At 40.4% G+C, this 134,216-nt stretch overlaps 2 protein-coding genes across 2 annotated transcripts; one reads left to right on the plus strand and one right to left on the minus strand.

Moving 5' to 3' along the window:
• Positions 1 to 22,952: 22,952 nt before the first annotated feature.
• Positions 22,953 to 102,092, minus strand: LOC149271462 (integrin alpha-7-like). The gene is made up of 26 exons (XM_089507396.1): positions 101,923 to 102,092; positions 58,720 to 58,847; positions 58,255 to 58,334; positions 50,215 to 50,470; positions 48,459 to 48,590; positions 47,980 to 48,099; positions 45,044 to 45,251; positions 43,697 to 43,890; positions 42,459 to 42,547; positions 42,184 to 42,311; positions 41,852 to 41,947; positions 41,649 to 41,710; positions 38,801 to 38,970; positions 36,909 to 37,058; positions 36,238 to 36,353; positions 35,142 to 35,343; positions 34,607 to 34,690; positions 33,725 to 33,804; positions 33,268 to 33,345; positions 32,969 to 33,071; positions 32,077 to 32,259; positions 31,902 to 31,991; positions 31,436 to 31,549; positions 31,253 to 31,351; positions 30,844 to 30,969; positions 22,953 to 23,126 (listed from the first exon to the last, which is right to left on the minus strand). Exons 1-26 carry the CDS (start codon positions 102,090 to 102,092, stop codon positions 22,953 to 22,955), a joined length of 3,432 nt encoding a protein of 1,143 aa, XP_089363522.1.
• Positions 102,093 to 113,623: 11,531 nt separating this feature from the next.
• On the plus strand, positions 113,624 to 120,216 carry LOC149271463 (biogenesis of lysosome-related organelles complex 1 subunit 1). The gene is made up of 4 exons (XM_089507398.1): positions 113,624 to 113,684; positions 115,248 to 115,320; positions 118,736 to 118,868; positions 120,106 to 120,216. The coding sequence occupies exons 1-4, from the start codon at positions 113,624 to 113,626 to the stop codon at positions 120,214 to 120,216; spliced, it is 378 nt and encodes a 125-aa protein (XP_089363524.1).
• Positions 120,217 to 134,216: the final 14,000 nt, after the last annotated feature.

Here is a 134,216-nt window from a genome sequence, read left to right on the forward strand (position 1 = left end):
GTCTCTGTTGGGTTTTGCTATACCTCTGTTGACAGGCCTTTTAGGCAACCGCTAATGGAGCACGCTGAAAAAATGTATTTGGTTCCTAAACAAGAATTGGACTACAGCGAACAGCACAGCACTCTATGGATATTAAAAAATCTCTAATACAGGGCCTTGATGATGATATTATAGCCATCCTATGTGACAGAAACATATCCCAGGATGAGAAGGTGAAAAGGTATACTACTGTTCTGCAAAGATACTTGGTTCATGCTAAGCAGAATGATCATGAGAAGCCGAGCTTAACACTCTCTTTGCCTCCTGGTGAATCCATCACATCAACACAACCTAACCCCAGGGGCGTACCTGGCACCTGGGGTGGATCCTGTATGTGGCACCCCCCCACACACAAACACTTTAAAACTGCATAGCTTCTATCGTTATATACTGGCGCAGACATTGAAGGTGGTACAGCATTACTGTTATCACTATATACTGAGACAGACATTGACGGTTGTACAGCATTACACCTATCACTATATACTGAGGCAGACATTGATGGGGGTACAGCATAACACCTAACACTATATACTGAGGCAAACATTGACGGTGGTACAGCGTAATCCCTATCACTATACATTGAGCCAGACACTGATAATAGTGCAGCATAATTCCTATCACTAGTACTATATACTAAACCAAACACTGATGTGGTGTAGGCCTACCACTTCATTGTCTGGCTTAGGGATGCACCGAAACGAAAATTCTGGACTGAAACCGAAAATCCAGTATTTACCTGTCCGAAACCAAATATGACCCCCCACCATAAAAAAAATCTCACACTTTTATTTAAAGTAAGTAACACAGCAAAATAGGACAAAAAAATTCAATAACAATATTAATATATATTATATATATATATGATTGTTAACAGCAATCACACTCCTATCATGCCCAGATCCCAGGCATACCCAGATTCCAGCATGTACTAGCTGACTTGGCATGATAGGAGTGTGATTGCTGTTAGCAATTATATATATATATATATATATATATATATATATAGTTATTATTATTGCACTCAGCACTAGAGGCATAGAATCAGACATACAAATCCCTTATTTGCAGGTATACAATAATAATGTATGGAAACATAGCACGTGATAAAACTACAGGCATAGATGATAGGTTGCACAACCCAAAGCCAGCTCTGGTGTCCACACTGCCCGCATAGAACATGACCAGCACCCAGATTACACACATAGGATTTACCATCTTTGTCCCCAAACAGCCCAGCATGAGTCAACTTTGTCCCCAAACAGCCCGCCCTGTGCCATCTTTGTCCCATAAACACCCTGCCTGTGTCATCTTGGTCCCCAAGGCTCAAACATCCTGCTCTACATCAATTTTACATCTATCATACACATAAACAGTTTAACAGTCACTCACTAAATCACACTTTCATTCACATAATAAATTCCCACAATCATTTATTCTGTCTCTCATTCACACAAATTTACACATTCATTAATGCATTCTCACAAACTCATTAATTATCTCCCTCATTCAGACAATTCATCCACACATTCATTCATTCTCTCACTCATTCTCACTTTCTACCTTTCCCCCTCTCCCTCCTTCCTCACTATTTACCCTCCCTTCCCACTATCTATCTCTCCCTCTCCACTACCCTCTCCCTCTTTGTAGTTAAAGGTTTTGGATTTACCATTCAGAAGTCCTGCGGTGGGAGCACGACGCCTCCGTCTTCCTGCTCTGCCGCTGCTTCACTGCTGAGCTCCGAAATATGACGTCATATTTCGGCGCTCAGCATGACATGCCGGCACCGCGACGGAGTTAGCGGGGGGCGTTGCCACAAGCTAGGGTGACCACATGTCCTGGATCCCCGGCAGCATCGTCACTTTTTTTTTTTTTTTTTACACGGAGGAGAGAGAGGAGGGCCTAGCAAAAGTGACGATGCTGCCGGGGATCCGGACATGTGGTTACCCTAGCCCGTGGCATCCCCCTGACGAGCGGCACCCGGACCGCCCCCCGCTAGGTACGCTACTGCCTAACCCTCAAACTCAATCTGATGAAACATCTGAGGCACCGGATGCTGTAATTCACAATGTTATTAGCAATGTAAATGATCTCTATAAGAAAAATGCTGAATTATTGCTTACTAGAATGGTCTATTCAAAACATGTTGCATATTGGAATGATAAAGGAGAATTTGTGTACAAAAACATGGTGGTGCCGGGGTCTAATAGACTTGGTACGTTGTGTTACACAAAGTTTTTTGTCACAGCATTACCCCTCTTTCATACCGCCCTCAGTCCTAAGGAATTAACATATAAAAGAAGTAATATTAACATATATTAGTACGGTGAATGATACCAGATCCGTACAATAACATGGGTTTGTTTAATTCTTTATAATTAATGTATTAATTAGGGCTATATTCTTAAATGTAATAAAGTCAAGCGTATATAAAAAAGGCGTGGTTCTTCAAGATCATAGGAGAGTGGTTAGCAGAATATCTACTGCGCAATCATTCTGTGCATGGGCAAGTCCATAAAAGGAGACTGGTGACCCCGCCTAAAAAGGGGCAGGGCAACTGTCAACTTCAAGTTTGACAACATGTGGGCATGGCCAAAAGATGGCTTAGTAGCTCTACTCCAAAAAGGGGCGGGGCACCAGAGGGCAGTGGGCATGGTAACGCCAGCCTTAGGGGGCGGTGAGCGTAGGCAAAAGTGGGTGTGATGGATCCACCCCTAAAGGGGTTGTGATGTGGTGGCTCCACCCCTAAAGGGGCAGTAGACATGATGACTCTGTCAGGTGAGGAGAGGAACCCAGTACGCAGGCTACCTTCCAGTAGAAGAGGGAAGGTTTAGTGGACAAGGCAAAATCAGAGACGGTCCGAAGATCAGGGCGGGAGAGAGCAGCGAAGTCCGTAAGACAAGCCAAAATTCGGGATCGGAGAAATCAGGATAAGCGAAGTACAAAGCCAAGGGTCAAAACCAGAAATCACAAATATCGGGAGCGCAAACTAAATAGCTCTGTCTGGGAAAATAACTGAGCACTGAATGAAGCTCAGTGCCAGTTTTTAAATCCTCCACTAGATGTCGCCCCTCCTCCTAGCGTGGTGCCGTTGACGTGCATTCCCCAGGCTACGTCGTGCAGGAAACTAAAAGAGGCAGGAGGGGGCGCGCATGCGCCTAGACACAGTTTGAAGGAGCTGGTACACGGCCCCTGTGACGCCGGGAATCCAGTACGTTTTCAGCTTCGTATTCTTCGACATCATTAACTAGGACAGGAGCTGGAGGATTAGGGGACCGACCCGGATAAGGATTGGCGCTCCATGGTTTAAGGAGGGAAACGTGGAATACTGAATGAATCGTCATGGTGTTAGGTAGGTGGAGCTCAACCGCCACGGGAGAAATGAGAAGGGAGATAGGAAAGGGTCCTAAGAATTTTGGGCCCAATTTCTTGGTGGGGCAATCCAACCGAAGATGTTTAGTTGATAGCCAAACCTTGTCGCCGGGTTTAAACGTGGGAGCTTCAGAATGGTGTCTATCAGCAAAAAACTTTTGTCTTAATTGGGTCTTTCTGAGTGTCTCTCGCAACATATTGTAGGTAGAAGTCAGTTTACTGATGTGTTCAGAAACTGACGGCACTTCACATGAAACCGGGGAGCCTGGGAGCATAATGGGGTGATAGCCATAGTTGGCGTAGAAAGGAGACGTATTAATGGACTGATGGAGGTGATTATTGTGGGTAGCTATCCCAGTCATCCTGTAGATATGTAGTGAAGCAGTATAAGTATTGTTCAAGTGTCTGATTCGTCCGTTCTGTCTGCCCATTACTCTGTGGGTGATAGGCCGTGGAGAGTGATCATTGAACATGCAATTGCGTACAGAAAGCCCTCCAAAACTGGGAGGTGAATTGGGAGCCGCGGTCCGAGATTATGTTAATTGGGAGTCAGTGTAGGCGAAATATCTCTCGTATGAACAGGGAGGCAGTTTCGTGGGGGCGGAAGGAAGGTGGTTGATAGGAATAAAATGCGCCATCTTGGTAAAGCGGTCAACCACTACCATTATAGTAGATTGATTATGAGATGGAGATAAGTCCGTAATAAAATCCATCGTAATGTCAGTCCAGGGTTTAGCAGGTACCGGAAGGGGTTGAAGTAGCCCAGCTGGTCTGTTGTGAGTATTCTTGGAGCGAGCACAGGTAACACATGAAGATACAAAAGTTGTCACGTCATTTTTCATCTCAGGCCACCAGAAAGAACGTTGAATAAGTTCAAGTGTTTGTTTGACCCCTTCATGACCCGCAGCTGGTGTATCATGAAAGGATTGTAGAGTCTGAAGGTGATCCTCTGGTGGAACGAAAATCAAGTCGTTATGGTAATAATAACTGTTAAGATAGCATAACCCAGGGATGTCAGGGGGGCAAGTCTCTTTAGAATGTCTCTGCACTGAGTCCCATACCGAGACGGTCCCCGCCAGGAAGTGAGAAGGCGAGAGGATCGTATCCTGGTCAGATGATGTTGACGAGGTTGCTTCGTACATTCGGGACAGAGCATCAGCTTTGGTGTTACGGGAGCCAGGACGGTAGGTGACGTGTAACGGGAATCTGGTAAAAAATAACAACCATACGTAAATATTCAAGGTTTTTATGGTCGGTCAGAACGGTTGTAAGGTGCCCTCCAGGAGGTGTCGCCATTCTTCAAGGGCTAATTTTATGGCTGTCACGGAGCTGGCTAGTCCGACCGACTACCTCCGCTGTCTTGTGCTCCCTTAGCCTGGGACAACACACTTTCCCCGGTTCCCCAGTCACTAGCCGAGACTCAGTGTAGGGTAAAACCAAACGAAGACTGATTTATTTTAGACACACAGAGCTGGATATATCCAGCAAAACACACATTAACATAAAACAAGATATTGGGACACAAACCGCCCCCTTAATCTGCCTCTCAGAGACAACAGGGGCAGTAACGGGATTAACAATACAATAGGGGGAGACTGATTTATACAACATTAAACATCAAAGAATGGTGGTCACTCCCTGGTGGCAGATCCTGGCTGTCTGCTGGAGATAATCCCCTCAGCCAGTGATGAGATAATACTGCTGGGGGTAGTCACAGAAGTCTTTACAAACCCAGGGCCCATAGTCAATAGGGAGGAGGCTGGCAGTCAGGCTTCTCCAGTGGCCCCAGTGATGGAGGCTTCCGTCACAATTCTCCCCCCTTCGAATTGGACTGACATAGGATGAGACCCCAAACGGGTTGACTCCGTAGTCAGTCAGTTTATTTGGCCCATTAATTCCCTCCCAAAATTGGTGCTCCTGCTGCTGCTGGGGAGATGGGCCGGCTGCGCCATCTCCCGGGTACCGCTGGGGAGTGATGCCGCCTGCATCCCCTCCCTGGTGCTCCTGTTGCCGTTGAGGAGAGAGTTCCGGTTGATCCGGTCCTGGAATTAGGTTCTTCTGCTGGGGGGGCGGGTCGGCCGCTGTATCTCCCTGAACTCCTGCAGCTTTGGTAGGTGCTGCGCAGAGGCCAGCGATGCTCTGCCTGGTTGCCAGCACTTCAGCCGGGGTTAGGGAATCTTGTGGGTCGGCCTGCCGCTGGGGAGGGAGGACCGGTTCCTCCGCTCCCGGACATGTGAGCTGCCGCTGGGGAGATGGGCCGGCTGTCACATCTCTCGGTTCCTCCCACTGCCGCTGGGGAGGAAAAACAAGTTCCTCCGCTCCCGGACATGTGAGCTGCCGCTCGGGAGAAGGGCCGGCTGCCACATCTCCCTGGATCCCTGTAGTCATTGCAGGTGTGGGGCAGTAGCCAGCAGCGCTCTGCCCTGTTGCCAGCTCTTCAGATGGGACTAAGAGATCTGGGCAGACTGCCCAGCATTCTGAGGCCCCCGGTGTGGAGACCGCAGTATTATCCACCCCTCTTGGGTTAACATCCTCAGATGTAAAATCAGTTAGATCCACAATCTCTGGATCTGGTTGTGGAGCACAGTCGCACAGCTCCAGTATCGGATCTGGATTAGCTGCCCAGTATCCCTCTGACTCAGGGGTGGAGACCGCAGTCCCATCCACCCCGCCTGGGTCAACATCCTCAGGTGACCACTCAATAACATCCACAAAATCCACACAATCCCTGGACACTGGGGCATTCTGTTGAACGCGGTCAAACAGTTTTTTATACGCCTTTTCCAGTTCCCACTCCTGCGTAATTAAAAAGTCTAAATCACCTTTAAGTCCTAGCGCATCTGGGAGGTCCCACTCCCTGAAATCCCGGATGTCCTCAATCCGCCACTCCGCTGTACTGCCGAAGTCCGGATCCTCCTGAAGACTATCCCATAATAATCCAGGGCCACCAAAGTCATAGCCCTCTGGAGAACAATCTTTCGCAGTTCCCCAATATGCTTGTTCTGTATACCACTGCAGAGCCCTATAGTGATCTTCCAGCTCTACCTCCTGTTGGACCAGCTTGTCCAATTCGGATACCCATTGCTCCTGGGGTTGCTGTCCCAGGAAAGACATCCGTAGTTCCCGCTGGTCTCTAATTTTTTGTTCGGAGCTTGGAAGACACTGACCCCGGCATATAACAGACCTCTGCCATACTGACCGTCGAACCACTTGCCTCAGGTTCTGGTATTGTTCTGTAGGCAAAGCAGTGGTGTAGCAGGAGAGGATGACCCGCAGCAGTCCCTGGAATTCGGATACCACATCCATGTCCTTGTCAAGGCGACCGAAGTCTGCCGTCCTGTTGGTTAATCCCGGTAGAAAGTAAGTGTCCCTCGGACTAAGAAGCAATCCCACCTCTGCCACCAATGTCACTGAGCTGGCTAGTCCGACCGACTACCTCCGCTGTCTTGTGCTCCCTTAGCCTGGGACAACACACTTTCCCCGGTTCCCCAGTCACTAGCCGAGACTCAGTGTAGGGTAAAACCAAACGAAGACTGATTTATTTTAGACACACAGAGCTGGATATATCCAGCAAAACACACATTAACATAAAACAAGATATTGGGACACAAACCGCCCCCTTAATCTGCCTCTCAGAGACAACAGGGGCAGTAACGGGATTAACAATACAATAGGGGGAGACTGATTTATACAACATTAAACATCAAAGAATGGTGGTCACTCCCTGGTGGCAGATCCTGGCTGTCTGCTGGAGATAATCCCCTCAGCCAGTGATGAGATAATACTGCTGGGGGTAGTCACAGAAGTCTTTACAAACCCAGGGCCCATAGTCAATAGGGAGGAGGCTGGCAGTCAGGCTTCTCCAGTGGCCCCAGTGATGGAGGCTTCCGTCACAATGGCTAATAACTCTCGTTCACCTATGCAGTAGTTTCTCTCCGCAGAAGTGAGGGTTCTGGAGAAGAAGGCCACAGGGTGGAGTTGATTATCAGAATCCTGTCTCTGTGAGAGGACGGCACCTACCGCAGTATCCGATGCGTCAACTTCGAGAGTATATGGTTTTTGGGGAAGATGAAGTTGGAGGATGGGAGCGGAAGCAAATTTGTTTTTAAGTTGAATGCTTTCTGGGCCGCCTCAGTCCACATGAATTTTTGTTTCTTAGAGGTGAGATTGGTAATGGGTTGAATTATATTGGAGAAATCACGTATGAATTTACGGTAAAAATTAGCAAAACCGACGAATCGCTGTACTGCTTTATGATCTATAGGTGTGGGCCAGTTGAGAATAGCTGTCACTTTCCTAGGATCCATTTCAATGCTGGTTGGGGATAGGATACATCCCAGAAATTCTACACTTTGCACTTCGAATAAACATTTTTCAAGCTTGACGTACAGATTGTTTTTTCTTAGACGTTCTAGTACTTGACATACACGCACGCAATGTTCTTCCAAGGTTGGGGAAAAAATGAGAATATCATCCAGGTATACGATGATGAAGTGGTCTAAGATATCATGAAACACCTCATTAACAAAATGCTGGAAAGTGGCTGGAGCATTACATAAGCCAAATGGCATGACGAGGTATTCAAAATGTCCGACATCGAAAAGCTGTTTTCCACTCATCGCCACTACGGATCCTAACCAGATTTTATAATCTGTAGGTCAAGTTTGGTAAATATCTTAGCGGATCGGACATGTTCAAATAACTCAGGTATAAGTGGTAACGGGTTATGGTTCTTCATTGTAATATTATTCAGTTCACGGTAATCAATACAAGGCCTCAGCCCCCCATCCTTTTTATGAACGAAGAAGATACCGGCCCCAGCAGGGGAAGTTGAAGGCCGAATGAATCCTTTCGTCAGATTCTCTTCAATATAATCCTTGAGGGTGGTGAGTTCAGGTTCAGAGAGTGGATAAATGCGACCAAAGGGAATGGCGGCACCAGGTAGAAGGTCAATAGGACAATCGTAAGGTCTGGAAGGGGGTAATTTGTCGGCACTTTTCTTTTCAAAAACTCTGAATTGACAGTAAGGAGGAGGAATCCCCAGGGGCGAGACGGCCTGAGTGAGACAGAGGGATTCAAGCTTGAGGCAGTTTATAGTACAGAAAGAAGACGAAAACTGAAGTACTCCCTGTCACGAACGCACTCTACTCCAAGCGTGTGCGTGACTTGGTTCTGGTGGTAAATGGGTTAAAATTCACTATCTGTCTGCACTAGACCGAAAATAGTGATAAAAATACAAATATCCACCCTTAATACCACCCGCAATTAACTATAATGATATAACAAATATCAAAATAACGCTGCCATCACCAAGACAATTTAGAAATGGGGTGCCTTGGTACCCCAAACGAATCAGACTAAAAAAACCCACACAATATATTTTAACACAATAATTATGTGATTTCAAATTACCGATAAAATGGTCTAATCAGGTAAAGTGAGTCTTTACCAGACAAAGGCAGAACTTAATAAAGGAATATTTATTATGAAAAAAAAATCACAGTGCATACAAAAAAGATGATAAACAGATTATTTACACCAAACAGATAAAATAAAAAGGAGAAAATTACAGAAAACCTAACTACTCACTTGAATGGTAAAGTAACAGTTTTTCTGTCCCTAGGGCTCCGGCAAGGAAAGATGGCGACTTACTCAAAATTAGATCTTGGCCCCTACTCTTTCCCAGTTCATCTCGAGTTTCCAAGCCGGCCCAGAGGTGGTATAAGCGGAGGGAAGGTGTACCATAAGTGACCTCCCCCTTGTGTTGTGGAAACATATCAGTCCAAATAATTTATTTTCATTTTATCGTCCCTCCTGTGCTCGCCACAGCCATAATTCATGCATTTATGAATTTCCTGTAAATTGTGAAGTCCATAGATATGTCACACTTGCTACTTATGACTGAACATCATAGACTTCACAATTCCTTCCAAACTGTTTAAGTGGCGCCACCATGTTTGTACTCTTTTTGTAGGGTGCGCTTTCCCCATTCTAGGTATGCACACAAGGAGGTATGATAATGAATTTATGAGTTATTATTGATATGGGTTGGATATGACCTGGATATGAAATGGTTTTCCTGACTGCTAGTGGTCACTTAGCATATCAAAGAATCCAGGGTCTATGAGGGGATACAGGCATATGGTGAATGACTCAGCTAGCAGACGTAAAGGCACCGCCTCCCTGTGAAATTTCACACCTTGCAAAAGACCAATTTACCTTAAAAGAACTTTTGGCACCACATGCCTATACAATCGAATTAACCCCTCACATACTGAAATTGGCCGTGCCATCTCTACCGGGTAGCCAGTCCATGTACGTACTACACCAGTTGGTGTGACACTCCCGTCTCCCAGTTGATGAGGGGATTATGTCTTCTGAGCCATGGTAGGCCTAGGATGAGAGGTGATACCGGAGAAGGGACGACATCAAACCGGATGGTTTCAATATGGCCATCTCCTATTTTGAGAGTTAGTGGAACGGTCTCCCTTGTAATAGGACCATTCTTAAGGGGGCTTCCGTCCACCAGTTGAATAGCCTCCGGGTTCTTTTTAAGACATGAGGGGATCCTCAGGGCGTGCAGAGTGTCAAATTCCCGCTTGCTCCAGAGTCTACCATGGCTGAAAGGTGTGCGGAATCTTTAGTCCACTGTAATGAGACAGAAACAGATAGGTGAGGAGATAAGCAGGGGCATCTTCCAGGATGTGTATGTAGTAGAGGAGTAGGATCCTTACCCTGGTTATAGCGGGCACAGGCTCTACAGTCTTGGTAGCGGTGACCTTCCTTGACACAGTACATACGTAGATTCAAAGTTCTACGACGCTGTTTCTCTTCAGTTGAGAGAGGGCCTCGTACAATACCTATTTGCATAGGTTCTTCATTGGGAGAAGGAGTTGGGGTTCTTTGAGGTTCACTTGCTGGAGTCCAGCTGGGACTGGAGGTCTGGCGTTCACACCGTCTTTCACGTAGTCTCCGGTTAATCTGCGTAACTAGTAGACTTGGGCACCAGGGGGCTCTTCGTGTTCGTCTTCGTGCTCGTCTTCGGAGAAAAAAAAATCTTCGTATTCTTTTCTTCTTTTCGGGCGAATATTCGTGGACATTCTTCGTGCTCGTTTCATCTTCGTTTTCTCCCGGCGGCGTAGCAGGGGTTAATATGGGGTTAAGAACACATCGGAGCAGCAGCAGATGCGTTCGTGCCATGAAGGTACGTGTGTGCGACTCTATTGGTCGCCGGAAGGGGGCTGGTCTGGCATCAACAAATGAATTGCAGAACTGCAGAATGCACTTCATTCGTTGATGGCAGGCGAGCCCCCTGCCGAAACGTCCAATAGAGTTGCATACACGTACCGAGGTGTACTGTACACAATACACATTGCCCGAAACTAAGGGCCAAGTTCCTCCGAGCAGTTGTCTTGTCTTAGACCTAGACAAATGCTCCATACATGTCACACATCCATAGATGTTTAATAAAAGAATAGGGATTATTTAACATTTTTAAATCGATTTTGGACCACTTTTAAATACATGCCTAACATTTGCTACCTATTTATAATGGCATACTTTGCAACAACCCAACTTTTACTGGACAGGACTGGAAAAAAGCAGGACTGTCCACGAAAATGTTGGGTGTTTGGCAGGTATGCGAATGGAAAAATGTTGGACAAGAACTAAAAAATAGCTTAGGGTTAATGTATGGTTATGTTTAAGATTATTAGCAATGCACTGTTTTGGTAAAAGATGTATTATGTCTAAATAATAATTTAATTTTAATTTGAATGGGTGTTAAAAAAAAAATAGGGGTTTATTAAATTTTATTTTAAAGTTATATTTATTATTAATTACTTTATTATATTTATTTAATGTTGTAGTGCTACCCTACCCAGCTATACCTATGTGCACTAGCATACCTAGTTTAGCTAAATTTGATGGGACAGGAAAAAAGCAGGACTGTCCCTGAAAAAGTTGGGTCTGTTGGCAGGTATGTGGATGGAAAAATGTTATAGGGTGAAGTGTGAGTTATAGCGTTAATGCTAGTGAGTGTGGAAGTGAAGGCCAGGGCAAATAACAAGAGGAAAGGTCCTTGTGATTTGTGAATTGTACGTGTGTGTGTTATGTGTGTTATGTCACTGTGTTATGTGTTATGTTTGGTAGGTTGTGTATCAGACGGAAAAAAATGAAATGGAAATGGAAAAGGCGAATGAGTGGGCAATTGGCGACCCACTCACCTGTTTCACCCCAGAGCAAAGCATCCAAACACTGTCAGTCCTAGACGTTTGGCAGCGGACTTCCAGAGCTCAGACACAAGGCCCTAGCGTAAGCTGGCTACTCCGGCGGAGGTAGCAGGCGTTGCCACACCGCAAACAGACGCAGCCAGGGGGGAGAAACTGTCCTTACCATTAGGGACATTTTGGGCATGACTCTAGCCAAGAAGCGAACTGGCAAAGAAGAGACGCTGGCACCACCACCAGCAGCATTGAAAAATGGAAAAGGCGAATGAGTGGGCAATTGGCGACCCACTCACCTGTTTCACCCCAGGGCAAAGCATCCAAACAACTGTCAGTCCTAGACGTTGTCAGATATTTTATCACAGAAAACATGTATTCTATATATGTATTTTACATGAGCACAAAAGGAAGTCAGAGCCATTTTATTTTACTTAAGCATATAGTGATTATTTCTTTTTGTCTTTGTTCCCTTTATAATTGAGAACAAAGTAGTATTCACGTATATAGATGTTTCAGTATATATATGATACAATTAATGTTATCTTCCGTGAGAAAGTTAAGGAGTAGACACTGCATATCCTTAGGAATGTAAATTGGAATGGGAGATACATGGGAAGACTACAAGACCTGAGTTACTATCTAGGAAGTAACATTTGGCGATTAGGGTGACCAAGGATAAATTCCAAACACATATGTAATGGTTTTAAGTTAATTCTTAAACAAGAGCGTCTCTCACAGGTAAATTAAGAAATTACAACAGTGTAAATATGAGTAGAAATTCTAATTATAATGGGTAAAACCCACCGTTATGATTGGAGAATTCCAATCAAAAGGTGGAGGCTATGATAGTAAGCCCTGTCTTTAAAAGCTTATGTCTTTAATAGAGAAAAAAAAAAGAGAAAAAGATCGCACCCTGAAATAGACAGACCCGGACGGACTTATTCACCAAATTTACCCCAGAGAATTGGAATCTTAAGATTCTGGCACCATATTTCACTCTTAGAGTTACTTTGAGTTCTAACCTATATAACTTGTAGAAAGTTATATTCTTTCCTATTTAATTTCTTGCCACTGAATCTGGATTAATTTCTACAAGGACCAGTTGGACAACAGCAACAAGTGGTGGTAAATATAATTGTTTTATTATTCTGAATAGAGGTGAATTTTGTCTTCTTCGTATAGAATTCCCTGTTTCCGGGAAATAGTATATTACATTATTGTATATGACGGCTTGTGAGACTGCAGCTTATAACCCGTGATAATAACAATAATAAAAAGGTATTTTTACCTATAGACGAAGTTTGACATTATTTGCATCTATTAGGAACTTCACTAATACTCTTAGACACAAATTATTTTTAATTTGTCATATTAGTTAAACTAATATAAGAGAAATAGTGATATCTTTATTACTGCCCTGATTATTATCAATTTTTGGTTGCTGAGTGGACTGGAAATTAATTGTGTGTTAGACTCATAAAATAACAATTTTATCATATTGATCGATAATATACTGCATTTGAATTGATTTATTTTTGACATGTTTTAAGAATTTTGTGTTTTATATTATGCACTGTGTGACTCATATATATATTTTATAAATTGTATTTACAATAAATAATATTTTTATTGACTATCGTGGCGATATCTATCTAATTTGAATTATAATTTTCGGCGATCTGAAAGAATTTAGGATCGGAGATAAAATATAGGGTATCTCCTTAAATTAATATTGTGGATGTGGTACTACAATATTTGGTAGCGTCGTTATTTTGTGTGTGTGACGAAATATTGGTTTTGCCTATTTTGTCTCATTAATATTCCTAACAACGTTTGGCAGCGGACTTCCAGAGCTCAGACACTAGGCCCTAGCGTAAGCTGGCTACTCCGGCGGAGGTAGCAGGCGTTGCCACACCGCAAACAGACGCAGCCAGGGGGGAGAAACTACCCTTACCATTAGGGACATTTTGGGCATGACTGTAGCCAGGAAGCGAACTGGCAGAGAAGAGACACTGGCACCACCACCAGCAGCAGCAGCATTGGGAAAGGCGAATGAGTGGGCAATTGACGACCCGCTCACCTGTTTCACCCCAGAGCAAAGCATCCAAACACTGTCAGTCCTTGGCGTTTGGGAGCGGATTTCCAGAGCTCAGACACAAGGCCCTAGCGTAAGCTGGCTACACCGGTGGAGGTAGCAGGCGTTGCCACACCGCAAACAGACGCAGCCAGGGGGGTGAAACTACCCTTACCATTAGGGACATTTGAGGCATGACACTAGCCAGGAAGCGAACTGGCAGAGATGAGACGCTGGCACCACCACCAGCAGCAGCAGCAGCATTGGGAAAGGCGAATGAGTGGGCAATTGACGACCCGCTCACCTGTTTCACCCCAGGGCAAAGCATCAAAGACTGTCAGTCCTAGGCGTTTGGGAGCAGACTTCCAGAGCTCAGACACAAGGCCCTAGCGTAAGCTGGCTACACTGGCGGAGGCAGCAGGCGTTGCCACACTGCAAACAGACGCAGCCAGGGGGAGAAACTACCCTTACCATTAGGGACATTTGAGGCGTGACACTAGCCAGGAAGCGAACTGGCAGAGAAGAGACGCTGGCACCACCACCAGCAGCAGCAGCAGCATTGGGAAAGGCGAATGAGTGGGCAATTGACGACCCGCTCACCTGTTTCACCCCAGGGCAAAGCATCAAAGACTGTCAGTCCTAGGCGTTTGGGAGCGGACTTACAGAACTTAGACACTAGGCCCTAGCGTAAATTGGCTACACCGCCGGAGGTAGCAGTCGTTGCCACACCGCAAACACGTGCAACCAGGGGGAGAAACTACCTTGAACATTAGAGAAAGAAAATTAACTTTCCAAGCTAAGAGCTGGGTAACCCAACTTGGGCAGATTGAATTTAAGAAAGGCAATCTGCTCCATCAGATGAGGTGCCATGCGTGAGCGCTGTGGACTCAGTATGTTTCCAGTCATAGAAAACACGCGCTCACTTTGAACAGTGGTTGGCGGACATGATAGAAGCTGCTGCGCAACCCATGAGAGTGCAGGCCACACACTCTTCTTTTCATCCCAGTAGCTAAGAGGATCAAAATCAGGTGCAGAAGGAACTTTACAGAGGTAAAGTTTGACCATTTCAGCAGCACTACTCTCCTTTCTGCTGCTAGCTCTGTCAGATGGTCCAGCTATACTCCCATGTGCCTCTTCCCAAAACGCAGCTGCTCCACTCAGCTGTGTTGTGATGCTTGTGGCACTGCTGCTGATGCTGCTGCTAGGAGTAGCAGACCACATCATCTCTTCCTCCTCCTGCACCTCTCCCTCCTCGGACAGCATTCCCATTTTATGCTGCCAGTCACACACCTTGTTAACCAGTTGCTCCCGGTAGCTACTGAGAACTGAGAATTTCATTGCTAGCTTTCCCTTAATTCTTGGATCGCAAAGGCACGCTAGCATCATTTCGGGACTCTCTTCCATGCGTTCGCGAAGGTGTACTTTTAGCAGATCCTTCAGCTTCCTGACTATGGCTGCTATGTCAGGATGTAGAGTGCCACCTTGAACAGCCTCACGGTTTTCAAGGAACACATCCATCTTGCTGCCTAGATGGGAGAAGTATGCCCCTCCAACAGCAATGAACTGACCAATAAGTCGCGTTACTTTATTGGCCTGCTGTTTGGGCATTGTTCTCTTGGAGTGGAATGCCACAAATTGTTCCAGGGTGGGCTGGACATGCAGTGCTCCAACCTGCCTTGGTCTCTGGCTGCCAGCACTAGCTGCTGCTGCTATTGGCTCAGAAGCAGCTGTTGGGGTTTCTCCACTCTCTCTGGAGATGGTACTAGTTGTTGTTTTTGTAATACCACGGCCACCAGCAATGCTGCCTGCACTAAGTTTTACTTCTGCATCTTTCCCCAATAGCACAGCGTTGTGTTGAGTGCTGAGGTGATGCTTAATGCTAGCACTGGTAAAATGGCCAGACACTTTCCCTCTGCTTATTAGCTTCCCACAATGTTTGCACTTTCCATATCTTCCTTCTTTAACATTTTCAAAGTGCTCCCAAATTGGGGCACGCATAGCCTTGTAGTGTGCCTTGGGTGCTGCTTCTACTGCTTGGGGTGGATGAACAGAGGCAGAACTAGTGGTGGTGGCACTGGTGGTACCAGTACTGGCCATAGTGGGACTGCTAATTGCTTTAACTCTACCAGATTTGGTAGGTTTTGCTGCTGGTGGTGGTGATGATCGTAGCGGAGAAGGTGGAGGCTCAGGGGAAAATTGTGCACTAGTCATTTGGACACTGCTCCCTGAGGAATCTGGTTCCTGACCACTCATCTCCTCTACTTCCTCTGGCTCATAATCTAGTTCTTCATTAGCCAGATCAAATGGAATTCCTGCTAGGCTGGAGCTAAGACTGATATCGTGACTAGTAGTAGTGCGAGCAGGAAGAAGAGACTCTGCACTTGGCCTCTCAGTCTCAGGCTCCTCTGCTACCTCTCTAGGTGGAGTTCCACTATGTGTAGCCCTCTCTCTAACTGTCTTTACAAAAATATTGTAAGGACTTGGTGGCTTGCTAGAGGTACTAGGAGGACATGGCGTGGTGGTACCGGTGGGAATAGTAGGCGCAGCACTAGTGGTGGTAGAGGCGGTAGAGGTGGTGGTGGTGGTTTTCCCTACGAAGGAATGAGATCGCTTTGGTTTGGGAAAACCCCTCTGAGTCTTACTGCTAATTTGGCTCTGCTTGGTACCTTGCATGCTGCTTGTGGATGGGGAAGATGCTGCTTGGGGCAAAAGGCACTTCTTTTTACTCACTGGGCTAGTAGAAGTACTAGTTGTGCTACCCTTTAACTTTGAACGTGCTTCTGGTGCTTTAGGCTTTCTGTAAAAAACCATAGAGCTTGTGGGCCTACCAGCACTACTACTGCCTGCTGTTGGTGCCTTTCCTTTACTTGATGATCCTTCAAGCAATGCTTCCCCAAATGATAAGCGAGAGCTTGGCCTACTTGGCCGACTAGACTGACGCAAAGGCTGCATCTTAGAACTGGTGGTGGTGCTGGTGGTGGTGGTGGTGGTGGTAAATGGAGCTTGTCCCTCCTTAGTCCCAAAAGGAGGATCCATTTCAAATTTTGTGTTGTGTGTGTAGTGTAGTGTTTAAAAAAACTATAAAAAATAAAAAAGGGGATAAAAAAATTAAAGACAAAAAAATTAGAGGAAGTTCTCTTCAGTGCTACTGCTGAAAAAGTAAAACTATGCACAACTGCACTGTGCTGTTGTGTGCAATCTGCCAAAGTGCTCAAGTTATTTAAATTATTAACTCAAGATTAACTATATTAACTAGCAGTATTTTATTTTTAATTTGAATTTACACGGCCTAAGAGCCTAGCCTACTACTATGCTAAGCCTAAAGCTGTATTCCTTAGTATTCTAGTCTAACTCTAGGCAGACGCTCTCAAGCCTACTAAGATAAAGTGAGGTTAAATTATATAATATTATTAATAGATTAGAATTACTTATATTATGGATTATAGATAGAATATAGATTATGAATTAGAAAGAATTACTTATATATATTATAGATTATGAATTAGAATTTATTATATTATGTTATATAATAAATATTAGAAGAATTACTTATATTATGGATTATAGATAGAAGAATATACATTATGAATTAGAATTTAGAATTACGTATATTATAGATTATGAATTAGAATTTATATTATATTATGTTATATAATATATAATAGATTAAAGATTAGAATTATTTTAGTACTACAGCTAGTACCTTGAAGCTTTGCTTAGTACAGTTGTTGTCGTCACACAGTCAATCTTTCTTGAAAAGAAATTAGAAATAAAATAAAATGTCACAGCAAAACAGTTAGCTTCACTGCTTGCTGAACAAAAACACACAGCACTTATGCGGCTGCACTCACTAGCCCAACAAGTTCACTTCACTGATGGACTGAGGTGAGCAAAACAAATGAAATAAAATAAATTTTTATTAATTAAGAAAAATTTACTTGGTCTCTTGCTGTTGCTAAAACAAAGCACAAACTAAAGAGCTGCAGCACCAGTACTAATAAGATTACTAGATTAGCTGAACTATAAATTAGTAGTAATTAATTATTAATTTTATTTATAGCTAATTAACTATTAAGCTAGCTAAAATGAATTATATAATATTACTAATATAATGATTTTAGATTAGACACTAGTGGATGTCTTGAATGTCTACAGTACACTCTACACTAGTATACTATAGTATATATATATATATGGCTGACAAATATATATATAATATTATAATGTATTAAATTATTATATATTCTATTAAATTATTATTTATAAATTCTATTATTTAATTTACCTAAGTGAAGACAGGACAGGCAATAGGCAGTGCCAGCCCAGGGCAAGGGCACCCCAGTGCCAATGAGGCACTGGGTGCACTGTCAACTCAACAGCACTACACAGTTGATGACAGACAGATCACAGAAGCACTGAAAAAAAATTAAATAAAAAAATGACTAAATTAATAAAATTATTAATTCAGTAGAACTAAACACAGTACACTGTGAGAAATGGCAGGCTGAGGCTTACCAGTCTCACACAGAACAGAACTATCTCTCTCTGTAACGCTCGTATGCAGCACAGCAGTGTTGCCAAAGCAGTCACAGCGAAAAATGAATGGATCTCTCAGGCAAGCTCTGGTCTTATAAAGGCGCTTTTAGAATTCAAAAAAACAGCAGCACAGGCATTGGACGAGACCCTTAGCGTGACAGCACAAGAGTGAGCTGATTGGAGAGACGAGGATCAGCTCACTCCTGTTTGAAATTTTGGCGGCAGCGCGGCAAAAACGAAGACGATCGAAGATTCTTCGTGGTTGTGAGTCTTCATCTTCTCCTACGTTTTGCCCGCACTGTATTCTCTTCGGCGCGTCTTCGGCACGAACAAAAAAACGGCCTCTTCGTGCTCGTTTACATGTTCGCCCGAAGACGAATGCGCAGATCTAGTAACTAGGCGTATGAATTCCTCTAAAGGTGAAGGAATGAAAGTACGTGAAAGTTCATCTTTGACGGCCTCAGACAGGCCCCAGCGAAATAGATCATGAAGGGCTGGCTCATTCCAATTAGACTCCAGAGCCAGGCGTCTGAATTCCGTGACATATTCCTCCACGGGGCGCCGACCTTGTTTTAGAGTATGTAGGGTGGTTGCTGCAGAGGAGACCCTGTAGGGATCTTCGTAGAGAGAATCTAACGCCTCCCGAAAGGATCTCCAAGAGTCTAATAAACTGTTGTTGCTATGCAGTAGATGATGTGCCCAGAGTTGGGGTTCTGAGAGCAAGGAGATAACTGTGTGCACTTTAATATAGTCCGTTGCATAGGTTCGAGGTCTCAGGCGAAACAGGATCTCGCAGGAGGTTATAAACGTACAATACTTGCTCCGATCCCCAGTGAAACGTTCGGGTAAAGGAACTTGAGGTTCTAAAGCTGAAGCGCCTTCCATAACAGGTGGGGCGGCAGCAGGTGTAACAGCAGGAGCTTGGTCAGTAGAAGCGTTTAGTTGAATTTGAAGGTGGTGTACCTGTTGTCTCAGATGATGTTGTTCAGCCTGGATCTCCTGCAGCGTGTGTTGAACATTAGACAATCGTGTCAGCCAAAACTGCGGGTTCCATATTGAATCATTGAAGGCTAACAACCTGGGTGTATTTGAGAGTTGACCTGGCAGGGCTTTCAGATGAAAACCATAAGTGTCTTTCCTTGCAACCCAGCAAGCGAGTCACAGGTGTTCACAAACCTATAATATGGTCCCGGGAAAACTAAGCAAATAATTTTGGCTGAACAATAATTGCCTGGTATGTGAGGTAGGACATGAGAACTGGGAGTTTTGCTAAAAGTGAATCTAGTGAACAAGCTGGGAATTGAATCTCTTACTGCCAAGATGCGCAAAGCCACAGTAGTTAAATAAATCCAGAGATCTTTCAAAAAGCAAAATACTTCTAATACACTTACCTAGCAGACATTGTGAAAGAAAGCCAGCAAAACAGACCGTAAATAATCACACAAACGTCATATCGCAATGTATGGAATAAAGAATTATTACTTGTTCACTAAATACGTTAGTGACTCATCTTGACCAAAAATTAGTATCTGCGTTATTATAAAAAGTGAATGTCCATTTGTACATCAGAATGATACCAGAATATGATTGAGCTGACTAGGAACAGGGCGAGAGTTGTGCCTTTAATTTAAGGAAAGTATAGCAAGTTACCTTGTACCTTGAAGTAAATGTACACACATTCCCACTATTTCCTTTTGCAGTTCAATGATAGGAATGATTTTTCCCATTGACATAATGTATATTTTATTTAGGGAAGTTCATGTAAAAGAGATGTTTTTATTTAATTGTATTTTATAGATAATTACTCAAATAGTCTTGTAGGTTTGCAATCATTCTTGAGAAATTATTTTTAATGCACATTTCTGACATAAATAGACGAATCCCAAAAAGATTGTGGAATCCTTTTCTCGACTGGTGTTAGGGACAATAAAATATGCCCATGATCTCTGGAATAGCTACAGGATGTTCTACTATGAATGGACATCATCTATATTACCCATTTTGCAGCAGTATCCAGCAAACTACAGGTTAAGAAGAAGTACTTAAAACATTCATTAATTTTACCTCTCTAAATATATAAATTAAATAACACATTCATCTACTTATCTTTTAAATTAATGCGTATAACACTGTTATTTGAGCACAACTAATAGCCAATAAAGTATTTTTTTTATAAATATATTTATTTATATAACCATTTTAAGCTATTGCATTAGCCATATTATTAGCATGAAACAAAAGAAAATAGAAAACAAAATGATTACCCTCAAAGTAATGACGATAATGAAGTCCAGTGTATTGGCGTCCATAATAGGGGAAAAAACCCCAAAAGCTTATGAGCCACTTCATTGGTTGTTATGGTGGTTTGACCAGTTTCCAGACTTTGGACCACAATTGCTTTTTATATGTAACCCCCACTGCATCTCCTGCCAGGAGAACAAGAATTATGGCTTGAGATCAGGACCAGCGAAATAACATCAATGCCCATTGGTGACCACATCTGCAATATCTTTAATGCTTTGTGTTGGTGAAGGAAGCGCTTGTGCTACTATGCCTGAGATGTAAGTCTGGCTCTGTGATAAAATCTAGGGTTAATGGAAAACATGCCTACATTGTCTAATGTAAGATAAATATTTTGTATTTGCTTGTTTCAAATACTCACCTTTGATAAGTGTACCATACTACAAAGACAAATTGACCAAAATCCAAAAAAATAAGGATTTTATATTCAGTAATAGAAAATTCTACAATTTCACCTTACTGCTATGAAAAAGAAACATGGGCATTCAATCACACCCTTATGCTTGGGTGCCTCATGGTAGATGTACATTATCCTTGTGACAGGTAAATTTAGAGGTTGAAATTATATATATATATATATATATATATATGTATATATAACATCCAAAAATAGTTACCGGAAACTGCAGTTTTCTAATCAACGTTTCAGTCTGTTTATTAGACTTTCATCAGGACATCTAATAAACAGACTGAAACGTTGATTAGAAAACTGCAGTTTCTCGAGTGATTATTTAAAGAAGTCCCTGGAGTGCCGGTAACTATTTTTGGATGTTATATGATTTGCTGTTGCAGCTACTTGGCACCGGGCTAAAAAAGTGGTGATTGGTGTGCAATTGTTAATTTTGGACATATATATATATATATATATATATATATATTATATTGTGTGTGTGTGTTGACAGAATAGAACTCCAGTGTGTGTGACAGTCATAAACAGACCAGGAATTCTGTGTATCTCTGGTATATGAAACCATTGTGGCCTTCAAAGACTGGAGTTGTATAGCCCTCTTCTAACCTTCCACCAAAGATTTTTCAGGTCTCCCATTCATTTGATTGAATATACATTTTTGCGCCATAATTAAGTTTCATACTTCACCATGGTGTTTCAAGGCACATATAATTAATCAAGTGTTGTTATTGATGATCATACAGCTCTTAATTGGACTTTGTAGGACATAAATGAAGCAATACATACAACTTTATCAGCCATAATACTACAACGCGTGGGCTAACAGTGAGTTACCAGGTTACCCGTGAGATACAAGAGTGTGATAAAGAGGGCATGTGATTGTGAAAGAATGAAAAATGTTAGTGTATGTCATATATAAAGAGAATCAAGACCTAATTTATAGGTTTTGATTTAATTCAAACTATCATATGAAATTCTACCTATTTGATACTGCAAATAACAAGAGAAAGTCTTTGGTATGTTGCACAGTGAAGAAGAGCAAGATCTACAACCCAAGCTTACCTAGGCACAAATTCTAACCAACGCCAGATCAGTCCGTATGCACAATGGGTAATTGTCAGAAAAACCAGACAGAAAATGAGAAAGAAACGAAAAGACAAGCCAATGCTACTGGTCTCCTGATGTGGCATTAAGTCTGGTGTTCTGTGCAAGTGCCGTATGGGAAATCCATCCCTGTCTGCCAGATGTTCTTAAAACATTCATCGAAATAATATTCTGGAAGCTACTCGTAATTCAAATCCAGTAGAATAGGTAGCTGGGCTTTATATTAAAATGCTTGGTGAGCCTGGTGGACTGAGCCCTTTTGGTTTGACATATATAAAAGACATCTTTGTCAACTCTGGCATAACTGAATAACTATTATGGAAATTGGATAGACATGCTGCAGCAGCAAGGAGCTAGTAAGGCAACACTTATGTGCATAACATAATTTCAAGTTCATGTAAAACATATTTAACACAATGTGATATCCATTAGTTCTGGAGTCCAGTTGCCTATACATTGAATCTCAAATGTCTATAAGTCTTTCCCCATCATCAAAGGTTTTTGTTAGTGTAATCTGTGGTAGTATGGTATGAATACCACAGAGTGTAACAAATCCACTTAAGATCCATATTGAGGAAAACACACAATATTTTCTATTTTTCCCCTGTATGCAGTGTCATTTGAGGATAAATACACAAGGAAAGCATTTTTTCAGTTGTGCTCCATCACTTGCAATGTGCTAATGCCACAGATGAATCTCCTGGAGCTGGCGGGAATAAACAGCAGTGCTAAGCCAATCCTGAAATGTCTTCAAATCCAGTGATGACTTCATATACAAACAATCGGAAATAAAATACTAGAAAGAACCCAACACCAAAGGGATCCAAGCCTTTCTGTCACTGGGGTAGTCTTGAAGAGGGGTTGGATACCGCAGGAGAGAGAGGAATAGAGGTTAGGAAGAGTTGTTCAATGACCCATCTTCGCTCCAGTTTGTCACCCAGTCCTTCTTTTTAATAGTCCCAGTCTTTTCCTCCCACACCATTGGCCTCTCCTCTTTTGGAATCTTTACAGCATGGTGCTGTGGCAACTTCTCTTCCTGGTAACGTTTCCTCTTGAAAAACCCACACTAAATGAGAGCAATATAAGAAATGAGACTGAGAATACAGAGATAAAACACCAAAAGTAGGAACTCAAAGGAATGGGAGAAAAAAAAGAGAGAAGGAATCAAAAAAGGCAGAAGTATATGGAACTAAAATGATAGTAGAGAACATAGCAGAATGTGAGAAAATTGAAAGGACAAAATTAATAAAATACACAGAAATCAGTATATTAAGAAAATATAGCTAATTCAACATCACAACACAATGGTGGAAAACACTATCAAAATAAATATTAGTATTGTATATTTATAAAATATTACTTTGTACTACAGATTTTTGTTTTGTTTTTTTTGAACTCCAGACATGTCATAAAGAAAACCACTCTTTGCGATAACTTCTTGGATCTTCAATGCAATCTTTTATTTGCATGGTAGGTGCTTGTGGAGATTTATTTGAGCCAGCAACCAAAAGATGAATACATGTATACTCAGAGGGCATGGGCGTAGGAACCCTTAAAAATCTGGGGGGGAAAGCATTTTCCCCCATCAGATCCCCACTTTCTCACACTATCTACCCCCTCTCCCCCCTCTCACACTTTCTTTCTATCTACCCCCTCCCTACCCTTCCTTCTCACACTATCTACCCTCTCCCTACCCCCCCTTTTCACTAGCTACCCTCCCTTCTCACTAGCTGCCCTCTCCCTATCGCCCCCTTCTCAGTAGCTACCCTCTCCCTACCGCCCCCTTCACACTAGCTACCCTCTCCCTACCCCCCCTTCTCACTAGCTACCCTCTCCCTACCCCCCTTCTCACAAGCTACCCTCTCCCTACCCCCCCTTCTCACTAGCTACCCTCTCCCTACCCCCCCTTCTCACTGTCTACCCCAGGGGTGTCCAAGTTTTTTCAGCAGTGGGCCACTTCACCAGAATTGTATACGTGTGTGGGCCGCACTCATTTTTCACTGTGATAAAATATGGCCTTTAATAAAATATGCAGATTAAAATAAAGTAAATGACACAAAACCTTTACTTTTCCTCTCACTGATTTCTGGGCCTGGAAAGTTTTGTGACTACAAATTCAGGACTCAGGATAATTAAAAATGAAATACTTCTATTTATTCTAGGGATGCACTAAAATGAAAATTCTGGACCAAAACATTCACGGTTCATTTAGCCAAAACCGAAAATGACCCCCCACCTTTAAAAATAATAATAATAACTCATATTTTTAATAAAAGTAGGTAACACACCACAATTGGACAAAAAAAATTAGCAATATGACTTGGCATGATAGGAGTGTAATTGCTAACAGCAATCACACTCCTATCATACCCAGGCAGCCAGTACATGCTGGTACAGGGTGGTTGTAAGTGATGTGCAGACCCCATACTGCTGGCAGCATCAATACACAAAGGGGGCAGCTAGCTAGGTTTCAGCATGTACTGGCTGACTTGGCATGATAGGAGTGTGATTGCTAACAGCAATCACAGTCCCATCATGCCTAGGTTCCAGCACTTACACATCCAACCAGTAAATGCTGTAACCTAGCCATGATGGGACTGTGATTGCTGTTAGCAATCACACTCCTATCATGCCAAGTCAGCCAGTACATGCTGGTACAGGGTGGCTGTAAGTGATGTGCAGACCCCATACTGCTGGCAGCATCAATACACAAGGGGGGCAGCTAGCTAGGTTTCAGAATGTACTGGCTGACTTGGCATGATAGGAGTGTGATTGCTAACAGCAATCACAGTCCCATCATGCCTAGGTTCCAGCACTTACACATCCAACCAGTAAATGCTGTAACCTAGGCATGATGGGACTGTGATTGCTGTTAGCAATCACACTCCTATCATGCCAAGTCAGCCAGTACATGCTGGTACAGGGTGGTTGTAAGTGATGTGCAGACCCCATACTGCTGGCAGCATCAATACACAAGGGGGGCAGCTAGCTATGTTTCAGCATGTTCTGGCTGACTTGGCATGATAGGAGTGTGATTGCTAACAGCAATCACAGTCCCATCATGCCTAGGTTCCAGCACTTACACATCCAACCAGTAAATGCTGGAACCTAGCCATGATGGGACTGTGATTGCTGTTAGCAATCATTCTCCTATCATGCCAAGTCAGCCAGTACATGCTGGTACAGGGTGGCTGTAAGTGATGTGCAGACCCCATACTGCTGGCAGCATCAATAGACAAGGGGGACAGCTAGCTAGGTTTCAGCATGTACTGGCTGACTTGGCATGATAGGAGTGTGATTGCTAACAGCAATCACAGTCCCATCATGCCTAGGTTCCAGCACTTACACATCCATGCTATCACACACACTCATTCATTCATATACTCATTCATTCACAGATTCATTCCCTCAATCACGCATACTGATTCAAACACCCTCCCCACCCCCTTACCTGCACTGCAGCTCCTCGATGCCACTCTCACAGACTTCAGCAGGGGGCGCGGCCTCCCTCTGCGTTCTCTGGTACTGCACAGAGGAAGCAGGATGTGATGTCACGTGAACTCTGCTGGGTTCCGCTTCCTCTCTGCAGTACAGAAGACCCTCCCGCAGGTAAGTAGCAGGGCTCTTGTTGTAGCAGGGCTCGAGGTGCGGACCGCGTAAGATCGGTTGCCCTGGTCTCGAGGGCCGCATTTGCCGCGTTTCTATTGGGGGGCCCTGGGGGGGAAGCAGGATGGAAGCACAGAGGAAGCAGAATGTGATGTAATGTCACGTGAACTCTGCTGGGTTCCGGTTCCTCTGTGCAGTACAGAAGACCCTCCCACAGGTAAGTAGCAGGGCTCGAGGTGCGGACCGCGTAAGATCGGTTGCCCTGGCTGCCGATCTTACGCGGGCCGCACCTCGAGGTCTCGCGGGCCGCATTTTTGGCGTTTCTATTGGGGGGTTCCTACGGCCCTGGGGGAGATTTCTTAATTATCGGTCCCCTCCGCATGAGTTACTGGGGGGGATCTGTCCCCCCCCGGTTCTTACGCCCATGTCAGAGGGGGTACAAACAGTTATTTATATAACAGCAGTGTCATAAAAATCATGATTTATTGGGCTTTTCCAAATTCTAAAAATATGCTTTGTGACATATGTTACCTACAAGCTTCACAGCACCATAAAGGATTATTTGACATTTATGAACATTAAACTGCAGCTCCTATACTCTTGACTTTTTCCACCTGGAAGGTCTACTCTGTTGCAGACCTTAGTATCATCTGCAAAAAGGCATACATACCATTAAGACCTTCTGTAATATTACTAATAATATTAAAAATTACGGGTCCCAATACTGATCCTTGAGGTACCCCATTGGTAACAAGACCTTCTACCAAATATACACTATTAAGTACCTTCTGTCTCCTGTTACTGAACCATTGCGTTATCCATTAAACTGCAATTTATTTGTTTTCTATGTCTTATATGTGTTGCTCTTCCCTGGTCTATTGTTTTAGTTACCCAGTTAGCAAACCATCTGCATCCATATATTTAACAATCCTGTCCTTTAGCATAGTCTCCATTAATTTGCAACTACTGACATAAGACTTACTGTTCTTTAGTTGACAGTCTTTCCTGCTCTGTTTTTTATGAAGTGATAGTACAACTGTCAACTTCCAGTCTTCTGGAACTACTCCTGCCGATAGTGACTGGTAGTAAGACAGTAAGTCTGCTAGCAGTTTTGCTAGGACACTCTGGGTTTCTTTATGAATGAATGAATCTAATGAATTAGTCTGTTTTTACTTTGGAGAGTTATAGTAGAACTTCTTCCTCTGTAAACACACTTGTTTTACATGTCACCATATTTCTCTTTGACAACTTTCACCTTCCTCTGTAAAAACAGAACAGTGTTTATTTAAGCAGTTGGCTAGATCTTTATCTTCGTTTATAAAATCCCTTCATTTGTCTTTAGGTTAATTATTCCTGGTTTATGTTTCCTTATTTCACTTATATGGCTTGAAAGTATTTTTTTCTCCCTTTTTGTTAACCCAGCAATTTTCTCCTCAGTGTTTGTTTTGGCGTATATAATAATGCTCTTTGCCTTCCTAAGCTTAGCTTTATATTTGCTCCCATCATCTTCATTTTGAGTTTGTTTATAGTCCCTATTATATTATAATAGGGGTATAACAGTATATTTGCCACATCAACTGAGTGTTTTTTTCATTCAGTCTTATTAACACGTTTAATGCAATGTTAAGTCCACTTTAAAAGTGCTGTTCCACATAGACAACATATATGTTCTTGTTGAACACATTTCAGCAGGGCCTTTGAATCTTGTCTGTATTCATTGCTAAGCCTGCCCATCTCTGACATCATAAAAGAGGTGTTACCTTTAAGGTTTTCTAATAACCATATCTGGGAACTTCTGGGCTCCGGCTACCCAGAGGCTTCCCTTGCAGGACGCAGCCAGGACTGCCCACTGACGTCAGTGGGCGGTCCCGTGATGTAGGTGGGAGTTCCCCTTGATGTCAGTGGGAGGTCCCCCTGATGTCAGTGGGAGGTCCCAATGATGTTGGGGGCGTTCCCGCTGACGGCAGCGGGAAACACTTCCATTTAAACGCAAAATGAGTGGGGCGTGTGAAGACCTCGCGACCCGGAGAAGCGGTGCTTCACCCCGCAATCTCTGGGTCAAACCCGGAGAGTTCCCAGGTATGCTAATATCTCTCATCACACCTATCACATAGAACACCTTACTCAATTGCACTCACTGGCCATCACTTTGTAAAACTTTTTCCCATGAATGAGCATGGAATGGCAGGTGGGAGTGGGTGTAGGTGGTCAGACTGCTGTGATGTCATATATAGGAGATGGCTTTGGAGGAATGGCAGGACTCTGTTGCTGGGCAACTGTATTATTTGTATAAACTTTTAAACAGCATTAAAGAGAAAAACAAAGTGACTTTTTTCTTCTCTCTCTTTTGCTGAATTTTTCTGGGGATATTTTAAGAGGTCCCCTATGTGGAACAGGACCTTCAAAGTCCTTGGAGTATTTAAATTTCACAAATACTATAAATGTTACATCTTTAGCTGTGTTTCAAACAAGACATGCACAGCAAAAACAGAAAACCAGAGGCAATTATCAATTACATGATGTTTATGTTTCAGTACGAAATAGTGCCGTTAGCTAACTATATACATGTTCTATCTGCGTGCATAATTTACCCTTTAGCTACCATGCAAAAAAATCTATATGTATGCAATCACAACAATGGGTTAATCTCAGGAACCAAGATGTAGACATTAGATAAAAGGGCAAGCAGCACTTTGCAAGTAATAATGGGTAACACACACGTGCTGGGAGTTACCAGCTAGGCATCCTCCTCTGCCTGCCTGTCTGCCTCAGAGGGCTGCACCCCCAGCTGAGCTCTGTAGTAGTTGGTAGTATACTTCGATTGAGCTGTGCTCCTCTTGAAAAAGCCACACTGGAAGCAATGGTTGAAGAATGTGAGTTTTCAAATGAATAAGGAGAAGTGAAGACGTATAGGAAATGTGTCTTGTCAAACGGCAGTGTGATAGCAAATGGATGATATTTTTAACTCGTACTTCGAGAAGTAATGCTAAATCCTGCAATGCTAAAAATTGGTTAGAGAGCAATGCAGGAAGAGTATTTATGAAGACTGTCTTGAAGAAGAAAATCAGATAGTAACCATTGAATCCATCTGAGAAAAAAATGCATTCTATAAAATATAGGTTTTCTATTATCACACTGGGCTGTACGATATCTGGAAAAAAACTATATATATTAAACTTTTGTTTGTTGATAAAATGTATATGTCTATATATACAATCATTTTTAATTTCAATAGACATAATTGACTAGATGCACATTTTACAGCTTGGTAGCTGTTCATACAGGGCCGCCCGACAATGGAGCCGAGTGGGGCAACCGCTCCAGGCGGCACTTTTGAAGGGGCGGCACTTCGCCGCCCCAAGCATTTTTTTTTTTTTAAAGCGAAAGAGAGAGAAAGGGGCGCCGGTGTCAGTACCCGCCCGGCGCCCCTCGCTCTCTCCCCTGCGGCGAGTCTCCCTGTTCGGTCTCGGTGCCGGCTTGTAATGCTGAGTGCCGGAAGATTTCCGGTGCTCAGCATTACAAGCCGGCACCGAGACCGAACAGGGAGACTCGCCGCAGGACTGCTGAAAGGTAAGTACAAGAAGGGGGGGGGGGCGTCAGGGATGGAGGGAGAGGAAGGGTAGATAAGGGGGGGGCGGCAGGGACGGAGGGAGAGGAAGGGTACATAAGGGGGGGGCGGCATTTTAAAATTCGCCTCAGGCGGCATTTTGCCTTGGGCCGGCCCTGTGTTCATATATAAATCAACTGCTAGCCAGTTTAACAATGACTTTTATAAAAGTGATTAAATTATTGTAGAATTGCTCTGCACGTAAGCTTATGTGTGTTAACTAAGTAAGATGGTCAGCTGCTACATTATTAGGTTGATATCAGGGACAGATCAAGATCAGGTCGGGGCCCTGAGGCTATTTAGATATACACATGGCATGGTAACTACCCCTTTTTACAACTTTTGAACCATTTTTTTTTACACAACAGATAGTCCCAGCAAAATGAGATGGAAAAGCCCCAGACAGTATCCCAGGAATCACATTTAAGGAGATAGGATGGGGACCACATTCAAAGTTTTTATTCTGACAAAGTTGAATAAAAGTTATAGCAGCTAACTCAATGTCCAAACATAACTAAGCATTCACCAGACAAGACAGAATAAAAATAAGTCTTTACATATATAATGGAACCAGAACTACTGCTTATTTCCTTGGACTGCTACACTGGTATACAGTACATATTAGACAGATGGACCAAAAATAATTCAGACAAATTCTCAGGTTTGTCTTTGGCCCTTTTGTTTTCATGCAAGGAATTACATTCCCTGTCCATTCGGTTCAGGTCGGAGGCATTTTTGATTCGGGAATGACTCTTTCACAATCTCATTATCATTCACTCTCTCTCACGCTCACTAAATGTTTCCCTACCCTCTCTGCCAACCACTTCCGCTTCTGTGGACCAATTGCACATCTCCTTCTTCATCTTTTCTAACTTAGAGCAATATGGCAGCGCTTCTAGTGACGTCCTCTCCCCTAACTGGAGGATCTGGGATAGAATGTCGCCGGAAGCACCACCATATAATCCTGAATTCACATTAGGGCAAAATGACAGAGTGTTCAGTGACATCCTCTACCCCGATTGGAGGGTTAGGGAGAGGTAGTCACCAGAAGCTCCTCCATGTTGGGCGAAAGTTCCCGCCGGGTTATGTGTGTGCAATGCAGGCAAATGTTTAAATGACAAGGCAGCAAGTAAGCAGCAAATGGGGGTGCTTTGCCAACAGAGGCCCTGAGGTCAATATGAATGAAGGATGGTTGATCAGATTGTTAGCTGCCAGACAGACCTCCTCTGCTAACATAATTAGAAAATAGAAACACAATTGATGGCAGATAAGAACCATTTGGCCAAGGTCTAGCCATTATTTTTTCCTGCTGTAAAGAATCAAATCCTAATCTGTCGTTGGTTTTGTCTTAGATTCACAGCTATGTGTCTGTCGTATGTATGTTTTAAGTCCCTCACCATATTAGTCTCTATCACTACTGGGATGCTGTTTCCTACATTATATCTAAGCCTCTGGCCCTCTGTTCTAACAAATTATGGAATAATGGTCCCATCATACAAGACAATGCTGCCCCTGATATCGTGGTAAATGCACTGGCCAAAGTAAACTACATATGGTTCCCACTGCTTACCTTCCACAATATAAACACAAGGAGTAAGAGTAGCAATATCCCAGCCAGCACAGCAATAAGAATAATCCACCAGGGAATGCCCCCAACTGCTGCCACAACGAGGTCTGAGTACACCATCACAGGAATCTGCAAAGATAACCAGGAAGGCAGATGTGGCTTAGGCTCAAAAGGCACAACCTAACTGTAAAAACTCAAAACCCTTTCTCTCCAGTACATTTATTACAAAAAAAAAATTGGAACCGTGATTCTATGTACAGTGAAAAGAATGTGAAAAGGAGTTGTACTCAGCCGACTGTCATGACAAAGAAAAGCAATGGAGAAAAAAAGGGTTAATAACATCTAGACATCCAAAATCCTTCATTTTAGATCATTAAGTTGTGCAATCAGAAGAGAAGAGTGAGCATGGCACCTGTGTTGTCGCGTCTCTCAGCACCAGATTTTTCACAGTGGACTTCACAGTAATATTTGCTCTGATTATCACTTCCATGGAGCTGACAGAGGGGAATTCCTGTAGGAGGGAACATTTGGAGACTAAAAAAATTGCCCTAAAACAGACTACACACAAATGAAAACAGGATTATACGGGACTAACCTCCAGTAATGTGCTGTTCCAGAGCCTTCCATGCACCCTTAAGACCACCTGCTCCTCGATACTATGCAGAGGACACTGAAATATGACACAACCGGCCGTAGCCCTGGCACAGTCCTGAGGAAGAACACAGATAATGTAAAGTGGATAATCCCATGCTGAAATCTGTTAGTGATGCAACATTTTTTAATGTGAAGAGATGCATTTTACTGAAAAGCATATGCTTCGGCTAAATCATATATGGCTAACCATAACAAAAATCTCAAATACCTTCACTTTAACAACAATGAAATCATGTTCATGCTAATTAAACAGTACTGAAAACTAAATTTTTATTTTCTAATCAATAAATATATAATCAACATCTGTCAGTTTTTCTCTTGGGCAGTGTGCCCTACAATTCATACAGGTTAATCTGCAGAGTTCTAAAACCAAACTGAGGTCATCTTTTATGCCATGATGCTCTTACCAGAACTATGTCTTTCTTCTTTGCGGGATAAGAGAGCGGCCACAGGTGTCCAGAACTTGGAGTCTCCTCTCGTACATTATTGGCTTTAAGCTAAGCAGAGCATAAAAGAATAAAGTGTGAACATTTCTCTCTGTAGGTGGAAGAAATCTAAAGTCCATAATGATACCAGACATACCAGTTTGAGTGGGTTGATAGCACTGGTGGGACTGCACTGCGTCCCACGCCCAGATTGATCCTTTCCATTTAGCTCAAGTTGCATTGGATATAGCAGCCATTTGCCATTAATCAGTTCATGTGGCCACATGAGGTTCAGGAAGGCAGACCCCAATGTACGCAATGACTTGCCTCTATTAGATACCTGGAAAAAACATATTTGGGTACAATGGACATGCTTTACACGCTGCTAGAGGTTTTTTTTTCTTAAACATAATAATGCTGCATAATTTTGTTCTTTAAATGCAAACTGTAGCAATTGTTTTGTTATAAGATAAGACTTTGCCCCAAAAAAACTTATTTCACCAATCTCAGGTCTGGGACAAGAAAATAAAATAGAATTAGGAATTTTGATGAAATACTTTCATTTTGGAAGCAGGCAGTATGACTGAGTATGTGGATTATGTTAAAAAAAGGAAGATAATGTGCAAAAATATTATGCAGTTGTCTTCTTAAGTTACATACAGTATGTATATATATTATCAATTAAACATTTAGATATTTATTTATATTTATATTAAATATATTACTAATCACAAATATCTGATCAACATTGAATAAAAAAAATCACAAAACCAAACTTACACATGCCTTATATGTGTTTTTGTGTATCAAAGTGAATGCCCCCACACTGAATGTATAATAGTTTTGTTTAATTTTCAAATTTTTCTTTTATTCAAGAATTCATTAACTGTGGTAGTGGAATAAGAAATGTGCTGAATGGTATCTCCCCATGACACTTTTGGCTGATATACCATCAAGCATAAAGAGAACACTCACATTTCTTTTGCCAATTCATTCAGTCGTACAAAATGCACCACATCAACATGTTGCCAAATGAACAATGTACATACTGTTACTTCAATGTCCAGAGCACTGCCCACATCGTCTTCAGTCTTCATGGTGGATTCTCCCCTCACCTCACCGCTGTAATACAGCCTCTGTGGTGATGCCTCCCTGTAAGAGACAAGCACTCAGAAGCCTGGCATACACAAGAAGAGGCAGGCACTCAACACTCTTGGGAGATTCGAAAAGTGATCAAAGCTCTTATTTTTGTTTCTTAATTTAACTTAACTTTCAAGATTAAGTTCTTTACACAAATACTTTGGTAGGAGTGTCTGTATAATAACACAAGAGCTAAAACAATGCTTACCCAGATACAGAAAGTAGCAGTTCAATGATCACATTGGCTCTTGCATGCACAACGGGAAGCTTGGCCTGCTCGCTGATCCTACAGAGAAACAAGAGGCAGTGGGAGCTTTCAGTGACTATATATAACTCAACTAAGTGAAAAGTGCATAATTATATTCAACACTGTGTGTAAGTTCCACTTGTATACATCAGTTCTGATTCGACAACATGACCGGTGAAAAATTATTTTTGGACCTGGCATTGTCCCTGTTTGGACTTGGCCATAGTTTAATTTGTCTAGGTCACAGTTTGAAAAACACAATTTAATGTCCCAACAAAACAGGAAAATATAATTATTTTTGTTCATTCTGTTTTTATCAAATAATTGTAATATAATTAGCTACATTAAGTAAACATAATGCTACTTGTCTACTGGTATTTTCACACAAAATGATATCATGGATGATTTAAACTCTTACGTGGCCAGCTCAAGTTTCACTTCCAGGTCTGTAGTTTCTATAGTGATCCCTGGGGTGCTGATGATCAGATAAAATGTGATCTGGTGAAAAAAAAAGTGCCAGAAGTATGAATATGAGGGTATTGAGAAAAGACAGAATGACGGATCATAAGATATCTAGTAATGTTTAGGATATTCTGTTATTGGTTAGGTTAGAGTTAGGAACCTTCATATTTTATTAAAAGAAAAAAAGTGAAACAGAAATGTTGGCTTTAAAAAAAAGGAATATTTGAAAATACTTTGAAAACATTAAAAATTAAACTTACTGGTTTATAGTTACTATTCTAGCAAAACAAAAGTTTAATAAGCACATATTCAAACAGTACATTTTCTAAATTAGCAATATATTTTAATGTATATGTATTAAATAATTTATAAATGCATGTATTTTAATGTTATAGGAAAGCACATCATTCCTAACTATATATAACCAATTTGCTATTTAGTTAAGTAAATAGACATTGCAAACCTAGATATATCCTAACAAAATAGGAGAAACAAAACTCGAAATAGAGACCTACAATGAAGTACATTAAATGGAGATGCACAGACAACCTGCAACTTGTACAATAGAAATAACCAAAAATTACAGTAACCCTATCTTTTATTTTTATATATAAAGTCGAAACAAATATGTATGTGAATTTTACAATTTAGCCGTTTTATTGGTAGTTCCCCAATAAGACTAAGGAAAAGGAAAGTTGTGGCTCATACAAAAAATGGAAGTGTAGTTTATCCTATCTTTGTGTTTGTAGATGTCTGATACATAGTTTTTTCTGGTTTGGATAACAAAAGGCATGGAACACAGGAATTTAAGCAATGACATCACTACAGTTTGTGATACCTCACTATTCCGCTTCATGGGGTTTCCAAGTTCACAGATTGCTTGAGATGCATTATCGTTGGAGCTGCACACCAGTGTCTTATCCTTAAAATGAGAGAGACACTTTAAAGTATTCTAAATATCAATATGCATTTGCGCTTCTCACTTTAAAATATAAAAAATCTCAAATACAAAGCAATAAACACATAAATTCAATCATTTACCTGTTACATTGAATGCTGTTTCCTTTTAAATATTGGTTTGTGAACAAGCTTCCTTGTTTTATAGATATAACAAATATATCAAAATAAGATAAAAAGAATCATTGCAAACTTCTTCAATTTTTAGTAGGTAACCTAGCCTAGTTTTGATAAATATATTGAATAATGCAGAGAATTGTGACAAAACCCATGTACTTCGTAAAGATAGTCAATATTTTTTGTATGTTCCTCCATCCCAACCACTGGACTGCACATACCCAGGATTAATATTTCCTGAGAAAAGACACCCAAACACTGCTCTCACTGTTGTAACTGTTGTGTTTTTCTATTAGTACCATAAAGGATGCTGTGCTCTCTGGAGCTAGACGGACGCCGGAGTAGGAGAGCGTGTCCGGAAAGGTTGCAATTAGCTGTGCCTCATGAGCATCATCTCCATCAAGCTGAGGGTTGAGCTGGTCAGAAGGGAAGTTAGTGACAGTGATCTTCAGGGCTATGTCCTTCTGGTCAGTCAGTGAAAACACTGGAACCTTGTCCTCCCTAGATGTGAAATACAGAGAGGATGAACAGAACCAGGTTGTGTAAATTATGTAGACAGCACAAACATGCTACGGTATGTTAATAATATCCATTCCAGAGCTGCCCTGCTCCAAACTTTTTGTTTAGACATGTACTTAACGTACAGTGTTTGAAAATGCAAACTCTGAGAACCTTCAGTATAGTAATCCATAAAGCTCCAATTCAAATACATTTGCGACAAAAGGGGCCAGTTTAAGACCCCTGCAAATCCGAGCATATGCTATCGGACCTTGAGATTCTTGGCTATCAAGAGAATACAGTACACGTCTTGTACAGACGGAATCCAGTTTCATACAAATAATGATTTAAGTGCAATCATATGTGCTCAATCATTTTCCAGGCTGTAGAGTCGGGGGCTCATATATTTGGATTTGAATTAGCCAGCTTTAGTAGCAGTGTGGTTTGAATAATTTGAGTGTATTCAATTTAGAAGTAAAATCTGTGAAGGTTCATAACGATATGTGGAGTATAATAAAATTAGGTCACATCAACACTCAATATAAAGCAAAGTATTCTACTGAAATCCAATTTTTTTTGTCATATAGGGCCCTTTTCCTGGGTATCAGATATAGGGCCAACCGCTTGTACTAAGCATTTTTCATAAATTAAGCTAAACTTGAAACTACCGTATGATGCAAATTTCAATGTGTACCTTGAAGAAATATCACAGATTTAACTATACATTATACAAGGCCACCCAAGTTCTTCTTGCAGCACAAACTCACCAGGGTTGGCCCTTCATAATGTATAGCAAACTCAAAGAACTGAAGCACAACTCTCTGCAAACTTTCCTGTCAACTCTAGTGAATAAATAACACAAGTATCATAATATGAAATAACAGAACATATACTTACATGGGCAGTGGTGTAAACTGATTGGTGTTCCCAATACGTGAACAGAAGTTGTGATTCAACTGCAGGTTACTTTGACAGATCTTGTCCTCTCCACAGCCTTCTCTGAGAAAGTTGACCTGATAAGAAGGAAATGTGACATAAACCTCATCAAGTGCACACTAACAAGGCCATAACAGAGCAAAACAAATTGATGAATGGATTGAATGATGTTTCACAGTATTATATAAAATTGTGAAACAAATGTTCTAATCCTTGAAGCAATGATTTTCATCTCCAGGCTTTGGACGGCACAGACAGACAAGAATTCTGCATATTTTGGCCCAAGAACAAGTATTTTTTTAAATTGATGAACCTGTGAGATGCCTTTGCTCAAGAAAGTGTGGCCGTTGAGGCCAAAGGTTAGAGGCCACTGTTTTAAAGCCATAATATCTCCTTACTAACATGGGGTGTCTAGACTTAAAGTGCCGCTATTGTGAACATGAATACCATTATTCTCCCATACAGTTTTCCCACAACCTGGAATGACTTTTCCACTAACTTACTAGTAAGGCATTACTTTTGTTTTATTACAACTCTCATGTAATTCAAATGTATGCATCGGTACTGGTTACAAAATGAAATGCAGTGTTTTGTAATCCAAATTAGAGATGTGCACTGCACCAAATACTTACCTCGGTGGTGTAGATCCCCGGATCGTCATGGCTGAGTATAGGAAGGAGAGGAGGCAACGTCTCCCTAGTCAAATGTCTGTTGTTTTGTGCATCATGTATGTCGTATTTGAGTGCTACTGTGATAGGCCGAAGTTTGTCTTTAATACCGTCCTGAAAAAAAGACATATTTGGTTTAATAAAGCAGAGATATTATCGGACATAACTGACAGTAATATTGGTGACTCACAACATTAAATAGGGACTTGACCCCTTTCTATCAACTAGGTAACAGTGCTGAAGAATATTGCAGGGAATAATGACCCTGGGGATAAGCAACTACTGGCACCCAAGCTGCCGTGGACTACAGCTCCCATGATGCAAAGCTATTCTCTTGGTTAGCTGAACATTTAGTAAACTCACAGTACTCACTAGCATTACTCCAGATGAAGCCACGCTGAGGTCATCTCATGTAATAACAAAATATATCAATTTACAAGGAATGGATCCACCAGCTATTGTGCAGCACAGGGCAACCCAGTGGAAAACCCAGTGGAGGCTTCTTCCTAGTTTATCCAGCTAACAGCAATACACATGGATGAACCGGCAGTGCAATGGCACCAATAGTGATTAAAGGACCAGTATTAAACCACCAGGATGATCTTACTCAAATATCCAGGCCAACGTCATCACAACATTACTGAATTGATTTTCATTGATTGCAGTAATGTATCATGTGCTAGGTCGCCATACAGTATTTAGTTTCTACTTTGCGGTACTATTAACACTTAAAAATTGTGGTTATCTTTCTTGCATAGCAGTGTACCATCGCTGTATTAAGTAGTTTGTTTATAAAATAGTTGCTGCTATGTATTAAGGGTAAAACGCCAGCCTGGGTCTATTTTTTTCTAGCTCTTAGCTCACAACAGCTAAAGATAGTATTTTCTTATGCTACTCACTGCATGCCAAAAGAACATCTAATTTCGCTAAGGCATAATGCCCACCTGTTGTGCAAATCACAGATCGACTGCTGATGCTTACACACTTCCCTTAATTAATTGTATTAGTCTTGTTGAAGACCTACTTCCACTTAGACAAAAAAATCCAGAGGTTCTGACAAAGAGGTGTCAAACTCCAGGTCTTGTGGGTTACAGCCCGGCCAGGATTTTAGGATTTCACAGCTTCAGCACTGGCTGCTTGATCTGTTTCTCATGGGTAGGCCTGGAAAAACTAGTCAGATAAACTTACCCCTGCGATTATACAGGACACTTAATGGCAGAAGATGTCAATTTGGTCTAGCCTACAGAATATCCATAGCCAGGGATAGACAGAGTGTCAGTACAAGGACACCAGTTTCTGTGGCAGGGTTTGTGAAGGTCCATACAACTTCATTAAATTGTCCACCACAGACCCCAGTAAATGTCCACCATGAGCGATGTTGGTGCCTACTCCTGATCATAGCATACCATAGATATATACCATAGAGAAATTAAAGATTTTTCTGTGCTAGTTTTTGTGAGTTTATAAAACTTTTTTCCATTCACTGCAGAAGTCTATTCAGACATGGTCTTTGTTTTGTAGAAGGCTACTAAGGCCATTGCTTTTATAAAGAGAAGGGACTGGTTGTCCCAACTACAGAGGATATTGGGAAGGGCAGGCCAATGGCCCCTGATGACTATACAAAGTCTTTAGAAAATATGTTACCTAATTGATAGATTGCCAAACCTACAACCTATATCTCTTATTATAAGACCAGAAATACTCTGTATTTTAAAACATTTTTTAAATTAATTATTCCTTTACCAGTGACAATATAAACCATTGTTTTGAAGGATGAAGCACTATTTTAAAACCCAAACAAACACAAAACATTTTTTTTCCTGAGAAGTCTATGAAACCCTGATTATTTTGGTCACCTGTAGCTGGAACATGACATGAAAACATTGAGTGGATGACTGCCGGGGAAGCTCCAGCATGTTAGTAAACCTGTATTCTGGGTCACTGGATGGCCTTTTTAGGAAAACTACTCGGCTTGACTTTCCTTGTTGTCTTCTGGCTGCTTCCACTTCAAAAACACACCTTAGAGCTGAGATGAGAAAATGAGATTACAAAAATATTATGTGAAAGAACCAATATGTGTATAAATACAACAATATTATATATCCTACTGAATTGGGGACTTGATGCTGGAAAAGATCACTGAATACAAGAAAAAGGGTAGGAGAAGATGAATAGATTGAAGAGATTAATGGGGTGGCAAAAGAGGCAGCTTCCTTGTGCCCAGGCTTAACTTAGGAGCACATGTCAGCTGTCTCTTTGGTTCCTCAACAGCTGTCACATTCTGTAGCAACCTCTGGCACAGACCTATTTACGCTGGAATAGAGTCGCTCGTACAGACTTTTAAAATCCTAATGCAGCAACTTGTCCGGCAGAGACCACTGGTCTCCCTGCTCTATCAGTTAAATGTCCGTACAAGGGACTTTATTGTTCATTCGTACAGACTTTTAACTGTTGCAGCAGGGAGACCAGTGGTCTCTCCCGGCCAAGTTACGGCACCAGGAGTTTAAAACTCTGTACGAGCGACTCTATTGGTCGCCAGCAGGGGGCTCGCCTGCCATGAACCATTGACGACCCCCCTGGTGGCGACCAATAGAGTTGCTCATACGGACATTTAAACTCCTGGCGCCAGAGCTGCTGCGGTACGCGTTAACCCCGTATTAACCCCTTATACAAAACCGGAAACAAAACGAACACAAAGAATGTCGAATGGCTAATGAATATTTGCTCAAAGAGAAGACAGGAACGGGCGAATATTCGCGGAATACGAAGATTTTTTTTTTTGCCGAAGACAAACACGAAGACCCCCCTGGTGCCCAAGTCTAGTGAAAACGTCTGTACAACTGACTGCACACAGGTATAATGGGTAGGGGGCAAGCTTGTCCCAAGCCCCATTATATGCATAAGGATGGCTCTGAAAATATACATTTATTTCTTAAACGTTTTAACTTTTAAATATAAATGTATATCAAGTGTATATTTGTTGTATAGTATCCATTTAGACAGGAACATGCTAATGATATGTAAAAACTATCTAAAAGGAGAAGAAGGATATTAAAAGGTGTGAAAAAAGTATAGTGTTATCCACAGTTATCTGTAATACAGCACTCGGCAACATTGGTTAGCCAATGCGCGGGACAGGCATAAGTCTTTACATCAGGAAAAATTGGCACACTACATGGACCAATGGTCCTTATATGCCCTAAAATTCTATTTTTCTTTGTTAGTCCTAATGAGTCTTAAGTTCTTCACATTTCCCTGTGTGCAACACCTCAGAAATAAAGAGCTTTGAGTTGATAAAGAGAGAGTAGACCAATTAGAATACCTAAAACTGATTTAAAAGAAGAGCATCTCTCTGAGATATGAATGATCAGTAAGAAATTTACACACAACAAAGGTTGATTATATCCATTCACAAAAGGGATAATGCAGAGAAACACCTCCCTTTTATTTTAATAAATCTCTCCACTAATAAATCTCTCCACTCCATCGCACAACTACCGCCACGGAGGAGAGGGAGACCTCCCTCCACCGCACAACTACCGCTGCAGCTGCCACAACAGAGGAGACCCCCCTCCTCTTCTTGTCCACCGCAGCAGTCCTCTGAAGAGCCGCGCAAGAGAGGGAGACCTCCTTCTGCGTGGCAACCTGCTTCTAGTGGCGAACTCACAAACTACAGGTCTATATGATGGGAGATTACGCCACGCTCAGGATGGCTGCAAATCCTGAAGTGACGTTCGTGCTGTTGGCGGCAAATTTGAATCTGCATTTGAGGTTCCTATATAAGCACCTCAGTCTGAAGTATCCTTGCCTTCTGATGGTTGTCTATGCCTAGTGCTAGTCCTCACAGTGCGTTTTGATATTCAGTTCCTTGTGTTTGACCTCGGCTTTGCTTCTCTGTGTATTCTCTGTCATCCTGACCTTGGCGTGTTCACCAGTTTATCCTGTTTTCCAGAATCCTGACCTCGGCTTGTTGAACTTTACCGTACCCTTCAGTCCTACCTGACGTGTCTCGTATCCAGCTGTTGTATGACACATATGACATTTTCTCTACCACTAAGAATGTAAATGTTGCTTTTTATATTACTTCTGCAATGTGGTCTAATACTTCCTTCTGCTCCCAAATTATGCTTGTGAGCCAATATATCCTGATTAAGAGAATGTTTCAAAAAAACTGTTTGTTTTTAATCTAGAACACAAACTACCTATTATAGGGTCCACTACAAGCAGCAACACATCTTACATTATTTTGATATAGCAGAAAAGTCCAGTAGGATTAGCATGGCGTAATGGCCCTTAGATTTAGCAGTTAGTAGGTCATCAGTAACTTTAGTAAGGGCAGTCTCAAAAGAATGTTTAGAGTGGAATCCAGGTGAAAAAGGGCAAGTAAAGTGTGGGAGTTAACAAACTTAGTTAAGTGGGTGCATACAATTCATTCAAGAAGCTTAGGATGAAGAAGATAGATGGGACAGTAGTTGGACAGATCAGTCTGATCCAGGGAGAGCTTTTTTCAAGATAGGAGTAATGGTAGCATGTTTGAAGGAGGATGGGACAGATCCAGTAGACAGGGAGAGGTTAAAGATATGAGCTAGTGCAGGGACAATAGTCGTTTAGAGAGACTGGGTAAGATGAGGAGGGATAAATATGGCACAGCATTACTTATCTAAATTGTACAAACCTCATGATCTTGTTGGAGTTTTTACTTACTGATTATTGGATTGTAGTTGATGGGTTCAGCGTTATAACTGAAACATGTTCTTAAATCCACGCTGCAAAAAATATAGACGGGTAAACAGTGTGATACTGACACTGGGAAACAAATGTAAAACTACAAATGAAAACAGAGTAATGAATGAGTGGCCAAACTTAACAGATACATATAAATGGTTATGGGCTTGTACAGTACTCACCAGATGCCTGACCCATGCTTGCAGTTCTGCTGCTCCAGATCAATATTTTGTGGATTAATGGTGACACCTCTGTGAAGTCTGATAACGTTGCGAGACCTGAAGATTTTAAACACATTTCAATAGTTTGGTTCTAAGAAGGTACAATACCCCTTTAAGAACATTATAATAAAAACGACAAACAATAAACTACTATCATACCATAACCTACAAACCATCACTTAATCCTATAGTGCCTTCAGATCATTCCCAAGAACACCCATTCCTTTGTAGTAGATAAAATGTCTGGTGTAGTATACACAGCTAAAGATAGTTAACGATTTAGAGGAACTTACCTGTAGAGGACCACTGTGTCAGAAAGAGAACCAACAGCAAGATCAGGGTACCCGTTCCCATCAATATCCAGCCCACCAGAAAAGGAATATCCAAAGGTCCTCACTCCAACACCTATTCCATGGAGTATCTGACAGAAAAAAGAAAACACAATGTAAAAAGGCAATAGCTGTATATAAGGAAGAATCAACGAGGTGGCATGCACAAATGACAACATGTGTAGAACATGATACAAATTCTCGCTGCTAAGTCATAGATAGGTCTTTTGTGCTTTTACCTGTGCTGGTTTGGTCACTAGTCCTGTTCGGCTTCCATGATAAATATACACTTTTCCATTTTCATCAAATGGTGCTCCAACTGCAACATCTGTGAAATTGATTAAAGTCAGACAATCTTCTATTAAATTCACAATGGCAAACAGCATTTTATCAGCAATTGGTATACAGTTCTCACCTCTATATATATATGAAGTAGAATATGTGCTATGAACTTCCTCACTCTGACACTCTTACCCAAGTAGTGAGCTGGGTATAAATAAGGCCTATAAGGCTAATATTTCCCTCACTAGTACAACATCTGTACATTAGGATAGCTATAACCTTTCACAATGTTACCCTCTTCATCAGCAGAACCTCAGATGGGAAGGCACACATTTTCATTTTATACTGTGAGGATTTCTAGGTGGAGGAGCCCAAAGGGTATGTAATGCCAAAGTGTAATCCAAAACTCATAGTCCAACAAAGGTCAGAGCTGACAGCAAAATACAAAATGGTGGGGTCAAGCAAGGGAAAAATGCAGAAGGTCAGTCAGAATAACAATAACACACTCTCTGGAACAAGGTATCACTACAACTGAGCAGAGAGGAAAGGTCAGATCACCTTTTCATGGAAAGCCTTAGCTATCATGGCCAGGTGGTAAAGCAGAGGTGTCCACTTTAAAAGCTATACACCTTATGCCCACGCGTATGGAGGGGAAAACTTCCTCAACGGGAATGAGAGTTGCAGCTGTCGGTACTCATGCAACCCCCTACCTCCAGGTAAGAAAAAACGAGTGAATAGGAGGCAGGGCGGATGCCAACCCTGCACTCCTTTATTTCAGAGTTTCTGGTGGCGTGACACCAGTTCTTGTCTGGAGGCAACACGAGCAGTGCTCTCACAATCCTGACAAATATGTTAGACAAATAATCAAAATATTGACCTTTAGTTATATTACCCTGGTAAAGATGTAAAGGACTTTAAGGATATACCCCAATGGGACTAGCGCTGCCTTAATTTAGACTTTGATTTTTGGGTGTTCTTTTACTTGCTGATTGGTTGTGTTGCGAATGTATGAATGTTATATAAAGTGGTTCAATACAATCCTAAAGATACTCGGGCATTATTGAATACAAATCACTGATATATGTATTTTCATTTGTCCCTTGAATAATTATGGATTTTAGTATATTTAATATTTTTGATTGATATTTATGTAATTTTGTATATTAATAATAATAAAAATAAAAAAAATATTGACCTTTGAAACCATCCTGGTTTATGTCTCCCAAGCTGCCAACAGAAATCCCGAACATGGAGCCATCGGTCCCATTCAGTCGAAGAGGAGGTGAGCTGTTCAGTTTTCCTGCCTGATTCATGTAGACATAAACGGCACCTCCAATTTCTTCTTTACGTGAGAAGAAATTTGGGGCACCAACCAGCAAGTCCATCCACCTGAATTAAAGTAGATGCAAAGTAAGTAAGATAAGTAAGACTTTGTACCAGAAGTGACCTTTATGCATAACCCAACCATGTTAGATCCGTGTCTACAATAGTCAGGTGACATCCAGAGCCTCCTTTATTGGAGCATTTGGCTCCAATATACGTTGTGCCAGAGTAAGCCAAGTAGCCAGAGATACGTGCCACAATGATACATGCTTGTTTGTTCTCATATGAACAGCAGTGACATCCAGTAGACGCTGAACACATTTTGTAAACAAAATACAGAAACATGATGCTATTATGTAAGTAATGGAAACATATTTGCCAACATCTGTCGCTGCGCATAAAGCAGATACCTATATGTAGTTTAGTTTGATTCATGCAGGTGGCAACTATGAATTTTGTGTAATTTCCGGCAGCGGAGGTCATCGCGCAGGCATCCACGGCTGCCGGAGAAAAGGATTCAGGTCCCCTGCAGCGCTGCGGGGGATCTGGATCCTAACTGAAAACACAACAAACACACGCGCCCGGGTCATGACCCGGGCGTCGCGCGACACAAACTGCGCATCCCAGTGCAACACCCCGAATGTAGGCCGCACCCCCACTTTAAAGACCTTAAGTGGGGGGGGGGGAGTGTGGCCTATATTCGGGCCAATACGGTATTTTAAGACACCTTAATGCTGGTAATCCCAAAGGGTTCATTTACTTTTTCTTGCCACTGTCACACTATGATAGATACAGTTTACCTCATTTCAATCAAAAGTTATTTTTCCAAAATAAATTACCTTTTGCTCAAAAGGGGTTAGGGGACAGTCAGCTAAAAGGTGTTTGGAAAATCTGGTCATTGCAAACAAATAGTTTAGTAAATATAAAATCAGACTAAAAGCAGCTGTGAATATTTAAAATTAAACGGTTGAAAAGCTAGAAGTACCTCAGACCTGTTTTTTGAGATCATTTTTTTTCCAACAGTTTTTATGTTTTCTATCTTTGCCTTAAAATTCTCAGCACCTGAAGTATCAGTAAGCTTGATAAACAGAACCTACACATAAAGGTTGCTATGGACAATCATCTTAATCTTTATCAGAAAAAGAACTCAAAGTAGCTTCCCTGAAGAAAAACATTCACACATGAAGCATGGTCCATTATTGTCCTTAGCTAAACTTACCCATCATTGTTCAGGTCTTCGATGGCCACTGAGTATCCAAAGGATGAAGCTATGGTCTCTCCCCACAAAGTGGCCTCTGGGATTAGTTGGCTTCCACTGTCCTTACGTAAGATAACCACAGCTCCAGTGTGATTAGCCCGGGGGGCACCGCTTACAAAACTCAGCCTGTCCTTTCCTGTCACTCCCCACCCTGAGTCCACTGAAAAACCTAGCAGATGCGATAAAATAGTCAGCAAGTGCTTTCACGATAGCTGAAGTTAGTTTTAACACAGATAGGAACACAGCAAGAACAGAAGGAGATGTTAAGGAAAAATGAAAGCAGGGAAAGATGTAGATCACCATGAGACCCCACTACCGTTTAAAAAGAGATAGACAGTATACATGCATACAATTAAATGGCTATATTACCTGTAGGTGACACAGATCCTGGCTGCTTTTAAACACTGGTAGTTATGCATATTTTCACAAACTATACAGTAATCTATTTGTTTTTGGCCACAATCGTAGAATTTAAGCTTAAAGTATGTCTTACAAATGTTTTTCATTTCTTTCCCCTGAAGGCTGTGATGATTTGTTTTAGGAACGGTGTTGTGATAATTACAGGACAGAACTGTAGTCTAATCTTCCCAGTCTGTTATTTGATTTTACCCATATCTAACTTAAAGAAAGTGAACTATTAATAAAACCATCATATGTGTTTTGGCATTCACTATAGTGCTGCCACCTTTAGGGTGGTCCACCTTCCTACTTGTGTTACGCATGGATCAGCTCCCCCTCATCACGACCACTGAGCTGGAAGCAGGTGAAGCAGAGGTGATGGAATGGAATGAAGCTTGTTGTTAAAGATGACAAATTAGCATTTACTATCAGGCTTCTGTGGTCCTTGTTCCAAGTTGCAAGTAAGTTGCATGTTGTCCATCGAGGTTAGTTAACAGGTGATACATAAAAGTTAGCTTGAGCAGGCTGAAGCCGTCTGTCACCGATATACACTGACAATGGATAAGAGTTTGGAAATTACTTCATCCACCTTTCTTAGCTCTAAGGCAAGCAATATTTTTGGATTTTTTTTTTAGACTTCTTCAACCAGATATTGAGCAAAACAAAGGAAAGAAGAAGTTATTCCGAAAAATAACACAATTTAAATGTTTCTTTATGTCGCCATGTAAAAAACAAACAGCATGAATTGTTTATTCAAACGGGAAATCTAAAATAATATAGTGTGTTTTTTTTATATTTGGTTCTTGACAGTTAGATAACGTGTGCATGCTTAAAGCAACAAAACAGGGTCCAAAGCATTGTCAAGAATTTTACAACTTTTGTCTTCTGGAAAGTAAAATGCTGCATTAGCAGAACCAAAAAAGGTATTCTGGGAAGATTGATCAACTGATTTAACCAGTTTTCAGATACTCGGTAAATTATCTCAACTAACATCTTTCTTGCCTTGGCCAAACTCAAAAGATATAACCAAATGTGTCAGTATCAGGAATGTAAGCAACAGATTATGGCAAAAGGATATTCTGCATAATAAAAAATGCTCACCCGTTTTCTTCTACATGTATACTATATGAAATACAATGCCTATAGTCTACAAAGGTGGATGATATTTATTTACATATTAAGTGGTGGTTAATTGCATAACAGAAGCCAATAGCCAGAGACCAAGGACCAAAGAACAACCCACTGGGGTGACAGCATGAGCCACCAGCCTGCAAAACTGCACATGAGCAAGATAATGGTTTCAAGAGCAGCATTATCAAGGCCCAACCATACGCAAAATGCCTATAGTCAACAGCTAGTGCCAAAGGTGAAGAAGCAACATGCACTGCGCCATTCTAGGATAAGTAGGTCTGTGTTAATCAATCTGGATGTTAATTGTATTTGACAAGAAGAGGAGCAGTCAACCCACAGCTGCTCTTAAACTGCAAAGTTACAGTCATTCTTTTTCCATGCATTACGGTACTTTTAGACTAGATTGATTGGTATCATGAACTGAAATAAACCATTTAAAACCAGACTAAGTGGCCTGTAATGTAAACAACCAATCTCTAAAATCACATGACACTAGTTGAGTATTACTACACCAGGCAAAGCAGAGTCAGTGCTATGGGAGGAATAACATTTCTGATGGATTCCAAGTCTTATTTTACAATATAGTGACCTTTGTGCTGCCAAGGTGAAAAAAGTAATTAGACAAAAGGAAAAAAATGCAGTAACAGAGGGGGTTAGGTGGAAAGATGCAAATGAGAGAAGGGGATGCATGCTTGAAAAGAAATCACAATGAGCCAAGGCTATGCCCAGATCACACATAAGTTATTTTTTCAGGACTCTTCTCTTTGAATGCATCGGAATTCGCCATCTGATTGCCCACTGGCCTACAGATCAGCACCATGATCTTTAAACTCTTATCCATGAATCTGAGTCATTAGTCATTGGGGATGCCAGCATAGTCTTTTCTGCTTATCTATCCAGGGCTGGGCAACTTGATGTTGTCTAATTGTTCTTAGATCTCATCACGCATCACACTTAGTCTAATGCAGAACAAAGGTACCATAATCTAAAGGATTTTGCTGCATATCTCACATCATGGGATATTATTCTTATAAAACATAAATTGCATAACTATAAAGAAACCATGATCAATAATGATGAGACATAATTACGATAATTTATTTTGCTAATTGCTCTCTACAAATTTACTGCTGACTAGACTTAACTCATCTTTCACCATACAGAAGAATCAAATGCCATTCCGGGTATCATTAATTTTTAAAAACGTAGCAGACTTATAATTCAAAAGACAAAATGCAAGGATGGCCTGCAAACTAACGAGGATGCAACAAAGGAAGCATATGACACGTGGTCCACAGATAACATACGCCAATGGGTACATGCGGGAGATGGGAGCTGTATCCAGCACACAAATGCAATTTACAAACCTAAATAGCTATTGAGAGCTACATCGTGGCTGAGTTTGGCTGCCTTGTCTGTGGGCTCCAGCGTTTTATACACCTGCTGATCCGGATCTGAACTATCAATGTTTGTGACAAACAAGAGTCCTGTGGCATGAACGTGAATCCCCCAAGTATAGAAATAGTGGGTGAAGAGAAAAGAGAAGAGATAGTGAATTAGATAGTATAGAGGTCAAGTGTGTCATGGCATGGGAGCTAGCAAAGAGAGGGAATATGAGATAGACCAAGGAGCAGAACAAAGGAATTAAAAGGCATTATGTAAAACTGAAATAGGACTGACCCTACATAATGCATAGTTAACTGAGATAAAATGTTTCATTTTAGTGAAGGTACCCCTATTACAGTCATCAGTCCCATTAAATTAGCCAGTATTTATTTTATTTTGAGCTCCTGGTAAGGTCTTGTCTCTTCCCCCCTCTTGCCAACCCCCAGCCATGACCCCATACCCAGATAACTGTTGAATGGAAGTGGTATCAGTTCTGGTTTCTGGCTGTTCTCTCCAGCAACTTCATACGGGCCGTCATCGTAAGTGCCCAGATCCAGAGCACTCTGATTAAAAAGCTCCACCCGCAGCTCCCCTGAGAGGCAAAGCTAGCGTCAGATTGATCCAAGGACCCAGACATATTGAACAATATCCGAAAACATATTCCGCCAGCCCAAGTACATAACTATAATGCTATTAGACAGACATAAGAATAATGGTATAAGCCTAAAACATCCAAGAAGTATGGTAAAATGCATAACATTGCTCTTCACAAAAGTAAGCTACTAAGGCAGAAGGTACAATTTGATGGCGGGCAACTTAATCCCATTAATAGCAGAGTAGTTGAGAATCTATAAACGTTGTCTCTGTGTAGAAGTTTATTGCTGAGATCTGCGATGCGGACATCTCTCTAAGACACACAACTTTGGAGATCTCTCAAGGTTAAGTTCATTATTTTAATCAAGGGTGACATCCAGAAACAATGTCCTGGTTGCCCAGCAACTATATAAGAGAGCATGAGCTCGCGCAGGTACCATTCTTCAGCATATACCGGTACATATGCTACAAAGAAGAAAAATAAATTCATCATTTCGATGCAATATTGTGGTTTGGCTCAACACAGTAGGGTTAAGACGGTGCTTCTTTTAACATAGAAGATTATTTCATATGAAAAGCACTGGCTTGAGGGTTTTTTTTTCATTTAAGGCTATTTTTCTTAGCCTGTATATGAAATGGCACAAACCAGACATGTACCCAAAATATATGGACTCCCCATAGATATGATCCGAGCATTGCTTTTTCATTGCCAATGCTGGCCACCAGATGGTGATGGTTGGCTTTCTTATAAAGTTGTAGCTGAAATACTCATTTTATTTTTGTTTTTAAAGTTACTTTGAGGCGCGGCTGCCAAATGAAGTCGGTGCTAACATGATTCGGGTGTATTTTGTTAAACTACATGTTTGCAGGAGAGCTGGTCATTTCAACACAGTAGGGACACAATATGTATATAGGTTGAACTTGATGGACTTTGGTCTTTTTTCAACCTTATGAACTATGTTACTATGTTATATTATGAAGGACTTCTAAGGACTTTGTTAGTCCTGCATAGCTAATGAGGGAAGATTACTCGAGACATCTTACATCATTAACTATGTATTAAAATCTGACTTTTTTCAAGGTAATGTATCTCTGTTCAATAATAATGTATCTGTGTTTATGTTGATGGAATATTTCTAAAAAAAATCTATGTGTATCACTATATCTTGTATATACGCCTGTATAATACAGGTCGTGTATCTTTTATCTATCCAATTATGAGTTTCCTTTCCAAGTGTTTTTCTTTGACTGTGGATACTGTAAAACATATCACCTCTTTAGCTGATGTCCATTGCTTCTTAGGCCAAGTTTCCTAGGTGGAGAAGTGATATTAAATAACCACGCATTCAAGTCAGCTATATTTTGCACCTAAAAAGGATTGTGATGTTTTTACAAGAACACTAGATCTTGTCTACTTAGTGAAACCAAAATCATAATTCAAGAAATTCTGTTACCCCTAAAAATGGTAGATTAGGCTCTATACATCAAAATGTGGGAATTCTACACTTTTAGTGTACAAGTGACAATAAAACACTGAGCTGCCTAATATCCATAAGATAATGTTTAAGTCATCTATGGAGTACTGACATTTTTTAAGCACCTAAAAGCATCTTGGAATTTACCTTTCCAGTTGTATGTTCCTGGGGCCCCAAACATGATGTAATGGTTATCTGAAGTAAATCCAGCTGACATCCCTTGCTGGCAGAATCCAAACATCTCATGGCCTTGTGGTCGACCCTCACAAAATTTCCACTCTCCACCATCCAGATCGTCACTGATGCTGAGGTCCTCGCTCAAAACAAAGCAGCGGCCGATAACATCTCGTGTCTCTGAAGGCTGCGTCACCCTCTGCCGAGACTCATACAAGTGGGCACAAGTCTGCAAAGAGGAGATAAATAATGTGTAGAAATGATGGTATTATATGGTGGACATGCATATTCATTGGTGCTGTATGTATATAACACAAGTTTCGCAACAAACATATCCTCTAGTATTTTATAATTTAAACTCTATGTATATTTTTAGAATATATATATGTGTGTGTGTGTGTTAAATGATAAAAAGAAACTATTAATTTGTCTATATTTTAAAGTATTTTTGAGTTTACTGCAGTTTAAACATATATCATAACTGTAATAAAGGCACCAAATACTCTTAATGCTACACTTAATGTTAGTCCTATACATAAAACTAAATTTGTTAAAGTACAACTTCATAAATTAGTCTTACGTACATTTAATATCTCTTAGAGCTGTCAACAGTCATTACATTGTCAGGCAATGTATCACTCACACATATGCCAAGTGGCATAACGTTTTAAAATATTTTATTTTTTCACATCCTAATAGTTCTAAACTATTATGTTCTACTGTGTAAGAGCTCAAATCCTGCTCGCTATTGCTCTTGCTTTAAAAGTTAATGTCTCCAGTGCTTTATCCCCTACAGTTCAGGTCTGTGCTGGCATCTGTCTGTAGGCAATGGCCTACTAATCAGGCTAACAAGCCAAGAAGCTTTAAGGGGCAAAGCCAAATGTTTCTGCTGATTGTTTTACCCAGAAACATTATGCAGAACAAAGGGAGATGGAAGACTATTAGAAATCATAACCGTTCCTCTCATTATGAACCAATAGACTGTAAGCTTGCAAGAATAGAACCCTCTTCTCCTTTGTATCAGCAGGTCTTAAGGTGTGTTATTGTCAATTTTGTCTATTGTAATCTTTATGTTAACGTTAACATCTCCCCCTATTGTAATAGTGCTATAGAGTCTGCTGGCACTGTATAAATTTGAAGTACTTTATACAATCAAGATCTAAAGCTACCTCGTAAGAAGAATTGTAACAATCCTGGCCCAAATAGAAGATAACATGAATATTGCATCGTAACGTGTAACAAACCCAAGAACCACAATTAATTTTGATCATTTGTTCTTTTTGTGACCTGGTTCTACAATAAACAATATTAACACTAGAGCCGATCAAAAAGTTAGAATCTGTTCAATCAAAATGTACTGCATAAAATACATTTTGTCCCCTTCAGCTCCCATGGGAACACAGACGCTTTCTCTAAAATGATGTATGCGCCATAATACAACTACAAGGTCACAAGTGACAGACATGGCCAGAGAAACTCAACGGTCTCCGCAGGCGTTTTACAGGGTAGCACTTTTTTTCTCAAATTGCCAATTTTAAAAAAATAAATAGAATGTTTGCCCGCCTTTAATTACCACAGATTGTTAGAAATAGATGCTGTGATACATAACAGAATACTAAAAACAAAAATGTAATTATGGGCAACATTGGTAGGTCTTTATTATCCGTATTATTACTTTTTAGTATTAGAGCATTGTTATTATTATCTTTTATTTATATAGAGCCAACAATTAACGCAGCTCATTGTATAATATAATGTGGTGGAAATAAGATACAAAATGACATTCTGCTCATGTATTTGCTTAAAATCTAGAAAGTATCTTATCTCCAACATGCATGTGTTTATTAAACAGCCCTAAAAGCCTTCTCATACATCAATGTTTGAAGCATAGGTTGTAGTTAGATAAGCGTATTCATAACACATTCCTGAAAAAATTATGTAAAAACATACACATCAAGTATGTTTTTTGTTTTTTTTATAATTTTAACATGAACCAGCCTATTCTGGCCTAGGCCAAATCAGCCTAGGTGGTACGTCCAAGGAGGCTCAATGGGCCAGTTATTGGGCAATGACTAATCTCCCCAAAAGGGCCATTAACACGGCCTCTGTAGTTTAAAAGGTGGCTATGATGTCATATTTCCAACGCTTAGAAGAAGGATGGCAGTACGGAGGGGGCAGCTGGTGTTGTGCGCTCCTGCGTTAGGCCTGGGGCAGTCCCCCTGTTCCTGAAGTGTTTTGAAATACAGAAATGTGGTCCATTATTTTGAGGCTTCGACCTTGAATTCAGAGCTACTCCACAACATAGAAATCCAAATCATTTCTCCTCACTGCCACACTGCACAATTATTTTAATTACAAAATATTGGACGAGAAATCGTGTAATTAGATTAGTAGTCATAACTCTGGAGGTTACTCATCCAGGTCTTGTAAACGCTGTTAAGAGCCGCTGGAAGCTGACAGCATTCGTAAACTATGCAATACAGTTTGTCACTCTAAAAATAACTGGGGCATAGCCCTGGCAATGTCATCAGAGGCAGAAAAACTGTTTGACAGAAGAGAATGGAAATATGTGTTTTATATCTCAGACTGGCTCAGTTTCAACCGCCCTGCTATAAATATTCTAATACTGTAATAAACTGCCAGAATGTTTACAATATTATAAACTCCCAATCCTTTCCCTCTTGCTTGCACAACGCAATAGAGAGGTTTGTTTACCGCTATAAATATTATTTTGTACCAAGAATTTTATAGCGATAGCAATTCAACATTACAGATGTATGGAAAGAATGATGTTTAGGTAGCATGCTAAAGAAACATTTTTCATATTGTCAAATGACTACATGTGTAGAATGTATTCAATATGAACTCCAAATCATTGCTGCCAACCTATTCCATAAAACCAGTGCTGTATTATATGCAGCATTGTATTCTTCTCTAGTGAGAAGATAAAAGATCTCTTGGTTCATGCGCAGAGGTCTCCTGAAAGCTTATGTGATATTCTCCACAAAAAAAAAATTAATTGGACTATGTTCTCTAGGGCATTACAACAGTTTTTCAATAATGCCTGGTGGAATAAAACTGGACAGTTACATTTACTATATATATATATATATATATATATATATATACACATATGTAGATGTATTTTTATTCATAATTGTTTATGTATATATGCTTTTGTTATGTTGTCAATATCCTGTTCTCTCCCTTCTCCTCACTGCACCCTTTCAAAGATTGTTTGAACAAATCAATAACTCTAACCAATTTGCCTGGCAGAGATTTAATGGGTAATATATAATTTTATATATATAGTATATTAGCACAATATAAAACTCATACAGACCCCAAGGACAGGAAGTTGAGATGGTATACATATATGATGGGTTTCTAATATATATAATTTGATGTGCGCACTAAAGTTCTGTTTGGATAACAACTGTGTAAGTTGGATATGAGGGTGTCATAAGCAAAGTTGGTATAGAGGGTGCACAGACCAGCAAAGAGGATCGTATTTTAGACTGCAAACATCATAAAAAGCAATTTAAAATGTTACTTAGTAAGAGTAAGGCTTTGGACTTAAAAGGACAAAGATCTTTGCATAAAAAATGTTAATAAGTGTAATATGCCTCATTAAGTATGCATTACTTTCAGTAATCTACTGAACAGATAGCGTAGCATTCAATAAGATAATAATTCACACAGCATCAATTACTGCCACACTGAGCGGACATCTCACAGGTCACATCACCAAGGCAACCAGAATACACACAATAACCATTTTCCCAATTTAATCAGAATCTGTACTGGAAACATTTTGTATATGCATGGTCCCTCATGGACACTGAAAAACGATGTGTTCAGAATCTGCCGGCACTTTATAGGAGACCATGTACACCATGTTCTGATTAAATCCTAATGGTGTGGCAAATAAAGGCCAAATAGCAGCCAAAGCAGCAGTACAGCTGAGTTTAGATAACGCCAGTTCAAAGGTTCTCTAGGAGGAATAAAAAAAAAAGAAATGCAAGATGTAAAAGTCATTAGAAATACTGGTTTTATTTACTTTAGAAATACGGATGATATCATCACGATATACAAATATATTTGAGGTCAATGCAACACTAAGGGGCAGTCCTTACCCTTACAAAGAGCAGATAGTATGATGCCAACTGGATTGGAAAAGTCATGTTTGGGGCTTAAATCAGGAAAGGGAGGGGTTTTTTTTTGCAGTGAGGGTGGTAGAGCTCAGGAACACATTTCCTATAGAGGTAATGACCACAGTTCATGTGGAAGCATTGAAGATTTAATTTGTTTTAAATAATAAAGAAAATGCATTAATGGGTATGTGATAAGGATGCAGGGAATAACCCAACTGCCCTTGGGGTCATGAGATAACCCCCTATTTTGGACTGACCTGAGATAGGTATTTCTTTCCTTCATCTGAAATGAGGAATATTTTGGAAAGTTTGATCTAGATGGACATATAATTTTTTAACCTAAGTGTAAAAACATTTCCTTCAGTTACTAGACATGAATATAGTCTCCTTGATGAGTGACTCAGGAAAGTAGTAAAACTGAGTGGTGATGCTCCGTAAATCTAATTTATAATTTCTTCTTAACCCCTTTGTGAGAAAGGCTGATTTTACTTTTTGTACCCTTCGTGACAATGGCCGTTTTAACATTTCTGCTCTGCTCGTGTTTAGTTGTAATTTTCTTCTTTCCCGTTTACTGAACCCACACACATTAGATATTGTTTTTTTCAGGACAAGAAGGGCTTTCTTTAGATGACATTGTTTTGATTGTATCATATTATTTACTATTAAAAAAAGTATAAAATATGGTGAAAAATTTAGAAAAAAATGACTGTTTCTAACTTTTAGTTGAAAAATCTTTTACTCATCTATAAAAGGTAATGAAAAAACCTGCTAAATAGATTCTACTATTTGTCCTGAGTTTAGAAATACCCAATGTTTTTGTGTTTTTTTGCTTTTTTCTACACATTATGGGTCAAAAAGTACAGGTAGCATTTTTCTTTTTCAAAGCCATTTTTTCCAAATCTGGTAATTCTTCCCCCCATGTGCCATTTCGGGTATCTTTGAAGCCGGCCAATGCAATTTACCCCATCAAGTCATATATTTTTGAAAACTAGACAGCCCAGGGTATTCCAAATGCTAGTATTTTAACCCTTTCCAAGCACTAATTCTACTATCAGCCTTTGTCAAACTTTATGGTAGTCATTTTTTTTGCATTTGTTTTTTCACACACATTTTACTTTAGGTATGAATAAACAGGTTCTGGTATATGTCACTATCATAAAACACCCCAATATGTGTTTAGCAACATATCCTGAGTACAGCGATACCTCACATGAATGATTTTGCCTGGCTGTTTGGGGGCAAAAGGGCCACATTTGGGGCATGCGCATTTTCAATGTTGAACTTTGGCATTTGGGGATCCACTGCCCATGCCCTATTTGGTACATCTTTGAGCCGGGCCATTTCAGTGTGCCCAACAAAACCATATATTTTTGAAAACTAGACACCATAGGTTATTTTAAATGCTGGTATTTTAACTCTTTGCATGCACACATTTTACCACCAGCATTTTTTCAAAGTTTGCAGTAGTATTTTTGTGTGTGTATTTTTCCCCACACACACCTACTTTATGAATTTACAGCTCCTGGTATATGCCGCTGTCACACGACACCCCAATATGTGTTCAGCAACATCTCCTGAGTACAGTGATACCCCACATGCATGGGTTTGTCATTTTTGGGGGGAACTAAAAGGCCACATTTGGTACGTGTGCATTTTTCTAATTGGAAATTAGATGTGTGGCCATCCTTCCCCCCGTGTTAATTGGGACATTGTTGAATCCGGCCAATTCAATTTACCCCATCAAATCATACATTTTTTAAAAGTAGACACCCCATGGGCATTTAATATGCCAGTATTTTAACTCTTTCCATGCGAGAATTGTTTTAAGCTAATATGATAATTTTAGGACTTGCTCACAAAAATATATTTTTTATATATATATTTTAAATTTTTTTTGCCTTTTTTAAAACATTTTTAACATTTTTTTTTCAACTTGAAGGTTCCCCTGATAGTGACATCAGAGGGAAATTATTTTTACATTTTACTGGTTTTTTACTATTTTTTTTCTAATTATTATTAATTTTATTTTATTTTTAATTTATTTTTTCTAATCACACTGTGATTAGAAAGCTGGGCTCCATTGACTTGCATGGTTGAATGCAGTACCTGTATTCAACCTGCAAGTGGAGCCAGAGTTCTCTAGAGGGCCTGGAGACCGTCTAGCGAACCTTTTCATCTTTATTGGTTTTTTTCCTGGGCCGCCGCCATCTTGCTGATGGCGAAGATCACCGGCAGCTGCGGCCACAGTCCATCAAGAGGTAAGTGTTTGGTGTCGCTGGATGCCTCCTGATCGAGGCATTCCAGCGACACCATTTAAGTTTAGGAGGTGATCGTTGATCGTTGATCGCCTCCTAAACGCTTTTAAAACGGGCGTCCCCTGTAGTACACGATGTTTGATTACCAGCTGTAAAATGCTTTGATTTTAAAACAATTGCTTATAGCCAGCGTGTCTAAATGTTGTCTTTAGATGTGCCAGACATGGCCCCTGATTCCGATCATGGCGTTGCTGAATGCCTCGAGGTTGAGGCATTACAGCAACGCCGTTTGGGTAAAAAAAATCGATCACGGATCAATTTTTTTTTACCCGTTTTAACAAATGACGGTCCTGGCACGTCATTTGTTGTTAACGACATGTTTTTCCGTGACGTGCCCGGACCGGCAATTGTCATCAAGGGGTTAAAACCTTCCAGAAACCACAAATCTAGGGATGATTTCAGGACATAAGAGTTATACAACTAGCAGGAGCCCTATACAGCTGAACATATCATTAGGATGTGAACCTTGACAGCATATTCTACATACACATACACATGGGACATGGGTAGAAGGTTAAATGGTTGTGCATCAGGACCTCAACACGACACAGCGACACATAGTGTTTGGGAAGCAGTGATATTTGCTACATGATAGTCTCACGTAAAAAGCACATTTAGGCCTTTTAGGTTTTTGGTAAATCACGATAGTTTGTCGTGTTTCAGCAGGTATATTGACTCATTACACAGAAGCACCATGAGTTCTCACATAACATTTTGCAAGTTCATTGGTGCCTGGAAATTGGAATGAAACACCAGTATGGAATTTTAATGCTAGCTGGTAATTCTGACTCATATTACTGTGTAGTTAAGGACATACGTGTGGATTAACAGTACGTGAAAGACCCCCAAAAATATACCTTGGGCAAAACTGTGTAGAAAACTAGTACTACATAAACACTGAGTTGAGGTTTATAAACCAAATGCTGAAAACGATCCTGATAAATGGTTTTGTTACATATCATTTAGAAAACAGGTTTTTAACAAAAACAGTTGTATTGTGTTTTACATTTAAGTTAAATTCCAAGTATTACCCGCCAGATGAGGCAATATAAAACAAAATCTTTACATATGTCATAGAAATTGCTTCTGCCCTTGTGCTACACTGATTTAAGACTCAAAAAGCCATAATCCACACACACACACATATATATACTTAATAAGGAAAACTTCATGTATTGAAACAGAAGTATCCCCACATAAATACACCCATATCTGTATATATACTGACAGATCCCAGCTCCTACCTGCAGAGTATCTCCCATGTCTGTCGGCTATTGGCTGGGGGATCCTCCCACATTAACGCTGACCCTTGTCTTTTCGTTGCAAGCAGAGAGCCATGGAGTCGTTAAACAACCCCAGAAGTCTGACTTGTGATATAAATCACAAATCCATAAGCCACATAAGAGGTCACCTACGCTAAGGCGAGGGGATTACCATCTCTTCATCTTATGACAATTTTTAAGGAGTATTCGTGTAGAGATGAGTTATCTCAATTCAAAACTAGTCATAATAACAAGACATATACAAGAGAAAAAGTAACCCACCACAATCTTTCCACCAGGACCTTGACTCTTCACAACTACCCCGAGCCATTGATTTTCTTTACTTTCTCGACTCCTGTGCACTGAGAAATATAAAAAAAGATTTAATTTATAAAGGAAGTAACAGCAGACATAAGGGAGCGTGTAACCAAAACACACACAAAAGTATCTGGTGACAATTTTACATAATAGTTTTTTTTTACATGATTGTTTCCGCCTTCAGTTGCTTATAGTTGAACAAATGTATGGAAGGAGAATGAAATGGATCATACGTATATATAAGACATTTAAGCATTAGAAAGTTGTAAATGTTGTCCAAAAGTTTGTCCAGAACTAGGTTTTATACCCTAGTTACATTTAATGTTGCAGAGTTGACCTTGCACAATCCCTATTATTAAGAGTGTAAATGCAAATCTCAAGCTTGGAATGAAATATCGTTTCTAAAGGTTGGCTACTCAGATACTGTACCTCCAGTGTCAATATCCACTCGTGTACATTCCCTTGACTCGGAGGTCAGTGGACATTGATAGAGACCTCCTGTTCGTTTGGCATGTTGATGCGGTAATGCTGAGGCCTGAGGAGCACCAACTAAAAGCCTGCAAAAGAAGAAAAATGTACCTTTTAATGTACTGAAATACTGTATATATTGACTGTGCATGGCTGGATTCTATATCCGATTGGGCAAGAGCCAAGAGCGACACTTTTAAAGGAAACTGCAGAATATTAAAGAAGGGGCTTATAAGCAGTACCACACATATCTGTCAACACTCCAACCATGATTAGCATGATCTACCATGTTTCAATCTCTATCACAGTCTACTTTTAACATTCTCAATATTTATTACATTTGGATTTGTACCTAGAGAACGTAGAATGTAAATGTGACATGAAAAATAATACAATCACACACCATAATGGGGCTCGACGATGAGCACTGTGATGCTTGGTGCCCGGAGGAACGTTAAAGGTGTCTATACATTAAGCTCAAGTTTGACTCTAATAGAAGTCTACTGCAGGTAGAAAGTTTAATAGTCAGTCCGTGGGAACTGAATGGAGGAAACTGTATGTGTAATCATATCTGACCTTCATCAGCAAATGACATCTTCACCAAAACATTTCAGCTAGCAATCCTCCTATACATTAAACATATAACACTCCTAAACATATTAATACATAGCAAAGCTACACATGTGTAAACAGTGGCTGCTCACGAGGTATGGTCCATTTATTTTACTAAACATCCAGCAAAAAGCCCTTGAGCAGTACGACACACTCATTTCAAGATGTCGCTCTATTTGTAGATTTGCAAGCAGATTTGGCACACAGTAACCTTCTTCTGGTGGTTTAATCACATGAAAACAACATGTTTTAAGAAGAATGTTCCGCTTTCTATGGCAACAACCTTTTAGTGTCTGCCTTTGTATCACATGACAATTAAGCATTCCCTGATAAATGAATGAGGCTACATTTGACATGATTAAAGAATTATCTATTGGGAAATGTTGGGACATTAAACAATACTTGAAATTAAGCTTTTAATTGGTGCATTTAGTAAAATGTTTTGCACTTTTAGATGACAAACTGGATAATTTTGACAGGGTCACCAAAAATGCTCAGGAGTTGCTTTGACCCATACTTATCTAGCAGGTCTGGAAAGGCAGGTGCTCACTACCAATGCATGCCATAGGAATAGCAATAACCCATCCTAGGTTTGCTGAGTGCTGCTCATTTATCCAGGCTTTCTGCATTTGGATGTTTGCCCGCTCCCAGGCTTGTGTATTATGACCACTTACTGTCAATTGCAAAATTAGGTGGATTTATGCTCAATGCTATGCATCAATGAACTAGGTGAATAAGAATGTACCTATAGCTGATCATCATAACAGTTCTGTACAGCTACAGATGGCTAATCTGACTCCTTTATTTCCATATTCCTCTATATTTCAGGATTTAATATGTTCTATAACAACTCCTAGTGCCCGGTTATCACTGTTTTAATTGTTAAATTGTTATTCACTTTGGGTCACTGCCTGTATCGCATTATTTTGGGATCAATTTAGATAATTACCAGTGTGAGCTCCAGCTGCCAATCAGCTGTGCATACTGGTAACGGCACATCTGCTGCTTTCTCTGTGGGCACTTACTTGTTGGGTACTACTCTGTGGGTACAAGTCTGTGGGTACTAAGTTAGATTGGTATGTTTTGTATCCCTTCCCAGGAGTAGGTTCACAATATACACAATATATACAATGAGAGTCTTATCTACCAAATGTATTTTGCTGCTTCATCACTGGACCACTTCACTAGAATTACCCCAGGGCTAAAAACTCAGTCCTCCCCTAGAAAGGTTGATTTCGGGTTGTATTGTATGAGATTTGCAACACTAACAATATGACTTTGGGATACAACAGCCATAAGCAGATAGTAGGCTGGATTTAATGCCTGGGATACATCTATTTATCATACATAATTGAATGATAATCATTGCATAGATCGCAAGATGAAAAAATAAGATGATAAGGAGATAAGTTGTCCCAGATTCATTAATTTAGGTAAAATGCATTACTGCTTTAATCTTTTCCCCCCCGTTGTAATCTATGCAAGACATTGAATCCACCCGATATATGAACAATTCGCCTTTGGATATAAGAAGGGGCGGCTACAAAACCCATTTTCATGGGATTATAATACAGTAAACGTTGCGGACAGGATTTCTTTATTTAGTAGTTTTGCTCTTATACTGCAGCATTTTTTTGGTTTGCTGTTATTTACTTCATTGATTGCTAAATGTGCATCCTGTCATATATAAAGTGTTTAAGTGCACACACTGCAGCCATGCTGTAAATATATTGCAGCGTGTGCTGGTTCCTTGTTGCGCATCGAGGGATCCTGTTATAGCCAGTATTATAGTATTATATTCTAGAACCCAGCCATGTCCTACGCAACGTACAAGCGGCCTCATTATCTATTTCCTAATATTGTGACCTGGCTGGTGCTCCCAGACACACAGCAATAAGACATACAGTATTAGCACAGTATGCTTCATTGCAACAGCAATGATACAAGATACCATGTTTCTTATTACTAGTATAGGATAAAAAATACATTCTTAAAAATAGTGTGCTGTTATTTATGTGAAATGTTATAAACCATTGAAGACTAAAACTAGAGGGTTAAAGCTTTATTTCACGGCAAGAGTGGAACAGCATTCCAACAGAGGTGGTAGAGCTTAATACGTAGAGGGAATTTAAACATGTCTGGGATAAGCATAAGACTATCGGAACATAAGACAAGACAAAATATCCCAATAGGAAAAACATGGATAGACTAGATTGGCCGAAAAGCTTCTTATCTACTGTCAAACTCTATGTTTCTATGAGCCTCTGGTGCTTATTAAAGGTGCGCCTTGCTTCTGTTACCCGCTTTTACCTGACACTGACATTAACAAATCAGCAGGCCAAGCAATGAGGCACATTAGGCACGGATGCCACTCTGTTGAGCCGATGCTGATGTACGGATCTGGAATCCTGTCCTGAAGACAGCTACTAACAGCTGTGCAGGAAGCAGAAATCCCACAGCTGTAACCCTTTCAAGGCCAACAGTTACCAATTGATTCTCACATTAAAACATTATCCTAACCTTCATCTGGACAATTTGCCATCAATCAAATATATATCATCAATTATAACAAAATGCCAGCAGAGTAACTCATACCACACCATGTGGTCTTCCTCAAAGTTTGCTTGATGCAACCCCTTTCCTAATCACTTAATCTATGAGAGTGAAAGTACCATTTGGACTGAAGCGTGACGGGCAGAAAATCAGAGACCCGCTTGTGACTCCAACTCTCAGAAATGCACCTGTGCTTTCAGTGACTCAGTCTGAGGAAAGCGGTTTGGAACATTGCTGTGAACATTTTCACTGAGAATACTATAGTGTCAGCTTTTCCTTTATGGAAAGACTTTTGTAACTTCTCATTCTCATTTGGCTTATTCCACCAGGAATGTCTACCCTGCTGCAGACATTTGTATCGTCCACAAAAAAAGACACTATTGGGACCTTTTGTAATTTCTCTAATAAAAATATAACAGAAGTTAATTCATTGACCACTCTAAGGTGATTTCTAACAAAGACCCGTCTGCTTCTGCTCTGCAGAGGAGAAAACCCCCACAGAGCCATTTGGCTTTGCCTCTTTAGGCCTCATTATACATCGGCCAGCATAGTAGGCCATGGACCCTGAACCATAGAGGAGAAAGCATCGAGGGCGGTCCCAAAATGGCTGTGCACCACAAAGATCGAGTGATACTTCCGAGCGAACGTCAGTATACTGAATGGGGGGGCATCAGGGTCCCAATAAATGTAAAATTGGATTTATCAAATCTAAGCCAAAGGACCTTGGACGTGACAAATACTGTCAACGAAAACACAATGGAAGCAGCAATAATATTAACTAAGCAAAGAGAAAAAGCAGCTTAATCACATATTGCCTAAGATGGAAATCTGTATTCTCATGGCACCACTCGAAGGAAAAAGCCTATGTTTTCTTAGTCTTCCTGTTGAGGAAAGGAGATGGGGGTCAGAGCGAGGTATACTTCAGAATATAATAACCCCGGACTCCCGGAGCACAGCTGTATGCAGCGGCCAGGCACAGAGGCAGCATTATGTATCGAGGAGTGACAGGAGCAGATAGTTTGGAAGAAAGAGAGGGTTGGGAAGGCAGAGAGATAGGAAGGAAACAGCTAAGGAGAAAAATCAAGAATTTACTGGACGCACCCTCTCATCCAGTGTCATGATAGAAAATCCATATGGTCCTCATTAAAGCACTTGTTCCTATCAATCTATTCGGTATACAATGTTTAGAAGCATGATGCATTAACTATTTGGGAGCCAGACCAGAAAACATCATATTGATTATGTCTAAATGCCTAAATAGCTTTCATTAATCCACAAACATAATACGTCCCCCAAAACTTTTGCCTTTGAAAGGCTTGTAGGATTACTGCTCAAAATCACAGCCTAAATCACATGGCAAATATGTTTTCTTTATTTCGATTATATAAATGTACTTATTTGTGCACAGTTACGATATCTGTAAATGCATAATCAATGTTCATTTTAAGATTTCACTAACTATGTAGCACTTTGGGATTTGTTACAGATCTGATCTGCAGCCGGTCAACATCTGCTTCTGTTTTATGCTGACATTCATAAGGCCTGCAAGGTTCGTTTTCACAATAGTATCAAAGGGGGGTACCTTGGACAGCACCAATATAATACCGGTATGTATCAAATCAATAAATGGATCATTAGCTTGCTCTGATGCTTTTCCCTTTTGAATATACGACGGTAAAAGCACTCATACATTTATGTATGCTCATCCTCTATGTAAAAGTGATATAATCCTATATATAAAGCAAATATATTCAATTGAATTAATGCTGATGGAGGACAACTACAGACAGAATGGATTGGTGGTGGATATGAAGGAGATTAGATTACAGCCAGTGAGTTAAAAAGGACCCTCTGAGGAATTGTCATTAAAAAGGAATGGGAAGCTTCAGTCTGTAATTAAAAAGAATGAACAGAATAATGCTACCAATTAGCTTCCAAGGAAATCCCACTAATTAAAATTGAACTAATTCTAATGTTTATCCCCAGTGAAGGTTAAAATTAGCACATCTCGATTAATTATTACATCTAGACAGTGTGAATGATAACGTATAGGGCCTAGATTCTATAGCTTTAATAAAAGTAATTCAATTGTACCAGGGAGATCCTAAACAGTATATATGCTACTATAAAATGGAACAGCACTTTTTATAAATGAATGTTATAAACATGCCTGCTTTAGCTTACTGGGAGTTGTAGGGCTTAGAATTAGGTGAAAGAATTAAAAATAAATTGTATCCACAGTGCACTGGTGATTTGGATTTCTGATAAATCTGCTTATTGATTTAATTCTAAAAGTTGCACGTTAATACAATACTAATGCGATGAGTGCTATAAATGAACTTAAAAACATATAAACTCTGTAAAGGATGAGTAGCTAAACAAAATGATGCTGCGGTCCTGCTGTGTCCACGGGTCAAATTGGAAGACAGCTTGACACAGAACAGGTAACCCCAATTAAAAGTAGATCAGGTTTAATTTCCGGGTTAACCAGTGTTCAGGACCTATGTATTTGATTTTTAAAATACCTTTATAATAGAAAAATTATGGCTCAGTTACAAATTAAATATTATTTCGAAGAAATAGCTGAAAGATCCCTTTGATTTAATTCAAGGCATCCCTGGGAATTTATTTAAAAAGACTGGAGACCAGGGAAGATCGTGAAAACTGATTGTTGATATGCAATCTTATAAATCCTTTTTAAAAGTTTTAGTTCTAGACTATTCACTTTATCTGGAAAGCTGTTATTTTTTAGTTAGTCTGTCTCTGTAATGCTCTGCAGTTGCAGCACAAAGTATCGGAAGTTATAAATACTATAGTTCACTTCTGCACTACAAAAAAACTTTACCCCAGAACTACATATCACATAAATATGGGACTGGCTACCAACTACGGCTATTGTTGTACTACAAAATATATCAACTGAAGCAAGCCAGGAGGTGCATGAGGGTGATGGGAGTTGCTATTTGACAACATCTGGAGAGTACAGGATACACAAACTAGTTGCAGCACAATTATAATGGAAGGTGAGAATTTATATTGGGAGCAGATGACTAAGCCAGTTATTAACTAACCTATTTAAAAAATGGCACATGGGGACGAAAAAAGTTTTTATATTTTAAACCCCCTGTTGCAGTTGTTGCTTATTGTTCTATGATTTGAAATGTCTTGCAGTAAAGGAGACCTCTTGTAGCAGGCCTATAGTGTTTTCGTCCCCAGATACAACTTAAGCAAATGCTTCTACTCAGTTATAAAGTGAAAAGAAGTCAAGGTTAGAGTTTTATTGGCTGCAGAAAGCGCGATAAAACCTTAAACTCACCATGCTCACAACACATGCCCGTTTTTAAAGGGACACCATGGGCAGGCAATTCCTTCAATGCAATGAAACCAAGCGGCTTATGGAGTAAATACCAGCCTTACTTAAAATTGGACACAATGTGTCACAAAAATTGTCCTTTTCTACGTAATTACTATAGTGAAAATAAGCGTTTCTGCATTACTAAATGTCTTCATGGTACTCGACCACAATAATGTTACACAGTAGCAGCTATCTGCTAAATTACTTACATGCAGCAAATGTTTAACCCGATAACATTTTGGGAAAAATCTGACAATTATCAATAAAGTTATGAAATAACCTAAAGTCACATGCTCATGTGTTGAAATGTGAAAATAAATATAAATAATACTTCCCAGATAAGACCGCAGCTGCCCAAAAGAACACTCTTCCTCAGGGTGTAGAAATTTAAACCGACCAAAAAATTATGGGGCGCAGATACATATAGGGAAAAAAACAAAACAATATATAGTGTAGAGTGTAAGATCAATCTTATGTGGAAGTGAAGTGTTGCACTCACAAGTGGAACAGATGATACAAACCCATCAAAGTGAAATGCAGTGATATCTTTAATGATCTTCGTGTTGAATCTAAAAAAATAAACTAAAATGGTGCAATATCTTAGGTAAAAAATCAAGTTCACCGATAAAAATGCACTCACATTTAGTCCATGCACTCAAAGTGCATAAAAGCGTGTGTATAGAAAATCCACCGATTGTGGAGTATAAAATAGTCCAAATAGATCCTTCCAAACTCGGTTCGCCGACTTGGCTTCCTCAGTAGAAGTGTAATCGATCCGGTAAGTAGTCTTGTTACATTCTTGTGCTCTTTTTATGGCCGTTCCCGTATTGCATCATCACGCGCCGTCCATTTCTTATCTGTTGTTGTCGCCGCGTATCGTGTGTCTCCCGTCGTTCGTTTGTGTATCAGTAAAGTTTCGTTTGAAAACGTGGGCGGTCCAGCCTTTGCTCAGGGAGATCATCACGCGATCCTCCCAGTGGGCGGGGGTAAAAAGACAGGCAGTTAAGAGCAGTTTCTCGAACGGACTAGTGAGAGTCTATTTTATCCGATCTGTATGCTATAAGAAAAAAAGGGATAGAAAGGGATATAGACGAAGAAAAACCGAACCCACCGAAGGCATTGTAGGTTCCAACTGTATATTCTTGTGTTCGATATATTTATTTTACAATAGTGTGAGATTATAATTATTTTTATATGTTCCGTTATTTAATAAAATGAGTTTATATCAAGAATAAAAAGTGTCTGAAGTTTATTATTCCAGAATCAATGTGAGTGTTTATGTATTTAATTGTGACAATTTATTATGTAAAGATGTAAAATTTTAAGAATAAAGTGCAATAAAGATGTGTTTATATAAATATCTTGGAGTGAAATCAGGAATCAAGATGTCTAGAGTTTATTTTATGGAATTAATTCAGTGATTTATTGTAATGAATATGATGTGATTATAAGATAATAGATGAAATATAATATAGGTGTCAGGAACCAATTTTTCGCTGCCTGAACCATGGCTTTTTTATACCTGTGGCGTTTACATCTGCGACCACTAGTGGCCACCCTCCGCCCTCTGGAGCACTCAGAACTCAGGTGTGCCTTGTTACCTGGGTTGAGCCCTAGTCTACATCCAGCTGGGCCTTGTTACCTGGATTACCCTGCCTTCATGAACCTGCCCTGCCCTTCAGTCAGGGCCTTTGTATTGAAGTCTATGGACCTTCCTGCTGTGGCTCTGCACCTGTACTGTTCCTGGTTCCCTGCTTTGTGTCCTTCCAAGTGGACTCCCTGCTTTGTGTCCTTCCAAGTGGACTCCCTGCTTTGTGTCCTTCCAATTGGACTCCCTGCTTTGTGTCCTTCCAAGTGGACTCCCTGCTATTGTGTCCTTCCAAGTGGACTCCCTGCTTTTGTGTCCTTCCAAGTGGACTCCCTGCTTTTGTGTCCTTCCAAGTGGACTCCCTGCTATTGTGTCCTTCCAAGTGGACTCCCTGCTATTGTGTCCTTCCAAGTGGACTCCCTGCTATTGTGTCCTTCCAAATGGACTCCCTGCTATTGTGTCCTTCCAAGTGGACTCCCTGCTATTGTGTCCTTCCAAGTGGACTCCCTGCGATTGTGTCCTTCCACGTGGACTCCCTGCTATTGTGTCCTTCCACGTGGACTCCCTGCTATTGTGTCCTTCCAAGCGGACTCCCTGCTATTGTGTCCTTCCAAGTGGACTCCCTGCTATTGTGTCCTTCCAAGTGGACTCCCTGCTATTGTGTCCTTCCAAGTGGACTCCCTGCTTTGTGTCCTTCCAAGTAGGCTGTGTGCCTTTCCGTGCCCTTCCAAGCGGGCTCCCTGTCAAAAGACTTATTACCGGCATTTATTTTGCCATACGTCCGGTTTCTTGCTTTGACTGTATTACCCTTATTTGCTGGTCCTGTTATACATAAAATACACTACATTACCTGGAATTCTGATTGTGGTGTCTTTGTTTGCATAATCATGCACCGTGGGTTACATACTGAACCCCAAGTATCCAGTGCGCATGGGCTCCTACCCGACCTGATCACCCGAGTCCTGACAATAGGTACTACAAGTGTCAGGATGTCCACCATTCATTACATGGAATCAATAAATTTATATCAGGAATGAAAAGTGTCAAAAGTTCATTATTTTAAAATCAGTATAAATGTCTGTGTGTTTAATTGTAACAATTTATTATATACAGATATAAGATTATAAGAATATTTATATAAATATATTAAAATAATGTCAAGAATCAAGATGTCTAGAGTTCATTTTATGGAATTTATTAAATGATTGTCTAAAAGAATTTGATTTATTATAATAAATATACTATGATATATAGAGTTGTAAAAAAATAGAGTGTAAAATAGGTGTAACAACTATCAAGATGTCTACTATGTAGATTCAATAAAATGGATATCTCAATGAATATAATATAATATACTGACTGTTATGAATGTTAATATCTAAAAGTGATATATTTAAAAATATATAAAAATATACAAAAATATTGTAAGTATTCACATATATCATTATGGGGTTGGTAAAATAAGTGTAAAGAAAGTATAGAAAAATATATAAAATAATTAGATATTTAATCTATAAAAATAGTTGTATAGTTATTTATAATAAAAAAGTATAGGGGTATTGGCTAAAATAATAAAAGTTAAAATTAGGAATATTAAAGGTTAAAATGAAAGATGTATGACTGGTAGAGTTAAAAAATAAAAAATTGGGCTAATCCATAAAAGCTAAAATATCGAGTTCCATATTCAATCCTCCTTTTTTTGTGTGTCTTCAACTTATAGAGCCACTCCGTTTCTCGTTTAGCCAGCATTTCTTTGATGTTTCCTCCACGCCAATGTGGGGTAACTATATCAATCCCTATAATTTTAAAACTATCAAGAGAGAACGATTTACAGTCATTTGCGTGTCTAGGCACGCTATGTTTGGGATTGTTGTTTCTAATCCCTCCTATATGTTCAAGGGCCCTAGTCTTCAATTTTCTGGAGGTCGGCCCTATATACTGAGCTCCACAATGACATTCTAAAAAAAAAGTTTGATTGAAACCAAAAATAATTGTATGTGAGAATGAACTTAATGCACTTTAAGATAAATTCTTGTTGTAAAGGGTCCATCTTCTCATCTTTTTGTAATACCTTTTCAATGGTTTGTATTCCCTTTTCATGGGGGATTACTGTATATAGCGATGAGACATCAATTGTGGCCCATATGTAATTTGGTGACCATTTTATCTCTTTTAAGGTTTCCAGTTTGTGTTTGGTGTCTCGTATATAGGATGGAGAAAGGGTTACATATTTCTGAAGGAAAAAATCAACATATTGTGATGTATTACTTGTTAAAGAATGTATCCCACTGATTATAGGTCTTCCCGGGGGAGTAGTCATGTTCTTATGGATTTTGGGTAAGAAATAAAAGATGGCCACTTTTGGGAATTCTATGTTTAAAAAACTAAATCCATGATTACTAAGAACTCCATTGTGTTTTCCTTCTAATAATAAATTATTAAATTCCATTTGGAAGGATTTCGTGGGATCTGTTTTTAGTTATACGTGATTTCATCGTTCAAGATGCGGTATGCCTCTTGTACATAATATGATCTATCCATAATGACTATGGACCCTCCTTTTACTACTAATTGTTTATTTTCTTTTAATGTTTTTAAACTTTCTTGTTCCTGTTTTGTAAGATTGTGTTTGCGTTTTTTATTTTTCTCTATCTTTTTGAATTCTTGAAGTAACATGTCCGTGAAGACTTGTATGTGTTCGCTTTTTCCTGATGAGGAAAAAAGTGAGATTTAGGTTTAACGGTTGTATGTGTAATGGTGTCTATTTGTGCAAGTTCATTCCTTTCTATATTAGGTTCTTTCTTCATGAAAAATCTTTTAATGGTTAATTTTCATAAGAATTTTTGTGCATCCATGAAAAGTTCAAATCCGCTTAGACCTTTATTTGGAGAGAATTTTAGGCCCTTAGAAAGTAAGTTCTATGGGGTTGAGAGTGATCTTTGAAATGTCACAATTAAACACATAAACACTCACATTGATTCTGGAATAATAAACTTCAGACACTTTTTATTCTTGATATAAACTCATTTTATTAAATAACGGAACATATAAAAATAATTATAATCTCACTGTCAGGCACCACCAGGATTCAAACCTGCAACCCTGTGGATTCTGGGTTTATCACCTATCCACTACTCCACCAGGTGAATCTTGGACTGCAGTGTCCTTCTACCTCTCCTTGGACCATGCTGTTCCCTAATGCTGTTGAAACACCTGCCCCTCGTTTGGTCAATTAAGGCTTAATATAAACCAGGCATCAGCTTAGCCTCATTGCTAGAGCATTATGTTCCTGGTCCTGTATACTGAGCTACTGCTTTGCTGCATTTGATCTGTCTCCTGTGTATGACTCTTGGCTACGTCAACGATCCAGTTTTGTGTACCAGACCCCGGCGTGTTCCAGACGTACCTACCTGTCCAGCTGCTTCCAAGCCTTGTGTCCTGCCTGGGGGCTTCCTAGCCGTCTGCCCTGCCCGTGGGCTTCCAGTTTCCTGCCTGTTTTTCTCCTGCTCTCTCTGAACACCTAAAGATGGCGCCTAATAGAAAATCTAAAGCTAAAGTAGCGCACAGCCCTGAACTGGACACATCAGCCGGCCTACATCCATGTTCTGAACCTGCCCCTGCATTGAGACTCCTACCTGATCCGGCACCGAGTGCCCTGACACTCACACTATTGTAAAATAAATATATCGAACACAAGAATATACAGTTGGAACCTACAATGCCTTCGGTGGGTTCGGTTTTTCTTCGTCTATATCCCTTTCTATCCCTTTTTTTCTTATAGCATACAGATCGGATAAAATAGACTCTCACTAGTCCGTTCGAGAAACTGCTCTTAACTGCCTGTCTTTTTACCCCCGCCCACTGGGAGGATCACGTGATGATCTCCCTGAGCAAAGGCTGGACCGCCCACGTTTTCAAACGAAACTTTACTGATACACAAACGAACGACGGGAGACACACGATACGCGGCGACAACAACAGATAAGAAATGGACGGCGCGTGATGACGCAATACGGGAACGGCCATAAAAAGAGCACAAGAATGTAACAAGACTACTTACCGGATCGATTACACTTCTACTGAGGAAGCCAAGTCGGCGAACCGCGTTTGGAAGGATCTATTTGGACTATTTTATACTCCACAATCGGTGGATTTTCTATACACACGCTTTTATGCACTTTGAGTGCATGGACTAAATGTGAGTGCATTTTTATCGGTGAACTTGATTTTTTACCTAAGATATTGCACCATTTTAGTTTATTTTTTTAGATTCAACACGAAGATCATTAAAGATATCACTGCATTTCACTTTGATGGGTTTGTATCATCTGTTCCACTTGTGAGTGCAACACTTCACTTCCACATAAGATTGATCTTACACTCTACACCAGTGATGGCGAACGCGTGGCACGTGTGCCACTGTTGGCACGCCGAGCCGTCTCTGTGGGCACGCCGTGACTACAGTCATACACTGTAGTCACGGCGTCGGCTCCCGCGGACTACATCTCCCACAGTTCTCTGGGGAGAACCCTCCCCAGAGAACACTGAAGCCACGCCCAGGGGCGGGCTGGGCCGGGGGGCAGGGGTGCTGATGCCGCCGGCCGGCGCTACTTTAATACTTTTTTTAAAAATTTAATATGGCAAGCCGGATCGGCTATTAAATGAAAAAAAATAGTATTAAAGCAGCGCCGGCCGGCGGCATCAGCACCCAGCGGCCGTATGAGATGGCCGCCAAGTGATGGGAGCAGCGTGAGGGGTGAAAGCTCCGCCCCCTCGCACTCACCTTTCACCCCTCACGCTGCTCCCATCACTATGCGGCCATCAGATTGTTGGAAATCGAATCTAAACGGCCGCTGGGTGCTGATGCTGCCGGCCGGCGCTACTTTAATACTTTATTTATTTATTTTTAATATGGCAAGCCGATCCGGCATATTAAATAAATTTAAAAAAAAGGATTAAAGTAGCTCCGGCCGGTGGCATCAGAACTCAGCGGCCGTTTAGATAAGTTTTCCAGCAGTCTGATGGCCGCATAGTGATGGGAGCAGCGTGAGGGGTGAAAGGTGAGTGCGAGGGGGCGGAGCCACTTCACTTGACTTGCCCCCCCAAACAACGAATTGTTTTTTCTAAACTAAAACCTCGTTATTCAGGTTTAATGGCAGTGTTGGCACTTTGAAAAAAATAAGTCGTTTTGGTTTGCAGTTTGGGCACTTGGGCTCAAAAAGGTTTGCCATCACTGCTCTACACTATATATTGTTTTGTTTTTTTCCCTATATGTATCTGCGCCCCATAATTTTCTGGTCGGTTTTAATTATCAATAAAGTGAATAGTGGGAAAAAACCCTGAAATAAGCAACCATTTATAAAGATCCCTCAGCTTCTTGGTCCCTGCCAAGCTCAGGAATATGTTTAGGGACAGCGACAGCGCTGTCCTCACTGAATCCTTCTCAGAAGAGCTTCTCGGGGCCTTAAGACACATGATACATACAGACAACCTTTTGTGATCCCAGTTGTAGTTGATTTGCGCTGCATTTTAGAACCTTGGGGTTATTATTATTATTTATTATTTTATATAGTGCCATCATATTCCGTAGCGCTGTACAATGAGATACCTATTTGTCCCCACCATGGCCTTTACCTTAGCAGTTGATGGAGACCGAGGATGCAGAAGATACAATATTTATAGATGAGAATACAGCCAACAATTGGTTAACTTCCTCAACACAAGTTAATAAAACAGGAAAATCATTCCTGCAATCTGCAATATTTGTGTTGTCATTTTTCATGAGTGAAGTTTCCCTTCTTTCCAAGGATTATTTTTACCAGTGTACCATACAGTATAAACATTTCTCAAAATATCCAAAGTTTTTGAAAAATATAATAACATCTTAATATAGTAAATTATGCTCCTATAAATAGCCTGGTTTGTGCTTTTTTGGCTGGGAATTTCTTTTTCGTAATCTAAAGGTTGCCAAGATTATATTAAGGGGTGACCTCAAGGGCAAAAGTGACAGGGAGGTCCCAAGCTCACTCCTCTTTGAAGTACTGGTTGATATTGCATCTTAATGAAAGAACGATGGTCTCTAGACTGACTATTACAGAGCATCATACTTGGAGAGAAAGATAAATAATACCTACAAATTGTGTCCTTAGGCATAGTTTACTACATAGCTAGAGAAAATGGATGCACATTGTGTACTGTGAACTGTATTTATATAAGGTTGGTCATATGTTGCACATTCCGACATATAATAGATGATTCAATAAGTAACAGCATAATTGTATGTAATGTAGAAATGTAAAATATCTTTAGAAATTGGCACTTAACCCCTTAATGACAAAGCCTGTACATGTACGGGCTCAAAATGTATTGTTTTCAATGGGTTTAGGGACCGCCCATTGCCCTTAAGGGGTTAATGACATAATTTGCACAGCATTTAGTATGTGCGATGGACAAAAAATTACCCTTAGACATGACATATTGTCATTGCTCTCAAGGATATACTTGAAAATTAGACAAATCTCAATGTATTCTTCCTGGATAAACATTTTCTAAATGAATTAGTATCAAGGTTATAAAAAATTAGGGATTAATCTAGCCTTGGTGCAGTATTAATCTAAATTTTATTAAAGACAGGAGGCGAGTATTTTGCATTAAACCTTCTTTACTGTTAACCTCCAGCAGCAAAACAGTTAACAGAGAAACCTTAAAAAACAACCAATAGGAACACATGAACAGTCTATAAATGTCAGCACATCCAGAAACTCCTCCTCTTTCTTTGCGAAGAAACTGCAACAACAGGAATAACCTCCCAGCAGACGAACTCAGGAACCCAGGAGCGGAACCGAACATGAAAACCATCGCTCCCACACCTCAAACAACTGGAGGACGACCTGAAAAGACAGAGATCGTGACAGTACCAAACAATAAAATGTCGAGCATGACATAAAATAACAGGTACATCAATAGAAACAAACCAAGATCCAACTACAAACCCCCCCAAACCAGCGAGACCGAAGTCAAGAAGAAGGGAGGGAAAAACAATATGAAGGGAGGGAAAATACTCGCCTCCTGTCTTTAATAAAATTTAGATTAATACTGCACCAAGGCTAGATTAATCCCTAATTTTATAGCAAGACAGGAGGCTTCGTATTTTGCAGTTTTAACGCCCCTAAATCAAGGCCAAAGCGGCATGCATCGGGGCCCGGAAATAAAAGGTCCGGAAAGTAGACTCCCTGGACCAATCCGCCGCCGACAAAAGATCCGAGAGGGAGCAGCCAGCCGACAATGCCGCGGAGGCGGCCGCACCACGAACCGAATGCGCCCCGAAGGAACCCTCAATGCCAGCCAGCATGAGAAGCCATCGAATCCACCTGGAAAGCGTGGGAACCGAGACAGGGCGAAAGGGACGCACATAAGAGATGAAAAACGGACCTGACCGAGAAGAGCGAAACTCCGCCGACCTGGCCAGGTAAGATTGAACGCACCGAGCCACACAAAGACGAGGACGGTCGGGGAAATAAGGGTAAGAAACCGACGTAGAGTTAGATTTTGTCCGCCGAAAGACGGATACCGAAACACCCTCGGGAGAAAACACAAACGAGGAAACATCAAAAGCACGAACATCAGATACCCGTCGAAACGAAACGAGGCACAAAAGAAGAGCGGTCTTGGCGGAAAGCTGACGGAAAGACAAACCATTGTTATCCGGCCAATCCTCCAAAAAACGGAGTACACGGGAGACATCCCAAAAGGAGTCATAACGAGCCGTAGGGGACCTGGAGAGGCGAACACCCCGAAGAAGACGACAGACTGCAGGATCCTTACCAACGCCCAGCCCCTGTACCGGAACATGAGCCGCCGAAATGGCCGAGCGAAACAAGTTAATAGTGCGGTAGGACCTGCCGAGGGAAAAAAGATGGGCCAAAAAATTAAGGACCGCCGTCACAGGTGCCGTAAGGGGATCAAGGTGTCGAACCAGACACCAGCTACCCCAGGCGTGCCAAGCCTGGAGGTAAGATTTCCTGGTGCCCGGGGCCCAGGATCCCCAGAGCAGATCTCGAGCTGACTCCGATAAGCCTGGCACATGCCAGGATCCCCGGAAACAGTCCAAGCCACCAGAATCAAACGATTCTGGAGGATGAGAGGATGAGGGTTCCCCCCCGGATCCTGAAGCAGATCCCAGGATGAAAGAAGGATCAGTGGATCCGCACACGAGAGCTCCAGAAGTAGAGGGAACCACGGCTGTGTGCTCCACAGGGGTGCTATCAGGAGGATCGAAACACCCTGACGACTGACGGAATGGAGAACCCGCAGGATCATGTTGAACGGGGGAAAGGCATAAGCTCCCTGGAGTGGCCACGACTGCAGGAAGGCATCCACCGCTGAAGACAACGGATCCGGAAGCCAACTGAAAAAGGCGTCGGTCTGACGATTCGCCCTGGACGCGAACAGGTCTAGATGGAGTGGACCGCGACAAAGGTGGAGAGAGTGAAACACATCCGGACGAAGACGCCAGTCGCTCACGTCTCTCCAATGGCGAGAAAACCAGTCGGCCACGAGATTCTCCTTGCCAGGCAGGTATTCCGCGCGAATAGACAGATGGTTGTCCAGGCAGAAGCGATAAAGCTCCTTGGTGAGCTCCGTGAGAAGCCTGGATCTCGAGCCCCCCAGCCTGTTGATGTAACGGACGGCCGACACGTTGTCCATGCGCAGCACCAGAGAACAATGAGTGACATCCTTCATGAAGCTGCGAACCGCGAACGAGCCAGCGATGAGCTCCAAGCAATTGATATGGAGACCGTGCTCCTCCGTGGTCCAAGGACCCCCGGTAGCCACGTCCCCGCAAACAGCCCCCCAACCAGATAGGCTTGCATCGGAGTCTAGGACAAAGTCTGGGCTTGACCCGAAAATGGCACGGCCATTCCACGCGTCCATGTGGACCAACCACCAATGGAGCTCTAGCCGAGCCTCGTCCGACAAAGTGATCATAGAGTCGTAGGAGGTCGACTCCCGAAGGTGTCGTGTCTTCAGACGCTGGAGGGCCCGATAGTGGAGCGGGCCCGGGAAGATGGCCTGAATGGACGCAGAGAGAAGCCCTAAGACCCTGGCCAAGCTCCTGAGAGAGACCAGGCCGCCACGAAGAAGCCTGCGAACTTCCTTCTTGATGCCCAGGACCTTTTCGCGAGGGAGCCGGAGAACCGCCGCCACCGAATCTACCGAGAAACCGAGGAATTGTATGGTCTGCGTCGGGGTCAAAACCGACTTGGTCTCGTTGATAACGAAGCCCAAGTCCTGCAGAAGATGAACCGTGAGAGAAGTATCTCGCCGAAGTGAATCGACATCCTGGGCCATGAGAAGGATGTCGTCCAGGTAAATGATGGAGCGGATACCGCGCGCCCGGAGGAACTCCATGACCGGCTTCATGAGCTTCGTGAAGCACCATGGAGCCGAGCTGAGGCCGAAAGGGAGGCAAGTGAACTGCCAGAGGCGGCCCTGCCAGCGGAACTGCAGGAAACCTCGATCGTCGCGATGAACAGGAACCGTCAGGAAAGCGTCCTTGAGGTCGAGACGGGAGAACCAATCGTTCTCCCTGAGAAGATCGCGGAGGAGATGGATCCCCTCCATCTTGAAATGTCGATACACAACGTACCGGTTGAGGGACCGGAGGTTGATGACGGGGCGGAAATCCCCCGACTTCTTGCGCACCAGAAAGACGTGACTGAGGAACCGAGGCGGAGACTCGGCCCTTTCTATGGCTCCTTTTACCAAAAGGGACGAAAGCTCGGAATGAACCAGGGACGCCGCCGCGCGAGACAACCTGGGAAACCGAGGGACAAAATCCTGACGGGGAGGAGAGAGGAAGTCCAGACGGAAACCCTCTACGGTCTGCAGAACCCAGGGATCCGACGTGAGCCGGGACCAGACATGGGAAAAATGGGCGAGACGACCAGCGATAGGAATATGAGGAAGAAAAGAGGTGAGTCTTACCTGAGGCTGATCTTCCTCTGTTGGATGAATAGCCTCTGCCTCTGGATCCACCTCTGGGGAAAGGGAGCCGGTACTGTGAGCGGTAAACAGTGGAGGCTTCCGGGAACCGGGGTCTTGCGCCATACGAGGCCGATCTGCTGGTGGCACGACCCCTCTGCCGACCAGCTCTGGAGGAAAAACGGTTCCCCGTGTTGAAGACTCGCCTCATGTTGCTCTGGGCCTTCGTGAGTGACGTAAACACGTTAACATGCTGGCTAAGGTCCTTAATAAATTTTTCACCAAAGAGTAAGCCCTTAGCGTCCGCACCGAGTTCCTTGGGTGCGAGGTCTGCCAGTTTGGCATCCAACTTAAACAAGGCTGCCTTGCGCCGCTCCGTGGAGATTGCACAGTTTGCATTGCCCAATAGACATAGGGCCCTCTGGGTCCAGTCACGGACCAAATGGGGATCCAAGGAGGAGCCGTCAGTTATGGCTTCATCTGCCATTTGGAACACCTGAGTTAAAGGGCCAGAAACATCCAACAGTTTGTCCTGTGCGGAACGTAGCCCCAATTCAATGCCCTTACGAGGGTCCTTGCCGTTCTTGGTGAGGAATGTAACAAACGGTTGATCAAACTCCGGTGTGTGCAACACCTTGTCCTGAATGGTGGGACGAGGGCACTCGGAACGCAGCCGCTGACGAACCTCCTTGTCAAGAGGACGACGGATCCAAAATCTTAGAAACTCGGCAATATGGACCGAAGGTGTCCATTCAGAGGAGCGTGGGTGGCGCAGGGCCCTGGGGTCGAAAAGTGGAGTGCCACAATCGTCCGTCACCTCAAAAGGTTGGTCTGGTGCGTTGAACGGGGTGTGCCGGGTCTTAGGGAGTCCAGGCACTAGGCCCTGAGCCCGAACAGGCGAGGTCGGACCTGAGGAGCCCGCACTGTACTCGTCCAATATCTCATACTCTGTGAGATCCTCAGTTGGAGAGATGATAGGGAGAATGGCGCCGCCAGACTTCTTGAGCGGAGCCTTCCCCTTGCCAGATGTAGAGGGGGCATCAGTCCAGGAGCGTTTGAGAGAAGACCTGGCCACAACCGACGAAGCGGAGCCGCCAGCTTCCGCATCTTCCACGTCCGTAGGGGAAGGAGGTTGGATGGAGCGAGACTGGAGGTCCTCAGCGTGGTCAGGGAAGGATACGGCCAGTGCAGAGCGGAGCCAGGCCTGGACCGCGGCCGGAATCTGAGCTTGGGAATCATCAGCCATTTTACACCCAGGTGAAACTCTATGGATAACACAAACGCAGGCGGTGAGTGGAAATAATCATAATCATATGGCTGGAACAAAACACGGGGTTCGCCCGTAGGAAAATGGGGTTCGCCCACAAAGGTCAGGTGTAATGGTAGGGGGTCACCCCTAAAGCAAGGTGGCAAGCACCTGTAAAGCAAATTTCAAACTCCGAAGCCGGGGAAGGCTAGGATCAAATTCCAATAACAGTGGGGGTCACCCCAAGCAGAGGCAGCAGGGGTTCACCCCAGGAAGAGGCAGCAGGGGTCCACCTTAAAGATAGGCAGTAGTGTAATTCCAGTAATTAAATCCCTGAGGTAATACCACTTTAATAGCCCGAGATATGAACCTAAAAATAAAACACCTGCTAGAAAACCTGAAACGCAATTACAAAATGCCACTAATGGCAGGGCAGGGAAAAATAGCAGAATCAAATAAACTTACACAAAAAATATATATATATAAATATACCGATATGGGGGAACAACTTGACAAAATGGCGCGCAGCGCGGTGAAAAACTGACAAGTGCGTCACGGCCGAAATAAACGGCCGCAGCACAAGCCCGCCGAAATCACCGCGCCGCGGGCCGAGGACGGGGGTGCAGAACCGACCCCGGACCGAAAAAACCGCAAAGCGGCACCGAAACGAGGGACCGGGAGACCGGGAGACCGGGAGACCGGGAGACAGAACAAAAAACACACGCGGCCGGCCGAAAGCCGGCGCGTGAGGCAATGAACGGGAGTAGCAGAAGCGCGAGGCAGCACGTGGCCTCGGAGCGGAGGACAGAAACGAGCAGGAGGAACACCCGAAGGCAGAGATAGCAACGGAGGAAACGCTGAAACAGCGGAGCCAGATAAAAGTAGTAAAATAAAGTAAAGGCCAAAGACACAAGGTGGAGCACAAGTAAAAGGAAAAGGAAACTAAAATCAAAGTAAATCCGATAGGAAGGTACCGAAATAGGAACCAAAAACACAGAAATATACACCAAATCAGAAAAAATAATTCACATAAAATCTAATAATGGATATAAGAATATCCACATATAACAAGGAATGTTCTCACCTGGAGGTTAAGCAGCAAAGAAAGAGGAGGAGTTTCTGGATGTGCTGACATTTATAGACTGTTCATGTGTTCCTATTGGTTGTTTTTTAAGGTTTCTCTGTTAACTGTTTTGCTGCTGGAGGTTAACAGTAAAGAAGGTTTAATGCAAAATACGAAGCCTCCTGTCTTGCTATAAAATTGACAGTAATGCCCATACCACAGAAGGAGGTCATGCAACCAGCATACCTGGAAACAACCCAAGGTAGGCTACCTGGAGCCCTCTCCTTCTTTAAGGTGAGTGGCTTCATGAACGAACAGGGCTAGCCATATATAATGGTGGGGCTAACCAGCTTTTAGTGCGTGGCTCATCGGAGGAAAGTGGGTAGGGTACGGGCTGGGAGTGGGCATGACCAAGCATTACTTCTCCGTCTGAAGAAAGAATACACCGACCTTGAGAACCAGGGGAAGCATGCACTAGAGGTCTGTTAAATTAGATTACACAGTGCCATCTGGAAGGCCCAAAGTATCCATGTTTACACCCTTTTGCTTGCATCACAATACAGTCGCCAAAGTTTATCAGTCTGTGGATATCAGTCTGTGGAGTGATCTATGCCCAGAGGCATAGACTGTATTCTGCAAGTATTCTCCCAAAAAGCCTTAAAGTTGAAGTTTTAGGGAGAACCATGGGTATTAAAAAATTGCCTATGACAGCCTAAACTATCAGTTTCCACTGCCTTGAATATAGCTGCCTTGGTGATCATCTCCCCATAAACTTTTCAGAGCACAAACCTGCTTAAAGAGTAAGATTATCAAGGACAGGCTGCTAGTCTCCTGGCATTTGTGTCATGTCATAGCGCGAATAATTTAAGCCGCATTTCTTACAGAATATACATTCAAATGGGATGGCAAAACTAGAATTGACAGACTAAGCAAACCGATATATTAGGTAAAGAGGGCTCTGCTCTCAAGCTTAGAACCTAGAGGGGTCTATCAGGATTAGGTCTGCAACACCTTTGACCCAGAAGCTCCAGGCATCAGAGCTGACTATTGTGTTACAGCCTGGCTTGTGATCTCTTTGTGCAGAAGAGTAGTGTCCAGCACTACCGATCAGCCACACCGGTTCTGCCCTCTCCCACCTACATTCAAGGCTATTGCAAGCTAACCATGGCCAACTATAAGTGGTCATGCTGCCTGGACATTTGTTGAAGGTTTCACCTAGGGATGTGGTCAGCTAAAATATTTGACAAAATAAGCAAGATAGAAATGAGGGAACAAAGTGAGAGGGGGAGAAAGAAGACAAAAAGATAGAATATGTAACCTAGTGTGTCCAGGGACAATGGACTTACATCTTTATTCTGGGACTGCCCAGGTGAAAAAAGGACAGGTGGCAACTCTACTGCCAATACACATGTAATTATTATTCATATGATGTAAATATATTGACACTGATGGTGGACAGGGCTCTGCTCTGGCATGCTTACATTCTATTCCAAGGTTAAACAGAGAAGCTGTGTATATATATATTTAATGATAGAATCTATGCAATCCATATTTGGAACCCTAATAGCACTTGTATCTCATTTGTAAACGTGCCAAAGTGAGGACAATGCCCCACACAAGGAAGAAGCTAAAACAATGGCATATAAATTTATATCCAGCCTCTGGAAATGATGACCGTATTAACAGCGCACTACATTAATTTGCTGTAAAAAGAGTTGTGCATGGGAGTTGTGCATGGGAACAGCTAAATCCTGCGACTCTAGGGACATGCAAGGAACTACTTCCTCCATTACATCTCACACACTATTCCCACACATACTAGCCCACAACAGATGTTCCCACATCCAGCATGCAATGAAATGCAATTTGCTTGTATTTAGAATACATTTAGAATTTGCACTAGAAGTTATTTTCATTGTTTTTGTTTTTTTAGCTCACATAAAACATGGTAGATGTGCCTATTTGTCATGTACAAAAATGTCATTTTATCTCCAAAACTGCTTTCCACTGATGCCTACCACGAACCATACATCTTAAAAGGAAAATAAAGCAACATTCGTAGGTAGAATCATTCTTTTTTACACATTATATATAGAACTGCAGGTGCCACATTCTCTCATCGTGGACACTATTAGACCATTAAAATATAGTTTTATTAAGATAAAATAATTCTGATAGTAATCACTTTACTTTTTGTTACCAAAACACCGCCAGTGTAGAGAAATCTGCATTCATGGGGAACACAGGGAGGCGCGCACGTACTTCTGGGTGGCTGAAAAGGGGAATATGCCCCCAACCAGCATCTTACATTTGATGGCATAGATGCTGATGCACAAATGAAATCTACACACAATGAAAACTAAATAATAATCTCTGGCTCTTTTCCACTGTTACTGCTCTTTTAATCCAGGTACATCATGTGTATGGAAAATGCTGAAATTGGTCCAGTGAACAGGATTTCTTTGTACTCCGGTTAAATTGCATTATTTCTTGGTCTGCCGTTAATCTCTTGAGCAAATTAAAGCACACATTTGGACTGGTGTTTGGAAATAGGCCTGAAAAGGTGGTTTTAGGAAATTCACCGAAAACAGACTGTGCACCGTACTAATCATGTGAATGACAAGTCCTATAGATTTACATTTTGTTCACTACTATTTTTGAATGATTGTTGACATAGTGAATAGATGAATTGCCTAATTTGTATATATAAGTTACACTGCGATTTACAAAAAAAGGGTCAGAAAGACAGATAGTAGTGGATCTTTTGACAATATCATACCAACCCCCATAGTAGCAAAATGATGAAATAAAATCGATTACAAAATAGTAGGGTTTGGGTTAAGACATGTTAAGTCCATGTTTCCTGAAAGCACTTGTAGATACATTCCCAAGTTACTTACAGCAGCCTTTAATGTCAGAGGGAAGAGACACTGTGCGGAAAATGTCATGCCACATCCAAAAGATCAGAAACATTAAGAGGCGTTCAAACACTCAGAGGACCTGAAGTCATGGCGTAGCATCTTACGGGCAACTTAATGAGTATCTTCAAAGTAAACAGATTTTCAATAAAATATTGATGATCAATAGATATTGATTTGCCAGTCATGGGTGGAATAACTACACGGTAACTGAGGCTTCTATCAATGTCTAAATCACAACAATCAATAAAGAATCCTGTGTATTCATTGCTGCCCTGTTAGTTAGTAAATTATATATTAATGCACAATCGTAAGGGGTCTTAACTTGGTCCTCTATAGAGGGCTTTGTGGACTCATAGTCCATCTTTAATGATTATCAGAAACATCAGTCATCTCTATATTCCAAAAAGAATCATGTTTTTATGTCACTGGTGGCAACCTGGCCCTGACATTTAAATGTTAATGAAATCATTAAGAAAGGTATGTGTTGCTGCACAAAAAGTGGAAATTTAAACATTATATAAAATACAATAAAAAATAAACCAAAAAGGCAGACGGAAAACATTAGCAGCAGTTACAGATTAACCTTTTTCTTACTCCTAATACCCTCCTACGTTGCTGATTTGCATACTAGTTCAAAGTGCGGGAGGCAATAAAAATGGGTATAGATGTTTGTGCGTCCATGCAGAGAAGGGCTGATAACACTGAGTCCAGCCAAGTGATCCAGAAATACAGTGGCCAAAAAATTATCTCGCAAACCCTGTACATATGACACCGGGCAAAAGAAAAGTAAAATTTTTAATATTAAATCAACGTTGCTTTTATTATACATTATATTTTTGCCAAATGATTAAAATTCCTACTCCAACAGTCCTTACGATAGAGATTTCATTTTTACAGTAACCTGCAGAGTCAGCCATACTAAATGGGCTCACCAGGTGGCTTCCTTGTGCACGGAGCCGCTGAGTGGCTTTGTTCTTTGCTATGTCAGTAGGCAAGTGGGCAAGTTCATACCAGGAGGGGCACCAGAGACACAGTTTGCCTCGCACACCAGAAAGCTAAGGGCCAGCCCTACTTAGTCTAAGCTGAATATGGAATGATTTTCACACAGATTGGGGCATGTGGCTTTCCAAAGATCCTTCAAACATTTTGTGATCTTGTGCTATGCTCAAGACATCTGCATTACATTTCCTAGTGGGTCCTGAGAAAAATACAGGGTCATGCGCTAATCTCCTTGAAATTATGCTAAGCCTGTTTTGGCAGTGAAGAAACATAATGCGTGTTCTATTGAATTAGAAAGTTTGGCAGCTAGATGCTCACTACGTATATATATTTATATTTACAGTATATTTTTACAATTACAGTATATATATCTAAGCTGCGCGTGAAACCTCTTAAAAGGACTGATGCTTCTATCAGCATTATGTAAAGACCTGATACACAGCACCATTCAGCTACTAGTCTAGGTTGTGAGGCACTAACCCACCATCCCCAAAAATGGCAATCCAGTCCCCTGTTGTGGCTTTTGGTCTATTCTTGTCGCAGGTACTGTACTCCATCAAATGATGTCATATTCAAGTTCTAATCAGTAAGGCAGATAAACTGAGAGACGTTCCAGGGGTGTGAAGAGTGGTGAGGGGGAAGCTACTTTCAGTACTTTAATATGCATTCTTTAAAAAGAATGGAAAAAAAGAGCTTACCTGAGGTAGAAGCTGCAGCTACAGAGCTGTAGCTCCCCTCATTGTCCGTGGTCCAATGATTCTGCTTGAAGCAGCCAATCATTAGCAGTAACGCTCTCCCGTTAAACTTAACGGGACCACTTCTTGCATATGCTCACCACAGTCCACGGCATCTGCTGAGCCAGTGCTGGATCTGTCTGGCGGTATATATGGCCAAACATATCTCCTGCATGGAAAACATATGTCCTGCATGGAAAACATATCTCCTGCATGGAAAATAGCTGGGATGGGGGCAGGGAAAGAGGTGAACGCACGTGCATGGATTCTGCAGAATCCCATGTTTTTTCAATAGGGGAGGCTATGGAACTTTAAAGGGACTCTCCTATCATATGCATAGAATGGCTGGAGTATCCCACTTAGAGTAAGAACACTACTTAATGATAGCACTACCCATTATGAAGGTTCTACCTAATATGCAACATATTCACATATCTGGGAATTGAGCCTCACTGGTGACAACTCAGAGTATCTTTTAGTTTGGCTTAGTTGCCATCATAAGCAAGTTACTACTTAATAGTATCTATTTGTTGTTGATGGGCTACATGGCTATTAATATATAAATATATGGACAGCTCATTTATAGATTCATCATATCTGCATATTCTTCCCATGGTTGCCTGTGCTCCACCCACTTCCCACCTGGGCCACGCCCACATTTCTAGGGGCAAATGTAAACGCATCTTTGTTAATTTTTACATTTTCAATGGCCATAACTATTTATTTTTTATATTGCTCAACCCCAATTGCCCAATACTCATTCACATATATTAGTATAAGATCGGAAAGCAGATAATATAAAGTAAATAAGCAGTGCCGATAAAAAGAAATAATTTCAGGTATTTCTACTTGGCGATCTTCCAGTGCAATTTTTATAATGTCGGTGGTTACAATTATAAACTATATTAAAAAATGTTAATTATAGAGGTTATTTTACTTAAGGACAGACCTGCCTTAGCACAGGAAAAAAAAATAAAGGAATTATAATAATAAAGGTATTTTATTTACGTATTTATATTTATAGATTTACGTATAATTTATAGAATGGGAATGTTTTTTCTTTATTATGGAGCCTTTTTTTAAACTAGTCCTTTTAAGCAAGACACATATTATGTAACAAAAAGTACACCCTATAAATAAGAAGCATATTTCAAGTAAATATCCTTTACGGATGCCGACACTGATAAACACTGGCAAAATGTCCAACGTTTATTATATAGTTGCACCCAAGAACAAAAATTATTATTACTATTAATCTTAATACGTCTCTATATATCGAATTTTTTAATTCATTATATACAATGGTTGACTAATGACTTTTATGCAGTATTTTAAAAATAATAATTTAAATGTACATGATATGTTTAAACAAATTAACTCCTTAAGAACAAGGTGGGCAAGCTTCTCAGCATACCAAAAGAAATGATAAGAATGTCATTTTCTAAGCTTCCATTAGGTTCAATGTCTGTAGCGAAACGTTACTTGTGTGAATTAGCTATGATTGACTTCCCAGCCTCTTGCGTTCTCCTCTCTGTCTCTGCAGTGCTCTATAAATACCTGTGCTGCCATGTGCTCAGGCAGCCAAGTGGTTAATGCACCATAGATGGATGGGGAGGGGGGCAGGGTGATGCACAAAGATAGAGGGATGGTAAAAATAAACTGGAATTCTCTCCAAATAACTCACTAGGAAGCTTTACCAAAAAAGGAGGACAAGGAGTATTTATCTCACAGTCTGCTGGACCCCAGAGAGGCAAAAAAGGCATTGGGGAAGAAGGTTAAGAATCAGCTAAAGGGATATATGGAAGCACCACTATTTATACACACTATATGGACAAAAGTATTGAGACACCTGACCATTACACCAACCGGGACTTTTATGACATCACATTCTAAATACATAGACATGAATATGTAGTTGGCCCCCCTTATGCAGCTATAACATCTTCCACTCTTCTGGGAAGGATTTCCACAAGATTTAGGAGTGTTTCCCATTCAGTAGAGGTGAGGTCAGCCACTGATGTTGGGTGAGAAGGCCTTGCTTGCAATCTCTGTTCCAGTTCATCCCAAAGGCGTTCGATGGGGTTGAGGTCAGGGCTGTGTGAGGGCCAGTCAATTTCATCCACACCAATCTCATCCAGCCATGCTCTATGGACCTTGCTTTGTGCACTGGGGCACAGTCATGCTGGAATAGAAAAGGGCCTTCCCCAAACTGTTCCCACAAAGTTGGAAGCAAAGGATTTTCCAAAATGTCTTGGTATGTTGCCTTCAGTATACCAATACTGTCTGGACAATGCTATGCTTCCAGCTTTGTGAATTCCATTTGTATGAATATTCTCTGCCAGAAGTGGTCAGCAGAGAAGGTAAGAAGACATTCAGAGGGCATAAGAGAGTAAATGAAAATGGGATTGGGAGAGAGTAAGGGTCTGAGAGAGTGTGAGTGCAACAGTGAGACTAAATGCCATTATGGGAGTTAAACCCATCACACACACACTCTCTCTCTCTCTCTCTCTCTCTCTCTCTCTCTCTCTCTCTCTCTCTCTCTCTCTCTCTCTCTCTCTCTCTCTCTCTCTCTCTCTCTCTCTCTCTCTCTCTCTCTCTCTCTCTCTCTCTCTCTCTCTCTCTCTCTCTCTCTCTCTCTCTCTCTCTCTCTCTCTCTCTCTCTCTCTCTCTCTCTCTCTCTCTCTCTCTCTCTCCTTTAAACAGGTCTTAAGGATACTAGACATAGTATAGAGTGTTAAAATGTCCTAATTGCCTGCAACCTGTCAAATTGCTTAGCATTAGTTGTTTTATTCAAGTTGAATCGTAAACCCTTTATTTTAATTAATACTAATTAAAGGGTAGATTGGCCATTAAAGTCAAGCCCAGTTTCTTAAATTTTTTCACCTGGGCCCCAGAAAAAATTATCTACCAACGTCATAAAAGGGGCCTAAGTCACAGAAGGAAAATGATCTCTCTGCTTTGCTATTTTTCTTTGTAAATGTCATGCAGGATTGTCGCAGTTTGGGCCTTTATGTTGGCCTGTCCTGGCACAACACCAAGGGAGCTGATGTATAGTGCTACTAAAATCACACACATATACAAGACTATGTACACCAACATCTATAAAACAGTTGGCAGGTTTCATTTCCAGCTTCTGCAGGGTATCTGCCAATTTCTAATATATCAGGGAAAAACTCATAGGAATTTGAGTCTGGAGACATGTTGGGTACGGATTATGAGTACCTGCCTAGAGAATATGCAAAAACCAACAAGCCCTGAATGTTACCATATTTATCATTGTCTACAAGTGCCCAACAATACAAACTACACAGCTAATCCTTAAAAACAGCTCCCATTAAATTAAATTGATAACATACCATGTCTACTGTGAGTTATGTTAGGAAACTGCAGTTACGTTGATATAATTAAAAATGAGCATGGGTGAGTTTTCAGTTTAATATAACATTGTAACGCAACACCCAATTTGGCTTAAATTCAGTATCGTGCTGCCAGTCTGTAAACATTAATCTACTCAGAACATTTAGGGAGGACAGGGCATAGAAACACATTCTTTATGAATACTGTAGGACAGGCTGACAGGCTATTAAATGGCTGTCCGTCCTTGGTTAGTTCTTCCTTGCTCTCTTGTGCCTAGAGGGACCACCAACCCGAACACACTGGCTATGTCCATGAAAGCTAAAACATACTTCTGGAGCTGTTGGTTCCCCGTGCAGAAGAAAATTTGCCTCGCATTTTAGTTCTGGACTGCCCTTATGGCAGGATCAGACTGATAATGTTGATGGAGATTTTTCCTCTGTAATACCAAAACTTCAGGTGCTTCCGAGATGCACCGTACGACAGGCCATTAAGCGGCTGTCTTTCCATGGTGAGTTCATATCAGATTTGTTTAGTTTGGTACTCTAAATGTTATCACAATTTTTCATATTTCCAGAGAGCAGTTCTAAAATGAGGTGTAATCAATGGGAATATTCTATTAGTTTCTTACCTTACGCTTTGCTCTTTATAAATATAACCCTTTGCTTCCATGCAAAGTTGATCAATTATATGATGGAATTATCCCAACTTACCCATACATCATGCTAGATTCATTTACAATAAAGAGGTGCCATTCAGGGGCCACACTGAACAGTTTAAAAACACAATTTTTGGGATGCATTTTATTATTTTTTGGTTTCTGACAAGAGTTAACAGAGATCAAGTAATAAAAAGATCTAAATTTGTAGCCCCAATCTGCAGAGATGTGAAGGCTAAAACAAGGGTGGGTACATGTTACGTACTCATATCCCACGAAAGTCTCCCCTCAAAGAATTATGGATGTCTGGAATCACCAACGTGTTCATCTCATTACTCATTAATTGCTCCACCTATGTGAGTTCAGACAAGACACTTTACCCTAATAGAACCATAAAAGAACCCATCCTCTACCATGACATGAAGGGCCAGTGGCACGCCATGTGAATCACCATCTTTTGACCCACATGTATGTCATCTACTGTATTATCCATTTAATTATAGTGATGTAGGCAAGTCATCTCCCCAGCAATCCATACATCCATATGCCTCACACAAAGGCTAGTGTAATTCGGACAAGTCTGTAAACGTGTGTGATGTTGCATGCACCTGTCAGAAAGGGTGAGATGTCGGTATTTACAGTTGGAGCTGACTGCAATGGAATGTTTCTGTTGGTGACTGGACCACTTAACATTCCGCGGGGACCTGGTAACTAACAATATATTTTCTGTGTAAGTCTGTCTGTCTATGTATGTGAGTATTTCTGTGTGTTTTCACCCTGTATATATTAATGTTAGGTGTGGCCACATCCATGGAATTTTTAACTTTCCATTCTGACACTATAAGGAAAAGTAATCGACTACAGCCATGAATGTATGAATGTATTGATGATATTCCCCTTTTTGACTCAATCAGTGAAAACATACTTTTATTATGTTAGATGTTAGTGATGGTGCCAGCAGCACTCTCTCTCTCTCTTTGTATATATATATATATATATATATATATATGTATATATATAATACATACAGTGAAGGAACAAATTTGATTTTGTACGTTTGTCCACCGACAAAGACATGATCAGGTGATAATTTCCAGAATAATGCTCAAATAAGTTTCCATTTTACTCATGAATTATTTCACTCACTGTATATATATATATATATATATATATATATATATACCATATATAAAACCTAGAATATTCAATTCTGCAAGTCTCAAGGCTTGCAAGAAAAGCACATGTTCACACATGCAAATCTTTTGTGGTAAGCTGAGACTGGAAACACTCTCAGTGTAGGTGTCCCAGATAACAAAAGAATTATTCTCAGATGGTTGATGCTTTCCGTCAAACTCACTCAACGGCTGGAACCCCTGGCAGTGCCACAAATTCCCCAAATTCCATCTGCTGCCAGCCTCATACTTGCACACCCTCCAGGGCTGTTTGGAGGGGGAGGTTGGAACGCAATGTGCAATTAACAAGGGTATTTTTCCATGTTTTTCTATCTTGGCAAGGTTTTGTGTCTGTGATGAGGATAATATTAGAGGATGCTGCTTTGGAGGAGCTATACAATAAACTCACAGCTGGAAGAAAGCTGGTATTTGACAAAGAAAGATTATTTCTGCCGGGTAACTGTATTCTAACAATCTAACACCTGCGTATTTCTCAATACACAAGTCAATGAAACATACAAAGCAACCCATTCTAAAACTGCAGTCTGTTACTTATGCCGTAAAGATCACTGTTTAATTTGTATCAGTATAATGTCATAGCAGAAGTGTAGAAAATGAAACACTGCCCTAGAGAAAGAATAATTTAACATCTATGGTAAATTCATACTAAGATATTTTTTCCCTTTGGTCACTGAAGATGAAGCCTGTTTTTGGAGCAGCTGAGGATGGAAACGAATGTTGGCTCATTGTGTGTGCCTAGTATACATAACCTTGTATGGGGTTTTTATCTACACCACGTTTTATCAAATATTTACCAACATTAAGTTCCATAAATGGGACAGTAAAGGCCACATAAAGCATTTTACGGAGCAGAATTATCACCATTCATATACTTTACAATTAGGCTATGGTCATATTCATGTGGATGCAAAACTCCCACTCGCCCACTGAGCTGGAGACTATGAAAAAACCCTAATACAGCAGAGCAGCTGTCCATGGGCAGACAATTCGAATGTGTTAATACATAAAACATGAGAGGGATACTGTAATTAGTGTATGAAATAAAAACTGATACTTTGCAGAAACATACGGTCTGTAGTTTGCTTAAATAATGTCTGTTATTTAGGTGGTATGCGATGTAATGTATATGGGATTCACATGTTTTCATTCAATATATTTTATTTCATTTTTATTTAAAAAAAACTGAATTTTTATTTTAAAGAGGACTATGCTGTAGTATACCAAAATAGGTTATTGTTTCAGTAATATTTGTACCCATGCTTGGCTCATTTTGCAAAGAAAAGGCAATAATGGTCAATTGATCACACCTGGTATTACTGATATGTTATCCCAAAATATTATCTGTGATGTATGTACAAATAAACAAGGGATACAATTATAGTGGGGAAAAATACAAAGAAGTGCAGCCTGGAATATTTATGCCCCATACCAGGTGGCAGCATGACAAATGGCTGATCCCATTGATCAATATTTGGTTTTAGCATCATGAATCATTTATTGAGTGTCCAGACAAAGGAAGATCTGCTGTCAACAGCCTATCCAGTGATGAGCGCATTGACCACTCATCAGCACACTAATCCCTATGATTCACATACCCATTGCTCAAGCAGCTTGTAGTCCAAGCTTCTCTTTACATAGCCAAGTAGAATGGTGCTCTTTGGACTTTCTCATAAAATGGTCTAAGACCTTTTACTATCCCTTTTTTTTAAATAATGGTATATTAAAATTCAGGTTATTGGCTTTTAGACCATATATGGCAAAATGATCTCACGCTGACAAAACCTGTTGACAAACTTCAGGTATGGTGACCATAATTCCCTTCACAAAGGAAATACATAAGAAAAAAAAAAGAAATTCTGCTCTGCCTTTATCCAACAGCAATTCTCTAAAATATATTTTAATAACGTTTTCACAAGTGGCTTGTTAATTCTTAAAAATGCTTGCAAAAAAATAATAAAACCTTGCAGTATCCTAAGGTCCACTTTGTGTGCCAATGTCTCAAAGCTGTGTTTTGCACATTTCCCTCCAACAAAACATATGAAACACCGTTTCTTATCTCTTACCCTGCTTTTGCTGATGTTTCTTCCCATTGTAAATTAAAGGTTCACTCCCACTATTTCACTAAATTCCAGTATGCAAATAAACCCTAGCAGATTTGTAATTTTATTCATTTCTCTAAAGCATAATTCACAAAAAAACAACACCTTTAAGAACACCCTTTTTCATGACCGCATGGGTCATGGAACAACTAAGCATCTCCATCAAGAATGATTAATAAAGGCAAACTGAGCATGATTAGTGAATTATACCCGTGAAAAGCATTCATCATTCAGCAGTATTGGGAATGTTTTTCTGCGTTTAGTTACAAAAGGTAGGTGGAACAGCATCTTTTATGGAAAACCTTTCCAAAGGGTATATGATTCTATGACTAAGGAAGCATTGTATATTATTGCTGGAACAATATCTTCAATATTAATTACAGGAGCTGATTTCCAGTGGAGGGGACATACTCGGGACATCTATATGTTTTATCTGAATTACGACAACCAAAATAATTCCTCAGGTATGAGATTCTGTCTAGCTGACAAAAGCAGACCAACGAGCAAGGACTTAGGAAAAAGGAGCATATTGTCAGAAAAATACTACTTCCTAATCCAAAATATTTAGCACCTCATACAATATTTACTGGTACAGCAGCTCATAAAAGGGGTAAAGCCAACAATTCCTATGGTCTCTTTTTAAATAATTCAATCAGAAAGGCAGACTTCCTTAGCTAATCTTTTTACAACCTAATCTACCGCAGTAGATGTGAAGGCTATAAAGCGAATTTTGGTTAATGAGTTTTTCTAAAGTTTTTTTTCTCACTCGGCTCAAATATTTGATAACAAAATGTATTCGGTTTCAACAATAATTAAATTTCAATCAATTACATTTTTATCTTTCTAGGCCTCTAATGGGCCCTATAAAGGTCTCACAAATCTCCATCACCTTGCACCGCTCCATCACTATGAAGACAACAAATGTGGACATCTACCATAACTGTACACTACATGCCTAATACATTAGTGTGGAAGAATGACGTATTGGTAATTAATTCTTTATGATGTCACATAGGTAAATACATTGTCACGGGGTAGGAGCTTAGTGAATTGCAAGTCTGTGATCCTAAAAATCTGTTGAAACCCTCTTTCTAGAGTGTTTCACTTGATAGCAGACACTTCTTTCTGCCCTGTTTAAAACCCAAAATGGACAAACCCAAAATCTTATCTGGAAGAACCTTCCCAGGGAGTGAGCATAGCGGTACCAGAGCCAATTGTGAAATCTAGTTGAACATGTAGATAGTTTTTATCTTTAGTGTATTGCATATGAATGGATGAAATGCATTCATGTTCTTATGTATTCTTTATCAGAAGCAAGTGTACTGGGGTGGGGTGGAAAAAAATCTTTTGTCTTGCAGGGATTGTGAGTTTTATTATCCAGAGAATGTCCACTGTCAGTGATGGGGAAATGACAACATCACCCTATTCAAGCGGTATTTACTACCCAATTACTGACAGATTTGCATGGGGGATGGGAAACATTATGTAGGGATTAACCTCTGTTGATATATACGATACAGTGGCTGATACTATATACTACAGAATTGGTTCCCTATAAGCTTTATGATTTTCACGTGAAGATTTCATTGTGACAAGGCATTGAATAAAATTCCTTTTGGTTTTAATTTCCCTTTACTCTGAGTACAAGGATATCACTTTCCAAAATCAATAAAGCAACGGAGACCCAGCTAAGCCTAAACTAGGGAGGGTCATTGCCGCTCCCACTAAAGAATGCTTCTGGAAATTATTTAATGCATTTTAATTAAAAATATTAACCGGATTCCCTCCTTGGCCAGCACTCCCTTCCTGCACCTGCCTTATGTTTTTTAGGTTTATTTAACTCTTTCCAGGCACGAATACACATGTAAACAGAGTCAGAGGGCAAAAGTGTAAAGACACAACAAAGATTCGTGGCTGCTAGCAGGGAACAATTATTTGTAATTGCAAGAAAATGTTATTGATATTGTTATTTACGACCCACAGAAGGGCCCAAAGTTGAATAATTCACATGCAATTTGCGGCTTGGTTCGCTTTTCAGAACAATGTCAGGCAGAAAAATATTTTAATCGAGTGTTGTCATTTGCAGGTAATTGTCAAAAATCTGTGTCCCTATCAGTAATGCCATCCTGTGTGCTTGCGGATTTGGGGATACGCAGCCGGAACCAATCGCCCAGTCCCAGCATTGACAGGTATCGCTCAAATTTTCTGGGAGGAAATGAAAGCTGTAGTTCTAAATGGAGGTTACCAGTGATTTGTTCCTGCCCCGATGGGTGCGACACAATGAGCCAGCTGTAGCAGCATTGGATTAGTGCTACTTGTGCCTGGACTGTGTCATCATAATGAGCTAATCTATGGGTTTATAGCGGGAAATGCACCCACTAACAAAAACGCCATTGACTGCTATAGCGAATGAAGACATATGACACAACAAAGGATAACTTGGTGTATTCTAAAATAAAATAATGTCACTCATGGCAAGTATCCATTTCATGAAACACCCTCCCCCTATCACGTTAATCAGCTCTCCCCTCAATAGATTTACTGACTGACTGACACCATACAGATTGTTTTTACAGAATTCCAATCCTAGGATTTAAAAAGTACAAAATCTACCAATAATTAATAAGAACTAGGAAACGACATCCATTTACATCAAAGAATTCGCCACTCATGAAAAATGCAGCCATGAAGTGTACACTCCTAGGAGATTCACCAGTTTCCTCTCCATCTGTATGCGCAGGCAAACACTTGCAGGTTTATTCACTAAAGCAGGATTTTATAGAAGGTTTTGGTTTTGCTAACCTTCCAATACATAATAATTAATCAACTCCAGCAAGCTGCCCTTGCCTGTCCCTGTACAGTATAATAGATCTGGACTGGGCTGTGGATAATAAGGTGGCCCTGGCACTTTAAGGCCAGCGGCCACCTAACGTCAGCATGGCCAATTCCCGGATATGCGCATTACGTTTTGATGCTCACTTGAAGCAGCAGGTCAGGTTTGTATAGAGTGATGGCAGGTGTCAGATATGCCCGCTGTGCCACATGCCCAGTCCAATATTTCTTGGAAGTCACCAAAATTATTTAATTATGCATTATACAGTCCTTCATGCACTAGGAAGGTTGACCCTTCATGATGCATATTTGAAACGCTACTGGAAATTTTAGGCTTATATAATAGAATATATAATATAGGGATTTTTAGAGATATCGGATTTGTAACTATTTAGTCCATCTTTCTTGTTTATTTCATAGAAGCATAAAACTGCAAACTGAGCATAATGTCTGACATCAGTAATGTGTACAGAAGCAATTCCAAACAGCAGAGAAAAGGATAGACAATTAAAGCCATACAAGGATGGGTTATTAATGTAGAAGAGAATAATACACAGACGAAATAAAATAAACAGTAGTGCTTCTTTAAATATTTAAATATTAACTAGAAATTGGTATTTAAGTTGCTGACAACTTCAAAGTTATTGGAAAAATAAAACAGACAACGTAATAAAAAACAAGAAACATAAATGTTTTATATTATTAAATATTTACAGTAAGAAGCCAAGCACTGAACTACATCTTGCACGGGTCTTTTGCATGCTTCTGCGCTTTGGAAAAGCTTTTATTTTCTATAAAGAATGTAGTGTGATGTTTTGCCTAGTGTAGAGAATGTATCAATATTAGAGCCATCTTACTGGAACTGAAATGCCAAACAATATGTTATGTTAACATCAAAGTGTCCTGTTTCATTGGTGTGTTTAAAACTTCTGTAACCTCAATGTTTGCCTTTCTTTTTCCAAACCTCTGGTATCACTCGGCATGTTAGGTTATGTTCTTTGGTATGATGGGGAGGATGGTATAAGTTCTGCTGCTGCAAAGTCAGGCCTAAACCTCGGCATGTGGGGTCGGGACACGATGTTCCCCATCAAATGCCAAATTTGTAGTTTTGCTGAATTTACTACATCTTATATATTATACAGGGAAACCCATATGTCAGGGTATGCACACATAAGAAAGGGTTAAAGTCAGGGCCGGCCCAAGGCAAAAGCCACCTGGGGCGAATTTTAAAATGCCCCCCCCCATCTATCCTCTCTATCCTTCCTCTCCCTCCATCCCTCCCCCCCTCCTCCGGATACTTACCTTTCAGCAGTCCTGCGGCGAGTCTCCCTGTTCGGTCTCGGTGCCGGCTATGAGGAAATCTTCCGGCACTCAGCGTTACAAGCCGGCACCGAGACCGAACAGGGAGACTCGCCGCAGAGGAGAGAGAGAGGGGCGCCGAGCGGGTACTGACAACTTGGTAAGCGAAAACCACTCGGCGCCCCTTTCTCTCTCTTTCGCTTTAAAAAAAAAAAAGGGGCTTGGGGCGGCAAAGTGCCGCCTGGAGCGGTTGCCCCACTCGGCTCCATTGTCGGGCCGGCCCTGGTTAAAGTCATGCTAAAGAAACACACTACGTAGAAGTGCTTTACACTTCAATATATGGCACCCGTTTTACAACCTAGGGTCACCTGCTTTTGAAGGTTACAACTCCTATCATTAGCTGAACTGGGCATGATAGGAGTTGTAACCTTGTAGCCATGTTGCCTATTTATTTATAATAGGCAACATCACACATTCCTGCATGGCTCGAATTGTCTAAGGCAGACCTGGCCCTGCATTTCAGTGATTCTCCCAATGGATTAGATCCCTCTAAGAGAGAGTAACCAAGGTCCAGTCCCCACAATACATTATTTAAGTGACATAATGTGGTCAGCTTAGTTTAGTCATTTCACACAACCAGCTACTTGAAATCATACTGGAGATACCTGATCTGTGAACACCCACCGCTAACTGTAAACACCCACCGCTGCCTGTGAACACCTACTGCTACAACTGTAACAGACATGTTGGTACAGATTTTACACATAGGTTGGCGTTAGGCCTGTGGGGTCAATATGATCCTTAGGTTAAATATCTCAAACCAGAAATATAATGCAGTGCTGCACTTTAAACATATGGAAATGCCCCAGGGCACTTACCTGGACATAGGAATCAGAATGAATTATCGATGTGCCGACAACAAGCCTCAATGTCTAGCCAACAAACTGAACAAAAAAGGCACTGGGGCTTCTGGATCATTTCATTCAGTCTAAAGCATGTACCCAAGGTCCCAACGCAGAAACAAGTGTTTCGGTCAAATTGGATGCCCAACCCATCCCTGCACTATGAATGTGCCATTAAAGGTCTTATTTTGTCTTGGATAAATCATGAGCCGCACATAAGCCCTCTTTGCACACTCCCTTAATATACATTCGCATGAATACATATATGTGTGTATAATGTTTACAGGAAGACATTAATAATTACAGAGCTACTGAAATGCCAACAAATTAAGAGAGCATCATGGTTTCATGCTCATTATCTTAAACATCTGAAACATGATTCTGAGGTAACCTAATGATTACTGTATACCTGGTGTCCTAAAAGACAAAATGTAGCATAACATATATTTGATGAGACAAAATTTTTCTTACAGAGGTTTTCGCTTTCTCACACACACAGCCTGCCCTCTCGCATACATATTTGTGGCAATGCTTTATGATTGCGATAGTTCCACCCTGCTGGGAATAGTAAATGTTTAGTGCCTCGAGGCCAATATTCTTTTATGGAATGTTCAGAGGCTGAGAAAATCATTCTTATAATCTTTGAATTTCCCATTGATGGACACCAGCAAACTCTATACACCCCCTTCTTTGAATAAACCACATTCAAAAGGGATGGCGGCTACAGGTCCTCAGTTATGCGCATGTATTTTTATTAACATTTGGGCCCACATCTACTTTACCCACATGTGTAATAAACTAAGTGTAGAATTTGACGGCAGATGAGAACAATTCGGTTTTACCTGAAAAGTTAGATTCAGGATAGCTTTATGCCTACCCTATGCGTTTTTAAATTCCCCCACCGTATTAGCCTCTATAACCTCGGATGGGAGACTGTTCCATTTATCTACCACCCTCTCAAAACCTCCTTATATTAGGTATAAACCTATGACCCTCTGGTTTTAGAGTATGATCACTAATTTTAACATTTCTCCTCCTTTTAAATAAACATCCTTCTTGTACTTTGTGAAATCCATTTAAGTATTTGTATCAGACTTACAGACGGTAGGTTATTCCCGGCCACAGTTTGTCTTGGTTTACTTGAAGATACCACAATATTGCTTATAAAGGGAAATGACTGTTTATATATATATATATATATATATATATATATATAATATGTCTTGAGTTGCACTTGAAATATGCATGTGTGAGTGTATATATATATAAATATATATATATATATATACACACACACACATTATGAAGACGCAAACAAGTATATATATATATATCTATATATATATATATATATATATATACACATACACACATTATGAAGAAGCAAACAAGTACAGACACAGACTATAATCCAGGGAGACTGAAATGAACGCTTACCCTTATTAGGCATAGGGGGGCATTTTAAACAGGATTCCTGTGGCTTTGTTTTGTCTGTTCTTGAATGCGGTCTTTGGATAAATTCTATGAGATGTTTTAACATTATTACTAAAGTCACGTTACATTTATAATATAGCGCTGCCGCCCATACGGTGCATTATTTTGATTTTTTAGAGGTCATAGTAACATAGTAATTTAGGTTGAAAAAAGTCCATCAAGTTCAACCCTTCTATCTATCCTTTCTGCTTTTGATCCAAAAGAAAGCAAAATAAAACTCCAATTAAGCTATTTTTTGCTTGTGACTCCATAAGGCAATCCGACGTTTCCTCTGCATCGTACATATGCTGCGACTCATGTTGTTAACAATGCAACGTCCACAAACCTTCCATTGATTCTGTCATTTACAGATTGGGTGACCATGTTGGTCATTTTTTTCCACATGCTACTAAAAGCACATGTAAACGTGCTACCCTACAGAATGCGGGATATATAACAGATTTCCTTCTGTGAGTTTATAAATCCAGCTTCAGGGCTGCTCTGTACATGTGCTGCTCAGCTATATGTGAAATGTATATGTGTCCTGGAAACAATGGCTGACATGCAGCGATAGACAGAAAAGGCACTGGGGTGGACATTTTCATTAGCATCAATGACTTCTGCTTGTCCTCTGCTCATGTGATCATCCTATGGACAAGGCATGTGGACGTCACAGAGATGGCATGACATTAAGGTATAAGCCATGAATTTGATCAGCACAATACAAAGGCCGAAGTGCCATCTCTGTGACGTGCCTCTCAGTCAGAAGAAACATATTTGAGAACTTGCTGTGCACAATATTACTGACTCTTTTCAGAAAAATTCTCAGCCTTATCCTACCTTTTTATTTATCTCCACATACAACAGGGGTAGTCAACAGACCTACAGCTCCTATAATTATTTACCAGCATTCGTAAAGAGACAGACTAGTTTAGCATTGTGGGAATTGCAGTTTCACGTCATTTGTGACATACCATCTACGGCTAATCTAGAAGAACTTAAGAATGTAGAAGCCTATGTTGCCTAAACAGCCTTACAGCATACAAGAAAAACATACACGTTATGTGTTAACACAACGTACACATATTCTTTATACTTCAAATATTCTCATTCTAAATACTGTTTAGGTAAGATGGACCTTCATCAATAATGGTCTCTCATTTTTTGGCACATAAGCTTTAAAACATACCACACTTTTGCAGATATACTTCATTTTATTAGGTGGATTTTTATTCGTGAAAATATACACTGCCCATATATGGAGTAATGAGTTTGCACAATTCAAGTGAAAAAAGTGCTTTTTTCCCACCTTGCAAAAAAAAAAAAAATAACCCAATAAAAAAATCTGCGGATGGCCATATGCAGAAACACACAACATGTGTCCACTTGTTAAAATTATCTCTTGCTTATAGCCTAAAAAAACTAATATATTGTCACTGGACACATCCTATAAGCTCAGTTTTGCTAATTCAAGGGTAAAAACACAACGCTCTGGTTTTAGTGAATCAACAAACAATTTTCTGCAGAGAAAAAACAATAAATGTTTAACCACACTATGTTTAGCTTTTACTGGGAAAAAATGATCTCTGGAGGAGACTGTGGAGCCTGACATTTGTCCTTGTCCCGTACGCTCCAGCTTGTACACACCACCATTTTATTACAGTTGTACAGTATTTAGCTAAAACTAACAAAGTCTTCTGGTGACCTATGTGTCCTTTAACCCTTCTTCAGGCTCCAGCAGAGAAGTCACCACACCGGGAAGGAACTATATATTGAAGGACAGCTGGCAGGCCACATATAACATAACCACTACAGACATAGTAACACCAAGCGTCATGTTTATCCCGGGTTATGATATTTTGAGAGGGTAAAGAGTGTGTTGAGACACTTGTAGCCACATTAAACAAGAAACATTTTACTCATGTCCCCATGACTAATTCTGATGGGGAGGACAGCAAACTCTATGTACTAAATCCAACTGCTTGATCATTTCTAGAACAGCATGATTATCATCAATGAAATTACATGAGGAAAGAACTTTTCTACTTTTCTAAATTATACTTGAAAATATCTGAATTCCAGCTAGGAACGCAGATTTGTACCACTAACCAAGTCGTTTCGGTATGAGTCATAATTAGGAAGATCAGAGGCAGGCAGAGATAAAGCTATTTCTCAAAAAGGAAAATGTAGAAGATACTTAGAACAACGAACAAGAATCCTCTTAATGTGATTGGGCGAAATGACTAACATATTAAAAAATGCACATTTCTTCCAGAGAATTTCAGATCCAGTGTTTGGGTTAAACTGGTCTTGTCTGGGCACTGGACACGTACTAGAACTTTACTCATCAGGTTGATCCACATAAATCTGTTTTATTCTGCACACACTATAATTATACTTTAAATGTGATTCTATAAAACAAAAGGGCAATTGGGAGCAGATGGGTTATAAGGTAATCAATATAGTAACAGGTAAGTCTGATTCCCCAACATCCTCATGTGTGCAGTGACACCTGCGTCTCAGGACACTTCTGGTGTCTGCAAGTATCTGGTGTTCTGAGGGTCTCATAGCTACCGTGTATAAAACTGATGTCCATAATATTATATTATGGAAAATACCCTCCTTGAAATAAGGCATAAGACTAAATTGCACTTTATTAAGGAACTAAGCAGTAGCCCTGAGAACCAGACATCTAGTCAAATCCAGGAGCTTAAGTATTGTCAAGATTTCTATGATGCTACAGCGAACACTCAAGACTCCTTCAAGAAATCTGTTGGATTCCTCATGAGGAATTCTTGTGATAGCACATTGAGTAGACATCAATGAACGTAATATTTGAGAAAATAGAGTTTTTAAATCAAAGCTGATACTGTTTTATTAGGTCAAAGCAAAATTTAACGGTACATGACTCTCCTTCAGATTCTTCATTCTATCTCCATTCCAAGAAGAGACCTCTGAAGTCCTTAAAAGTTCTGTAGGATTACTGTCTGTACATGTTTTTCAGTGCTGGCCCAATAAAAGGAATCAAATTTGACTATGGGACAGTTAATTTTTATAAATCGTGGGCAAACTTGTTGTACCAAACAGTGGAAAATGAGCATTACATCATTAAAAGTTAATGAGGACAGTGCTCAAAATTAAAACTGTCTTAGTTGATGTACTCAACTACATGTAACTTCCCCCTCTCCTTACCAGATATTAATTAATGTTTAAAGCATTTAATTCCGGTAACATAATGGCCCACAGTCCATTTGTCTTTTGACATGGCCTTTAGTTGGTTTTAGAGTTGATCTCAATATTATGAGACATGGAAGTTTGGATTCTAAAAATGTACTTTGTATCAAGTTTTTGTAGCTACAATTCTGCTAGAATTGGGTACCTAAACCTAAAACAATTCTAATTAATCAGCCTGATCAGTCCCAAAGTGAAATAACAAATGTCCATCAAAATAACATAAAATAGACCAAAAATACAGTGTAGAAAGAAGTTGTTAGTGGTGTGAATGACTATTGTAGCTGAAAACTTATATTTATAGGCGTATAGAGGACCTTTATCACTCCTATCACCCCTGTGTTCCAATGGCACTTTGTTCGCTAATCCAAGTTTACGTTTAAAAGGCTAATTAATCATTAGAAACAATTATGTTACAGCTAGAAATGTTCTTGTTCTCCATGAAAACTATAATATATATATATATATATATATATATATATATATATATATATATATTGCTCCAGGCACCAGGCAGTTAAGTTATTTGGACAGACATGAATAATTCATTATCCTGCAATCAGTTACTGGTCAGTCTGCCAGTATAAATATTATCAGGATGTTACCAACCATTCTGAAATAGGTTTTAAAAAGCTCCACAATGTCATTCAGACTCATAACCTGATTGTAAACATCCCAAGCTTAAAATAAACCAGGGAAGGATGAGAGAGAGGAAGAAGGTGCCCTGTGCGAGACTTCTTGGCACTGCTCAAAAGGTGTATGATCCAAAAAGGAAAGGATTGTTCAAATGATAGTACATTTAACGCTTTGAGTGCAGCCCAACAAAGCACTGAAAGGGTTAGTATTAACCCCAGAAGCTCTGAAGGGGCTCTCTGTGATTTACTCAGCATTACTGCACAAGGCAATAGATATACATCTCCAAGGAGGTGGCCACCCAGGCTAGTCCTTTGCGAGTGATGGATTAGGATATCATCAGGGTATGAGCTATAGCATGCTGCCCTGATGAGACAGCATCAGATCGGTGGCTTAGAACTTTGCATGTCGGGCGATAGAACACTCAGCACTTACCAACTTAGGGGTTCGGGTCTCAACTGCTTGTGTAGGGCGACCGAGAATCCAAAGAAGCTTCCCTTCTCCCCATCCTTAATGATAGTGTTTTTGACATCCAGGTTAAAGGCAGCGATCCTGTCTATAGCCATGAGGCTGAGGTAGAGCCGTGTAAGCCATGCTGCAGGCATGCTGCAGACTGATGGGAGTGGAGGTAGTGGGGGCAATAGAAAGGGGACTTCCCTGTGCCAGGTCAGGAGCTTGACTTCCCCGGTCTGCTGTCACCCAGACTCCGAGATAAGGCACTGAGGGCTGTGACCAGGCGGAGCGCTGCTTTCCACCGGGACAAGCCCCTCTTTCTGTGAGAGCACAGAATCCCCGGCAGGCAGGCAGGCAGGCAGGCAGGCAGGCAGGGGAGGGGTAGGAGGAGGGAGCAGGTGGAAGGAGATCCGAGAAGCTCACTCCAGCCTCTCCGATGACATATGGCTCCAGCCTGCTGATCATCAGGGTGATGCCACTTCACACACCGAGGGAGCACACGTCACTCACCAGATGCTGACGTCACTTCTCAGCTTATACGAATTGTGACCCCACTCTTCTTAGCAATCGCAGCATTCATGTGATGATGCCAGCTAGGTTAGCAGAGGATGAGTAATTATTAATATCGCCAATGGGTATTGCGGTAACACTGCATTATGGTCCTTGTAGTCCTCATCGGAGATGCACTAGGGAGATATTACCGGTATGTACAGGAGCTACAATATGAGCTGCTGATGCTGCATTCTGCCAAAGGACTGACAGAGACAGAGTGTGGCGTCACGTGCAGCTCTTTGTTATGTATGCTAATGTTCTGTATGCTAGAAGATAGGACGCCCGAATGAACACAATAACTGTGAAATGTGTCCGTATTCTAATGATTTGACTCCTTAAGGAGTTGGGAAGATTTCGTAACTGGAAAACGTCACATTTCTTGTCTGGACTCTATATCCACTAGCAGCAGTGCTAGTGTTGAGGATCTTCCTGATTTATGTTTGCGAAACAATCAAACTTTTAACCCTTGCATTTTTTTTTATGTACTATATACTGGTCTATATATATATATATATATATATATTCGACCCTGATAATTCTAAACATTACATCCTTTAGATTTGATTCATTTTGACTGCTTTTTCCCAAACTTTAGAAAACCGATTTGACTTATTGTAACTGCTAAATGATGACAGTTACAGGTTTCTTCTTTTCATGAATATTTTACACATGTATAGAATAGAAAATGGATGTCTGTTAAAGTGTGCATCATTTTTAGCTTGGATAACAAAACTACCATAACTATGAATACATTTTACAGGTTATCCATGACATCATCACTATGGGGTAATTAGCAACAATGGAGGAATTACAAGGCAATTAATGCACTCATTTTTCCCAGATTCTGTATATTTTACAAATTAAAGAAAACACTATATGTGTATTTTTGTAGGCAATAAGAAGGGTAAATATGTTCAGTTTCTTATTATCTGCACGATAATAATAATAATACATTATTGATGCACATTATACATCTATATAGTGCTGAATCTTAGCATTATGCTGTCTCACACCTGTTGTCAAGTTGCTGATTGTTGTTGATTGGTTCACGCAGCCTTTTAAGGATTGGGGAGAAAGGAGAGAACTTCAAGGCAGGACACCACAAAATCCTTTCCCTACCACTCTGAGACACAAATATCAGCTTCGATGAGGGGAACCTTTACTTGAAGTTTCTCAAAAACCATCATACTGATCTAAGTAGTTTTAATTAATGGACATACAATATGCCAAAAGCTATGACATGTATTATATCTGAAACATTTCAGTTCTTGGCTCTCCTTTTCTCACATGAGCAGATGCTGAGAAAACGTTAACCTTCTGTAACTGAGCTTATGGGCAGGATGTTGTAGATACGGATTCCTTTGGGCACTCACACGATGTGAAGCTTGAGTTGTGTTGGTTCCATTAGACTTGCAGTCCCTTTGAGAGTAACAATCAGGGCTTGTAGAAATATAATCTGCTGTGAGTTAACTTTTCTCACAATTTATCATGTTACTACAACTAAACTATAAGTAGAATAATCCTTTATAGTGGTCTTCTGCTGTTTATTGGAAAAGTTGGAATATGAAATCCAACTTTGGAACCCTCCTCTGAAGACCCATAAAAATGTGTCCTGTTATGGTTAATTTCTGACGGATTAACAGTCATCTGTGTGTAAGGTGGTCACAGCACGCAAGTGGCAATAGAAATGATCTACCGACTTCTCTTCTTCTGTTGCCATCTTTCAAATTGGGTTAACTAAGAAATTCCATCCATGGCCTGAACAGCATGTATCTTTGTGTCAGATAATATAGAAGGAGACATTTATTATTTGCATGCCAAGTTGGGGTGCAACATTGAGCTTCTGTCCCATACAGCCCCAACAACAAAGAATACATATTGTCATTTTTTGTAACTAATTTAATGTGTTTATAACAAATAAAAATAAAAAATGCACTTACCTTTAGCAGAAGCTGCAGCCCCAGAGCTGCTGTACACCGCCCCTTTAACTATCGGTGTTTTGAGCTGGTGTAGCCAATCATGGTAGGAAAGTGCTCCAATTGAAATAAATGGATCGATTTCTGCACATGATTTTTGAGGGTCTCTTCAGAACCCCTTGAATTGCACTGAGCACATGCATTGGTAAGCAGCAGATGCTTTCTGTTGTAGGTGTAAATTGTATGGGGGGTCAGCATTCTTTTTTCTTTTTTAACGAACAGTTGGATTTTAGCAGCAAACAAGAGATGATCTAAGTGTTTGTTTTGCCCTGGAAGAGAAAGGGTTAGAGAGACTGAGTGGTAGAAACTGTGTGTTTGATTGACAGGCACATCTGCTGGTGAGTCTGTATCAGGCTCATTTTAGTTGCTTAGCCCAGCAATGCCAGAAATATCTCAGAAAACGTCCGTACAGTGGAGACAACCATGTGCTTCATATAGAGATATGGATAACAACAAGTCTGTGAAAACATTAGTATGCAATTAACTAGTTTGGTTCCTATATAGGTAACCACAGAAAGGTAATCAGCTCTCAGTTACACACTATTGTTATCTGCAAGTAAATTTATATCTGTATAGTGGCCAAATGTACTTTAGGATGCAAGGTTTATATATATATATATATATATATATATATATATATATATATATATACACACACTACTGTCTTTTAGGGTAAAAGTACGTAGAGTACAGTAGCCGGTGTTTTTTCTAGGGTGACAGCCCCTCTCCCGAAAAATCCTGGGGGTAGATCGTCCTACTGGGCATCCCGGTGCTCCACTGTTCAATGGGCTGGCTACAAAAGAGACGTTTGATCTCCCCAATGTTTGGGCTATGGATTACTGTGGCTAGTTTTCAAAGCCTCCTACTTGCCGCCATGCTTCGTTCAGATGCAGAGCATTGGCATATATGACCTATCCTTGCACTCAAGAGAATGTTTGATGGCTGTTGAATTCTGGGCAGGGGATACTGCTTTGTGACAGGCCTCTCCACATAAATACACCACTGACAACACTAGCAGGTAAATCAAAATAAACTCATTAAAAAATAGTTTGTTGCTCTTTTCTGATCACTGACATACAAACGTTAAATATGTAGCTAAGTTGGTCCTTAACAAACATATAAGCGGCACTGTGTTGGCAGTGGTGCAAATACCAGTTATCGTGCTGTATGAATGCCTGAACTTTGTAGAAGATGAATAGAGGCCCAGACCCTGATGTCATCTCTGACATATAATGAGAATTTTTGACATTTCTTTTCTCACGTTTACTTAAGGAAGAAAAGGGAAGCTACAAACACCTTGCACTCATCTTGTTAAATCTATAAATAATATATCAGTTTTTTTATACTTTTAGATTAAATAGGATAGGTGCCTGGTGGTTGCATATATATATATATATATATATATATATATATTTAGCTTAAATAGGATGGATCCATGATGTATGTATGTGTATATAATATATATATATATATATATATATATATATATATATATACACAAAGTGAGTGTGAGTATATGCTTTTATGTAGCATATGTAGCTGTCCACAAGGCACAGTGCCATGATATCACATTTTTTTTGGATTGCCGCTGTTTCTGTTAACAAAAATATTACTTATTTAGGCTTATTATTCGCCATAAAGTTAAAATTTTACTGTCTGCTAAAATGCAGCTTACTTGGTATCAATCAGAATCTATGTACTAAAAAGCTTTGCTTATGGTAATGAAAAAAATGTTTTTTTTATATAATTGAAATACTCAGCTGAAGCATCTCCCAGAAGTTAATGCACTTTTCCATTTATGAGCAGCCTGAACGATCACTTAGGTCTTTATTGACTATTTCCCTAAGTGTTATACATGACAGCTCTGGTTGGTTTCATGTTACCTTAAACAAATATATCAAGAACTAAAATAGCCACAAAAAATAGTTATTGATATGACCTTCATTTTGCGCCAGACAGGCTAAATCGGGAAGGCTTAGGAGTCATCACTAATGAATGTCAAAGCCGCAGACAAGCAAGGTCTAATTTGTTGCAACCAACAAAATGCTCCTGATTTAGTTTAGTCCTGGTTACCTAAATATATATACTTTGAAATAGGTACCATTTCCTATTTTATTTCTGCTAGACCAGGTATGAAATGAAAAGAAGCAGGATTTCAGTTTGAACACCTTTTAGTGACCTCATTACATTAGGTTCCTAATATCAGAAGTTCTGTTTGAAGCCATCAGTCAAGATCTCCAAGTGTTCTCCAAGTTACTCCGAGTTACTCTGAACTTAACCTCTTAACCTCGCTTAACCTCTGAATTTGACTTACTTTGCTTATACCTTCATTGTTACTTCATTTTACTTCTTTTGTTTTGTCTACACTACCCATGGATCCAGGGCCTTCAAAGGAATGATGACCTGTGACTGGATAATGTATTTAAGCTGCAGAGTTTCACACACATAACTTCCAATATTTTCTCATTGTATAAATGAAATTATATACAAACTTTTATCATAAATGCATTTGCATTAATGCCTTTATCAGCAATATATCATAACTAAAAAGATACGCTCCAACCATCATATGTACATTTAGTTATATGATAGCTGAGTGGTCCTTTTATATTTTTGGGGTGTACCCCATGCAAATGGAGTGGGATTCTGCTATTTTTCCATTGAGGAGATGGATAAACCGTGGCTTTAAGGCAACTTTTTTTTCTATTTCTTTAGGTTTTTTTTTAATTCTTTTTCTAATTTATTGCAGTAAGTATTTTACAAACAAAGAAAAGATGACTTGGATCTCTCTCTTCTAGATAAGGTCCCTGGGAGCAAATGACAGTGAGATTTTCACAGGGTCTCAAGCCTAGTAACTTTTTCCTAGCTGGCTATTTTTAACTGTTCCAACTCTCTAAAGACTTGAGGACATGGAATTGTTGGCAGGACACCTCAGCTCTGCTGGATCTCAGCCAGACAATACAGTTGAATTATTAAGTCGTGTGGGGTTTCACAACAGGGTGAGGTCACCAAGTAGACTAGCCATAAACCAGAGCACGTATCTTCATCCTTACCTTTAATATCTGGGAGCCTTACTTCCGATCACAGGGGTGAAGTACTAATTTTATGGTGCCGTAGCATATTAATTTCTCAAGAATTTATGTTAACCCTGCCAAAATGTAGATGAAGTACTGGAATACCTTAAATCACTTCCTAATCTCACAATGAAAAGGTAAAGATACTTAAGGATACTAAGCAACGCTGTTTAGTTTCTCAACATTTTGTCATTTGCAAAGTGAAGGAAGGCATATATTTGGATAGAATTAGCATTTCTTTTTTTTTTTTTTTTTTTAGTATGTCACTTTGCATGGAATCTAGCTTTCTAGCTTATTTTTAATTAGATTCAAGAATAACAAAAGGTAGGTTTCCAGCTCTTGTTAAACTGCAAATGTTATGATCCTCAGTCAGAAAAATTAGTTATTATGTATTTTTTCCTGTGTAGCATTCAGTCAGTTTGCTCTGTACTTGCACGCCAAAGTAAAAAAGCATTAATTTTGGCCTTTCCATTTTAAAAGTAACAAAAATTACCATCACTGTTGGTGTTGGGTTGATGTGCTTTGTTACTGGCAAAACTGTTGTTTACAATAACCAATTATTTACAATTGAAGGAAAGATAAGGGCATGCCCAGGCATTGTCATCAAAGAAACAAGGTCTTAAAGGGACATTCCAGCCATTATACGCACTTTAATGCATAAGAGAGCTGAGTGGCCCCTTTAAATGATCAGTTTTGTCCCTTCCAAATGTGTTGATAGATTCTGCAGAATAGTGCCTCTTTTTCCATACCCAGCTCCTTAGGTAGAGGGCGTTTAGGAATATATATATGGATAAGAGGGTAAATTTATAGGGCGTGTAGAGTGGTTAAGGGCTCTGTAGGTCAGGGGTTTTAATTTGATTCTGGAGGCTTTAGGGAGCCAATGGAGCTATTGGCATGGTGGAGAAGCAGATGAGGAATGGTGACAGAGAAAGATTAGTCTAGGTGCAGTGTTGAGGATGGATTGGAGTGGTGAAAGCCAGGAGAGGGGGAGACCAGTCAGTAGGGAGTGTTTCTTGTGTGAGTAATGGGTGAATTCGGGAGATGTTTTCCAGGTGAAGGCGGCAGAATTTGGTGAGGAACTGGATGTGAAGGAGGAAGGAAAGAGCAGAGTCAAGTGTGACAACAAGGACTTGGACTGTCAGTTGGATAGTCAGGTATTGTGGACAGAGCATACAGCGGGATTACCATAAACTCTTGGAGATTTTAAGCATTAGGTAATAGGACTCCATCTATCATGCAATTTCTGAAAGACAGAGAGACGGTCAGTAAGGTGAATTAGAAAAGAAGGTGAAAGATTAGGAGAAGAAATATAGATTACGATGTTGTCTGCATATAGGTGGTACTTGAAGTAAAAGGAAGATATGAGTTGTCCAAGGGAAGAGGTGCAGATGGAGAATAGTAGAGGCCCAAGAACTGAGCCAAGAGGGACACCAACAGAGCTAGGGGGGAAGAGCAAGTTCCAGTGAATGAGATAATAAACGCAATAAAAGCAGAGAGGTATGATTTAAATGAGAGCTGTGTCATGGATTCTGACTGACTCCATAAACTTGCTGGAATACAATATTTGATTTCTTTGTCATTGATGTCCCCACAGGGGCTTTTTCTTGTGGTGTATTGGAGGTCTGTCTTTTTATTGGCACAGACCCAAATGTTTCTCATCTCCATTGTTGTACTCAGGCAAAAGAATGGTGAGCACCAGGTTATGACATCATATCCCAGCAGTCAGCATCAGAGAGAGATGAGTAGTGTGTGGCTTCAGGTGGGTATTTGACAACGAAGGTACAGACCTTTTCTCTGCTATTGTTACACGGTGATCAAAGGGAGCTCTCTCATCTCTCTTAGCTGGCCCTGTTTGAATCTTATAGATGCCTGGGCACAGTAAAGGGGCTCAGCCCATTTTAGTATGCCTAGAAAATTGGAAGCTGTGCTCATTTATGGAGGCGTCAGGACTAGTCAAGTAAATTAATGCATTCAATATGTCTAAATATTGAATGCCTAATGTTATACTTTTTATGGTTTTCTGCAAGTTAGATTAAATTAAGTTCTTTGTGCTGGTGTACCTTTCCCTGTTATGATCTCAAGTATAATTGAGCTAAGAAATGTAAGACTTATGTCCCATGTGAGTCAGATTACTATTTATTTATACTACTTACTTGTAAATACTAAACATAGCATGGCCAGTCACCCAGATTGCTAATCATCTTCCATTCAGAATGTTCCACCATCCCTTTAAATAGAACTGTCTCCTTTGCCTCCAGTGAAAGGTTGTGGATACCTTATCAGGAACACATATAACCCAGGAAAAAAAGAACAATTTGCTTTATGTTGTTTGATATTTTTCACCCCATCATATGTCGGATGAGCATCTCATCTCATGTTGATGTTCATTTCTGCAATTTTGTTAGTAAGTAATATATATGCATAACCATAGGCCAATCCGTGGCCCACTCTATCTGGGTTCCATCATGACATCCATCTGCTCAGAGCTACACATATAGGCAGGCACTGCTCCCATGCATCAGGGTCAGGCCCGGACTGGGACAAAAAATAGGCCCGGGCATTTAAGCCCGAGCAGCCCATTTTTTATTTATTTATTGTTAAAGCCCACCCTTCATGTACCATCTTTGCATTTACTCAGTCATTCACACAAATCATTAACACGTTCATCAATGCAGTCTCACAAATCATTCAAGCAATTCATCCACACATAAATTCATTAATTGTCATACGAATTCACACAATTCATCCACACATTTACTAATTATTCTCATATGCATTCACACTACCCCCTCTCCCCATCTTATCTGCCCCTTATCACTATGTTCCTCCTTTTCACTATGTACCCCCTCTCACTATCTATCGCCTCTCCCCATTTCTCACTATCTAACCCCCATCTGCCCCTTCTCACTGCACTCCCCTCCCTCACCCTACTTACCTGCAGGGCCGGATTGACTTAGGGGCTGATGGAGCTGCAGCTCCAGGCCCCTACCTTAAAATATGCGGCCTCATTAACGCAGGGCCCCTTAAGGCCGCCGCAACTGCGACCGGGTCAGCCACTCTAAGGGGCCGGGAAGCCCCCACCAGGGCCGGCCTTAGGGGTCTGCGGCCGCACAGTGCTTAAATTAAAACATCAGGGTTTTTTTTTTAACTTTATTTAACATCCTCCATGTTAAATAAAGTTAACAAAAACTTTAACATGGAGGATGTTAAAGTAAAAAAAAACAACAAAAAAACCCCCCGATGTTTTAATTTAAATCCTGTGCGGCCGCACACCTGTAAGGCCGGCCCTGGCGGGGGCTTCCCGGCTCCTTAGAGTGGCGGACCCGGTCGCAGTTGCGGCGGGCTTTGCCTACACCCACTTTTTTAGTTTCTTTTTACCTTATATTCATTTTCCAGAGCACTACTGTATTATCCTCACATTCCAAATAATAAAAAAGATTAATACAAATAATTATATACAGTATATTGTTTAGTAAACAATACTAAATACTTGTCAATAAAGAGAGGCTTAAGCCATCATGTTTAACCCTTTGAGTCTCAGGGGTCCAGACGTGTTTCTCCATGTAGTTTTGCCATAGATATAGCTAGGCGGCACTTACCACACACACACTTTACCGATGGAAACCTATATATATTTTTATTTTATTTTTTCAAGCTAAGCTAGTGATTCTTGTATAAATCACAGGTTATAATGGTAAATCTAGAAAAATTTATCTTTTCTTCATTGTTTCTCTGTGTATGCTAAAACAAATAATGAAATCATCAAAACTAAATACCTTTTTATTCTGCAAAACAGATCCCATCCCATATTTATCCAATATATGTTGTGACACTGTAAAGCTCCAAGGAGATGTTTCCTATGGATTCTATGCACAGATGATGTGTAAGTTTTATGTAGCACGTTACATTTATGTATGGAGTGGAATGTTTTTTGGACAGTGAGCGAACCAATGCGCCAACTCTGGATGTCTGCATTATCCAGTCCCAGATTCTTACGAAGCCTGCAGCAAGTACAGGTGATGGCCATTTACGCTCTCTCTCAAGAAACAGATTTAGAGAGACCGTTGATGGGAGAGGAAGTTGTCCTGTTCACCTCAGGGCGAGGAGATGCACTGAAAGAAGAATTCCAGAGCTAAGTCTGCCATTGCCTGCCTAGACCTGTGTCTAGGGCTAATTGGGATGTGGCAGCAAATCTGGAGCTATACTTTTGCTTTATGGTTTTTGTTTTAGGGATATTTGTTGTCTTCACTTGTAAATAACATTACAATTCACCAGGATACTGCTGTTCGTGAGCGATATTGCCCCAGAGGACCATGCTTCCTCAGATAAGGTTGTCACAATATATTTGTAGGGGTGGAACTGTAGGGTAGGGGACCACCACTCCCATATGAGGTTGACAGTCAAAATGTTATTTGTTCTGTCATTTTTCATGTTGCCATTTTAATAGGGTAACACTTAATGCCAATAAATAAGCCCAATACTACTATATGATGGATGTGACAAAAATACATATTCCACACAAAATAATTACCTGAGTGGGTGGAATACACCATATCTCAAGTTGGATTTGTTCACGATCAATGACTGCGTTTAGAAAAAGGCAATAATAGTTTAACAATTTATCTGATAACTGACAGATAAAGCAACAGTGTTTGGTGCCACAGCCTCTGTAATAACCCATTTTAACTGCAGTAAAATTTTTCATGTAAATCAAATTAGCCTTGTATGATTTAGAATAGCGGGTCAATATTTCTGTTAAGAAGGGTCATTGATGCATAGCTTACTATTTCATTCTCTAGTGGCAACATCAATAAACTGCAATAAGTTCAGTGATGGGAACCTAAAGAACAATAAATAATTAAAACCCGTACTTATAATATCCCCAGCCTTCAGCAGCTATCACGACAGCTGGGTATCATTCATCCACCATTGAGATCAAAGACACTAGGTTGGGATGTCCACTATCTTGCTTTCTTTTTGTCCTGTGTATTGAACCTCTGGCTAAACATATCGCAAGGTAAGAATCTTATGTTCCCTGTACTGCATTTAGATTCCCATAAGATTGGTCTGATTGCAGAATACATTCTAACCTCTACCCTCTCATTCAGACATGAAGCTCATAGTTAAGCCTTTGACCTCAGGAGCCAAAACAACACAAGAGTAAAGGGATACGTACTGAGCAAAAAAACTCCCTCTTTATAGAAAAATCTGAGCCAACCCGACTACATGGGTTGGGAAGGTAAACACAGTACAAATTAGTCATCTAGTCAACTTACTATACCTATTTTGATATTATATATCCCAGTGGATGTTAACCTGCAGGATTTACATTACATTAGATTTATTTATTATAGAGTCCATAGAAAAATAATTTAAAATCACACACAACAGCAAACTGGTACAAATTTCAGCTCGACAGAAGGGTAATTTTTCCAGGGAGGAGGGTTGGAGGTACTCTAAATACAGAAGAGAAAAAATACTGCTGGACAAAAACTATAAAAGTCATAAAAATCTATTCCTGTTGAATCCTGTCTTTAAGGAGCAGTCCTGCTCAATAGTTTTTTACAGGGGTCAGGGAGACACTTTAAGAGAGCTGTTAGGCCCTTCACCTTGCAAGACAGGGATCCGTGAGACACAGACAGACAGACAGACAAACTGGGATCCGTGAGACAGACAGACTGGGAATAGACGTTACACGGAATTGCTGGAAGAGAGTTTGGTTTAATTGTAGAAACACACAGAATATATAACGTTTCCCTTTCACATTCATTGCAATAGCGATGCTTAAATACAGGATACCTCGCTCTCCTCTACAGGGAAGTAAAGACCTTCCAATAGTATACATTACTTCTCAGAACCCCTTATGAGTAGCTGTGCGTCTGCTGTGATGTACTACACCGGCCCGTCATGGTCAATATAAGACTATTGTAGCAGTGGCGGCGCCATCACGATGATGAAGTTACGGTCTACGAAAATACTCTCTTCACTTCCGCCCATCGCTTGTTCCTATCAGAGCGCTCGATTTCGCCTGAGCAGGCGTGTTTCTTCTTCCCGTAGCTTCGGTCCATAACCGGCCCCGTCATGCTCTCCCGCCTCCTTAAAGAGCACCAGACCAAGCAAAATGAACGGAAAGAGCTGCAAGGTGAGCCCGGGCTTCTCATACGAATTTGAGGCCTAACTATCTGCCCGCAACCGCATACTATTATCTTGGCCTCAGGGACTTCATGAGTGGCTGAGACAATAGAATTCACCATAGTAACGCATCCTTTAGTTCGGCATCTGATTGGTGCTTCTCTATGCCAATCGCGGATGATGGCGGAAGTGAATGCTAAGGAAGCGTTTATTATACTTTTTTATTTTTAAAATTACTTATTGTAATTAATAAAAACGCTGTATGTCTTTACCGCTAGATATATTCACGGAAGCCAGACTCAGTGACGTAAAATAATTTGTTTTCCCCATGAAAAGCAATTTTGTTCATTTTTAATATGTTTCGAAATGGAAAGCGCCGTATAACACGTATAACAAGTTTAAAGCAGCTGGCTGTACGGTATTATTGTATAAAAGACATGGTTGTATGCGAACTCTGTAGTTAGTCGACCTCTGAACTCACAGCTCAATGGAAGAAGCAATGCAGTGGAATTAGAGAATTAAGTGATTTGTGCCCCTACTGGCCTTTTTACTTCTTGTGTCAAAACTGGGGTGCAGTAGGGTTGGCACCCATTCCCTGAAGTAAAGTGACATGTTCCTAGTCTGCAACTTAATGGGACTCTCCAGTGTCCCACATAGCCCTACGAACAACAACAAATGGATAGTTTATGTTGTAGGTACTTTTAATATGCGTTCTTCAACCTGTAAATAAAATTCAATGTAATTACTTACCTTCAGGAGAAGCTGCAGCGCACATCTCCTCCATGATTTTTCACACAAAGCCAATCAGTGACTGGGAATCGATGGGGGCGCTTTCTGCGCAAATGCACAGGGGTCTCGTTAGACTAGTATGTAACATAACAATTTCACTTACAGAGACAACCGGTAAGGAAGGCCCTGCTCAAAGGAGCTTACGATCTAGACCTACTGAACTCTTGCACGAGCCAGTGGCGCAGTATATCACCTACTCGCCTTTTTTTTTTCTGGCCGGACCTGATGCTGATTTGAAGCTTCTCTCTCTTTTTTTTTTTTATTTAAAAACCTGATCACTGCCTTTAGGTAGCGATTAATCCATGGAGCATGGCAGCCAAATAAGGTAAAAACCCCTTCCTCCTCTGTTTAAAAACAGTTGTGTTTTTTTTCTCCTAAGCATTATTAAGTATTCTATACTTAGGTTTTTAAGCCCAAGGTGCGTTATCTTGCACATATCCACATTAAACTTCAGCTCAGACCATTTTTCTAGTTTACCTAAATCATTTGCCATTTGGCTTATCCCTCCAAGAACATCAACCCTGCTGCAAATCTGTATGTTTTCTTTGGGATTTCCCCATTCAATGTGCGCAAGGTTGATTGTATGGGTGGCCTACCTGTAGGTTTCCTTTCCTGAAAGACATGGACGGCATGTCCATAGGATTGTAAACTTTGTTTCACCTCTTAATTTCCCTTATATGTCAGGTGTCTTATGAACTGAGAAGTGACAACAGCTCAAATAACTGGTAACTAAGTTCAACATATGTTTTCATAATCGTAACCAATACATATTTTTTACCCACAGAGAAAAGAAGAAAAGAAGCCATTGCAGCAGCTACCACTTTGACAGAAGCTTTGGTAGATCACTTGAATGTGGGGTGAGTTGTAGTAAGCCAGCTGGTGTGGGGACAGCAGACATACCGTTTTTTTTAACTTGTCTATTACCAGGTTATTAATGCAGGCTTTGCAGGAAAGACATATTTTTTTAGCCACTCTGCAATGTAATGAACCAAGAAGTAATTAGGCTGGAAGATTACGTAGATTTTTTAAACATGCACATACTTTGTTATCCACCTTTTATGCGTATACCAACTGCTCTTACTGTACCTCCCTATACTGTATAGCCACCTGCTGGCCCTATATACATAAAAATATACAAAAGCATAGAAAACAAAACAGATTTGTCCACCCTAGAAAGAATTAGTTGGGTGTACATGTCCATGGAATTTCCTAGCTAGTTTTACTAAAAGAACAAATTGTTACTAGGCTTACCCCATCCAGGCCATTGGTTTGCTTGAACTTCTTAGTTTCATTTCTTATAATATGAATGTCTCTCTCTAGTCCTGGGTATAGTGAGGATGACTAGATACCTGGTTACATTAAAAGAAATGGTTCACTAAAATAGGATTGGTGAATAGATTTTTTTTTTTTTTAAAACATCTGCCATCATCAACACAATAATGCAAGTTCACCTACTTTACAGTGCAGGCTTTCATGCCCATTTGTGTATTGGTAAAAACACTTCAATATGATGTGATTTTAATTGTCATTTCTATATTATAATATGTCGACCTGCTAGCATCATTCAGTATAAATTGCATTCAAAAGTACAGTTACTGGGCGCAGCATTGTGATTTGCAATGCCTTGTACAATTCTCCACACATTAAGAACTTTCAACAAACGTTTTATAACATGTCAAGTTGTCGATCTGCTATTGTGTTTAAGCCAATAATAACTTTCTTTTATAGCTCTTCATATTTCCTTTTTATATAGTCTAATGCAAGACAGCATTGCTTTATAATAAAAGAGGGGTGTAGTCACCTCTAAATCCTTTAAAAATATATAGACCCAATAACATGCATAGGGCATCACCCGACAATGCTTACTTGTAATGCACTATTATTTGTATTTCACATGCATTGCCAAAATTCTTGCATTGAAGAAACGTATACCTTGTAAGAATACTTTCAAATATATCTAAAATGAAATGCCATCTTGTGACTCTCCAGCAGTTCTTGGTAGGATGAGTGTTATCAGAAATATCTATCAATACTTAGCTTAGAGTCATAGGTAATATAGTTTAAAAGTTATTTATTAAGAGTAAAGGTTTTTAGATTCTCTCCTCTTGACATTTGTGTTATTTTCTTAGTAGGGACACATGAAATTATTAAGCAGCTTGTTTATTCTGTTGTGTTCATTGGAGGAGAGTCAGCACCACTAGTGATTTTGAGGACCTCATTTTGATGCCTCTTGTCTAGTAAGTTCTCTTCATAGAAAATTTCCGAGTGTAAATCAGATTCCTGCTTCAGGAATGTCTCCCATTAATACTTTTAGTCCTGCAGTTTGTGTGTTTCTCGGCCCTGGCTGTCAGCAATAGCCCACACCTTACAGAGTGTGATGGTCACACCCTACAACACTTTGTGGCTTGTGTAGTCCCGGCTGGCAGCAATACACAAAACATAGGGGGTGCTGAGAGGGGAAATGTTATCCCGAGCGCTTTGGCATTCATCACAGTCAGACTCACGAAATGCACCACTCCCTGCATCATTAAATTGAACCAAAATACTCTGGAAAAAGATGATTAATGTGTTCCGAATCACTATAACGACTACTCGACTAGAATAATTTCAGCCAATTAATGCAGTTTGTAGTTTATCTGAATAAAAACACATGTTTTAACCCTCTAGTGACCTTCCTCAGTCATACATATGTCCTTCAAAGGGGTAGTTTACTGTCACTGACAGCCCCACCAAAGAAGTATGCATATTAGAGTACTTTATGAGTACTTTAATATGCAGTTGTTAAAAACAAAAGAAAAAAATGAAGCTGCAGCTTCTCTTGTGGTCCAATGATTCTCACCACTTGAAGCTGCCAGTCAGTGGAAATGAAAAATTGCTCCCATTCACACATGCACACCAGGATCACAATAGACCCCAGCTTTTCAAGATTGTTTAGAAAGGGTCCCGCACCAGGTCGGAAGGGCCCTTTCCAATTTATTTTAAACTGGTACAAGGAGACAGAAGCGTATCGGGGTCACATGACGTCATGTGACCCTGAGGCTGCAGCCGGAGAGAAGCTGCAGGAGCAGTGAGAGATAAGCGGGGCATGGATGTTTGTTTGCATGTATGTGCCAGAGTGTATGTTGGAAGGGGGGCAAATAAGGCACAGACAAGTTGTTTGGGGGAAGTTATGGTACATACGAGCTGTTGGGGAGCCTGGGGGAATTTTCGCACCAGGGCCCTGTGGTTTCTATGCCCCTGTGTATACCACCTGATTCAGATCATGATGTCATAACGTTAAACGTTAGTACTATATGCGCAACTTTACACAAATTTCAAAGCTTCACTGTCCCATTCAAGTAGAGGTTGTCAGCAGGTGACTGTTCTTACCAGTATATGCACATAATGCTTTTGGGAATACACTGTGCTCGAGGTGGAAAACATGTATCCCGAGCCGCGTGATGTCAGTTTCCTTTAGGAGCTTCCAGTGAGGACTAGTGTGTCAAGACGTGTTTGTTTGGGTGAGACCTAATGGGAAGGAAATGAAAGAGGAACATATGATGCTGCCTTACTCTGTTGTTGAGATCACTTCTAGATTTAGTAACATACAACCAGGATTTATTCCCTAACACAGGGGCTTACCTAGCATTTGTACCCCCTTATTTCACTATCCATTTGAGCTTCTCCTGCAAGGGGCCTTAACTGTTGTAATGCATAGTTCAAATGGGGATACTTAATAAAAGGCACGTGTTTAACACAGTTTTTTTTTCAGCTGCTATTGTGTCTTCCCCCTTCCTTTGGTCACTTACTACTCATAAGACTGAGGGTCTCTCCCATACATATCTGTTCTAAACTGTTTAAGAAAGCAGCATATGTTTAGACCGGCATACTGGGAACTTTCCAGAACTTGACTCAGAGTCTCTGGGTCAGTTTTCTCTTTCTCTTTGGTAGTGGGGTAATGTTTTGCCACACCCACTCCCCATCCAGTCCCCTCCCACTTCCAGCTAATTAAAGTCTGGTGCTAGCCATACATCCACATCATGCCACTCCCTGGAAGAGGGAGAGCTCTAGGTAGCCTATCCTGGGAAGTTCCCATATGGTGTATTTGACTTTCTGCTATAGCCTTTATAAAGTCACCTAGAGCTTTACGAGGGAAAGGCATCTCAATGTTTAAATATGAATGATAACGGATAACGCTCAAAACACCATGTGATTGTAAATAGTTTCTGTCTCCTCACTAATGCTTTTTTATTTATATTTATAAATCCTTCCTCTCTCCCCTTTTTTATTTAGTGTGGCACAAGCTTACGTGAACCAAAGAAAGCTGGACCATGAAGTAAAAACACTGCAGACTCAGGCTGCTCAGTTTGCGAAACAGACAACACAGTGGATCAGTCTGGTGGAGAACTTTAACCAAGCTCTGAAAGTGAGTTCTGCGCAAAAAACTGTATTATTCACAAAACGGCACAATTATTTCAAATATTTCCACAGATAGTGAGTTGTTTTAGTACAATAATTGTACAAGAAATAAGTTATCAATGCTTTACCAATTGGCAAGGTTTTTTTTTAAATAATGAGCTTATTTGAAGAAAATATGGGTAATGTAACATAGGATTTGGTCCAGGTCACCTGAAAGACTCATTAGATTATAGTTTAGTTCCCTCTGCTGGATAGAGGTAAAAGTGCACATAGAGTTTAATTCTCTCTTAACGCTGCCTTTGTTTTATAAACAGTTTTGTTTTCAGGCGTGAGTTCCAGTGTATCCTCCAGGCGTACCGGTAGCTCCATAGGGGATATTTAATTTCCATCCTTATGGAAATAAACTATGGCTTTACCAGTAGATGATACACAAAACTTTTGCTGTGAGGTAGATGTGCAGTTGTTAGCTGATACATATGTTGTATGTTCTAAGTAGCCATTATTGACTGGAATACCGCACCTCTGTAGAAGAGATTCCCCTTTGAAGAGAAAGTTGTAATAGCCTTCTCTGAGTATTTTCAGATAAATATTAGCATGCCTTTTTGGCTCCATATCATATACCTACTGGGAATTGCTACATGCGGGGTCCTATTCTGTCACAAATTAACATACCTGGGAACTCTCCAAGTCTGGCCCAGAGAACTAAGGCCCACTCCCTGCCCATTACCCCTTTTAATAGGGGTGTTTCCCCGTAATGTCGGTGGGAACGCCCACTGGCATCAGTGGGTAGTCCTGGCCGCGTCCCGCAAAGGTAGGCTCCGGGTAGCCGGAGCGCAGAAGTTTCCAGGTATGCTTAAGGAAAGCACCACATTTGCTATTTGACCAAGTTTTTTTTTTTTACTGGTCTCAGTTTCAGTTGTTATAAACATAAACCACATTTAAGGAATTGCAAAACATTGTACCTATTGTGAAAAGATGCAAGAGAATTATTATGAGTTTCCCAGAGGTCCAAATAACAATAGATAGTATCTATAATTGGCTTTGCACTATACTAATGAGCGTGTATATTTGTAATGAGAGGCAAACCTAGTAGATAAGATCTGTATCAAACCAAGAACAACATGCAGGGAAAACATTAAAAACTCTATAGGCTTGAGGGCTAAATTCAAAAAGAAATGCAGTTGATAACCACATGTTACTTCTAAAATCTTTGCATAATGTAAAATGTGTTTCTTTCTTTGTAGGAAATTGGCGACGTGGAGAATTGGGCCAGAAGTATTGAGAAAGACATGCGCATTATAGCAACCGCTCTAGAATATGTTTATAAAGGCCAGATGCAGCCTTCTGCATCATAAAAACCGACATATTTGATGACTGTGGAATATGGCTTATAAACCTTAACACCAAGCCTTTCCTGGTCTGCATGTGCCATGGAACAAACTGGAATTTCTGAATTATTAGGCGTTCGGATTTGGCTTTTGAAAAGCCAAAAAACAGTATTACGTGAAGGTAGCTGAACATGTTGATGCTTCTATATTTTAGAAATACTGTTTAGTCTTTGCTTTTCATTTCTGTGCCAAGGACCCTAAACCACTTCACACTGGGAGACTGGTTAAGGTTCAGGTAGCACAGATCAAGAAAAAAAAGCTTGTATAAAAGTATTAAAAGCACTGAACATGTGTGTCAATGTTTATTTTCTTTTGTTTGTTTTCACACAATAAATAGTTTATTTAAGGAGAACTATCACAAACTAGAAATAAAGATATATGTTAAACATCACATTAAACATTCCTTCCAGGTTAACCACTTATGAAGCTTTTCAATGTTATTTTTCTTCTCTTGGGTGACGTCACTGCTACTTTTTGTTGTTCTGGGAACCTGTCAGCAATCCTATTTCCTATTTGCTGAGTGCTATGCATACATAGGAAGTGTGAGCCTCCATGCCTTCCAAAGAAACGCTCCAAAAGGAAGTCAAAGTAGCAGTAACGTCACACAAGTGAAGAAGAAGAGCAGAAGGCTGCAGCGGGGCAATGATACTTTGACATGCTTCACCTGGAAAGAAAGGTAATCATTTATACTGTGTGATATCTCTGTTAATATGTCTCTTATTAAAACAAAATTACAGCTACTACACAATGGGTAAAAAACAGCAGTGTAAAATAGTGCAGCATGCTAAACTAATGCCTTAAAGATATATTTGTTCTGGTTCACAAGGACTATTATACACATTATCACACACTAACCCAACACAGAAAATCATAGCAAAGAAAGCTATTTCCACATAACGATGTAATCTCAGGGAAGAGTATCGCATTTGTTGTTGTTATCAGGGAGAGCAGGCACCTGATGGCATGGGGGATAAGGACAGCAAAGTGGTGTCTGATGGATTGAGGTAGGGAATTTTAGATATTAGGGACAGCATTGGTAATATATTTTTCAAGCAACAATTGCCTTGGGATCCATTCCATAGATAAGGCACCTGTATTTGACAAAATGCTTGGGAGAGGGATTTGTATAGTGGTATGTCTTTTTTGTTGCATTTCCTTGTTTTCACTTTTTTATGACCTGCTTTAGTAACTGCTTAGCCCCAATTCTGTTCTCAACTTTATAACCTGACAGTGGGTTTCAACCTACCCCCCTGCTACAGTCATGTGTAGAGTTGTCAGTGGCCTTTATGCCCAGTAACATATGGCGTGTAAACCAAACCCTTAAGTGGCCCCTGTTTATGATTTTAGCTTGCACAACAATTCTTTGCATACTAACGATTCTGTGGATATGTTTCTAGAAGATAATTAAAAACCTGTCCCCAGTATTCAGTTATATTCCTCCCACTTTGTTTGACATGCTGCTGTAATGGTAACATGCCGGTGCCAGCCGAGGACAGAGACAGGAAGGCGCTGCCTCGGGGCACTCGGTTTTTGGAGATTCGCATGTGTCATTGTAGGTCTTCATACAGTATGAAGGCAGATGTCTATTGTTGCTGTTAAGCATTTTATCCTGTTCTCTGTTCATTTTTAAGAACAGACGGGAGGAGCTGAGTGGCATCATGGGGTGATTTATTTTACAGCACCTGCTGTTTTCTGTCAACACAAATTTTAAGGTCTGTACGTCCTTTTGTTGTCATTTCGGTGAAATTATACACCGATAAGAAAGTCAGCTGGTATTATGCAAGAAGCTATTCCAACCATCTGCCTGCTGGCTACACAACCAACGTGACAAAATAGCAGTTTGTTCTGGGCAATCTGTTGCTTAAAGGCGATCTGTTGCGTTCATGGGTTTACTGCGGATACATTCATCTATTGCAAGTACCTATATGCTTGTCAAGCAAAGTAATTGTTTTAATGTAAAAGTTCATTTAAGGAAAGATGAGATCTGTGGCAAGAACTGGCAAATCCAGCGTTACGCAATACATTTCTTGTCCTGATGCTTAACTTCCAAGAGTTCTCATTGTCAAAGGGGGGCACTTATTGTTAGGCCATGACTAGGGGACAAGGCTTTACAGAAGCTTTTGACTTTACTGAAACTTTGTGGCCTACTCGTTTCTGCTGTTTCTATAGACATTAAAGAGACAGTAACTGTAGGAACGCCGTGATACACTAATACCCAGCACACATTCGGAGCTTTCAGAAATCAAATAGAGGGATTTGGGTCCCAAAGCGGGGCTGTCATTTTAAAAACATTTAAGCTGATAATCTCTTCTTTCCCACCAAGTATTGCAGGGCTGCCTGAACAACAACTACCAGCATCTTAACAACAGACGGATATGCTGATGGGAGAAATAGAGAAATTTAAGATGGCAGCTTTCACATATGGTGGCTTGTTAATGCATAAATATGGCGTGATTTATGAAGTGTAAAACGCAGGAAGTAGCAGATTCACTTTAATGTTTTTTATTATTGCATTGCCCTGCTGTACAAAGTCACTGTTGATCTCGTGGTAATGAAGGCAGCTTCCTCGCTTGTCGTTAGATATGACAGCAATCAAAAGCAAAGCTACATGTACTTGCCCGTAACATGTATATAAGATATGGGCTGTACCTCTCCCTGTCTTTTCCACAAAGGAGCTGGATCGGAGCTGTAAAATGGACCCTGACAGTCTCAGGCTAGCGGACTAGAAATTACAAGCGCTCGTCCGCAAGCTGCACTTTTACAGCATGGGGCTGGCCGCTAAAGTTAGGTAGGAATCTTTGACAGGCACCGACCTACCGCGCATTTGCCTTGTGTGCCTGGAGGCTAGTCCGGGCCAGTTAGTTACCATTTAGCATCTAAGATAACGTTTATAACCTTTAGCTATTGCTTTTGAAATAAAAAACCATGAATAAGTATTGTTATTTAAAGGAGTACAGCCACGTTCACATCGATTGGTTTAACCAAATTCATTTATAAAAGCATAATGGGAAGGAATAATCATGCAAATCATGAGAACAAGAAGTTATGACGGCTGCAGATATTGTATACGCATAAGGTGAGATTGGAGTATTTCGGTTGTCTCAACACCAGACCCCCTGTGCTACTAACACAGCTGCGTCATATCAAACCAGAAAGCAGGTGCTTGAAATCCTAGGGGCATATTGAGGCCTATTCCCATCTCAAAAGCTAACAGAGTAGAGCTGGCACCTTTTGCACCAGGGGCCATCTCTCTCTCTCTCAAACTCACACACACACTCTCACTCTCTCGCACTCACACACACACACACTCTCCTTGCACACAGTATAAGCTGCTGCTGCACTACTACTGCGGGTCACATCATGTTAGGTCACCCCCGACCTCACTCCTGCTCTACTGTGTGTGTTTTCTCTCCCCTTGAAGCAAGGGGTGTTTTTTACACAAAAGATTAGATTTTTATGAAATATTTTAGGATCCTTCACTATTGCTTTTCTATAACATGGACAAATAAAACCCTCAACAAGTATGGAAGTGTTGTCCGTTATTCAGTTCCATCCCACTAACTTGTCAATTAGCAGAAGCAGCAGCAGCAGCAGCAGCAGCAGCTTAAATACTGTTTCTTCATCATATCTGGTTTCCGGTTTGTTTCTTATCAGTCTAGGGTCACATTTAACAATTCACAGCCACTTCAAAATGATGGATTCTTTCTGCATAACTTCTAATTATTTTAACAGGATTAATAAATGTGAATATGTGCAGCGTATTCTTAGAGCCACTGAGGAAATAATGGGTCTGACTTAATGACCCATCTAGTTTCTGATGCAGTAAAAAAAACGCAGTTAATAACCATGGAATTGACGGCACATTTCTTAAAAAGGAATTTCTGAGTGTATTAATAATGATTAGCATTATTGTTACCATACTAAGTTATTCTGTATTATTACTTTGGAGAATTGATGCTGTTTTAAAGGCAAAGGGCAGTTGCATGAAATATTGAATTGATTTAGATTTTTCTTCTGTTTACTCACTTTGCATTTTGATCAATGAAAAAAATAAACTATTAACATGTCTTTTTGTAAAAGCATTCTTACTTTACAATATTTTTTCACATCTGCCTGAAACACAGTACTGAACATACATAAGTGTCCTGGGTGGTTAAACGTGTTGAGAAGCTACTCATGATGTACCCTGATTTATGATTTAAAATAAATATATATATATATATATATATATATATATATATATATATATCAAGCCATTTAAGATATTTAGAGTGACACAGTTTTGTTTTGTATCAGCTTATGACTCAATATAACCTCTACTTCAAAGTCCTCAAAGTTATTCTTCAAGTGATATATTCAGATGTGTGGAAGCGTTAAAATGACTCATTCTATTGCAAGTGCTATTGCAACTTCAGTGTGAAGAATGTCCCTGGATAATTTTAAAAGGTATATTCAAAGGAGTATCATATCGGTGAATGAACTAGGGGGTCATGGGCAGTCACTAAGCATCAACAACGTGTGGGAGATCACAAGTGTCAGTGTTGACCTAGTCAGCCAATGTCAAAATACACTGCTGCGGACAGTGTTTTAACCAAATGGTTACAGAGGTTAACCTAAACATACATGGGATAGACCTAAGATTATCCCGTTTATAAGACAAGACCAGGGAATCAAATACTTTTTGAGTTTTCAGAGCTGGAAAATGTGGTCGGACTAGATGGATTAAATGCTTATCCGCAGTCAAATTCTGTTTATAAGACCCAACTGAGAAGACAGTTATTCTCCATCTCTTAAACATTAATTATGACAATTACGTTATTTGCTGAACACATTGCTTTACATTAAACATTCAGTTTACATCTTCAATTAAATCGGTCTGGGTTGAAGATCCTTTAAAAGGAACTGCCACCTGTGGATGCTGGTTTCTAGTACATGTATTATGCATATTCCACTTTGGGAAAGTGACAGATCCCTATAAATGTATTCAAGTGTCAGATGGACCATCAATTACATGGTCAAGCAGGTGACATTACCAACAGATGCTTGTAAACCACCATATGATATGACAAACCAGCCACTTCTATGTTTGTTCTGGATCGGTGTTGGGACCTTTGAAGCAGATCTACTGTACATACAGCTCCATGGACAAGGAAGACAAAGCAAGAATCTATGCTCTTGTGATTTTGCAAGATGCAATTGAGGTGCTGTTCCAGTGTGGTGAGAAGATTAATTCTACCATTGTACTCTATGGCTAATCCCCCTCCTGATTCGCATCAGGCTGAGAACTTAACAAAAGCAGCTGAGCAGAAAAAGTAGGAGCCAATGAACCCTAAATCTCCAGGATAATCAGTGAAATTCTGGTATGCTGGTCACATGAAGGGCCTAGAGCTTGGAGTGAATTGTTCTTTGTGTGTGAACCTTGATCTCACACACTTAGGCATTGTGAGTTAATGTCTACATCTGAAGTGATTACTGGGTCTGGGCTTGACCCATTAGCCCCCAATAGCTACATTGCAAGGGGAGATCTGTGTTTCCAGTACCACACATTTCTCCTGTAATGTGATATGCCTGTACCCCTATTTTAAGGTGGGGTACTGTTAGGCTGCTTTAAGCCTTATTGGACAAAGTGGCACCTTAGGGGATGAAGGGGCGGAGATTTAAACAAGCATGAAACTAGTAGCTCTTTAAGTAAATACTTTTATTTGTCTTCAAACACATTTGATGCATAGTGTTTAATTTGTGTATACATATTCATTTTATTGCTTGTGTTAAATATGGCCGTGATAAATAGTTTAACTTATGGGTCCTACGCTATGTCTGACTTTGATCACTGCAACCATGACCGTGGGGCTAAACAAGGGAGCCGTAGCAAATAAATACCCAACATGAAGAGCACTTTTTGTCTCGGCAGGCCCTGGCCAACCAGGCATGGAGCGGGAGCGGGAGCGGGAGCCGCTTTGTAATCAAAGGTGTTGATTAAATATAGTTCCCCTGCTGTTGTTTTTTTGTGGAAGAAGATTATGTTTTGCGTCTGGACTTTAATGAACACATTCATTTTAACATTACAATTTAGCTGATCCACAGCACACAATACATGCATAAAGCTTGCATAAAGAGCTATAAAACTTGTGCAAGATTACGGATCCATAAAACATAATTTTCTGGTTCTTTGCAAACACTTTCATGCTGAGAGACTTGATGGAATTTTTTTTAATGTCTATAGTGTTAGGCATATATCCTTTAATTGAAGATACATCTTCTTTGTAGCTAAACTTATAGCAAATACAAAAGAAACAGTATAATAACATTTAGGGAGATTTGGTTCTCACTAACACTAACCATAATGATTGGCACTTAATAAACAGTGGAGAATACAGTGTACAATAGAGTAACAGATTCTGGTAACATAGGATCTTTGTTTGCTCCATAATACAATTGCTACAAATTTTGCTCTGGGGTAAGTATACAGTCTCAGCCTGTTTCCATTAACAGTGGTTGCTCCATGCCACTCGACAAGATGATATTGGAAACATAGAATTCGATGTTAGATAAGAACCATTCGGCCCATTTTTCCTAAAGTAAGGCTCAAATCTTAATCAGTCCTCATTGTTTCTTAGATTCAGGATACCTTTACGCGTAAGCCCATGCATGTTTAAATTCTCCTACTGTATTAGCCTCAATTACATCTGATGGGAGGCTGTTCCAATTTTCTACCATCCTCTCAGAAAAGTAAAACGTGCTTACACTTCAGTACTTTTTGAAAAATATTGACCATCAGCTTAGGGATGGCAGATGTGGAAGATGTGATGGGGAACTGGGACCAGGGGGCTGTATTGTCCAGGAAGGTCATTTTATCTGAAATTTTTAGTAGCGCAAAATATCCATATTTAGTGGGCTATCGAAGGCCTCTGCAATGAGAGGGAGCTCTAAGAGCTAGTGTTTAATATCCTTAGGCAAGAAGTTGTACCCTGATGTTAGTGAATGAACCCATAAAGATGCAGTCATACCTAACTACCTAAATTCAATATTTTCTGTAACTTGGGAAGGGTTTCACTGAACCTGCTTGGTAACTGTCCTAGTGGCTGCCACCAGACATGCTTGCATTCCCTCTTGCACCTGGGTTTGCCCCACTGTGCTAATAACATGGTAGCCTTCTCTGAATATTGTGTCATATTTTCTATCATGAATGCATTTCCACTGATTTCTGTCTCTGGGGTTTATTCCCTAAAGTGGTTGTTGTCAGGGGGGTTGTGGTTCAAACTCCCTCAATTCACTATGCATTGCAAACCAATCTGGATTGTGCACAAGGCAACCAAGGTGTCTGTCAAGGGCCCGAGGATCTGATGGAGGGCTAGGCTCATGGATTTTGTAATAGTTGCTCTGAGCTCTGTGTGTAATAGGCCCAACTGGATCAGACAAGATCTGTATTGTGAGCCATCCCAGTCATACCCATTGCATACATAGGCAGAATATCTTTAAATATATCATTTTTATCATGAAGGATACATTTCATTCTGACATCTCTATAACCAGGAAACCAGAGAATGTAAACACCACATCTCATTCCAATCTGGGCAGTTGAAGAGGCTTTTCAGTGAATATCCCGGAGAACAAAGAGCTCTACTTCTCCTGTGTGCATCTTAATGAACAGTATTTGCACAATATTCCATGTTATGGCCAATTTTAGATGAACAATATGTCTCCGTCAATAAGGGATAGTGTAAACAGGTGAGTCTTTGCTCTAAGGTAACCTACGGAGACTAATGATCAATCAACATCATCTCAATGCTCTTGCATGTTCTTTTATCATAAGACAAATACCAAGATGGTTGTAGGGATTTTGATTGTATAGAGCATATGGCTATTGTGGGTTTTGATTTGCAATTGCTATAAAATTATCATATCTCGCTGGGTACATGTGTACTTTGTACGTTTGTTTTGTGTGCGTTTTGTGTTCATTTATTGAAAATACTAGAAATGACACAGTGGAGCCAGGTCCCTGCAGACTTTTGGCCCTTTGGCTACTAATTCCCCTTGTAGACATCAATGGTTCCTCTCTAAGATTTGAAATGTATTAAAAAAGATGGCCATTAAACTGCTACATTATTGAATTGCATGCTTGCGCCTATACTTAAGTATAAAATGATATACCGTATTTTTCGCTCTATAAGACGCACCTGCTGATAAGACGCACCTAGATTTTAGAGGAGAAAAAAAAGGAAAAAATATTTTGAGCTAAAAAATGGGCTAAAATATTTATTACAATAACTGAATAAGCTATGAACACAGTAAGACACACACAGTAAGACACACACAGACACAGTAAGACACACACAGACACAGTGAGACACACACACACACACACACACAGTAAGACACACACACACACACACACACACACACAGTAAGACACACACACAAACACAGTAAGACACACACAGTAAGACCTCCCTCCCTAACCCCCCTTCTCAGTATCTCCCCTCTAACTCCCTAACCCCCCCTTCTCAGGATCTCCCCTCTAACTCCCTAACCCCCCCTTCTCAGGATCTCCCCCCCCGCCCCGGTCACTTACCTTAAACTCCTGTGTTGGAAGCGTGAGGCGTTTGTCTCGGGTGCCGGCGCTTCACTGCTGAGCGCCGGCGCCTGACGTCATATGCCGGCGCCCAGCGTAAAGCGCCGGCACCCGAGACAAACGCTTCCAACACAGGAGTTGAAGCGCTGAGGCAGGCGGCAGTGGCGGCGGCCGCCGCCAGCAAAGGATTCCTGTATATCTGTCAGGCAGGGGGGCCCGAGAGTTGCCGAGCGGTTGTCTTCAGCAACCGCTCGGCACCCCTTGGGCCCCCCTGACTGGCATAAATCCAGGACTCCTCTGCTGGCGGCCGCCGCCGCCGCCGCCTGCCTCAGTTGCGACCCCGGATTTATCGGCGTATAACACGCAGGTAGGGTTTAAGCTCCGGATTTTAGTTAAAAAAGTGCGTGTTATACGCCGATAAATACCGTATATCGTTGCCCCCCCCCCCTCCCTCCCTCCCTGCCTGCATCTTCGCTCCATAAGACGCGGCTGATTTATCATCCTACTTTGGGAGGAAAAAAACTGCGTCTTATGGAGCGAAAAATACGGTATATATCTATATCTATATATATATATATATATAGACTGCCTATGCTATACATGTATATTATTCATTGATGTTCAATTTTTCAGTAAATTTATAGTGTTTGATTAAATATAATAAAAAAACACAAATTGTCATATAAACAGGTGTATACCCCACAGTCGCATCGGTTCTAGAGCTTAGAAACAGCAGAGTCTGACCACATTAGGTTACCATGACTTCTCTTCAGCTTATACAATCTCAATAGCTGAACACCGTTAAGTGTTAAATGTCAACCACCTCCCCACCTCCCCCTCTTTTCAATAAGTCTAGGAAAATCTCTCTTAAAGCTGATGGACTTTGGCTACAAAACTGCATGTCTTCACTGAACAGCCCAGGCTCCACACTAGAAAGAGAGGTTAAAATCTAGAAGAATAACTGACATCCAGCGACGGTGTGTTGGGGGTCCCGTTGCACCCAAACATTGGGATTTTTTCTTGCAGGAAGCTTGGAAATTGGAAAGGTAAGTCTTTAATAAACAACACATATATCACAGCGCACTGTATGTATTGCTACAGTTCCTTATCACTAGCAGACAAAAATAACAACATAGCGATCTGTTAATATTCTACTCTTGGCTCCACTAAGTGAAATGAAGCAGTGACAAGTGCTGCCTAAAAGGAATTGGATTCATAGGAAAAAATTGCAACCTTTTAACCACCAGATCTGTGCGCGACATCCCCCTGGGATCCTAGGGGGTTCATATCTTAACACTATTTAATAATTTGGCACATAAATAGTCTGATGTAATAGCGTATCTGCCATATAAAATATTAATATGCATAATACAGATGTGCACTAAGATCAACAGTGAAAATGCCAAATCAAGAAGCTGAGTTAATATATGGATAGATTAGTATTTGGGACTACTATGTTTTCATTGTGTGGTATGGAAACATGAAGGGGCAATCCTCAAAATTATTATATCAGAATATAAAGTGTGGATTGCTTGAGAAGTTTAATAGTCACCCTCATGGGAGTTTCTGGGATTTTTACACCCATACAGTCCAATACTCCTGTGCCTGTACTGTCATATTTATCTATATGAAAAAGGGGCAGCTTCTTAAAATAATTGCCATGGTGGGTATACAAGGTGAAAGGGGGGCAGTCTAATGGAATAACATTCTTTTGTTTCTCTAAGTAGGGTTTTTCACTCTATTCTAGCAGTGGTCACAGGAGGATCCGGGGTGGCTGTACTGGCAATCTGTGTGGTACCAGTAATGACCCTCTTCTATTAACAAAAATAGAAAGAGGGTGAATTTCAGAACCACACAGAATAGCTTAGTCGTGATAGACCAAGTGAAATGGCAGCAGACAGTTTTTAGATCTTGGGGTTGCTGTCAAAAACAATTATTTAACAAAATGTAAAGTTAAAGTAATGGAGGTGCTGATACCACACCCAAATGGTCCACAAATATGGGCGGTGGGATAAAACAGTGATGCTGGTACAAAGTTTGAAAAGTTATCGCCACAAAAACCGATGGGATGGTCCAATTAGCTGACACATTCATTGGCTGCTATGTGATTATTAGGCCTGTGCAAGTGAACCAAAAAAAATTCACATTTTCCTTCCGTTTTTTGGTCCATTTTTTTACGGACATTAGGAGATAGGCTGTCTCCGTGACCCTTTTGTGGAAGTTCACTGGGAGTCCAGAATAATGAAGCAAAAGAAGCTTTTCTGCATCTCGCTTTCTCTGCAAATCTATCTGCATTATTCTGCCCTCTCTGTGCACTTCCACAAAAGGACAGAGCCACAGCGACAGACTCTACACCCATTCCACCAATCCGCAGCAAAATAAAATGCCAGCCACCATTATATGTTTTTTTAGAAGATATTCATACTTAGGGCTAAAATTGAATTCCAGTTGCCCATAGGCATGAAGATCTTTTTCACCTAGTGCTTTACAAAAAAAACACATCTGAAAACCTCTGGCTACTTGAAGCTCTCCGTGTTATGGGAAAGTGGCTTTGCAAAGGGTTGCTGCGTGTAGCAACAGGGCAACACTAAGTCTTTAGTGGGTGAAGTGGTGGGCATGACCAAAGACTGATTTACTGTCTGACAAAATAAGAAATTGAACTGGAGACCCATGGATGCAAGGCTTCACCTAGAGACTCTGGGTCAAACTCAGTTACCAAAAAAAACAACCAACAAAGTAAAAGGTGTCAATTGGCCCCATTCCTTTTTGAATTTGTAAAAAGCATTTTGCGGGTGCTTATTTAATCTGCCTTTTTGATAATCTGGTCCTGTTCACCATGAAATATGATTTTAATTTTTAAATACTTTCTTTTTAAGATTCAAAAATGCACGTCTCACATTCAGACATTCTAGTTTTTATTACACCACTTTTCTGGAGTCCATGTAATCTCTGTAGATCTCTAGTGTTAACTTTGTTTTGAGAGCTCAGACATTTTATGCCAAAGCATTAGATGTCGACAGTGAAAAGGCTATTGAGAAATATTTGGTTTTATATTATTTGCAAACTTGAGTGTCTTTTAAAGGTACATTACCCTGGAATTTGTATATTTTAATATTGCATTATTTAGCATTTTAAGATAATAAACCCGAGCAGATCTGTAATTTTAGTCTTTCCCTTTAAGGTTTATTACATAAAAATAATACAAGTGCTATATATATGGTCATTTCATTTAGATGTCTGAAATATTAAATATGGTTTTCTTTAGGATTAGATTGTTATCTTACCATGTCATTGAACCTGCAAAATATAAAATAAAAACAAGGCTATGCAGTTTCCTGCTGGGACTGCTGGAATGTTTTTCTTCTGGGGAACCTAGAGTGATTTAGTGACAGATAAGGTTGCCAGTCCGGGTAATGAAAATTAACTTCCTCCATAGATTTCGATTATTTGAGACCGGGCCATTTTATTGTTTACCACAGGAACTATGAGAAGGAATTAAGGTATTTGCCTAGATTGGGCTAACGCAAACCATTTACAAATAGCAACTAAGCACGTTCCCGAAAACCCCTTAACGACTGATGACATGCCAGACACGTCACGAAAAAAACGACCAGTTAACGGCCAATGACGTACCTGGCACAATCATGCAAGGTAATGAAGCCCAGCTTACTACTCACATTAAAATATATAAAAAAAAAAATAAGAAAAAGATAAAAATACTTACAAAAAAATAAACAAAGATGTGGTAACATGTAAAATAATTCTCCAGTGATGTTACTATCGGGAGAACCACCCACTTCCACAAAATGTGTGGGGGGGGGAAAGTCCAAAAAGCTTATGAGCAAGTCCTAAATTTAAGGCTGTATATTCGAAAAAAAATCCTACCATGGAAAAAGTGAAAATACCACCATTTAAAATACTCTGGGGTGTTTGATTTTCAAAATGGTTTGATGGAGTAAATTGAATTGGCCGGCTTCAATAGTGTCCCAAATAGGGCATGGAGGCAGGCTGACCAGACACCCTAGAAAAACTGAATTGCACATGCCCCAAATGTGGCCTTTTAGCCCCCAAACAATCTGACAAACCCATGCTTGGGTGGTATCACTGTACTCAGGAGATGGTTCTGGACACATATCTGGGTGTTGTTTGGAAGTGACATATTTTGCTCTAGAAGTTGCAAAAACTCAGCACAAATCTATACAATCTATTTAGCAGGATTTTTCATTAGCCTTTGTAGAGTAAAATATTTTTTCAAATAAAAGTCAGAAAAGGTGTTTTTTTTTAAATATATTTTTTATAGTAAAAAAGGTGATATGATCAAAATAATGGTATCTAAAGAAAGCCCTTCATGTCCTGAAACAATATATAATTTGTGTGGGTAAAGTGAACGAGAGAGAAGAAAATTACAGCTAAATATGAGCAACGCAGAAATGTAAAAACAGCCCAGTCCTTAGTTGGTTATACAAAAACAGTCCTGTTTACAAAAAGAAAGAACAAAATACTTTCTTAAACCTTGTTTGTTTTTTTTATACCGTTGCTAAAAAAAAGTGTGAGTGCCCCTTTAAATGCATTCTCTGTTCAGTCATATTCCATCCTGTTAATTATACATTTAACCTGACTTTTTATTGTCTCCTAAATAATTTAATCCCTGAAAACAATGTTTTGTGTGCATACAATTATAAGTGGAAAGTGGCTGCCCACTTTTTTAGCATAACTTTTCATTGTAAATAAATCAGGACTATTTAAATGCACCTATCATATTCCAAAATGTTCTCTTTAATGGGAATCCCATCATTACCAGATTTTTGCAATTTTCCTTTTTTATTCTTTTCGTCCCATATTGGATGTCATGTATGTGCAATTCCTAGTAGTCGTGGCACGTCTGACAGGTCATAAATCCTGCTGTTGGGGTTGTCCCGACCAATTCGGAAATGTTGGCATTTGTGTTTATTATACCTGCCAACTTTCTGGATGTACTTTTACATCCAAAAAAATCATCAAGATGACCCTTAGGACAGAATAGTATGTCCCGAGCCGTTTGCTGACAGGCTGGTGTTTCCTCTGTTAACAGCATCTCTGCTTTCGGCTTCAGGTTAATCCCACTTGGTATAAACTTCCGTAGGCTTTTACTCTTGAAATGGGCTTTTCCTTTACAGAGCATTGATCTGAGTAGTAGTGACCACACAAGGTCTGTATAGACCGTGCTGGAGTTTCTATGGCTGATCACAAATACTGGACATACAGTGCTGTGCAACCCTGATTCCTGATCATTGTTTGATCACTTACAGTGGGGAACAGAAGTAAAAAAAAAATATCCAAAATCAAAGTAAAAAAACAAAACCAATTAGACGTACCACAGTTATATCATCATGAGACCATCATCAGCATTCTCTAG

The sequence above is a fragment of the Sceloporus occidentalis genome, unplaced genomic scaffold (assembly GCF_023333645.1).
Source record: "Sceloporus occidentalis isolate IW3139 unplaced genomic scaffold, rSceOcc1.0.p SCAF_506, whole genome shotgun sequence".
Classification (NCBI taxonomy): domain Eukaryota; kingdom Metazoa; phylum Chordata; class Lepidosauria; order Squamata; family Phrynosomatidae; genus Sceloporus; species Sceloporus occidentalis.

Coding starts and splice junctions, on each gene's coding strand:
- LOC149271462 (XM_089507396.1), bottom strand. CDS start 102,092: ATGCCTGCAGCATGGCTTACACGGCTCTACCTCAGCCTCATGGCTATA. Junction 50,471..58,254: donor GTCCTGGTGGAAAGATTGTG/GTGGGTTACTTT, acceptor TCCTCTTTGCAG/ACTTGTGCCCACTTGTATGA. Junction 41,711..41,851: donor AAGCATGGGTCAGGCATCTG/GTGAGTACTGTA, acceptor TATTTTTTGCAG/CGTGGATTTAAGAACATGTT.
- LOC149271463 (XM_089507398.1), top strand. CDS start 113,624: ATGCTCTCCCGCCTCCTTAAAGAGCACCAGACCAAGCAAAATGAACGG. Junction 115,321..118,735: donor GTAGATCACTTGAATGTGGG/GTGAGTTGTAGT, acceptor TTTTTTATTTAG/TGTGGCACAAGCTTACGTGA. Junction 118,869..120,105: donor ACTTTAACCAAGCTCTGAAA/GTGAGTTCTGCG, acceptor CTTTCTTTGTAG/GAAATTGGCGACGTGGAGAA.